Below are 121,896 nucleotides of genomic sequence, written 5' to 3' on the forward strand. Positions count from 1 at the left end.
TTCCTTTCACTGGAACTAAGGTGCAGAGCCCAACTCCTAAAAAACAACCCCACACCATAATCTCCCCTCCACCAAACTTTACACTTGGCACAATGCAGTCAGACAAGTACTGTTCTCCTGGCAACCGCCAAACCCAGACTCATCCATTGGATTGCCAGATGGAGAAGCATGATTCCTCACTCCAGAGAGCACGTCTCCACTTCTCTAGAGTCCAGTGGCGGCGCTTTACACCACTTCATTCAATGCTTTGCATTGCACTTGGTGATGTAAGGCTTGGATGCAGCTTTTCCTCCATGGAAACCCATTCCATGAAGCTCTCTAGACTGTTCTTGAACTAATCTGAAGGCCACATGAAGTTTGAAGGTCAGCAGCGATTGACTCTGCAGAAAGTTGGCAACTTCACACATTCAATATATTGACTGTTTTCCATGTTTTTTTCCAACATGTTAAATTTAACAAACAAATAAATAAATTACATTTGTTTTCTATAGAGAATGTGTGCTTTCTTAATCACTTTGATAAATGAATAAGTCGTATTTAATGGTAATTTTGACTGAAAATTAAATGAGTGAAGGGTGGTATCTGATTTTTGCAGGATGCTGTAAGTCAACTGAATTTAGGGGTGAGCAGTATTAAGATATTGTCACAATATTTCCTTTTTTCTGAGCATTTCATGAATTTCAGTAGTCCTTCTGGAACATGGAACAATTGAATGTCTCCTTAAAATAAGAGGATTGTTAGTCCTGTTTCGTTGAATTCACATACTGCACTGCATTAAAATGTTGAATGAAAAAATATTTTATTGCTTTGATGGCAGTTTTTTGCCTCTGCATTCTGCTGGTCCAAGTTATCAAATCTCAGAAAAAAAACTTTATATTATGATGCATATTGTGTATAGTAAACATGTCTTCAAGTATCAAGATAGCAGTTTGAAATGTATTGCCCACTGAGTACTCAGAAATTTCTAGAATCGTTCCAGTATATTAGTCCAAATTGCCGTCTCTAATCTGCCTGGTTTTATATGTACTGTTTTTTTATCATGAATTCTTATATGTTTGGTTAGATTCAAAGGTTGCCCCGTCATCGCTGTGGCAGCAAAACCAGGAGGACCAGATGCTCCCGGCACAGAGGAAGCACAAGGAGTTACTGAACTTATAGAGGTTAGACTATTACATTTGTTTTGATATTGCCAGTCTGCATTTTTATTGTGCCCCCACATTCAGTATTAAAGCCGTTACTTTGGCTAACCTGAGTCTGGTATATTAGGTCCTGGACTGAACTAGACATCTGCTATGTCACATTTATAAATATGTTTTGTGTGTGTGTGTGTGTGTGTGTGTGTGTGTGTGTGTGTGTGTGTTTTGTATTTAGCTGCTGAAGTCCCAGGCATTCCTGCCTCATAGAGACCCCTCTGGCTCTCTGCTGATGGCTGTGGATCACTGTTTCTCCATCCGTGGCCAAGGGACAGTCATTACAGGCACCATTCTGCAGGGGGCGCTGCGTGTCAATGACAGTCTGGAGATACCTGCACTTAAGGTGCACAGAAACGCAAACACATTCTATGCATCTATATTGTGGAGACACATGCACCAAAGAAGTTCTTTCAACCACAAATACAACTGAAGATACGACACTAATTAATGCAAATTAAATTAGTACCAACTGTATATTGCAATTTGTGCAAGGATTGATTGTTGGCTCTTGCACTGCAGCATAGGAGCAACTATATTTTCATCAGATTTTACCTTTATCATTTAAGTTGAAGTGTTATTAATTTAACACATATTTGAAGTTTCCTAACTTATTTTTGTAGTTTACTGGCTCACTTTTTGGGATTTCAATGAAAATATTAGAGGTTTTTGTATCTGTTTTTCAGTGATTATGGCTGCTCTCCCAGTTAATCCTTACCTACCTCTCCACCTCTCAATTCCATTCATGAAATGTGAACCAAAGAGACCATTGCCTATCACTTATGCAGTGGGCTTATGTTACACATTTCACAAACTCTTGCCGAAGAATCTGCCTCAAACCTGCAAATGAGTTACAGCCTTTTATACCAGTGTCGCAAATATTTTTTTTTCCACTTTTCCTAAGTATCATGTCACTAGAATGCATGCCCAAAATGCTGCTGCGATGATTTTCATTTGTGAAAACAGCTTTGCAGACACTTTTCATTTGTAAGAGCTGTGACATAATTTGGCTGGAACAGAAACACTTTCCTGAAAAGGATCAAGGGGCTTTTCCAAACTTTATCCAGGACTGACATGTAATAATACAAGAACTACATGCTATAGTATGATTTACACTAAAACAGTGTTGGTGTATGTCACTTTCGTACTAGAACTTGATACTAGCTTTTGCAATGCAGCAAACCAAACTGCAAATAATAAACTAAATCACACTCAAGTGGCAAAACATTTTCAGCCTTGTCAATCTGCTGTGATTTGTAGGTCACCCGGAAGGTGAGGTCTATACAGATGTTCCGTAAGCCAGTTCCCAGTGTGATGCAAGGGGACCGCGTTGGTGTGTGTGTGACACAGTTTGATCCAAAACTGCTGGAGCGTGGAGTGGTGTGTACACCTGGCTCACTACGAACTCTTCATGCTGCCGTTATTTCTGTACAGAAGATCGAATACTACCGCGGTGCGCTGAGCAGCCGTTCCAAAATCCACATCACCGTTGGACATGAAACAGTCATGGCTCGCGTGACATTCTTCAGCAGAGCATCTCACAGTGGCCAGTCTGGAGCTTCAGATGGAAGTCCTTCAGAGCAGAGCTTAGACACCTTCTCATTTGACTGGGAGTTTCAACATCAGGATGAGTTTTTGAGTGGTCAGGCAGAAGTTGAAGGACAGGCACCACAGCAGTGGGCTTTATTGGAGTTTGAGCGGCCAGTCACATGTCCACCACTCTGTTTGGTGATCGGCTCACGACTGGACTCTGACATACATGCTAACACATGCAGGCTTGCTTTTCATGGAAAGTTGTTGGAGGGCTTCGAAGACAAGAACTACACAGAGACCACACTACCGAGGCTCAAAATAAGTAAAGATAAGCATAAAGAAGGAGCAGTGGAACGGGTAACAGTCTCTTACCAAACACATATGCATACAGCTTCTGTATAATATGACCTGCTGTATAAAGCAGTGGTTCTATGCTTTTGTCTTGGCGGCCCACTGCCCTGCACTGTGTCCCTGCACCAACACACCTGCTCTAAGAGATGAGATAATAATCAAGCCCTTCATGAGCTGGATCAGGTGTGTGGGAGCAGGAAATAGTCAAAACTGCAGGGCAGTGTGATCCCAGAACAGGAGATGAGAATCACTACATTAAAAGGAAATTGCACCAATTTTTCAAAATGTCTGCATAATTTTATCATTGGAATGTAAACAAAGTCATTCAGATTGTTTTTATTAGCAAACTTACTGAATCAGATCTTTACTGTGGTAGTGGTAGGAACCAGGGGTCTACAAATATATAGCCACTTTATTTACTGCAGTGTCTACATATGTAGGCATATTATTTTCTGTCCAGTAAACCTACACATGTCTTCTGAGTTTTTATATGTTGGTAAAGTGAGAAAATAGCAGTAATTCCAAAAAAACCCACTGTGCCAAGAATGTGTTTTTTATTTATTTAATATTTTTTATAGTTTAGACCAAAACCTTGATCTCAAAACTATCATAAAATAAGAGCTCAGATATCATGGAGAATGTTCATGACCACTTTGTCTAAAAGCTTTCTGTGAGGTAACTTGTAAACGCATTAAACACTTTAGACTTCCGTTTCCTGTCATCACCGCTATGGGCAATTCTGACTTTGAATGACTTTTACATCTTAATGATTTAATTATGCTGAAATTATGCTGAAATCTGAAAAATTGGTCAAAGTAGTTCTACTTTTATAATTGCCCAAAATGTTGTCTGTCAGCAAAGATTGTTTTCTGTTAAACTAAAGCAAGAAATTTGCTTTAGTTTAGCACGGGAGGAAATGGAGTAATGAAGGGTTATAGCTACTAATCAGCATTGTGAAAACTGCGTGCCTAAATCATCACACATATCCATAAAGCATGCCAAGCTGTTAAGTAATCTAAAATAAACTTGTTTGTGGTTCTTGACACTATGTGACGCACTATAATCTATAAAAAAATTGACACTAAAACACAAAGTAATCTCAGTTCATCTCAAATTGACAGTATAGATAAGAGTATGTCATACATATAATTGAAATTACTTTGTGGTTTACTCTGTGGAGAGTATGTGATTTAGGCATGCAGTTGGTAGGGCACAGATTGGTGAGATAAAAGCTCCCATTATTGTTAGCTACATTAGCCTCTTAGCTAAATGAAGTGTAAAAATTAAGCTGTGGACACCACAACTGCCTTGACTGATTATGTTTGTGGTAAGTTGAGAATATGTATATAATTTTTCACCAAACTATTTCTTTAAAGTCACTTTGATGCGTACCATTAGAGTAGTTGTTATGATGTGCCTGTGAGTTACACTGTAGTTATTCCAGATATTGACATTATAGTAACTATGTTTATATATATATACAAGTGGTATTTCTCTGCTTATACTGTAATATCTATGTTGAGACAGAAAGCTATATATTGTTTGCTGCCCATATGTTACAGTATTGGAAGTATGCAGTGATATGCTTACATTTGCCCTGATTCTCCTTGAAGTGATCACTTCTGTTTATGGTTCTTTAACTGTTGTTAACTCCTCCTCTTCTTTGGTCAGGTGACAGACGACTACACCGTGATTGGCAAAAACCTATTTAAGAAGGAGACCAACATTCAGCTGTTTGTGGGGTTAAAGGTCACGCTTTCATCAGGAGAAACGGGGGTCATTGAAGGCGGCTTCGGGCAGAGTGGCAAGATCAAGATTAGAGTGCCAGGTACGCAATACGCGCAAAAAGGAGAAACACATGTACGAACATACCGCCGTTATACATATACACACTACATATGATGTACACATCTTTTCTCTCTTCACTTTTGAAGTTCGCCTGGTTTAAGTTCTTTTTTTTATCATTCAAGCAGTTCCTTTGCTACGTTTCCAGTTTATTTTGTCCTGTCATGCGGTGATTCATTCAATTGCTGGGTACACACAGATGCACATGTACATGCAATTATTTTAATTACACATGAAAATACTAAGTACTTGCATTCATTTCCTTACCTTAAAGCCAGAAGTAGATCTTAAACACACACACACACACACGCGCGCACACACACACACACACACACACACACACACACACACACACACACACACACACACACACATTTAACTCCACTCATGTCAACCCAAGGGCAGGTCTCAAAAAGGAGAATAAATTGAGTTGGATTAACATTAAAAGAGTTTTCTGTTTTTAGACATTTAAAAACTGGGCAGAATTTGAGCTCTTTAATCAGGGGTGGGAAAGTGAGAGAGAAATTATATTTGAGCATGTGAATATTTTGTCAAAACATTTTTTTCTCAATTAAACACAAAAGGATGGAGTTAAAAATATAGATAAGTGAAAGTAAATAAAGTATCTACATTTAAATATACTCAAGTATGTGCATTTAAAAAAGTTCATTTTTATGTAAATTTGCAGTTCCTTTATTTGGTGGTGTGTGATATAGTGACTAATGGGCTACACAAATTAGTGCAGTTGTGGGCAGTTTCCTTTTACAATGATGTGAATTAGTTTGGATGTTTAATAAAATCTGTCAGCTGATTGTCAACAGCAAAAGAGAAAAATCTCCTGCCGTGTGAGATTTGTAACAAGGAAGGTCTAAATGAAAATGTAAGCAGTTAAAAAAATATTTTTTTCTTTAATTAAAGTAATTAAGTAAAAGTACAGGTTTTCAATTTCAGTGATACTCAAGTGAAATACAAATCGAAATCAATCCAAATAAAAATATAGCAAAGTACAGTTACACTAATATTTTCTATGTCCGCTTTTAATTATAACATTGCAATATTATATAGATTTTAGAACGTGGCACAAATCAGGTAATGCCTCCTAATACTTAATTTGGGAATCTCTTGAATGAGTCTTGAAGAATTCCAAACCCTAACTAACCAGGGGACCAGCCATATGTCTGGAGAAGTGAAGTTTATTCGTACCAGACAGTAGTTTTATAGCAGGACTGATGCCAAGATTAGGCTCAGCCTATACATGACGGGTGACAGGTGAGAAAGACATGACAATGTAGGGATAAACAAGAATAGGCAGAAGTATGTTCTAAATACAATCACACACAATATTGAATATAATGACATATAACACTACACTAAACACATTAAAGAGCAGTACATTTCTAGTGTCTCCATTAGTGACAAACCCCTATCTAAGATACCAGAGGTTTCAGGCAAGTTACATAAATTCAATTTTTCTGGAGATAATAAATGCAAATTTCTGTTTTTCTCTTAATCTCACCAGAGGGATTGAAAGGAGAAACAAAGCAGCTACTTTCCTCTTCTTCCAAGAAAAAAGGAAAGGGTGTGGCCAAAAATGAGCAGACCAAAGATGAAGAAGGCAAGACAGACTCGCAGCCAATCATCATTCACCTGAACTTCAAAAGATATGTCTATGACCCCCATAAAAAGATGGTGCAGTCCTGACTCTGACAATGCTAATTGTTCTGGAAAAGACCACTTGAGAGGAGCAGGAAGGGGAACTTGATTGAGTTCTAGTTGGTCAGATGAGGTGCTTTATGTGTGCATGCGAGGGGGTCAGGAGCTCTAATTGTGCTATCCTCTGGTGTGTATTCTGTTACACACTTCTGTTCGCAATCTTGCAGTAATAAAACACTCAACACTGGAAAAAGGACATATGCTTGTGAAGCAGTTCTTAAACATTTCCAGCCCTTAAATCGCTGTAAGAAAAACACTTCCAGTTTCATTTTATTTGGAGTAATAGAGCATGTTTCTTTTTGTCAGTTCTAACTTATCAAACCTCAGAAAAATATTCTGATGCATGTATTATTAAAATATCTTGAAGTCTTATAATATTATTGATCACAAGTGGCTTGAGTAGCTTGCCCAAGGATGCAACCCCAAATAGCCAGTCATTTCTGGGACTTGAAACCACAACCTTATAATTTTTAGCTTGCCTTTCTTACCAGCCCACTTGTTAATTGCATTGACCTTGTTGCTCCAGAGACAAACCATAATTATTAGTACTAGGCCTTCCGTTCGCACGGAGTCAAAACTTCGTCAATAACAAAGATGTGAAGATGTCTGCTAGTGCTCCTATGGGACGCTAGTAGTATTTTAGTGGTATACATTGGCTAACAATGATTAATGAACACTTTTTGGCCATTTTATATTAGACACGGAAGCTTGACGTTTCTTGTTTTTATTTGAAGTTTAAAACAGACATATTGAAATATATTTGTTGTGGTTTTAGAATGACTCTCATAGTGAAGAGATATGGCATGGCTGCTACCTCTGTTTTTCATTTTTAATATGTTGACATGTTAGGCCTTCAGTTCAGTTCCTGAAGTCCTGACTAATGGAAGAGTGGCTTGGCTGTATCTACTTTGATACTACGGATAGCAAACAAATCCTGATTGGATCATTTTCTGTCAAGCTCTCCAAGATTTTAATCCTTAAGTTTTCCAACAAAGATTACATGCGGAGTACAAGAGGAATTATAATTATGTACGCTTATTTAACCTGATATGACCATCTCTTTCCACTCCTCACCTGTGTGCATATCTGTGAATACATGTTCGGCCAAGCCATAGCCAACTACGCATAATGTTAACAAGTCTGCAAGCATTAGACCATGTGGAATGAAACGATTTTACATAAATTCCCCCTAGGATAAATCCCACAGCTGCTATGACATTTTCACACTCACACTCTTCTCATTGTTCTCCATGTCGCCTAACTGGTTTGCATAGCTGTTCCTGCCTTTGTATTCCAACTTGGAGCAACCTTCAGGCAAATTACCTTAAAAACACTGATACACACGTACATGGCAACTGCTTTTAAACTTCCGTGTTTGTGTTTTATAGACTTGTGTAGGAACAAAGCACTTATTGACAAAGTGAGAACTGCCTGCAGTTAGTTTCAGTATATATTTGCAAATATAAGGAACTCCTGCCTGTAGCACAGTCTTGCTTTGACTATCAAACTATCTGTCAGGGTTTGATTGATTTTTTTGGTGAAGCATGCAGAAAGTCTACCCTGCATCTGTCCAAATGAGGCTGTGAGGAAGGGATGCAAATTTGATATCTTGGGTTTTTGCCATCTGCTAATAATAGTGAATCATAAATAAATAATAATGATTCAAGTCATAATATCTGTCACTCTCCATTTACTTTTCCCCAACACTCCCTCTCCAATCACCTTCTTTTTCTTTCCCCCGTCACTCCCATGTGCTTGTCTTATTTGATGTAATTTGCCTTAATTACGAATTATGTACTTTAATGGTGTGTGCGTTAGCCTTACAATATAAAAAATATCGCCTGCCACGGGTTTAGAAGATACTAAGTAGGAATGCACCGATATTGGGAAGTGGGGTGGGAATCTTTAGGCACTTAATGATCCGATTCACAGGGCTGCGATGCGATTATAAAACGATTATGCATCTTGATGCATCTTTTTTTCTATACAGGATTTTTATTTTTTTACTGTGTGAGGATTTGGTAATTTTAAGCTAAGTATTTGTAATGATCTGTAATGAATTTACATCCAATATCTTTTATTAACGAATCAAATGGAAGTGATCTAGACTGTTCTCATTCACTGCTCGCTTCAGATGCGCTGTTAGGTAGAAATAGATCCAGTGGTAGTGGGTGTCCACGCAGCACGTTACAGCAGTCCTACCCGTTTAATTCAGTGATTTTATAACTTTTTGTATCATGATTTGGTCTCGTTGTTGAGAGTCAGGGGTCACTGTGTCAGTAAAATATCTTCGAGACTGGACGCAGAATCTCGACTCCAAAGTGTGCAACATAGTGCGAAAGGCCTGGTTCTCAATGACTGAGAAGACTGCACGTCACATAGCGTGTCCAGTAGCTACGAAAAGGCAAAGAGATGTAAGATGAACATTTGGAGACGGGTGGATTTATTTGCGTTTATAAGCAGACAAACAAAACAGTTTGTTTCCTGGAACGTTAAACCTGCAATGAGAGACTGTCAAACACTAAAAAGCTGCAAAGATTAAAGTCTCTTCTGTTTCGAATTTCAGCAGCTACATTCAGTGCCTCAGGCAGAATTTAAGGTGGAATGGGAACAAGGAGCTGAAGAATGAGAAGCGGCTTCAGCCTCGTAAAACAGCCGAACGTTGAGAGACATTTTGCAATAAGCTGCTCTACTTCTGAGGAAAAGTTTCCTGGTGGAAAGGGGAGGAAAGCGGCTATAGCTGAGATAAAGCTTGAAGCAGAGTAAAGTAAGGCTGCGTTTTCGTTCAGATTTTTAGCCTATGCTAAGACATCAGCACACACTGAGACATACTGGACATTAAATATTATGGCTCCTGAGGTGGTTTGGTTTTTGTTCAAAGAACAAAATATCTCTTCTTGACATCTGGTTTGTGACTCCTGATCTAACCTGGCTTTAATGCAGAGGAAGCCGGTTGGATTTCTCATCCATCCAGTTATGTTTTTTGTTATGTGCCGTCACAGGCCGTCCGGGCACTGTCCTTACCCACTTCCAAGTTCCGCCTTTTACGTTCCGTCAACATTATGGTACACATTAAATATTTAGAAAACCGATTTTTGACATTTATGAATCGATTTAGAATCGTTCACGTCCGCATTGCAAAGCATCTAAGAATCGAATTTTCCCTGCACCCCTAATCGATATGATAATCGTGGTCCCATTCAAATGTGTAATATATTTCATGTATATAACTGTTAATACCAATATAAAAACATTAATAAAATGTAGAAATTGGGACAAAAAACTGATCTATTGGATTATCATTATGGAAATAAAACATTTATTTCTATAGGGTTAAAAATAAATTTAAATAAATAAAATACTTTGATTTTAGTGTTGTAGCCCAGCATCAAATATCTGCCAAAAATATCAGTCAAATCTGAGCATCTGCTCATGCAGTTATTTCTTTTTTTAAACAAATAACTTTATAATACCAGTATGATGCCAATATCATCATGGTGCACCCAAAGTAATAAGAAACATTTTATTGAAACACTTATAAACAGATCCAGTAGAAGTGCAATACACTTTGTCATGTGTAACTTGGATAACTGCAGCAGAACGTCTTAGTACATGCAGCATCTGTCAGGAAGAGAACTACAGCTTGTTTGGTGCAGTTCCTCTCTTTTTTTAAGCACTCTTTGACTAAAATGAACAGATAATGCTCCAAAGTCAGAGGTCTGACTAATCACAAAGCAGTACAGATGCTGTCACTAACTATTTAAAGTCAAAATAATTTAGAAATTCACAAAACAAAAAAGAGCTCACAACTTTTCAGCAGCACTATATTTAACCCCTTAAAATCTTGGGTTTTTGACGAGGGCAGCTTGCCATACTAAGGCTTATTTTTCAGTAACTATGGGGACCTCAATGCAAACTGGTTGAGCTATTCTTAGGTTATAGAAATGAGTAATGAAAGTCTGCACCTGCCTGTGGGCCATGGCTATTTAGGCGGTTAACAGTAGGGGTGTATCAATTTTAATATGCATATAAGGACTTGATGACAATAATAATAATAATAATCATCATCATCAAAATTTAAAACTGTTTTGCTAATATTCCCCTTAGGTTCCTCCCAGCACCCCTCACTCCTAAAGATGAAAGCTTTGAGTACTGGTTATCTCATGGTGTCAGTTTTGGTGGTCTCTCTTCTCTTTATCTTTTAATAATTTTTTTAACTCCTGTTTTAAACACAGGCTTTTTCACTTACTCTCCATTGACTTTCTATTTCTTTATGCCACTGGATTATTTTCTATATAATCTCCTCTGAAATATCTCCTGAAAAATGAACTTGTATGTAATGATGGTTTGGACCGGAAATAAAAAAAAATGAAAGGTGTTCTCTGACTTTTGCACAGTATTGCAAGTACATCAGTGTTTTTCAAAAGGAATAAACTAAATAAAATAAAAAAACAGGAATGCGTTCCGAGCCATACTTTATCATTTTTATCAACCTTTAATCATGGAGTTTAGGAGCAGGAATGGTGTGGATATGGCTACTCTCTAATATTAGGTGGTGTCTGCATGTCTTAAAGCTTTCTTATGTTCTGTATTAATATGCATGAAGTGGATTCATTAATTACATTAGGAAAAAAGAGACAGCTAAACACCGCAGGGCATCACAAGCGTGTGCGTGTGTGTGTGTGTGTGTGTGTGTGTGTGTCCTTTTTGCTAAAGAAATGCTTTTGTTGGATGATTATATTGTGACTAATCTTACATAGTTTTAAAGCTCTGAGTGCCTGAAAGAGTTTGCTGTATCTGCTATCCATCAGCCTGGACAAATGTTCTCACTGTTACAAGTTGCACTTTGATTAGGAATTCCATAAATCTTCCACTGTTTTGATCTCTCTCTGTCTCTGTCCCTCTCTATCTGCTTCTCTCCATTTTTCTCATTGTCTGTCTTTTGCACTTTGCTTTGTTATCTCACTTTTTCTCTTTCTTTCACTGTTTCTCACTGTTTTTTCTCTCTGGGACTCTCTCTCTCTCTGTTTCGCTCTCGCTCTCTTCTCTGTGTGTTCGATAGTGATCTCAATTCGATTCCATTCAGATGGAGTTCTTTCATGGTGTTTGTGTGTGTGTGTGTGTGTTTGATACGACAGCTTGAGTCTGTTAACCTCTCTAATCGGGGTTCTTCATCAAAGAGGCTCTGCAGAGTGCCTGTTTAAAATTCATAAAGGAGTGGAGAGAAAGGAAGGTGGAGGGATGGAGGAGGGTAAGGAGAGAAAAGGTGCAGTGAGGGAATGAAAACAGAACATGTCCCATGAGATCAAGGCTGCTGATTGGCTGCTTCCTTACCCCTGACCCCTGCCTGGCCTGTAAACTAGACTTGAGTTGAGGAGGGCCCTATTCTGTACATGAGTTGTCACCAACGTCAGCACCATCACCTTCATGAGGGGTGTGTGTGTATAAGAGAGAGGTAGATGCAATTATTGTTTGATCTGATAAAATGTAGTTGCTCTGTGATCAGCATGTATATATGGCTGCATATGCTATTCTCTCTCTCTCGCTCTTGCGCTCTCTCTGTCTCTGATATAGTATGATGTTGGTGAGAATAGAGGGCTCACAGAGGTGAGGCGCAGTGTCTCAGCAGTCTGAGTGAGATGACATCTCAGTCTTGAAATTCTTTTTAATGTCTAGTCCTGATTGACTCTCCAGTGGACATAATGAATCTGCAGTAAAGCTACCTGCACAAGTTACACTGAAAAAGCAAATTATCATTTCACTCAAACCAAAACTAGTTATTACCAACCTCTGCCCATAGCTGAGCAGTTCACAACGAAATGAAATGGTGACACAAAGGCCGATGTCTGTTTCCAACACTGAAAAAAAATCCTTTGTCTCATTTTTGTTACTTCTCACCACAGATACCTTTTCCTTTCAGTGGTCTCACACTCACAGGCCCGGGCAGCACTCCAGACTTGAGAGTCTGTCTTTCTCTAAAAACAGCTGATGACTAAGACAAACTGAATCGGAAACTCTGGAAGGGAAGACTCTCAAAAATGAAACATTCATCTGTTTTGTAGTTTTTGTACATGCACAGCCAGATCAAGCCAAAGATGTTTACATTTTATCGTTTTATCATTTTGCTGTGCATCTAGGAACTGTGGTTACAGGAGGAAGGAGCTGCATTGTCTGGTTATCTGAAAAGCAGCTGATTCACACACACACCATTAGCGGTTGGAGGAAAGGTATAATCTCAGTTCAAAGGGAAGCGTCTGAGGAGATTAGTTTCATATACGGAGGAGTAAGATCTATCCTTTGCTGAGATTTATGCTGATCTGTTGATTTTGTCTTTCGCTGTCTGTGCGTGTGTGTGTGTGCGGACCACACTGTGGAAATCAAAACCTGTTCATCATGTTGTGGGGACCTTTCTTTCTAGTGGGGGCCACAAACAGGTCCCCACAATGTAAATGAAGTCTTAAGGATATGGTAAGGTAAGTGTGTGTGTGTGTGTGTGTGTGTGTGTGTGTGTGTGTGTGTGTGTGTGTGTGTGTGTGTGTGTGTGATGGTTTTCTCTCTTCTGGTGTCTATTTAGTATTTTAGACACAGAACTCAGAACCCAGTTGCAGCCGTTGCAGATCAGGTCTACGTATTTCAGTCACATAAGTTATGAAATTTTGCCACAGCATTACAGACTTTAAAACTTACTATACATCACAGATTCATTGGGCTTGTAGTTAAATGTACAGTATAATTTGAACATATACATATGGAGAACATGTACAGTACTGTGCAAGTCAGAGACCACCCTTCATTTATTTAATGTACAACAAAAACAGCCATTAAGTCCAAGTTAATCATGTTTCAGGAGATAAGATAAAAGATCATCAGATTCCATAAGGATTGTTGACGGAAAACAAATAACAGGTCTTTCCAAAGCTTGAGTTAAAAACATTATTAAGAGATATAGAGAAAATGGGACTCCAAACAACCATGTAATACCAAGTAGACCACCATAACTGTCACCATCAGACAGGCAACACTCAAAGCTTTCATCTCTGAGAGATCCAAAAAAAAAAAATCAAGCTCCACTCTCACTTCAGGTCTGAAAAATAATCTTTTTTCTGTCCATCCTACCACTATAAGAAGACAACTCAGCACTATGGGTCTGAAAGGATGTGCAGCTGTCAAGAACTCTACTGAACAAATGAAACTGAACAAAACAATGGACTGTGTTACTGTGGAAACATCATCTAATGAGTTTGGGGTTGCTTGAAGCAGAGAAACTGAAAATAAAACCAACTTCTAAACCTGAACTTTAACAGTGTGAGGAAACTAAAAGTAAATCTCCCAAAGTAATGGAAGCTGTAGTTTAGGCAAAGAGTGGACACAAGCCATACTAAAAAATATTGATATCATATTTAGTTGTTGAGACTTCTGTAAATTTTTTGTTAAGCATGTTTCGACTTTTTTTTCGAATTTTTTCTGATGCTGGTAAATGTATTACCTGTACTAAATAGCTGTCTTTACTGCGCACTATGTAAATTATAGTCTCTGACAGTTGCGCAGTACTGTATGCTGTACTGTACTGTAGTAAACAAATTGTGAATTGTATTTGTGGTGCACATACATAAATGTAAATCATTTGCTTTTCATATGTGACCAGTATAGGACAATGTGTAGAAAGATCTGGCCTCTTTTAATCTGGGTTATAGTATGGAAATGTGACACATGGAAATTTTACAGAAGCCATAAGACATTTAAGGTGTTAATTATCAAAGCACCCTTCTCACATACGGAACCATTGTGTGTTGGACAGAAGTCATCCATTTGCTCTTTTCAGACTGACAACTTGCCACTTTCAATTAATCAATCAGTAGCTAAATTACACAACAAAGTCAATGGATCAATCTATTGATCAGTTTGCCAATTTTGGACATCTCTGCTCCAGTCATTAAATAAAGACTCTTTCTAAACCACTTCATTGCACTGTGTGCACTATACATGGCATCTCAGGCCCTGATTTACCCAGTGGTTGTTCCACAATTGAGTTTCACACACACAAACTGGTATTCAATTTTCAATTAAATGTCTAGTTACTATAGTTTACAGTTTCTGCACTCCTGCAAAACAAGTATATATAATATACATTATTATATAAAATATAATATACATATATACAGAAGCATACTGTGTGTTTGCAATGTTAGGCTGTAAAATTACAGCAAAATCTTTTACAGTCCAATAATATATATTTTCAATGTTTTACTTGCATCTATGCTGCTGATAACTTGCAGCAAATGTTTACAGTATGGGGAAAAAGATTTAGTAGTTTTAACAAGAGTTTAGGGGAAAATTTGGTTAAAATTGGCTTTTTATATCACACATACATCATACATATGTATATTGTCTCTGTTGCAACAAAACTCTCCAAGTGGTAATGTTACAGGAAAAGGATAAAACATTCTCAGTTTAAACCATAAACCATTTTTGTTAGATTAATCATACAATTTTCACACAGTATAAAGGTTAGCTGGTGTTTCACATCCTGTACAAAAGTAAAAAACAAAATTAAAGATACAAGGTTATTTGGAGAGCCACTATTTGTATGCATGTATATATGGATATGTATGGTATGTGGATTATTGTACTGAAATGGTTCACGGTCAGTTGAAAACACATTTCAGACATTTAACTAACTTGGACTTTAAAACCCTTTTGCTTTGAATGACCCTATACTTTAATGATGCATAATTTATTAAAATAAATGATTGAAAATAACATTTTGTCTCTCTATATAGAATAATAATACTACCAAAACCAAATGTGGTAGTAACTGTTTCAGTAGTGATAATATTGGATAATTTGGAGCATAACTCGAAAATGCTAGCTAGCTTTAGAGACAAAATCATAATGCTATTAAAACATGAAAAGGTTTACTTAATTGCAGAAAATATGTGTTTCTGTAGTGAAATTTCTTAATGTTACACACTGTTTATCAAACTTTTGGACGCATTTACATCAAAACAAACTGCTCATGCAGTCTCACTTCCTGCTCTGAAATGCATAGGTGTGGCTAAAATAAGACTTATTATGAGCTAAAACTGTAACATGAAAGTAACCAACACTATATGTTTTTATTCAAAAATTAAACTAATGATAAAATTTTAATCTTTCAACTTTACTCACAAGATCTTGTAAAAAAACAACATTGAAAAAAGTATTGTGCATTATTTTCATAAATTAAAATGTAGGGGTTAGAGATTAGGACAGCCACTTCCCAATAGAAAAAAAAACCCAATAAATGATGATTCTGTAATGCTTTGGGTGTAAATAGATCATAACATAATCCTTGTAAATATCTAAAGTTTGAATACTTTTTTGTTTTTTAATTGCTTTTCTTCTGTCTGACTACAGTTTAAACTAAATTGGTAGACTGCTCCATATATGTATCACCATGACAGTGACCAAAGTGCTGTTTTATGGTAAGACAATCCTTGCAGGCGCCTTTACTTCATTGAAAAATAACAGCAATTACAGACAGATCTCTGGAAGCACAGTAATCATTCTTCTTATTATCACAGTACCAATAGAAAGTGTCTTGGGTTTGTGCACCACATGAAGTTTGACACTAATACATATATAGGTCTCACTGTACACACACATGTTCTAATATTTCACTGCTTTATGCTCAGGTTCTGTTGGCAGAGTTAATGTGTAATAAACACATTGCATAAAGTTTCTCCTTCACAAAACCACAGTCATGTATCCCACTCATTCACCTGCCGCAGGTCTTTGTTCCAGTCTATTCTCTCTATTCTTATTCCTTTCTGTAATGTTCGCTCTGTGTCACGTCTTTGTTTATGCACACTAATCTTTATATTTCCTTTATTCTAGTCTTTATATTCATGCAGTCTTTTGACCCTTTGTTATTTCTTTCTTCTCTGTTTTCTTTCCAGGTCAGTTAGAGTTCTGCACATACACTCTGTGCAGAGGATACAGGTGGCAGTCTGTAAAAAAAAAAAAAAAAAAAAAAAAAAAAAATATATATATATATCTATATATATATATGTGTGTGTGTGTGTGTGTTATCGACCTGGTGGACATAAGAGTTCTGTTAGATTCATTCAAGACTGACTGGTCTCAAATGTGAATGACTACATTTTCCAAGCTAGTTGTGAAATGGTACTTGGACATTTTATCCAAAACTTTATTTAATAATGTGATAAATGTAGCATTAGGAGTCTTTCCCAAGGAATCTTACTGGTAAAGCACATTGTACTTGCCCAGGCAAGGGAATGAACCCCACTACTATTGGCTTTCACTAATTTGTGTAAATCAGAAGGCTCCTGACTTAAATCACAGCAGAACATATTTGTAAAATTGTATTTAGTGGTTTTAGTTGTGGTGCTTGGGCCCCACAGATTGCTGCCTCTGGCTAAATTTTGTTTTCTCCTGCATAGATTTATTGCAAAGTCATATCCAACTGATTCTCACATTCAACTAGTAATTAAAAACTGACCAGTGTTGCAGTTATGAAGTTAAAAAGAATTAGTGTGAAGAATCTTTCTATATAATATGTTAGTATAAGAATCCAGCTCTTTAAACCAATGAAATATTTTGTAAGAACATCTTTGGTTAAGCAAAATCTGAGCACACTTTTTTGTGTTGGCAAATTGAGTTAATTCTAAAATATTTTAGAAACATGTAAAACCACTTGGCTTGCTTCCGTACTTCTGCCAGTGGTGCAGCTGTGGTATAGACCCTGTGCAGAACAGTGGGGTCAGAGTGTAACATACACACGCATTCTCAGACTCATCCATCTAATAACACAGTGAGCTAAAAGCCTGCTGTACCCGTTAGTAATGAGACTAACAGCATTAGTGGGCTTTCTTTCTTATCTGTAAACGATAAACAGTGATCTATAAGATTACCGCTATTCAATTACAACCCATCTCTAAATAAACAATTACCAGAGTGTAAGAGCTGTACCTTTACTGAGATATTCTGTGTATGTAGGTGTGTGTTTACAAACATCTGCGTACAGCATATGTGTTTATAAAAAAAATATTTTATTTTCATTTGGTGAACTTGCCACTCTCATAATAAAAATATATAAATCTCTAAAATAGTTGTAAAGTCAGAGTCCAGCCTTCATTTATTTAATGTCTAGTCAAAACAATTATTAAGTACAATTTATTCATTTTTCAGCATAAGAAAACCATAAAATATATGTTTAGCAGGAAAGTGCAAACAGTCCTCAACAACTAAATATAATACCAAATGTTTTCCTGTTTAGTGTGTCCAACCTTTATTAAGGTTTCCAGTCTTTTCTGGAGATCCACTTAAATTTTTTCAACTAAATCTGCTGGGATTATTTTATTTTGTCACAGCTCCAAAGTTCAGTCTTAGAAGTTTGCATTTTCTGTGTCTCTCCTCCAAGTAATCTTAAAAACAATCAGTGATGTTGAGGTCTGGACTCTAGAGTAGTCAGTCCATTGTCCTGAGAACACCAGCAATGTTTTTGTTTGATTTGCTTGCATATTTTATTCTTTTTTCTTTTTTTGTCTTCTCACAGTGGAAGGATGGACAGAACTTGCACAGTTGTTAAAAGTCCCATTTCCTCTACATCTTTGAAAGATGCTTTGAACACTTTCTTTAATGGCTACTTTGGCTAGAAATTAAACAGAGGAAGGCTGGTCTCTCACGTCTGCACAGTACATGAAAAACAAAACGATATTTTTTAATATGTATTTGTGCAAAGAGACGTTATTCTAAATCAATTTGCATGATTCTCGATCAACCCATGTTTAGCATTTACAAAAGGTGATAAAAAGTTATATGGTTTTGATATGACAGTGGCAATGTGTGTTTTATTAAAAAGAATGTTAAGCTACACTCTTAAAAGCTTCTTCAAAGGTTGTTTAGTAAAAACAGATGTTTACTCAAAGAACCATTTACTTGCTGGTATTTACATGGTGAAATGATTCCTCAGATTCATAGCAAATGTGTTGTTAATGGTTCTGTATAAAAGCTTTTTGAAAAGGGTTCTGTATAGCACCAGACAGGGTTCTTCCATTGTCATGATGTCAAGCTTGTTACATTAGAAAAACCCTTTAGGTGCTATGTTGAACCTTATACAACACTTTCTCCATCAATTTCACCATGCAAAGAACCTTGTAAGCATGCAAATGATTCTTTGAGTGTTCACAGTTCTCTATAGAACCACTGTCTTTACTAAAGAACTCTTAAATAGCCGTCTTTTTAAGGAGTGTATACTGTGAAAATATATGCATATTTTTTTGTACAGTAGGCCAAAAAGTGAAAGACTGTGATGAAAAAGTTGTGAGTGTTAACATATGTAATGTGTTTTACAGCGTGTGTGTATGTGCATAATGATCTGTATTAGTCAGATAACATCAGTGCATTACTGTAATAGAGTAGAAAGTGCGAAACCAGATACACCCATAAGAACCTTCTCTCTTTCTTTCTCTCTCTATGCTGCCACCATAATCATTGTGTTCATCATGAGCAGAAGACATTAACACTTTTACACACATACTCAGTTATTTAATGCTGCTCTTGAAATCTTATAATAACGCTGCTGGAATGTGCTTTTCTGATGGGATGATTTTGGTGTATGTTTCAGGACTAAGACAGTGTAGTGGCTATAGAGAGTGTGCTTATAGGGGACATGTTGGTTTCACTCTGTATAGTAACCACAGGTCCTGCTCTAAAGACCCGCCTGTCACTCAATACAGCACTCAAGTTACTGCAGTTGTAGGATCCTAATTTATCCACAAGCCTCTAGGATTTTCTCTTTAAGTAACACAGTATAAAATCAACTGTAGCTCAGTAAGTGATCACACCAAGCCCACTCAGTCATTCAGCCTCAGCTAGACTTTCCTTTATGCTACACTTTCATACTTTGAAATAACTATTAAAAAGAGTTCAGTGACAGTTTGCAATATTAAAAAAAACAGCTTTGTTGCAGATACATGTGATAATTACTCAGATGTGATGCTAGTATACTACAACTTCAAGTACAAAATTAAGAAATATTAGTTCCATAAAGCAGAATTGCACCAATAATAAAGATATTAAAGAACATCTTGAATGCCTTGTATCTTTAAAGTGGTGAACTTGACAAGGAATTCGTATAAATAGATGTCACATCTTATAATTTAATGACATGTTAATTTCTTAGTTAACAGTTGAATCAGTTCCATTTGCTTGTTTGTCCCAAGAAAAAAACTTCAAACACAATCAATTCCATAACTGAACAATTCCATAAATCCAAAAATGCCTTCTAGTATCTAGTTTATATCGATCTACATTGTACAAGTTTTTATTTAGAAAAATAATGACAAACCTTTCAATTGTAGTGTATCTGTGTGTGTTTGTATGCCTCTCTGTTTCTCTCGTTTCTGCTCTTTTGCTCTCCCTCTGCACATTTTGCAAATATTTGTCTGTCAGCCAGCTTATCTTAAATCAGGAGCTTGCCCTCTCCCCTGCTCCTTTTCCAACTTTCTTTCTTTCCTCTTTCTTCATCAGCTGCATGTTCTGTATTTACAATGTCAGGCTAGCAGTCTACCTTTCCCTCTATGCACCACCTTGGCTCTTGGAAATGAAGTATATGTAATTTGAACTATGCATACTACAATATGTTGCTCTGACAGTACAGTGAGTTAGTGAAATGTATTGAGTGGGATTTAAGCCAAATTTCCCCTCCCTCACCCCCATCATAATGTTTCAAATACTGACAAAGTCAAATTTACATGGTCTAGAATCTCTGTAACAATAATGTACTCAACATGTATGTTGATATATATCTAATTATACAAAACGTGGTCACCTCCCTCCTGCCTCCGGCCTACTTTCCTCCCTCTAACCTCGCTCTAAAATTTCCCCCTGGACAAAACCACCAGAACAACAAAAGAGTGGAGAAGGAGGGTGGTGGAGAGAGAGATGGCGTATCTGTCACCCTGTCCCCAAAGGCAAGCAACAGAATACACACATAAACACACACACATAAACACACACGCATATTCACCTCCTCACACCACACAAACTGTCCCTGGAGAGGGCAACTGAGCATTTACAGTTGGCGTTCACTGTTTGAAAGGAGTGATTGTTTTTGAAACAGAGCTGCGAATTAATTTACCAGCCGAACAGGAAGATAAGGGAAAGAAGAGAGAAAGCGAAAGAAAAGGAAAAGAAAGCAGGTGAATGTACTCAGAGGTGGGAGGGTTTGTGTGCCCCAGTTTTCTTTGGGACGTTAGTAAACATACACCTGTCAGGCCAGACCTTGCAAACACTGTATACTAATGACTGTAACTGCAGTAAATGAAGGCTGAATGCATTTTTTGTCTTCACGTCAACATTTATTGTGATGTTTATTTTTTACGTTTTTAGATCTTTTTGTGAATATTTCAACATTTGTATGAAAGCAATTACATATAAAATGTAGTTAATTTCTTTTTCTTTAATTTACAGCTGCTATATATTTGCCAAATGCTCCTTTCAAACTTGTTTCATAAATTCTGCAGCAAACAATGAACTTTAGGAAATAATAAACGAAGAGATGGCAGCCATAATACAAATGTCAACTCCTTAAACCTAAAAGTCTTCTCCTAATGACACAACACATATTAGTGTCTTATTAGTTACTGAACAATTTACAGTAGTTAGGACTAATAATAATCATTTTTATTATTATTATAAGTCTTGTTACTATTTTAAAGACTTAGGGGTGAAAGAATTAAGGATTTCAAATGATCCATTTAAACTTTACTTCATACTGTACTATAATTTATTGAACTGTCTTATGTCAAACGTTTCATTCATTTGTCTCAACTGAAGACGTATGGGACGTCTGTGAGTTAAGGTAAATAAATACATTTAAAAAAAAGAAAGAATGAAAGAAAAAAGGGAGAGAGATATAGAGGATTGTGTGATGAGAAAAGATGAATGGGTAAGATGAATAAATGCAGATGGTGGGTTGGAAATTTAAAAAAATGTATCAACACTGCCCCTCCCAAAACAAACAACAAAAAAACAAAAACATATAACTCCAAAACTGTAAAAAACTTTCTTAACCTTTAATGCAAGTTAATATTAAGAGATTTCATTACAAGTCATTTTGGAGTATTTCTATTGGTTCACATGATTCATCACACAGTGTAATTTTCCCACAATGTAAGGCTGCTGTGTTAAAATGATGTAGAAAAATAAATGTAGTAAAAAATGGAGATACATGTTTTAAAATGTAGCTTTAGTGTCATATTCTAGGGTGGTTGTAAGGCTGCCCTGCATTTTTGTGTTTCTCCTGCTCTAACATACCTGATCCAACCAAACATTTTGATTGGTAATGATAATGCTCATTTCCCTACAGGATTGTAGTAGTATGTTAGTGCTAGCTGAATGCTGATTCATATGAACATATTTTGGCCATTAATTATGGACGTTTAATGCTTGTAAAAGATGTTCCATATTTTGATGCTTGTAGTACACATTAATATATATATATATGTTGCAGTCTTAGACTCATTCTTTTAAAGGCCTGTCATAGAGCATAGAGAAATTCATTCATCAGGCTACAGCTTATATCTGACTTATCATTGGGTTATTTAGTAGAGCAGTGCCACCATGCACAGATACACCATGCAGTTATTGTCCCATATTTTATGTGTGTATATGTATATATATATATATATATATATATATATATATATATATATATATATATATATATATATATATATATATATATATATGATGGTGGGCCAAGTCACTGGCAATTCTAGGACTTTTTTTGAAGTGGAGCCATAATGGGGCCACAGTTCCTGTTCAGGTGCCAAAAAATTGCCTTCAAATTGCATGGTTCCTTAATTACTCACTGTATCTATTTAATATATGTGTATATCTTATTTTCATCATACAGATATATTATTCAGTATGATTTACATTCAGCAGCAGACATGATAAAATGTAATTATGAGGCTAATAATTTTACAACTACCAAAGACAGACATGCAAACTTGTAAGCAGTGAAAAATGGGACAAGTTTAGAAACCGGTTCCTTGCACAGGGTTCAGAGGCTTGGAACATTTGGCTTAGAACATTTAGTGCATCAATTTCAGACAAAAACAAAGAGGTACATTACTGCCTTGGTTCCAAACAATATGATTAGGTCCTTATGGTCCTTAAGAATGTAAAAATGTATGAGTGTGAATAAGCACAACCATGGTTGTAATGTTTTCCATACAATGAGAATTTGTGCTGTGTTGTAAGTGTGGAAAGAGTCTATAATTAGTCAGAGGTTAATCTGATTGTTAGGCATTCAGTTCAGCTCCTGAAGTCCTGACCAATAGGAGAGCTAGACTGGCTTTATCTGCCTAGAATGCAAGGAGGAAAAATCCTGATAGGAATTAAAATATTAAACATTATACGTAAATATTTTTGGCACATTCCAAGTTGTTATGTCATACAATACTCAGCTGAATATAAACAGCAGACATTAACACGAATTAAGGCACACAATAGCCACATATTTTGTTAGCCCTGTTCCTGTGTGGTGTCTGTATAGAACGTCAGCCTTCACACATTTCGGTAAAGCCTTCTCACTAAACCTCTGACTGAGTATATGAAAGAGAGATACAGAGGGGATTTTACACAGAGGCAGGAGACTGACCCTACTCTGGCACCTGATTCACACACTCAGTACCTGTTCTCCTCCACCCCTGAGCAGAGAATCACACTTTCTTTCAGCTTTATCTCATCTCTCTGTTTTCACTCATCCCTCTGGAGTCTGCTGCTCCATTCATTTCATTAATCCACTCACCACTGACAACATCTCTGTCTCAGAGGCGTGTGTGCGGTTCACAGCTGCACGTGTCTGTGTGAGCGAATGCTGTGTGTGTGTTCATGTGTGCAGTATGGAATCTAAACAATGAAAAAGAAAATTATTCATCATAATTTAGAAAATTATTCCTCATACTTGGATTTGGTTATTTTGGTAGGATTTGGAATCTATTTATAAATAAGCCTGACTGGAAGAATCATGTTCCCACTAGAGGAATAAAGACAATAAAAACAGTCCACTGAGTTTTTTATCTGTTTGTTTACATTTTTTATGGTTGAAAATACTCAAAGCATGAACACATACTTTCTTTAATATTTGTTTAATCCATTATAGTTGTTTTCACCAGTAATCCAAAGTCAGTGCAGTCAGTTTTTAATAGAAATCCAGTATTCAGTTCAGTTGGATTCTGTGAAGAATCCAAAATCAATTCAGTCAATTCTGAGAAAAATTCCAAATCCAATCACCACCTTTAGATCCACGTGCACCAATACATTTTTACAGCCATGGTGTGAAATATAATCAAAATTAGTGGCAGGAACCAGATAATCTGTTCAAACATACGACCTTACAAAAAAGCCACGTGAACTTCATTCAACTTCATTTTTGTACGCATGCAAAAAAATTGTCATCATGTGTAAAAAAAAAAAATTTTTTTTAAGTGTTTGCATATGTTTTTTGCACACCACACATAATGTGTGACTTTTTCATAAGGGCTTATTATTACTTATCAGCTAATTATCAAGTCAAACAATTTATCATTAAAGAGGAATTCCACCAATTTTTCCAAATGCCTGCATAATTCAGTTGTTGAAATTAAAACGATGTCATTCAGAGTGGTTTGATGCAAAATGGTTCATTTTTATAGAGACTTATTGACTCTGATTTATTTACGGTGGTGGTGATAGGAACCCGGGTCCTGATGTCTACAAAACAATTATAGCTGTTTTATTTAATGTCCACAACCACCAACATACACAAGTCTTCTGAAGAATTGAAAACAATTGTGAGTTTCCTTTAAGCCCAATCAGAAGTATGGAGGACCAACAAAGATGTGGATCTCCAGGAGTTGTGAACTACTGCATTAAAGCATACATTGCAGTGACTATAGTATTAACTTGATGAAACTTGATAAAACATGAGTAAAGTATCTTTAGAATATTGTATTTATGTAACTGCATATGATTGTGGGTGCTGACTAAAACACATTGATAACTGCTTTGATTTTGACACTATTCATACATGATACCAACTCTGAATACAAGACAAGAGAGGAAGAAAATAAATTACAGTAATACTAATGATAATTAAATAATATCATAATGATAAACAGTTTAAAACAGTCTCAGGCTTTTTTCTACATTGTTCCCTTACAAGGCAGGAAGTGGAGTCCATCTTTAGATTAATAAAGACACAGAGAGGGGAAACAGATAGATGACCAGACAGGTTAGTGACATGACGGAGGTGAAAAGTGTGTAAAACTGAAGTGAAAATGCCTGTTATGCTGATATGTTTGAGGTCTAAAGGCATAAGACAGGGCATAATTAATGGAGGAAGCTTATCTGGGTGGAGTAGGAAATGGGGCAGGATAAGGAAAAACCAGAGAACAGAAGACTTTTAGCAGTGTTCTATCATAGACACTGACACACATATCACAGAGCTGACCACGTGAGTAAAGATTCTGAGAAATATGAATGATACAAATGATGATACAAAATGCTGAACAATTACATCTGCCAACTCACGTTCAGTTTTCAACAGAATTATAATCTTGGCTCTCAAACTTGGCATTCGTTCATGGACCATTGCACTTGACCCCTCCAATATAAGTAAGTGATAAGTGATACTTTTTTTGATCCCACAACTGGGGAAATTCCACCTCTGCATTTAACCCATCCATGAAGTGAAACACCACATACACACTAGTGAACACACACACACTAGGGGGCAGTGAGCACACTTGCCCGGAGCGGTGGGCAGCCCTATCCACGGCACCCAGGGAGCAGTTGGAGGTTAGGTGTCTTGCTCAAGAACACCACAGTCATTGACTGTCGGCCCTGGGGATCGAACCGGCAACCTTCTGGTCACAGGGCCAGAACCCTAGCCTCCAGCCCACGACTGCTCCCATATTCAGACCAAATCAAGGGTAATATATTTACAACTGTGCACTGGCAGATGTACTGAGGCGGGGTCTCTCAAATGGTACACTTTTATGCTCCAGTCCTATTTGTTGGAAGCTGAGACAGTGCAACCATGTGGACCATCTTGGGGGGTGTTGAGTTCCAGATTGAGAACCACTGTACATTAAATGTTATTGTATTTAAGGAGCAATTAGGTAGTTAATTACCAATTCACTGAACAACAAAAGACAATAAATGACCAGTGAATACACAGTAAAATAAAAACCTGAATCGTCTAAACTATATTGCTGGAGTTTCCATGTTAAAGTGCCATTTATTACTTACTGAATCAGGCAATGAAAATGTAAAAATGTTCAAAAAACAAAAACCTAAAAAACAAAGCTCTTACAAGAGCCAATGACTATACAAAAATGTATCATTTAAAAACTTGTGTGTTCATTAAGGGCTTGTCTGTGTCTGTGTGCAGGCAAGTCTCACAAATGTGGAACGTGGGTTCTAAAGATCAGCCCATGGCAGTAACCAAACTAGTCTGGTGGGTGTGGCTAAAGGCTGGATGTAACTCCATAGCCGGAGTCATAGTGAAAGGGTGTGAAATATTCGTAATGTGGTTGAAGGCCAGTGGTTTGTCCCTCATGATACTGGTCAGATGGTGTGAGCTCTCCCCTCTCCTTCTCTTAGACTTGCTGGACATTTTCCTGTTTCGAGTCTGAATACCTTCTTTCTTCATAGTGAGCGGACGATTCATCTGAGAAATGATTACAAACAGTCATACATATGCATATACACATTTAGCATGAAAAGCAGAGTGAGTAGCTCAGCTGTTGCTTTGATAATTAGAAGTCTAGTTTGTGGTAAATGTATCAGAATATTACAGGTCACTGACTATTGTGAGCAGACATGTAACACACACACTCAATGACACTCACATTGTGCAGTTTGTAGTAAAGGCCACAGGCATTGCAAACAGGCTCTCCATTGGTGTTACGTCTCCACAGTGTAGTAGTGGCTGTCTGGCAGTTTGCACAGCAAGTACCCGCTCGCCTGGCTGCTGACTGTAAACACACATTAGAACAGAAAATTCTATTCTACATAGTTTATAGAAGACAACTGTAATGAGCTGTTACCTATTTCATGTATATTTTGGCCCAGAATGAATTAGTGGAAGGGTCAAAAGATGAAATGAACAGTTTTCAATTGTGTTTGAACATGATTCCAGAAATAGTTCTGAAAAAAAGAATCTACTAATAATCTAATGATCTTATACTAATAAGATAACTCAGATGTATTTTATGTATACTGTTGTTTTTATGATTTTATATGTTGTTTCTATTTCTTATATATTTAATTTTATTTCTAGTTAATTCATATTTATGGATTTATATATTTATGCCTGTGTTTCTAAAGTACAGAAAGGATTTGTTCAGTATTTTTCCTGAAAAACACATTTTAGTGCAAAGTCAGATCATTTTGTTATTCTGTTTGCAGTCAAAACAGCAATTAAGTACAGAACAAAACAGGAAACAGAAACATATTTAACTGAGTCCAACACAAATGAAATATCCAGTCTTTCCCAGGAGCAACTAAAATGGCTGAGGAGGTTATAAAAGATAATTCACTTGCATAAAGAAGAGGGATGAGGACAATAAATGTAAACAGAAGTTTCCAAAACTGGAGTTCCAATTAAAAAATAGAGAAAATGGGACTTTACCAACTGTGTAAGACCTGGTAGACCACCAAAACCACCACCATCAGATGAACAGTGCTTAAATCTTTCATCTTTGAGAGATGGGAGAAAATCAATCTCTGTTTTTGTCCATTCTCAAGCAAATAGAGATGCCTAACAACCATGTGAGATGCCAGGGCAAACATCACAGAATTGATTTGGAATTACTTGGCTTATAAAAATCAGAGTGTGCAAGCAACTTGACTGAAAACTAAATTTTAGAGGCGTTTACAAGAAAAAAAAGTATCCTTGCAGATGTCTTTGAAAAACTAAAAGCCAGATTCCTGAACAGAATGTAAGCTGTAATAAAGGTAAAATGTGGTCAAGTAAACACTTTATTTTTTTATATTATATTTAGTTGTTGAGGCTTCTGTGTGAATTTCTGCTAAATATATGTACACCAAAATATAGTTTTATAAAAGGAAATGTCCCCTTCACTTGAACACAGCGGAGAGCAGAGCTGCGGGCTAATAAATTAGGCCATTTGTAAAGAACCTTGAAGTTTGCTGTTCAGTCCTACTTACATTATGGCCTGCGTGAGCCTACAAGAGCCCCTCCATCTCCCCTTTCCTCCCAGCCCTTATGTTTCCCTCGCATGTTGTTTTTTTTCTCTTTTGTGTTCCCCTCCAGAACTAGAGCACTAAGCGCTAGACTCTCAGACTCTCCGCAACGTTACTTTTCCCCACCCGTATTACGACAAGACCCGCCCCCACGCACTGGGATTGGCTGGTAGTTTCGGCCACTTGCGCTAGGATTGGATAGTCATACCTGCAAAAAGTTCTCGGTCTAACCATGAGCTACAAGCCAATCCTAACGCATAGAGAGATGAGGCGTCTGAATACGGGTGGAGAAAAAAAACAACCTCTGAGAGGAAGCGTGTTCTCGTGAGTCCTGCTTCGCTATCGGTACCGAGCAGACATCCGGGGCCAGGAAACAAGTGGGCCGACCCGTGTGTATCTGCGGGAGAACCGCAAATATACGAGCTGCAAGAGCACAGTAAAGCAGGCTGAACGCCAAGAGTCTCAGAAAACACCTGAGAAGAAAGAATATCTGGGACGGGGACTGGATCAGAGTGAAGCCTAGAAGGAGCAACAGAATGAACAGCATGAAAGGAACTTCAAGTATCTCTATACTCTGTTTTTAAGATGCAATTTAACCTCTGTGTGTGTGTGTGTGTGTGTGTGTGTGTGTGTGTGTGTTATTTTATGTATGTAAAAAGTACTTTAATCCATTCAGATAATTCAGTAATTTCAGTTGAGTATTATTAATATTTTAAAAGGTCATTTTGTGTCAAATGTAATAAATGAACAGCTTTAACATTCTTAAATGTCCACACAATAAAGTGTTTAATGTCCTCTTTTCTAGCACAATTATAACACTCTTTAAGACAACAAGAACCACAACAGCTTCTTAAGATTCCCTAAACAGCCATATTTGAATGATTATAAATGTTTAAAGAAATGTCACATACTTTAAAAGTTCTATGGCAATGTAAAGGTTAATCCTATAGAGCAACTCAAATGTGAGTTGTCAAATGATCATACAGACTTCTTTATGTTTTCTGACACTGTATGACATTCTGGTATACATAAAAATGGGGAAGTATGTCATATATATATAATGCAGCTAAATGTAGCAGTAGCCATCCTTTTTCTGTGTTAGGGGTAAGGGGAAGGGGAAATAGTGTAAATTTGTTTTTTTTTTTTTTGCCAAAACATTAATTTAATGATGATGTTGACTAATTATCTTTGGTTGTCATTACCAACTTTCACCTACTTTAACACAGTAATTACAGGTCAAAATGCATAAGGCTTGATTATGTAAAATGCATTTTAGGTTATTAATAAAACATAATGCTATAGAACATTCAAATGTAAAACATGCAAAGATTAAAATATGGGAGATATAAATGGACTCATTTGTTTAGACGTTATTAACTGCGAACAGTGAAAAATGGTTTATTAATAGTTGGTTTGCTTATCATCACGGATCAGCACTAAGTCTGTTTTAGTGGAGAATCTTATTCAAAGGTGGCCTATAATACCAGGATGTCAGTTTGATCAGCCTCTCAGGGAAGCTACTAGTGTCTGATATCTGATCAGGTTCACACTTATTGTGTCTAATTAATTCTAATTCATTGCTTGCTATTTAAGCCTGTTGACATGGCCATGGAAACTCAATGGTCCATGGTTAGTGATCTTCTCTCTCTCTATTTGTCTCTCTCTTCCTATTTCCTCCTCCTTCTGTGTTGCCCTCAATCTCTTTAACCTGCTTTTCTATCTGTGCCTGTAATTCAAGTAAATGTTCATTCAGAAACCACAATGTTGGTGTACAGCACCACTTCACAATGAAGACGTACAGTTTTCACCCTTCATCAGCCCCTTTTTAAAACTCTGACAAATGGTTCAAATGACACTTTTCAAAACGTAATTTCTACAGTTACATTAACAAAGGTGGAAGTACAAACTTTAAAAGAAACTGAAAATTTACTGATGGAATATTTCTACTCATACATATTCACTGTGTGGGACTTACCAGCCGGCGTTTGGGTCTGATGAGTGGCCTGTTCTGGCCGTTCATCTTGTGGTAGAGTCCACAAGCATTACACAAGTAATGACCTGTACCGTCCCGCCGCCACAGAGGAGTGGAGGTCGCCCCGCAGTTTACACACTCACGGCCTCCTCACACACACACACACACAGGTGAGATGTGATAAGTTTGTAAATCAGTAAAAGACTAGCATAGGAGAAGATGTACTTTAAGTCTTCACTGAACTCAGTGAAGCTGAATCACCTCTTGCGCCCCATAAAGCGAGCATTTAATGTAGAAGGTTTGATTGCGATAAACTGATGAAACACTTTATTTAAATCTGCAGGGAGCATAACATGAGTTTCCGTCACAAAACACGTCTCACGCCTCAAAGCAGCCTAAATCATCACCTCAGTCAAGCACGTCCAGGCCGCTGTGGAGATTATACCGACGCTATTCAGGTTAATAATGATTTTCCCACCCGTGTTCCGGAAGCCCCGCCTCCTGCGCTAGGATTGGCTTACTGTATGGAGGACTGCTCGCGAGGGTGAACTACCATCCAATCCTACTTCAGATGGCTAAAAACAGGTGGGAAAACAGCTACGGTGACGGCCTCTGTTCCCAAACTACTCTATAGAAGATCCAACAAACATGAGTGGTCCACGTAGTCGATGGATTGCTAGACGTGACTTTTTACATTTTCTGCTTTGTCCAGAGAATTTCAGGAAGTTTTCTTGCAGTATTTCCTGAGACGGAACTCTTTGCATTTTCGCTTCCAGGCTTAAAAACAGTAAAGAAATGTTGAATGAGTTGAAAGTCTAGCAGTAAATGAACAAGGACAAAAACGCAGATTAGGCTGTACGGTGGTGGACAGGTCTGAATGCTTTGCAATGCTGTAGAGCGGAGTAACCTAAAAACAGTATTATTGCTTTAAAGTGTTTGTTACTTAAATGAACTGTGGCGAATGACTGAAGCGGAAGTAGACTAAATGTGGCTACCAAAAACTACTTGAGGCCAAGAAACTACTTGAGTGCTGAGTGTTGCAATAAACACATATGTATCTGTGCTGATCTCCACCCTTTTACTTGCAGCTGGTTTGTCTATTCTGTGTTAGTATCTTTTTCTGCATGTATTTTATTGAAGTTTATGTTTTTTTATGTTGACAACTACACCTAAAGGAATTCCTTCAGGCTAATGATGGTTCTTCAATCGTTCTTTGGTAAAGAAAAGGGTTCTATTTAGCACCAAAAGGGGTTCTTCCCATGAAGCTTGACATTGTAACAACAGAGGAATCCATTTTTGGTGCAAAAGGTTTCTATACACAACACATTCTTTATCAATCTGAAGAACCATTGCAAGATGCAAAGAACCTTTTAACCATGCAAAGACGTCTTTATTAACCATCATTAGCCTGAAGGAATTCCTTTAGGTGTAGTTGTCAACATAAAAAATAAACTTCAATAAAATAGATGCAGAAAAAGATACTAACACAGAATAGACAAACCAGCTGCAAGTAAAAGGATGGAGATCAGCACAGATACAATCAAATACTGGAGCACTGAGGTACATAGTATGTACAGCTCAGAGGATTGAGCAGCAAATGTAAATCTAAAATGGGAATTGAAACATATTTATAAAATTTGTTTATTGCAACACTCAGCACTTAAGTAGTTTCTTGGCCTTTTTTAAAGAGTGTTTTAAAGAGTGTACACCTACTTGGCGAGTAAAGACTCTGATTGTGATTCTGAGTAACTTAGTGAACTGCAGTTGAACTTCTTCTGCACAGGGTCTGTAGTGTGTTTGGCGCTTCTTCTCTTTTTGGGATCCATTTGGTCTAAAATAAAATGCTGAATTTAAACGTGAGAGGAATGAGCCGCTGAAAAGTCCTCAAAAAGGAAATTAGGAGCTGAACGTAAATGACTGAAACGACACTGAGTAAAACGTAGATTTACTCATAAAAATGTCTGATCAGAGGTGAAAATCAGTTTAAATACTCAGAATCTGCAGGCCGTCCTTAAGGCCCTGAGTGAGTGAGTGGGTGAGTGGGTGAGTGAATGAGTGTATCTAGTTCGTGGTGAACGGCTGTGTCAGTGCTTCTCTTTATACGCACCAGGGCTCGCTCTGTGTTTGCTCTTAGCTGTTCCCGGAGGTCTCTCCACGCTCTCTCGAGCTCCCGCCACGCTGTAATAGGTGCACGCGCGCTCACTCGTGCCGCAACTCTCAGTCTCCAGGCCGTTCAGCAGAGGTGTTGGAGTCGTGTCGGTGGCCGGTGAGGGGGGCATGCGGCAGGGCTGCGGACAGGAGGCTGGAAACACCGGACACGATTTAGAGAAAGAAACGGGAGTCCAGGAAGGCGCGTGCTGGTGCGCAGGAGGAACCGCTCTCGAGGTGTCCATCCAGGGGAAAGGTGGAGAGTGAAGGACTGGGGGTCTGTACAGGGAACCACCGGACAGTCGAGCTGGAAAAACAAAAACAAAGGTAATGTTTTATATTTAGAAAGATTGACATTTATACGAGCCGGGAGTGCAACATTAAAATGATTAGAAACACAGAAACGTTGAATGAGTTAAATTATACGTGCAATAATAATAATAATAATAATAATAATAATAATAATAATAATAATAATAATAATAAACGGCTCCAACCGCCAATTAATTTTATATGGAGAGCTTAATGAATATTCACTGTCAGGGGGGAAGAGGGCAATGTTTGCGATTTAAGATCCTCACACTGTAAAAGGGTTGAAGCAAGGTTACCTCAACTTTCACTGAGTTCACTGAAGTTGTAATGATTATTTTAAAATATTACAAGTATTACAAAAATATTAAAAGTACTATTATTTTTCAATATTACAGTGTTTTTACAGTTATTTATGGATTTCACCTCCACGCGCAGCTGCCTACCTTGAGCGGAGTTGTAGCCCGCGCGCGCTCGACAGTGTGTCTGCGGCGCGTGCGCGTGGAAGTACGGGTTCCCCTGAGGCTCTGCGGGACTGAGGAACATGTCCCGCTCCTCTGCGGGCAGTAGGGATCCGTGCTGATCCGGGTACGCGGGGCCGTGATGTACCGCGATGGCGTGGCGCTCGGATGGGTCCGGGCAGCCCAGCGCGCCCTGAGGACGAGGATGAGGAGGATGCGCATGCATTATCCAGCTGGGCTCCATCCGCAGCCTCAACGCTGTTACGCAGGAGAACGCACGCGAGGAAGCCTGTCGGGTCACTCCGGGAACATCCGTTTACAACGCCAAAGCGCACGCCTTGAACAGCTGGAGGAGGTCCTGGAAGAAAACCAGAGAAGAGGACACTGTTAGGCTGTTTCTCGGAGAATATGCCTGGTGCTCGCGTGCTGGGCGCGTGCCTTGTGCTTCTCCTCGTGCTGTTTAGAGACGCACACGCGCGCGGTGAGAGAGAGAGAGAGAGAGAGAGAGAGAGAGAGAGAGAGAGACCGCCCTCTCCTTTCGGTAAACAAACAGCAGTCCGTCCACATGTTCGCTGCCATTGCGTAAACCTCACTGTGCGCGTGTATGATGATAAAGTTACTAACTATCAGAAATGAAAGCGCACCTGTACCCGCGCGCCCGTCTCCGTGTCCAGTGAGCTGTATGTGTAAGAAAGAGAGTGGCACTGTGTGTGTGTGTGTGTGTGTGTTTGTGTGTGCGTGTGTTTGGAGCTGGGCTCCGGGTTTATGAGAGCAGGAGGGCGGGCTGCGGTGTCCGACACCGAGCACCTGCAGCCAATCACAGTCCGCTCTGAACTGCGTCTGACACGTGAAGAGCCGGTGCGCGCGCGCTGCGGGGCAGCTCGTTTCACACTGCGGTTATAGTGGTGCGGGGTCCTCATATTACTGACTGTGTGGGGCAAGAGAGGCGAAAGGCAATCTAGGGCATCCAAGGGTCATTTAAAATTGTGGAATTTGTCTATCCATCCATTTTCTAGAGCCGCTTCTCCGTCAGGGTCGCGGGGGTGGGGGGATAGGCTGAGCCTATCCAGCAGGTCTTCGGGCTGAAGCAGGATTCACCATGGACAGGTCGCCAGTCCATCGCAGGTCAGACAGACACTCACCCCTAGGGGCAGTTTAGCATGTCAAATTGGCCTGACTGCATGTCTTTGGGAGGAAACCGGAGAACCCGGAGGAAACCCACGCAGACACGGGGAGAACATGCAAACTCCACACAGAGAGGACCCTGGTCGCCCGGCCGGGGAATCAAACCCAGGCCCTCCTTGCTGTGAGGCAACAGCGCTACCCACCACGCCACCGTGCCGCCCCTGGAATTTGTCTAATTAATAAATAATAATAGTGATAACAACAGGCCTAATAACACCTGCTCATCCAGCGTGTCCTCTGAAACCAGGAGCATCAATAGAAAGTTTGTCCCTCCTTTTTTGCCGTAACAGCCTTTACTGTTCTGAGAAGGTTTTAGCTACACTTTGGTTGATTGCTATAAGTATTTGATTGCATTCAGCCACACAAGCATTAGTGAACTCAGGTACTGATGCTGGGCGATTAGTTCTTGATTACAAACATCACTCTTACTCATCCCTAAGGAACTGGATGGAGCTTCACAACTCCAGAGAGCACATTCCCACTGCTCCACAACCCTGTACTGGGGGGTTTTGCATCCCTCTAGCCAATGCTTGGCATTGGGCATGGTGATCTAGGGCTACACCAACCCAGCGTGTATGTACACCTGTGTCAGAAATGGGTTAACCTTAAAGTCTCTAAACTTCTTAATTAGAAACGGTGTCTGTAATAGAGGTTATCAAATGATTAGCAGTTAAATAAATAACAGAATTGAATTGTAAAAGGCTCATTTTTGTGGATCAGTTTTAACTGAGAGTTGCTGTAATTTCACTTATTTGAATAGGGCTTAATACATAAATTCTGTGGTTATGAGAGTAAGTAAAAGGTGAACATCTTAAGAGGTTCAAATAAATGGCTATTTATATTAATATATCTGAACAAATAAACAGTCCTTTGCGGGGTTAGATATTTATTTTGTATTTTTTGTGTCATAAGTTGATAAGCCAGCGTTTTATAATATTAAATCAAATTCATTTTAGTCTAATTTTGCTCATGGCACCTTTGGTAACCAAAAAAATGAATTTTTATTGTCTTTAGCCACTATCTACATCTGAAAAGGTGTCCAAATACAGAAGAGCTGATAATCAGAGCCAAGTGAGAGAGACAGAGAGAGTTCTAATATTCTACACAACATCCATTGTGTTCATTTAAGTGTTGCTGAACAGAAATAATTCAACACTTATGTAAAAAATTCACATCTATTGTTCTTCAGAACCCTAGCATGCTTTAATGGCTTGAATTTGTCTTAATACTTTTTATTTTTTCAGATGGCTGATTAAATAAAATGAGCTGAAAACACTACCAGTAGACGCTCCAAAGGATGCTGAAGTAAGGAAGGCTTCGGATTTTTAGATTAAATCCTGCTGTAGTTAAAGTGTCTTGATGACTAAGACATTCATAATCAAGCCCGTAGATACAGGGAGATCACAGTGCACACAATTCACAATGTGCTGTTTTAGTTGGCACCAAGTTTGCTCTGATGTTAAATGTCTTAAAAATAAAATGGGTTGAATTTAGTCTGTACAACCAGAGCATATTTAGTACCAAACTGCACGTTGTAAGGGTTTTGTTACAAGAATAATAGATGTCAAGTCTCAAATTATAATATATAAGAACAATTTTGCACTTCATTGAGGATTATGAATAATCCTGTTAATTCTAAATTATAAATTATAAATAATAAATAATTAAATCTGTTAATTCCTTCCATTTACACATTCCAGAGGATCTACCTAAGCCAAAACCCATAAAGCAGTAAACAGATGACACACAATATCTGTTCTGGAAGGTAGACGTCTTTTTATGTGATCTCAGTCAGTTCTCCTATAGATGCTTCTACTTTGGCTAGATATTACAGCACCTCTTCAGGCTCACTGTGGATTCCTTAAAAGATTCCTTAAAAGATTCTTGCTGCAACATTCTGGATAGTTATTTGTGGAAAGGGGTACTTGGTCCTCTGTGCTAAAGAACCTTGAAACAGTGCAGTGTTACACCTGGAGCTGTTTCTTATAAGGTCATAACACCATATGCATATTTAGAGTACTTTATTCATTATGTCTAGGCTCAATCCCTGGAGCTGACCAGTATAACCTCCTGCTTTCCTTATTGCCTCAGAGTCAAAAGTTCATTTCCTGCATAGAGAGAAACAGGAAGGCAGTATTTATGGCATATTACAGTGACAACCTGCCAATCATGCTGTCCTCATCCCAGGATAAATAACCAGAGAAAAATTTTCAAACTATTGCACAAAACATTATTATTTAAATATACTTATTTTTAGTGCTTGTTTTAGAATGAAGCTTTCATTAACTCAAAGCAACTTTTTCTTAAAGATATCATTGATCAATAAACTGAATTACTAGACCTTTTGAGTAACATTTGTGCGTAGCCTTCAAGGCCAGTGACTTCACTATGCATCTTAACCCTGAATACCAGTAAGCTTAGGCCTATGATCTAATGTATTGGCCAGGTTACTCAATTCTGCTGCACCAAATCGTCACTTCTTTGCACAGCTCATGCCAGCAGGAATCAAGTTTCAATATTTTAGGCCTTTATGCTGATCCTTCTGCTCTGTAGTCCAGATATAATTTATGTCCAAGAGTTTGTACACACACACACACACACACACACACAGACACACACACTTCTAAGCTGCTTCTCCTTCTGGGTCGCGGGGGTAATTTGTACACGCTTGTTTGTAAAATGTTTCCTCTGATGTGGAGTTTGACCCCCTTTATTGTAGTAGTAATAGCCTCTACTCTTCTGGGAAGAAAGTACACTAGATGTTGTAACATTGCTTTGAGCATTTGACTGCAGTCCCACACAGGAGCATTAGTGAGGTCAGGTACTGATGTTGGGTGATTAAGTCTGGATGACAAATGCCACTCAAACTCATCCAAAATGTATTGGATGAAGCTTCATCGCTCCAGAGAATGCAGTTCCACTTCTCCACAGCTGCCTGCAGGGGATGTTTATCTCCCTCTAGCCAGTGCATGGTATTGGGCATAGCGACCTTAGGCTCATGTGTGGCTGCTCCACAGTGTCCCATTCTATTGATCAATGCTTTTCTATGAGACTCTCTGTGCATAACTGAACACCTGTGACAACAATGGGTGCACCTTAAAGTAGTTGGATTCCTCATTAAAAGGGGTGCCTTGACCTTTTTCAATGGCGAACCATGACTATTAAAGGTAGGCCATAAAAGTCAAGGTTAGGCTAGCAGTCACTCCCAGTAGTAAGTGATGTATCTAGGACTTCAAGAAGTTTTTTCTCACAAACCTGATCCCACCCATTAGAAATCAAAATGTGATTGGTTGATTCTACAGTCACTTCATAGTCATATTAGCGATTAATCTGATGAGGCCTTCAGTTCAGTTCCTGAAGTCCCGACCGACAGGAGAGCTTGCTTGCCTACATATATCAAATTTTTTTGTTAGCCATTTCAAAACTTTTCCCTTTTTCGTTTCCAGCCAAAACTTAACAAAAACATAAGAGTAGTACTATAATACCTCCTGAGTTTAAATATAACAAGAATGATGATGCCATTAAATAAAAATGACTATAGATGTTTACTTTTCAGTCCTTCTACTGAATAATTCTTAATGAAGACCATTAGTTGAGCAGTAATTATAGTCTTAAAGAGATGATGGTGTGTGTGTGTGCCTGTATGTGTTCACCCAAATGTCTGAGTGCGTGGGCATTTGTGTGGGTCCGAAAAAATCAGTGCACATTTGATTGTGTTTGTGTGTCTAATGTATGTGTGACCTTGTATGTGTGTTTGTGTGTTTGTGGGTGTGGGTAGTGTGTAGGTGTGTGTGTGTTTTGGATGTAGCAATGTGGCATGAATAACCCGTACCCCCCTCCTTACCCACATGCCTTGCAGGCCTGGTTTTCACCACATCAGGATACACTGCTGCTTGCTGAATTCCGGTGTGAAATGGAGCGCTGGTGCACCGCAACGTGTGTGTTCTACACACACATTCCTTTCCACACTGAGGGACAGGTGCCCCCAACGGACACTCACACACACACACACAAACACATCCATAAACCACTCACATGCAAAGATGCTTTACTATAATAACGCACAGCTGGGATATTCACAATTGCCACAGTCAATTAGGTTACATTTACATGCATGAATAACATGCATAATCTGTATATATAGGTATAATCATTCTCATTCACTAAGTCAACAGGCTACATATCCAGATGCATTATTTCTGTATTTAATCTGAGTGTTTAACCATAATGTACATAGACACACACACGCACATGCACACATTTGCACACACACACACACACACACATACACACATACATACACACACATACATACATACATGTGCAAACACACTCTATTTCCTTTGAGAAAGTGTATAATTCAGTTGTGAGCCATATGAGAAAGTGTGATTGGATGAGTGATGTGACTGAGTCAGGCCAGAAGGTCTCATTTCTAAGCAAGAGCTCTCCTATTTCTAACCCAAAGCTGCCATCTCCTGGTCATAATGATTAAGACATACCCTTCTCACTGTATCCAAGCCCACCCTGGGTTCCTGACTCAGGGACACTTTCATAATCCATTCTGTGTCTTCTGACAGGCCCAGCTAGATACCCCACTTAATTGCACTGTACAACAAAATGGTGCTGAGTACCAGTGTTTATAGACAGCAATACAGCTTCACAAGGCTAATTCACATTTTGACATAATGCAGTCTAGTTTATATATTGAGTGTTCATAAATTGCCTGACCACTTATCTTCTATGCAACTTCTATGTGTGTGTGTGTGTGCCTGTCTGTGTGGGTGGGTGTGTGTGCTGTCATCTTTAAGGGGATGTGCTGGGTAACTGTAGCCCGCTCTGGGTTTCCGGACTGGGTGCCTGCAGACTGCCGGTTTCCCTTCACCTTTCCTTCTATCTCTCTCTCCATCACTCCATCTATCTCTCTATCACAGCAGCCAGGCAGTCAGCCAGGATACTGTGGTGACACTAGAGCAGGCTTCCGCTGCAAAGTGCCCAGCTATACACTGAGGAGGACAGTGGAGTGATGTGGAGAAAGTTGTCTTACAGCGCAGCACTGTTTACTTGCGCTTCTCCTGTTGATCATCTCAGTCAGCAGGTCAAAAGGTAACACAAATGATCAGTCATGAACTCAGCCCACATCTTCAGCAAACTTAAAATCCCATAGTGAAACAGTGAAGCTCTGCCAAATAAAAAGCATTTTTCTTCAACTTTTATTTTTTTGCAGCAGTTTCCATATATATTGACTGGGTGGACTGGGTAGTAAATGGTGTGAAATTAAAATTTCAACAGTGATTTCAATAAAGTAAAAAAATTGCTTTTCCATGATCCGGGCCCTTTAAATCTGATCCTTAGTCTTGGCTCAGTTTGCGCATTTATCCCTTCACCAGACTCTCCTAGTTAGGGCAGTTTACAGTATGTACCAGCAGTAGATGACATAATGATGCAATTAATAGATGTCTTACTAGCCCTTATAACTTAAGGACAAGGGCTTCAACAAACATCCAGGACAACTAGAAAGAGCAAAAACATATAAAGACAGGTGGCTGAATATATAAACTCAGATGTTCTAAAGAAATAAAACATGAAGCATGCCAAACTATCACTTAATGAATTTTCTCAGAATCTCAGAAGCACTGGAGATTCAGCTTCATCTAGTGGTCAATCCAAGAAGTACTCTCTCATGTTGAGGCTCTCTCATGGTAAGGCCTCTGGACAGTTGGCAGTGAATGTTTTTGGACTGAATGACTTCTAGATAGGTTGTACAATGTGTAGGAATGTTTCTGAGCTGTTTGTATTGGTAGTGTGATAACCTAAGGAGTCATGGTTGTTGGTGGCCTGCAGGTCAAACTAGCTAGACAGAGGATGGCAAAACATAGCCAGATAGTGAGGAGAATAGTTTGAAAGTGCAAGCAAAACAGTGGATTGATGGTCAAGGTGGTTTTGGAGACTGGAGTACAGTCAAAAAGCAACAGAAAGATTTTGGAGTAGAAAACAAGAAGTAGCAGTACTAAAGAATGATGATGTCAATGTAGTAAAGAAAAGTGTAGAAAAAGGGACGCAGGAGAAGTTGAGTCATTTTCCCCTAAATTACATTGCCTAAACACTTCTCATCTCTTCTCAACTGAGATTGTGTTGTGTTGCATTTATTTCAGAAACTGCAGTTCAGTAAGTCACACTAAGTTGAAGTGGCTAGCTATATGATAACTTCTTCAGAAGCAGCTGTCACACTACAGGTAGCTAAATCCCAAAACTAATTGTAATTTTCCCTCTTCTGGAAAAAATCACCAATTTTTAAAATTAGGTTTTGGTGAGAAAATATAATGCACACATTTCCCTTAAGCCCAAATGTAGTTGATCAGTGAAAACATGTTTGGTATGTTACTATGGTTACTGCTTCACTATAGCATCCGACCTGCAAGAGTGAAATGTGCCAAGCCCATTCAAAACTAGTAGCCCTGGTGCTGCTACCTTCATACAGTGTCAGAAACCACAATAAGTCTATGTAAACCAAACAAGTCTATGTAAGCTTACTTAACAAATCAATGCAGTGTAAGGCAAGTGTATGATGTTGACTGAAAGTTTAAAATTGGTGTACATGAGCTTCCGTTACTTATTAGCTCCAGCACAAAACTAAAGAAGCAAACTTCAGATGCTAAACATGTCTTGGCTGATTGACCTCAAGTGGAAGGTTATGTAATTATTACTTAAGTAAAACCATTGACCCTTACATTGACGAGTGTCCATCCCTGTGTGTGTGTGTGAGTGTGTGCCTTCGTGTATGAGCATATGCATGTGTATGTTGGTAAGTGTATGTGAAATATCATATCTGGTTGCTAGTCAGCAGATCAGAGGTGTGTGGTATTAATAGATACTCTGAGCTTGTTGAACAGACTGGCAGCTCATTGTGAATCCAGCTAAAACAGTCTATTCCACAGTGTACACACTGTTTTCTATTTTCTATACCTCTTTCTCTCTGCTACTTACACACACTCCTCTGCTCACATGTGCACATGCACAAACACACACATGTGCACACACACTCTTACATTCTCCTCCATACATGTCATCTAAATAATGGGTTCCGAACCTTGGTTCTGGAATATCCCCAGCTCTGCACATTTTTTTCACCCACTTAAGCTCAACAACTGATTAATTAACCGATTATTTGGAGCAGGCATGTTTAGAGAAGGGATCATGGAAAACGTGACATGCATTGTGGGAAGCAGTCCAGGACCAGGCTTGTAAACTATTCTAAATCCTGAATCAAAAGATGACCCTACTTGTGACATGTATGAATTTGTATCAGAATGTGTGTTACTTTGATAGTTTCATCTCAAACTATTTCTAAGATGTGATGCAAGTGCAGAAAAATACAAGTGCTGTGGTCACTGCGGTTGACGCCGGTGTTCTTCTCTCGAATGAGAGACAAACCACAGTACTCATCCACAGTTTACTGTCAACCTTTACTTCAAAGTGGAGATAAAGAGTTATGGCAAGGCCTGTGTCATCTGTAATGTGCATCGGCTCCACTGATCATCTCCCAGCATAGTTTTGACTTGGCTGCCTGTTAGCTGGATACAGATCACAGATGGTCAGTGGTTTGCACTAACTTCAATTTTGGAGGCAATATTTCATATTTAATCACTTGCCGTATTTGTGCAACTGTATTGTATTTATGGTTTATAGTGAGGAGAAAGAAAAGTGGAGTAGAGTGTTTAGCACATGGAGAAACAAAGCAGTTTAAATTCATATTAAGACTGATGGTTCAGACTGATTATGTGGGTTCTGTCTTCATGAGATACTGGTGGCTTATTCTTTTTATTCTCTTGCTTTAGCTGTGCAAAGTTCTTTTGTCCTTTTTTATAGGTAAAGGTTTGTCATACAGTGTCAGATACCATATAAAAAAAGTCTATTTGAGATTACTTTACAAATCAACACTCTTTGAGGCAGGTATGTAATGATTGGGCATGCCGTTGTGTTTCCCCTGGAACTTTTTTAAAGCTAGGTGGTAGACTCTTCATAGCTACCAGTGTTGATGTGGTGTCTTCAAGCACACCAGGGCTGGTGCTGTATCATAACATAAAATTTGTCTTTAAAATACACTATACCTGTGTAATACATGTAATACATTCTTGGCACATTTGTTTTCAAGAAGTGTAATTGTGGATGAAGGAGCATTTATAGTTAATTATTTTCTATACAAAGAGTTTGCAAACATGCAGTAGAGGGACCTGGTTTTACTCTTCCATGAAATGGCCAAGCTGAAACACATTGCTGTAGTTTCACTGCTTTTATTGTTCTCTTTTCCTGAGCACAACAACAATTTACACAAAAAATTAAACCACCCCAGGCCTCTGCGAGTTTTGTATCTCAAATATCTTTGTACACTTCTGAATTCATGATTCCATCAATGAACAAAATTTCACCTACATCACTGCCAGAAAAGCAGCCACAGAGTTTTTCATGCCCGCCTGTGTTAGAGCACCTTTAGTGTAGTTTTCTTGAAATTCTTCTCCAGATGTTCTTTACACAAATTGTCTACCATCAGTTTGATGTTGTGCTAAAACTATGTTAAGTGACCTAAAGAACTCTGTAGAAGTTTACCAATGGTTAAAATACCCACATACTTTTGAGGCCACTGTGTCTTGGCTGATCAGCTACATTTGGAATAAGGGGGAAAATGTGAGAATGTAACTTTTGGACAAGCGGTTGACATGCTGGGAGTGCCTCAGGGCTCCTTTGTATGCATATTTAGACATTTCTGCTTCCTTTTACCACAGTGGCTAACTTTCCTTTACCACAGCAATGTAAAAATGTTTTTGAACATGCATAACATGTAACTATGCTTTCTAGATGCATTTATGTTATAAACCATCACCTTCATCCAAAAAAGGCATAAACATCAGAGACACACACTTATTAAGAGACTACACTTAATCCACTGCTCATAAACTTTTATTAATTGCATAAATCTGTAACTTGTATATTGTGACTTAAATATAACATTGTAACATTGGTGACAAATGTAAACACTTTTCATACATATATTTTAATGGAATATAAAGAGTTTAAAAGTAATATTACATAGCAAGTGTTTATCTGTGTGGGGAAGAAAGTCATTCAGGGCCGTTTGGGTCGTGTCTTCATCTCCACACTCTTGAATGAATATCTCTCTCCACTGCGAGAGTCAGTGAGGATGTACCAGGTGCCCCAGTAGATGCCATCTGTGATTCCACTGTAGCGCCCGCGGTAATAACGCCCATTCAGATTGGCAGCCAGGCAGGAATCGAACCACCAGCCTGCGCCATAGTAATGAGCACAGTTTCCAGCTGCATAGCGATCATGATCCCGGTCATGTGTGCTGAAAGCTCTGCCATCGTGGTTGTAGCGTTTACTGTAACTCAGGGCGTTTCCAGCATCTCCACGATATTCTTGTGCAGTCAGACGGAACCTGCCAGGTAGAAAGTAAACAGAGCAGAAAAAGACAGTTGTTATGTGTGCCCAAAGTGTGTCCCACAACAAAGCTACCCCACCCCCTCATCAAGGCGCAAGCTAAAGTTCTCGGCGGGGGGGGTGGGGGGGGTGGGGGGGGGGGTTCAATTAGAGTGGGGGGCATGGGTATCTTTTCTCAGAAAAAAATGATTACGCAATACACTTTAGGGGAATTATTTCAAAACTTTGTTAAATTTTGTATCTCTGTACTTATAGTATTCTCCCACTTTATATTACACTCTTAATGGTATATTACTCTCAATGGTTGCATGATTAAAGGGTTCTTTGCCTCATGAAGCGGACGATGGAGAATAGACTGTAGTTCTATATTGAATCTTTTAGAAAATGGTTCTACAGTATATGGAACCAAAAAGAGTTCTGCTGTTGTTAAGATGTCAAGCTTGTAGGTATACAATGCATTCTCCATTAATCTGAAGAAAGTGATAGTGCTCATAAAAACTCACTGCCAATTCACACAGCTCTCCTTCACCAGTATTACATAGCATGCTACTCTATCGCAAGTCACGACTAGCTAGCAAGCTATAAACAATTGGACTGAGGGACGGCTACTTACTTTAGCTGCTGCTAGCCAAAGCAAACTATTTTGTGAGGCAAACTATGCCTGTATTCCTCAAATGCTTTTAAGTGTGTATAACTAATTGCATTTCATTTTCACAATTTGAAAAAGAGACTGATGCTCTACTGACCTCTTCAGTAACACAACGTTTGCTGTTCAACCACCTGGTACTGATACACATTTGAGTGCTGTGTGTGTCTGTACCTGCTACTACAAACCAATTTCATTCAGCAACTTTTGGAAGAAACCAATAAAGTAGGGAAAAGAACAATGCACGTAACAATGATTACAATGAAATATACCTATCCCAGCTTGAAGGGACAGGGGAATATATATTTCATACTGCATATAGTTTATTAAATTCTTGGCATTTTAATAACAAATTCTATAGGTTTAAAACCTACATGACTATTATTTATTTGTGTATTGTTTAGTCTTTCTGTCCTTAGCCCACCACAAACATTCCTCATTGCATTAACTTCCATTGTTAGCTACATTAGCCTCCAGCACAAAAACGTCAGACACATAATATTTTTTGACTGATTGATTATACTTGAGGTAAGGAGAAACTGTGTCTGTTTGATTTTTCACTATTCTTTCTTTTCCTAACTTAACAAGCTGTGCTAAAAATATTGGGTCATTTTTGACTAATCTCTTACATTTGACCAATAAATTCAGTCGTAAAGAATATTTTAATCAGCTGGGGTGTATTTCTAAATTAAATGCCTTCTCAGCTCAGATCGCAGATCTAGATGGAGTTTTACATGCTTTTATTACAACAAACCTTGATTATTGCAATTCTCTATATATGGGAGTCAGTCAGTCCCCTCTTGTCCAAAAATACTGCTGCTAATCTCCTTATTGCCACTTTTAAAAGAGACAGCATCTTACCTGTCGTGGCTTCTCTACATTGGCTTCCCATCAAGTATAGAATCAGTTTTAAATGTTTACTCTTTTTTTTCAAGGCAATACATGGTCTGGCCCCACAATATATTTGTGATGTGACTAGTCCTTACTCCTCTGGCATGTCCCTCCGATCCACCAATACATTACTGCTCACCATCAAACCTTCTTGGGAGAGTATGCATTTTCAGCAGCTGCCCCAAGATTGTGGAATAATTTACCTATTAATGTGAGATCCACATCAACCTTTGCTGAGTTGAAATCTCAGGTTAAGATATATCCTTTTTTTCGCAATATGTGACTGTGTCTTATTGCGTAATTTTATGCACGAGTTATTCTTTTTAAACTAATATTATATTTATGGATTGATTCATGTTCTTTTATCTTTTAATGTATTTTGCATTTTATTGTTTTAAAATATTTTTCATGCAGTACTGTTAGTATGTGCATTAATATATTTTCTATACCTCTGATTCTCTCCTGCCACTTTAAATTTGTTGTAGGTGGCATGTCGTGTCTGTTGGTGCCAGTCTTGGAGTGTGATGCGGAGTGTGTGCTGTCCTTCGGCTGTGAGAGCGTGAAGGACTGCATTCCCCAACCAGTGCTCCTTCTGTGCGGAGCCAAAGCCATCTCGATACTCTCTCCATGTCCGGTTAAAGTCAACTTGTCCGTCAAATCTGTGCTGAAAAACTGTCCACCCCCCGCCCGCAGTCTCCATATCACACACAGCCTGCAGTGAGAAAGACGAATGAGATACATAATGTGTGTACTTGTGTGTGTGGATCTGTTTCTTTCTCACTCATGTAGGTTGCCTTCATTAATATTTGTTCTATGCACTGCTGTGAAAAAGTCAGAGACAGTCATGTTTCAGTGTCATAAAAAACAGGAAGTATAATATCAATCTGTCTGTGTTTAATTAGTCTAGCTTTCACTTTGTGCACCTGCTGTCACTTTAACTTCTCCATCCTTACAATCTTAAAACCAACCGGTTACTGCTGTGTCTTCCTTACACAACTTTCCTGAAAGAGTCACTGACATTATGTTCTCCTTCAAGGAGATTTATTAACATTCACACAACCCAAACACACCTTAGGTTGCTTGCAGACTTCTTCCTCGTGTACATTGGCTAAAGGAGATATTTTGAGGAGATTCAAGGAAATCCACTAGCATAAGGAAAGGGTATATCAAAGGAAAATAAGTGAAAAAAACAGGGATTTCACACAGTGGAGTTTCAAAAAAAGGAGACAACTCAGTGCTATGGGTCTGAAAGGATGCACAGCTATCAAGAAGCCCTTCTTGAGAAAAAGAAATAGACAAAAAAAGAAGAAACATTGCCCTACAGCATTAAAACTAGACATCTGAGATGCAGCATTAAGTTTGTGATGGGATTCTAAATTTGTAATTGGGAAATGCAATCATTTGTGTGTGGAAAAATATCCCTGCAGATTTTTTAGAAAACTGAAAGCAAGTCTCCTGAAAGGAATGGAATGGTTAATAAGAGCAAAGGGCGGACACTAAAGGTATGTTTTTTCTGTTGCTGAATGATTGTTTTTCATGACTGTTTATGCTGGAAATTCAAGAAATGCAAGGGGGGTCTCTGACTTTTGCACAGGTCCAATGTGGACATGGCACCGTTACAGTGGATGTTTCAAGACTTTAAACATAGTTTTATGGGATTTTGGAAACATTGCACTGATTGGTTTATGTGCATGTGGTTGTACCTCTAGTGCTGGTCGTTGAGGGTCTGGCTGTATGGTGTAAATTCCATTCTCTTTAACTCCTAAATGAAAGATCTCGTAGCAGTCGTGAGGATAAAGGCCTGCAGAGGGAGCCACTACAAGAAACACACATAAGTGAAATACAGATAGCACAGAGTGACAAACATTGTGCTTCAATTAATTACAAGATTGGTTTTCTTTTCATTATTATTATTATTATTGTTGTTGTTGTTGTTTTTATTGTGTTTTTATTACTAGGATATGCTTACAACAGAAAGTTGTTTTCCAAAAGAAGCATAAGAAAATTAAGACAAAATGTTAAGATGAAAATAACTTAATGAGTGTGTACTTGTAGGAGTCTGTGGTGTCACTGTGGAGGCAGACATTGTGATGCTCTTTAGCAGCAGCAGCAGATCTTTTTCTCCATTTCTCCCCACAGCTGCACCCTCTGAGAGACAGACAGAGGGAGGGGGTTGTGCAGGTGGTCTGAAGCTGTTTGATTTAAAGGCTGGTTTGTGAGGCTGTGACAAGGTTATATAAAGATTGCACAAAGGTTGTTCATTGGTTAAATGGAGGCTGGTTAAGGGTCAGTTCTTGCTGCAGACCCACATTCCTGAGAGTACTACAGCCATCAGCCTCTGTTTACTGTGTGTGTGTGTGTGTGTGTGTGTGTGTGTGTGTGTGTGTGTGTGTGTGTGTGTGTGTGTGTGTGTGTGTTGCAGGGGTAGGTTTTAATTAATTGATGGTGGTATGAGGAAAAGGTACTCAAGGCAGTAAAAAAATTCCACAGACCCCTTTTCATGCTGAGCAATTAGTAGTGGTACAAACATCACTGGTCTTTCCCAATTGAAAGTTTTTCTCTTATGCCTAAAATAATCAATCAGCCAAGACATGTTTGGTGTTTGAAGTTTGCTTCTTTAGATTTGCATTGATGTTAATAGGGCCTGTAGCCACCAGGTTAACATCATGCAAACAACCTGTCTAAATCATCACATGCCTCACAAACCAGATTGAGCTGTAAAATAACATTACATACACTTCTTTATGTTGGTACTGAGACTACATGACTATTTTTTGAATGACCAAAAGAACATACAAAATTCACACTTTGGGTGTTACAAAGTTTGGGTGTAACTTTGTTACAGTTTTTATTCTTTTCAGGAGAAATCTACAGTGATATTTTTTCACAGTTCCAAAGTTCAGTCTTAAAAGTATTTTCTGTTTCTCACAATCCAGGTGATCCTAGATACATTCAATCACATTGAGGTCTGGACTGTTGGGTGGATTTTTTTCAGACCTGAAGCAAGAATTGAGCTTGATTTTCTCTCTCAAAGATGAAAGCTTTAGGTACTGTTTGTCTGATGGTGAATGTTTTGGTGGTCACCCAGGTCTCACATGGTTGTTAGGATTCTCCTTTTCTCAATATCTTTTGAATTCCAGTTTTGCAAGCTCCTATATTTACATTTTTTTTTACTTTTTACTTCCTTATGCAAGTGGATTTTCTTATATCTGTACTCCTCAGAAATATCTCCTAAAATATTGATGACTTGTATTTGATAGGCCTTAGTGATGTGCTTTTGTTCTTTTTTTACAGAAAACAGAACCATGCAGTGTCAGAAGCCACATAAACCTCTGTTTGAGATTATTTAACAACTTGGCATAGTTTGAGGCGGGAGTGATGATTTAGACAGGCAGTTTGCATGATGCTAACTGGGTAAGCTTCCATTACTTAGTTACATTAGTCATGTACCTCCAGTGCAAAACTAGAGAAGCGAACTTCAGACATCAAACATGTTTTCACTGATGGACTACATTTCGGATAAGGGGAACTTTTTTAACTCAGAAAGAAAAGTTGAAGGAAAGCACACAGAGTAACTATGTGGACCAAGTGGAGATTGTTTTACACTGACCTAGTCTGCTGGCCATGTCTCTTAGCCTCTGACTGTGGCAGTGCAGGTCACACTCGGTTAGCACTGCAGTCATTAGAGCCAAAATGGCTGCCAGTGAGTCAGATCCATCACCTTGATTGCCTGTGGCTGGCTCATACTGTTTCATACAACGCTGCAGCTGCACCAGACGCTCTGAGATGGCAGATGCCTAGAGGACAAACATACAGAGCAAGAGACCTTGTTCAGTTGTGGGTGACACATTCTGCAAACACAATATACAAGTGTAAATAGTGACACATGGAGTGTTTAAAGAGATACTTTGATTCCTTTCAGTTTAGTCAGGAGGACTGAAGGCAATCATTTAATAAACACATTTGTAATTTATATAATTTGTACAAATAGTATACCCAGCATATAATTGTTAAGTGTGCTCTGTTTTCTACAATTACATACATAAATCACAGTCAAGTTGTATACAGCAAGGCTTAAATCATCTACTACATGTCTACAATTTGAATCAGTACATTGCCAAAATGTATTTCATTAGTTTTGATGTTCCATGTTCTGAAGCACACAAGATATTATTCAGAATCATTTGATATTTCACACTTATTAGCACATTGGTGTTATCAGACAATAACAGTCTTTCAGTGCTATGGCAACCAGGCAGTCAGACATTCCACAATACGCTTGAATTAATAAACTCCTGAAATAAAACTTTCATATGGTCAATGTTGTGGCAAAACTTTGCATCTCCAAAGAACAACATTACTTAATGGCAAATGGCTTTTTAAAAAACTTATCCACTGTTTTTCCAACAGTTATGCTAAGATGTAAACAAAGTCCTTCAGAATAGTTTGATGTGAAATGCTCAGTTTTAGAGAAATAGAGAGTTAGAATTGTTCAAAGTGGTGATGATAGGAACCAAGCATCTGAAATTTTTAATACCTATAAAATCTTACTCACACAACTTATTGCATGAAAATGGATATAAATACTCTACCTGAGACAATGTTTTAAGATGTAAAATGATGTTTTTCACACATGCAATGCATTGTAAGGCAAAATAGTCACCAAAGAAAATGATTGGTTCACTGGTTATTTTGGATAGTTAATAAAATTACCATTTTTGCACTGCATTCTATCTGAATTCTATCACCACCACTGTATCTCTGCACCTTTTCACAATTAACTCTGAATTACTTTGTTTCATCTCAACAAACTGAATTAAGGAGAACAATCTGTGGATTTGCTTTAAGCCTAGGACTAAACTATAATGCCAGTTGTGATTCATCGTTGAAAAGCCTTTTCAACGTAGACTTAAGATTATACAAAAATACATTAACTCTCATCACTTTCATGCTCATTCCTGCAGAATCACACTTGGAACACTTTAAAATTTGTAGACTCACCTGTGGGTTTCTTTGGCGGTTCTCCTGTGTTTTCCTGGACAGAGTGACCTGGGTGTTCGTGAGGTGTGCTTTTGGGGGTGATGAGGTTTCACTGCAGGCCCCCTCACACCTTCTGCTGGGGGGTCCAGCCACCAAACTGTCCCTCTGACACCACACACACTCAGACATCATACACACACCCAGCAAAAGCCAGCGCAGAACGCACACACACCCACGCAAACCGCTCAAGCCACTCATGGGAAACAGAGAGGAGTTCAAATGACCCGATGGACTGAATTAATGAACTGAATTAGTGTTGCCTCCTTCTCCTCCTTCTTAGCGTTCCAGTGTCTGAATCAGTCAGTCTGTTTTTTTTTCTTTCAAATCTGTAGTTGTTTTGTCCTCATTAGATGATGTATCTTCCCCTGTGTCTCTTTAAGTGTACCTTTATCAGAAAGACTCACTCTCACTCTGCACTGCCTTTCACATTGTCTGTTTCTGTCTGCATCTCACTCTCTGTTCTGCTCTCTTTCTCTTTTATTTGATCTCCCCTTCCTTCCCTGTATTCCTCCCTCCCTCTCCCTCTCTCTCTCTCCCTCTCCTGTTAGTGAAGCTCCTTTGGCTCAGATTCCTAGATAACTGTGTTTCTTTGCTCTGTGACATGCAAGAGTACCCTCCGCACACACACACACACACACACACACAAACATACTGCCTGACTGATCACATAAATGAATTTCTGTCCTGCTCCTAAGATACACACACTCTTTCATTCACAAATTAAATGTGCACACACACACACACACACGTGCACACACACACACACTCCCACGGTGTGTCTTCTTGTGAAGTGTATACTGTTTGTTGAGGTTGTTAAAAGTCATAAAGACTGAAAGAACAGAATTCCTCTTACTTTTTACACTGGGTTTAACACATTCACACACAAACAGGTTTGTTTTTGTACAAAGTCAGGACATGAGGTTGTACATCTGTTCCATATGTACTATATACGTGTAAGCATCTATATGTAGTAATAATCATGTCTGATATGTTTCAATAATAATGATGACTAATAATAATGATGAATGATTTTAATAATAATGCTGTCAAACCTGTATTATATATGTGCCCCATATTTCCCATATATGCTCTCCATATTATTATTATTATTATTATATATTTATACCTCTGTGTAATACCTTTGTCCCATATATATTATCTGTATAAGTACCTCTATGTAATAGTACGATGCTCGATATGTATTATCTGTAAATACCAACATAAAGTAAGAATTTTCTAAGCCTAAACCAAATCATAACCAAGAAGAAATCTTTACTCTTTCAGTTTTTAAACATTGAAAAATAAGCACTTTGCAAAGTCAAGACCTTTTTGCTGGGCCGTACATTGTAAGCTACCCCTGTTTGGTGTTATTAGAAAGTCAGGACAATTTTGTTCTGAAAAAAACACACACAGGCACACACCTTCTGAATGGAGTGACCTCCACTACACTTTGACCTCTGACCTTTCTCTGTCTAGAGGAGGAAGGTGCTAGACCTGTCCTTTTGTGCTTTGAAGAGGTGTGTTTATTGTGTGTGTGTGTGTGTGTGTGTGTGTTTGTGTGTGTGTGTGTGTGTTTGTGTGTGTGTGTGTGTGTGTGTGTGTTTGTGTGTGTGTGTGTGTGTGTGTGTGTGTGTGTGTGTGTGTGTGTGTGTGTGTGTGTGTGTGTGTGTGTGTGTGTTGAGGGTACAAAAAGTTTAGATAGGACAGACTGACTAGCTCTAAGTGTAATACTCTTTGGTTTGACTACATTGTCAGTGGTTACTAAATGCTGAAGAATGTGATTGGGCCCAGTTGTAACAGTTGTTTTACAAATAATAAATATAGTCATTCAGCTCCAAAGAATACAGTCAACATCTCTTAACAAAAAGAAAGCCTTTAACATAAACAAAGCATTAAAAGTTGTGTAATATGACAAAACTATGTAAAAAGAGAAGGGCTTGATCACAGGGTTTGATTGTAGTGAGATAAGATGAAATGTTTTAAAAGTTGGCAAAATACATGCACGCACACAAACACACACAGTAGAGACAGCATATTAGCATTGATGGTTATCAGCACTGGACCAATATCAGCTGGAAACACTGGATCTGATATTAAAGTTTAAAAAAAGAATCATCCGATCTGATCTCGTAACAAATCAAGCCTGAAATAACTCATACTGTGTGATGTTGGCTGATGTGATTGGGGTAATTGAGTGTTTGAGTAATTTGAATATGACAGCCTACTTTTACATGATCATCTTAAGTGAAATGCTTCATTTAAAAATAGCTTATTGTAAAACTTAGTAGTGTAGAAAAAATATTGGATCGTTATCTGCCGATATTCAAGGTTTCAGTATCAGTATCTGAAAAGAATGGAGTGGTATTGGGCCTTCTCTTACATTACATATGTATTCCTGCCATTGTGAGGTTTTTCCATTGATTTTGCATTTAAGAAAAATACACCAACAATAACATGATCATCATCATTGGGAACAAATGCAAACTAAGGATGGGATGGAACTAAGGAAGATTAAAGCCACCTGAAAGTCACTTGAAAGCTTAGAGACTACCAACATCCAGCCTTTTGTAAGTTCTTAAAATGTCAATGTCACAGCTTTACTTCAGTGTGTATACTGGGTATACTGTGTATACCTACAAATAGCATAGAATATTGAATATTTCCTTTTTCATTCTAATTGTCATTGTGTGCATGCATATACAGGAGTGTACAAGTCTTAGGCACCTAAGCACACTGCTTTAAACCATTTATCTGGCCAATAAATGTATTTTGCCAGTTAAAACGACATATTTCACAATAAACACATACAGTAATAAGGTATATGAATTTCTTATAAATTAAAACAGCTGCTATGTTGTGAATTAAAGAATTTTGCAGTTATCTGGATGTCCTCAGCCATCGCATGGATGAATTCCATCAGCATGTTTTAACATTGATTAACCCATCCAAGTACTGGATAATAACTACAGATAATACTGGTCTTCCATGAGGAGAGGTTTAGGAATTCTGAATGGAAAACACTGACCTCTATATAACCACTACTTATTGTATTTATGATATGTGAATGTATTATATAGTCTTTCACCGTCGAAACCACGAAGAATTCTCCTTTTTGTGTGTACAAGAAGACTTAAAAAGTACTGGTATCGGGATATTAATATTACTATATATTATATTAGTATGACCGTTCCGCGTTACTCACAAACTGGCCTTAAGGCGCCATCTAGTGTTAAAGTACAGAACTGTTTAATATACAAAGTGAAAAACAGAGGAAGAGAGCCTAGAAAACATTCGAAAAAAATAGAAAGTGTGGTGTAAAGTAACTGACTCAAACCTATTTCGACTTATGAAGCCAGAGAATGTGGCTGCTATCTTCAGAAGATAAGGCCCGGAGATTTCTTCTTACTGTGTTGAGGAGTTTACTTCGAGATGAGGATGGAATTAACCAATGGAATTTAAACCAGCGATGTGAAACTGGCCAATCAGCTCACACGTGGGCGGGGCTTAGATGACTTCGTGCCCTCCCCAAAGCATGCGCAGGAACAGCAGCTGGAGGAAGTGAGAGGAGGAAGGAAACACACAAGCAAGCCCGTAAGAAAGCATTACTGTTCGTCAGCTTTCATTTCAGTGTTGTTTTAACGGAAAGAGAAGGGCAGCTGGATATTTTTATTTGCCTGGTATTTTAATATCCATAATTGAGCCTTTGCCAATAGGCTGTTCTTGAAGAGCAGAGAAGACAAGAAGAAGTAACAGGTTCGCTCAGAGCAAACTGTTCGAGTGACAGTTAAGCCTGCCGTACACAGATCTGCTTTCTCGGTTAATGTTTGTACGTTGAGTTTGTGGATCGAGTCGTGTGACTGGAGGCCGAAGCGAGTGTTGCACAGTGCGCATTGTCATTAATGACCTACCAGAACAGGTTTGGGGGGGCTGTGTGTGTAAGAGATAGATTGGGTGGGTGTTTTCATCCTTATGCTGACACACTAGGCGTGTTATTAATTCTTCTCAACAAGCTTTGCAGCAGGGATCCGTATGCTAGGAGCACGTACAGATGATTGGTGATGTGGCGATGCGTCAGACATGTTATTTTGACCTGTGTCCTCGCTGTCTCCCCCAGGCAGCATGGCATCGAGAAAGAAAGTTCTGCTCAAAGTCATCATTCTTGGGGATTCAGGGTAAGTGTGTGCATTAAAAGAGAGATGGAGTAATAGAGAGGTCGTTTTGCCATGTTGTAATTTGACTCCTATGTCCTGTGATTGAGAAAGCTGTACAGAAATGTCATGAGTTCGTTATCTCACCTCTTAACATCAGGTCTGAGACAAGATAAAAGATTCATGTTACACCAATAGTGTGAAAATTCCAGTTTCCTCTTTTCAGTTCTCTCTCTCTCTCTCTCTCTCTCTCTCTCTCTCCCTCTTTAGTGTTGGAAAGACATCTTTAATGAACCAGTATGTCAACAAGAAGTTCAGTAATCAGTACAAAGCTACAATAGGAGCCGACTTTCTTACAAAGGAGGTGATGGTTGAGGACAGACTTGTTACTATGCAGGTAACCACACTCTGTCATCATTGCACCATCATTCAAGTCATAAATAAAAAATGAATTTACAACATGAACAACACTTAGTAGCAGATAGCAAACATTAATGTTGACAATAAAACAAACTTCATGGAAGATGCATGGAAAATGCTCTTCTTTTCTACAGTGCTTGCAATGACCATGTGAGCTATTTCCTTTTCCAATGCCATGACAACCCCGTGGCTAACCATGTGACCATAAGCCAGCCAGTTAAATCAACATGATAATTATGTGTGAAAATGACTTGCCGTACCGCTCCTATAGAGCCCCAGATACACTTTCCTGTTTCTTTAAGAACATTTTAGAAAGATGTAAGAAAAGATATGGCAAAGCACTATGTTTTTTATTTATTTATATTTTTATGGTGTTCCTGCCCCTGTTAGATTTGGGACACGGCTGGGCAGGAGAGGTTCCAGTCTCTGGGGGTGGCGTTCTATCGTGGAGCAGACTGCTGTGTGCTGGTGTACGATGTAACTGCTCCGACTACTTTTAAGACTCTGGACTCCTGGAGAGATGAGTTTCTGATTCAGGCCAGCCCTCGTGACCCAGACAACTTCCCTTTTGTGGTGCTTGGCAACAAGATTGACCTGGAAAACAGGCAGGTGTGTAATATTGAAAAACAAAAGAGTGCATATATTGAAGAGCTGTTCGTAAAACTATTAGCATTTACGTAATTTGCTTCTTGTTGACCAGTTTCACAGCGCCTCCCTCATAGCTTGCGTAGAGGCATAGGAATCTGATATAGTCCTGCTGTCACACTCTTCTTGAGAATCTGACCACACAGGCTGCAGGTCAAATGTAATCATATTGAGCTTATCTAGCTAACATATCCATTTTTTTGTTTCTGTATGTGCTGAAATAGTCACATTTAGCTGTAGCAGAATCTGAGTCGTTACTTAGCAACTGATGTTCACTGAAATGATATAGTTGTAGTCAAAATGCTTTTATGACTTCTGTTATTGTAACAAAACAGCTGGACAGCTTTAGTTATATTTATTATAGTTATTATAACAGCTAGAATTGTCAAAAAAGGCTGTTTGTTGATATAGGGTAGTGAGTAACACCTCTTCCTTACATGCTGGGTTCATTTCCCTGCATGGGCAAGCACCCTACACTATACCAATAAGAGTCCTTGGGCAAGACTCCTAACACTACATTCGCCTACCTGTGTAAATTGATAAAATTGTTAGTCGCTCTGAATAAGAGCATCTGCCAAAATACCGTAAAAGTAAATGTAAATGAATGCTTTTCAACCAATCTAATTGTGTGTTTGAAATTAATGCTGGCTTTACACCAAAGGACTTTCCAATGTCGGAATAAAATCATGAGAGTCTTGCTGGAGTCATGTTGCGCTTGCATCATCTCGATTGTTTAGTGTAAGGTGGTCAAGATGGCGATCTTAAGTCAGTCTTTTTCTCGTCATGATGCGGCGACAAAATCAAACATGTTTAATATTATCTTTAATAATAAGTCTTGGCTCATGCAAACATGTGCGCCAGTGCTTGCCGGCGAGCTCATGCACGTGGCGCGCTATAGAGAAAGAGAGAGAGTGTGAAAATGTATTTGTGGCTGCCTGAAATCTCTGTAAAAACAGCAAATTTGCTCCACTTTAATACAATAATCATATTAACTTGAAATGTAAACTGACTGCTTTAATATTTCAGGTTCACTGAGCGTAATAGTGATGTGAGGAAATGTGCAGAGGACTTTAAGAATGGCATTATTGAAGAATCGTTGATGTTTTTTCCTTTTTTAGCTTTCTGTTACACTGGTTTTTATGGTTTAGTTCTTATCACCCAATCAACAATGCCAAATCACTGCATGTTGTGTTATTGTGTAAATCTTTATATTAAATTTAAAACGTAATTGCATATTTTACAGGTTAATTAAAAAGATTCTGGATGATGATGATCTGTCAGAGTATACAGCTCTACTTTGAACTGCTCTGAGCCCCAGATCTTTACATGCTCAGCCAGCATATCTTCCCATCTGTACCACTACAGAATGGAATAAAAAGTGTCTCTCTGCTTTTAAATTTTCACCAGGTGCACGATGGGGAATAATCTCAAAAATCTAGTTGCAGTCTTTTAAATAGTGACACTGCAAGATTCCTAGTCTTTGCAAAATCATAATCTGTGACTAAAAACTGTGACACTGTCTTTTGATGTGAGAGAGTATCAGATTTTAATCTTTTCAAAATCTTTCCTAACTCTTCTAGTTTATGGTTAGCATAACTGTGGTATTAAATCAATTATTATACCTTCTACTATTTTATTTTATTGATTTATTGAATTTATGCAATATTGTGCCTTCTGCCATTTCTTCTCAATTTGCCCTATCACATTGCAACAATCATCCAAACCCTCTGTGCAACAAGCAGTTTCTTCTGTTATGGTGCAATGAAACAGGAGTCATGTCAACCTTACGACTTCCTGTAGTGTAGTGTAATGTAATTTGACTGTCATATGAACATTATAGAATATTATAAAGAGGATTTCTCTCTCAGTGTTTATGCCACAATAGTGTATATCACCAAGGCTTCTTATAGGCTTTAGCTGGTTACCTTCTGTTTACAGCAGCTTTATTGTTTAATTGACTGGAAATGTCAGTATGTCTGTTGTTGATGATGGTTAAGGCTTATTAGATTGACAGTTTCTACAGATGCTAGTCCTGTTAATTTCTTAAGTTGGGTGCAGTTGTACACTCTGCATCCCCTAAAGCTGGACTTAAGTTCTAAACCACTAAATTTTGATTCACATGCTTCTAACCCTAACCCATACATTTTTGTCACAGTACAGAGTGTATGTTGTATAACACCATGAACAACTTGAGCATGCAACATGATTGTTACTTCTTCCTGGTTAGGGTATGGTCCTGCTGTTGTTTCACTCTTAAATCGAGATTTTTTATTATTTTTTTTACCCATCTCTGGCTGTGAATATAAGTATATAATGGTCATCTGTATATGCAAGTGTGTGTGTGTAAATGTATGACTAAAGTATCATGTCTGTGTTTCAGGTGACAACAAAACGAGCACAGGCCTGGTGTCAAAGTAAAAACAACATGCCATACTTTGAGACCAGTGCAAAAGAGGCCATAAATGTTGAACAGGCATTTCAAACCATTGCACGCAATGCCCTAAAACAGGTTAACAGAACACATTATGTCCTACAGTATATTTACTTATTTATCTATGTAGATTCACTATGTCAACTGATTCTTGTTTACTGCTTAAAGCCAATCTTTCTCCCTCCTTCTAGGAGACAGAAGTAGAGCTGTACAATGAGTTTCCAGACCCAATTAAGTTGGACAGGAATGACAGATCCAACCCTCCAGCAGAAAGCTGCAGCTGCTGAGATATGTTTACATAGACACTAACATGCACTGTTTAATGAAAACAGATTTGCACACTAATTTTGCTCTTTTACTTGCTCTCCAAAACACAGACACATGTCCACATACATGTGATACTACTTGATAGCGCTATAAACTTTGGTACTAGTATCTGTGCCGTGTCTGCAGTAATTTGGAAGTACTTCTCATTCCACTCTGATTCAGTTGCTGTGTCTTGTTGCTTTTTTTTTATACCTGAATTAGCTTAAGTAGGTATTCTAATCATAAAAGAGAATTCACTAAAATATATGATAATTGGCTTAACTGCTGTATATCTGAATTTATTTTGTTTTGTTATTTTTAGCTATATATTTGTTAATTTAAATATACTTCAGGGTACACTCACTTTTGTTTTCAGATAAAGTGGTCTATTGGGTCACAGAGGTGATGTTCAGAAATCTCTTGTCAAGGATTCCTTCTGTTGCTGACTTAAAGAAAAGACGTGTATCAAGCATACTTGTTTTCACCCAACCATTTATGCTAAATCTTACAAATTACCACAAGAAAATGATACTCTTAAATGTAATAATGTATAGATTTTTAGATTGTGATGTAGGCTGCTGATATGCTTCTTGTCCGTTTCCATTGGACCAACCTACAAACCTAGATAGGGTTAACACTCATGCCTTCATGACTTACAGAACTGTCATGTTTTGCAGATTAAAATAAGATTAAAATTCTTTTATGCATATGCATTGTCAACATCTGTGATTTTTATCAGCTTTAAATGACCCATTTCAGTCTTGTGGGTAAAAAAGCAACGTACAGTGTCATTTTCCCTGTTCTGTGCTGTTTTGTGTATTTATTAAGTGCCTTTTCTTAGTCCAAGCACTACATATTTTTCGTACCTGTCGTAATGCCTGTTTCTCATCAGGTAATAAACCATTTATAAGCAGGTGTGTTACAGCAGGGAAAACATTACATTATACAGAGCATGGGCCAGCTGAGTATGTGGTTAGGATGATGCTATGTCTGTCAGCATTTGAAACCAGACAGGAGCATAGAGCTTTAAATAATGGTATATATACTATATTGTCAAAAGTAATCACCCAGCCAAATCATTGAATTCAGGTGTTCCAATCACTTCCATGGCCACAGGTGTATAAAACCAAGCACCTAGGCATGCAGACTGCTTCTACAAACATTTGTGAAAGAATGGGTCGCTCTCAGGAGCTCAGTGAATTCCAGCATGGCACTGTGACAGGATGCCACCTGTGGAACAAATCCAGTTGTGAGAATTTCCTCACTGCTAAATATTCCATAGTCAACCGTCAGTGGTATTATGACAAAGTGGAAGTGATTGGGAACAACAGCAACTCAGCCACGAAGTGGTAGCCCACATAAATGACAGAGTGGATGCTGACACATAGTGCGCAGAGGTCGCCAACTTTCTGCAGTCAATCCCTACAGACCTTCAAACTTCATGTGGCCTTCAGATTAGCTCAAGAACAGCATAGAGAGCTTCATGGAATGGGTCTCCATGGCCGAGCAGCTGCATCCAAGCCTTACCTCGCAAAGCACCGAATGCAGTGGTGTAAAGCATCACCACTGGACTCTAGAGAACACTGGAGACGTGTTCTCTGGAGTAACGAATCACACTTCTCCATCTGCCAATCCGATGAACGGGTCTGGGTTTGGTGGTTGCCAGGAGAGCGGTACTTGTCGAACCACATTATGCCAAGTGTAAAGTTTGGTGTGGGGTTGTTTTACAGGAGTTGGGCTCGGCCCCTTAGTTCCAGTGAAAGGAACTCTTAATGCTTCAGCAGACCAAGAGAATTTGGAAAATTTCCTACTCCCCACTTTGTGGGAACAGTTTGGGGATGACCCCTTCCTGTTCCAACACGACTGTGCCCCAGTGCAGAAAGCAAGGTCCATAAAGACATGGATGAGCAAGTTTGGTGTGGAAGAACTTGACTGGCCTGCACAGAGTCCTGACTTTAACCCAATACCACACCTTTGGGATGAATTAGAATGGAGACTTCAAGCCAGGCCTTCTCGTCCAACATTAGTGTCTGACCTCACAAATGTGCTTTTGTAAGAATGGTCAAAAATTCCCATAAACACACTCCTAAACCATGTGGAAAGCCTTCCTAGAAGAGTTGAAGCTGTTACAGCTGCAAAGGGTGGGCCGACATCATATTAAACCCTATGGATTAAGAATGGGATTTCACTCATATGTGTGTGAAGGCAGACGAGCAAGTACTTTTGGAAATATAGTGTATCATACATAGATGTATAAATACATGTATATTTATATACAGCAATCTTTGTCTTTGCATGTGCATGATGTTCATTAAACCAAAAGGCTTCCTATTTCTTTCTGACCTTTTACTGTATATTCTATCTCAGGTTCAAGTGTGCTCTGATTGGTGCTTCAAGCTTTATCATTGTCTTAATACAGCTGTTAAGCAAATTCAACAAGAAATCATTTGAGTACATCATACTGTGCACCTATTGTGATAGAGATGTACAGCGTTGTGGAAATCACATGTCATGATTCTTTTTCTAAGTCGATGCTAGATTGAACCTGAGGCATATGAAGTGATGTATTATGCTCCAGACTCATTTGTTACAACTCTAAACATTTGTTACAGTTCAGAGTTTTGAATGGCAGCACGGTGATGCAGAAATCGAGGTCACCAGGAAGAACAGAGTAGAGAGCAGAAGGGAAACAAGTTTGCCAGCTCACAGCCACGCGAGGGCGTTTTATGTGCTTGTTTAGAGAAATTAAACGCCGCGTATTTCGGACACATCAGGTAAACTCGGGATAACTAACATCGTTTCGAATCATTCACACCCTCAACTTCCCTCCCATGTTCAGTAAGGAGGGGGTCGGTGTACAGTTTAATACATTTTCGCCCTCAAAGTAAGTCCCCCCACCCATTACAGCGCTGTCTGTGAGGGGTGAGATCTTTTGTTTGTCCTCGTCTGGCTGACTTTTCCGTGTACATCGCTATTTTCACTCACTGCTTTTCACAGCATCGTTTCCTCTTCGTACGGGGTTCATGGCGGGTCCGAACTGGGTCAGAATTTATGAGAAAACACGTCTCAAAGTGGCGGGAAAAAACACAACTCAACAAATGACTTCTGCTGCCCGTGTTGTTGTTCTCAATCACGTCCGCGTATAGGCGTTAACTCTGAGTCGCACGCGCATGCAATCCAAAACAAGCTCGTCGCGGCACAAGAGCGGAAACTTTATCTCACGCGACGCTGCGATATCGCGTCCTGCGAACTGTTTGACCATGTCTGCTCAGGTCGAGGAGACAGCCCCAGCTCCGGCCCCGGCCCCTGCTCCAGCAGCACCGGCCACCAAGAAGAAGGCAACCCCCAGTAAATTCAAGGCAGCTGCAAAGAGCGCCTCTCCGGATGGCAAAAAGAAGAAAAAGAAGAAGAGCAAGGGGCCCGGAAAGTACAGCCAGCTGGTGATCGAAGCCATCCGGACCTTGGGGGAGAAAAACGGCTCGTCCCTGTTCAAGATCTACAACGAGGCGAAGAAAGTGACCTGGTTTGACCAGCAGAACGGCAGGATGTACCTCAGATACTCGATCCGCGCGCTGCTGTTCAACGACACGCTCGTGCAGGTGAAGGGGCTCGGCGCTAACGGCTCCTTCAAACTCAACAAGAAGAAATTCGAGACCAAAAGCAAGAAGAGATCCGCCAAGCCCGCCAAGGCACCGAAACCGACTAAGAAACCGGCCAAAAAGGCGGCGGAGAAGAAGAAGAAAAGCGTGAAGACAGCTAAGAAGACGACCCCCGCCGCGAAGAAAGCCGCCAAGCCGAAGAAAGCCCCCAAAAAGCCAGCAGTGTCTGTGAAGAAGGGAACCAAGGCTAAGACGGCTAAGCCCAAAAAATAGACTCTTTTAAAAGCTTTCTTTCCTGAATGTATCAGCCTAAAGTGAAGGATGTAATGACGCTGACTTGTTTAAGGTGGGCCTGAAAGGCTGATGTGTAAATAGACGATGACATAAGAGGACATACTAGAGTTTATTGAGCAGGAAGAAGTGACGTTTTGTTAAACTGTTGTAAGTCTTATTTTCCTTTTTGTTGTCTGGATTTGTTGCTGTAAATTTGAATAACTGTTATACAGACACGCCCACTTGGGGTTGCAGTCTTCTGGATTTCAGTTGCAGATATGCTCTTTTGGTATCTTGTTGCAAAGCAATTGAGTTGACTTTTTATGAAATGTTTCAAAATAAAAGCTTAAATAAAAAGATGCTTGCATTTTCTGTCTTTAGACAAGTCTACTGTCATCCACCTTTAGATGACAGATAATCCTCAGGCCAGAATGATGCTTTGGTTTTAATTCCTGGGATGCATATTAAATCCACACACTATTATACTAAGCATATCATTATTATTATTATTTTGCATACTATTTAGCATGGTACCATGCAGTTTTCGACGCAGCCCTGGTCTTGGACTCCCTGTTCAGCTGTAATTCACCCAAAGTCAAGAAGAGGTTATTATTATGAGACTAACCACTTAAAAACGTGCAGGGCTCACCTTATAAGATAAACCTAGCTCTAGATGTTTTGTGAAATGTTGTAGATGAGTACACAACTGCAAATTGTGCAGAGGTTTACAGTGTAGTAGCACTGAAAAACTGTGTTTTTCTAGTTTTAACCTCATCGGCTTATTGCTTATAAGCACCAAGTAGTAGCTTGGTACTACCAAGCCTTCCTAAACTGAAATAGGTGTAAAACAGGGTTAACACTAAACTCTGCAGCCCTGTGGATCTCTGGAACGGGAGTAGGCCACCCCCTGCATTAAGACCCCTTTGAACAGGGATTGAGTTGTAGCTCATTTATCAGATTTTTCATGAGGTAACACTGTGCTTATTACCATTCTCTCACATAGCTTCACATCCAAATACTATGGCACTAAACTATGCAACACAAAATACATTAGCATTTTGGAGCAATGTACTAGGCAACATTTTTTACATATTTATTAGTTAATACATTAAATTTGTAAGATATGCATTTTTGATATTGAATATATTTCTGCCTTCTCACTGTCGACGTGTTTTGTGCCTGTCTTTGTATTTATATCCATATTTTTGTTATCTTAATAGTCTTATTTGGCTTTGTTGTTGTTTTAACTCCAATATAAACGTAGGCTTACACCTACAGGAGCATGACACAGCCACGGAATTAACTAAGAAATTATAACTGATTTAGAAAACATTTGGAGGAAGAGGAATAGAAACATACATAATAATGTAAGAAATTACCCATCTTTTAAATTACGTGATGATTTTACTCAAAAGAACGGGCTTTTTGTGACAGGCTAGCTTTCACAGTGTTTCGTGCTTGTACACTCCTCCTCGTTTACTGCCTTGTTTCTGTGATTTGGGACTCCGCCCTGCTAGTGGTGTCCCCAAAAGAACGACGAGCGCGGAAGTAGCCCGATGTTTCCGTCTTCTAACGAAACGCCGCTTACACAGAAATGGTAAGAGAGCTAGACTCCTAAAATGACTTCTGTGGAGTTGATTTTAAAACTTAACTCTTTCGCATGAATTAGCTGTGCTGTGCGGATGCTGATTCTTTTCTAAGCTTGCAGAACTGTTATGAATCACGGAGGTGCTCCGATTCTAGCGAAACAGTAGTAGCTAGCTGGCTAACATAGATCCCCACCCAAGTTAGCCTCGGATTCTAGCGAGAAAGCTGCAGGTAGCGAGCCCCGGTGTGTACTTTACTTACATATTCGGCCATCGGTTCTACTAATTTTGCAATTGTGTAAACTACGACTTACCAGCTCATCACAAGTTGCCTTCGCTTTACAACGTTACGCGTTGCTGTTTTGTAGTAGGCTAGCTAACGGCTAGCGTTACAGCGGATTTAACGATGGCTGGACGTGTCTCGCGCTGATGCAGCTCGGCTGTTCTACGGGGTATGGTCACTTCTTGCGGAATGATGCTGATAAGGATCTGTATGACCCAGCGTTATTGAGTATGCATGATGTCAAATGAAAAAAGGCTCGTCTTTCACCCCCGTTAGAAATAGTAAATCGTTTCTTTGGAGGACGACGGTGCAGTTGGGGAAATGGTCAGACCGTCAGAAGCTCTGTCGGGTTTCTAGTTCCTTGTTGCCGCATTTGAGAAGTAGATCGAATATGCACAACGTGGAAGAACAACAGAACCAAGTTTGGTCATTTTAATGATGCATGTCAGTTCATTCTCGCAGTAACATTAGATACTTCCTCTTTCACGATGAAGTCTAGGAAGTGAATGAATATAAATAGACTGCGCCGATTTAAAAGCGAAACGCCACCGATAAAAAAAAAACAGCATAATTAAATGGTTTAGATGTAAACACAGTCATCCAGAGTGATTTGATGTGAAATGCTCTTAGAGAAACCTGCTGAATCGAAATTCACAGTGGTGGTGATAGGAACCAGACAATGTCCCTGAAAGCCCTTCATACAAAGTTATTATATGAAATACGTTTCCTGATGTCCTGTTTTGTATTGAAATGTATTTCAGTCCATTTATTTTATTCAGTTCATGGTGGAGAGGTCCATGCAAAGAGAACTTTTTTTTAGATGTATGGCTACCTTTGTGAACATAACAAACACATTTTCAGAAGACACATTTAGGTTCACTGGTGGTTTGGGATAGTAAATAAAATGGCCATGTTTCTGTAGACATGGCAAGCCCTGGTTCCTATCACCGTCAATGAAAAGAGACTGAGAGACTGTGTATTTTTCTACAGTGAGCTAACATCAAGCCTCTTTGACCGAGTCTGTTTATGAACTGAATTATTCAGATTTTTAAAAAATGGTGGAGCTCCCCTTTAATGGCTGAATGTGCTGGATATTTTGTACTATTCTTGTTAATTGTTTTAAGAATGTACCAGTTTAGGACACGTTTGTTTTTAAATCTGATGACCTCGAGTTTGTGCTTTGAAGTCCGTCAGGTTGCTGCCATCACATTTTTATTTATGTTGCATCAAATATTACAGATTAAAAGTGTTTTGTGCTCTTCATACCGTTTTTACTTATTACTCTGATTTGGAGAACTGAATGATATTGATGCTCCAAGTAACCGAAGGTTCTATGATGTAGTGTGTGGGTTTGGAGGGACTGTGGAAGAATACAGTATTTCAAGAATTCCCTTACAGGTTCCAACCTGTAGTAGCTGAGGTAGAGTAAGCAAACCACTGACTGACTGTGGGTGTGTAGAGAGTTGTGTACGTCTCTTGAGTGGGCTTAGTGGCCGACTTCTCTCATCATTCTGTCCTCTCTGCAGACGGCGACTCTGCGTCCGTACCTGAATGCAGTACGTGCAACACTGCAGGCGGCTCTCTGTCTGGAGAACTTCTCCTCACAGGTGGTTGAGCGCCACAACAAACCTGAGGTTGAAGTGCGGTAAGTGTGTTTTTGTGTGCGTAAAATGAAGTCCTCCTGATTTTTTTTTTTTTTTTTTCCAAAATATATGCTTATTTCAATTGTTTGGGTGTAAACACAATTATTCACAGTGGTTTAATGTGAAGTGGCTCACTGTGGAGAAACATACTGACAGATTTCTTTACAGTGCTGGTGATATGAGCCAGTGTTACAGCACATATAGCAATTTTATTTATTTTCCAAACTGACTAGTGAACTAGCACCTGTGTTCTGGGTTTTAATTTGCAATTCTGATAATGGTAAAATAGTGTAAAATGTGGAAAAAGTGTTCTTTGGGTACTATTTTGCCACTATTAACACTATGCTTGTACATCCATGAATGTATTTAAAAATTACTTTTTAAGTGTATTAACCATTTCATATAAGTGGTTTCTGTGAGGGAGCTTTTAGCAACATAAAAGTCTGTCACATCTGAGCTATTCTGACTCTGTATGTTTCATCTTACCTATTACCTATTTCTTAACCAATTAATTATGCTGAAGTAAAAATGGTTTGCTACTTCCCCTTTTAAAGCAGGGGCGTATTTCACAAAGCTGGATTTCTCATTTAGCCAGATAACAAATCAAACTTGAAACCTGTCCAATAGAAGAGACACTGATCAGGGACATTGTAATTGCATCGTTCTGACCATCCAGCTTACTGTTTTGCAAAACATTCCCTCAGTTAGCCGTTTTGAGTATGCAGCAAAATGACCAGTATGCGACCAAAATGACCAATTTCACATCACTGTCTTAATACACATGCTGTCCAGAAAGGTCCCTAAAACAATTGGACACCTTAACCATCAGTAAACTTTATTAAAGTTCTCTGGGTTACTTCATAAAATGATATTTGAGAGAAAAAACACTTTTAGCACAACATCAAACTGATGGTAGACTCCTTGAGTGGAGAAAGCCTGGAGAAGAATTCCAACAGACTTCACTAAGCACAGAGGTGAAAATATCAAAGTCTGAGGCTGTTTTCTTACAGTGGTGACAGTGAACTTGTGTTCATTGATGAGATTATGAATGCAGACGTGCAGTATTTACAATGTAAACCAAAAGAAGTCTGTAGAGAAACTGCTCAAAATATAACAATTTGAAACATACCAGATACTATTTAATCGTTTAATCATTTAATTGTTATCATTATGCCATAATATGTAATGTCTAACTAATTTTCTGTATGTTACCTCACATCGGCATGTTAGAGCAGTGAAAAAGTTGTGATTTCAGTCAGAGCTCTGCAGTTAATTTTATACAGCCTATTTTCATTTTATTTATTTATTTATTTATTTATTATTTATACAGCCTATTTTCATCATTTCATTTAACTCCAAATGAATACTAAATGCCTGCTGATAGTGCTACATATGCCAGGTTATTGTTTCATGTACTCCTCCCTACTGACTGGCCATGTATTTATTTGTGTGTGTTTAACAGGAGCAGTAAGGAATTGTTGCTTCAACCTGTTGTGATTAGCAGGAATGACAAAGAGAAAGTCCTTATTGAGGGCTCTATCAACTCAGTGCGTGTCAGCATTGCAGTGAAACAGGTACCTTCAACTTTAACTTCACATCCACTCCAAATATTCATTTTATGTTACAGTTAATTTGAAATAATATCACTGAATATGTGAAATATGTACATTCTAATCACTAGGGCAGTCTTGACTGACAGAATCTTGATGTTACAGTAATGCGTATTCTAAAAAATCAGGTATATTATTTAACTATTTGGCTCTATTATCTTCACTGTGCTCTGGCGGCCCCCTCTAGGCTGATGAGATTGAAAAGATTCTGTGCCATAAATTTATGCGCTTCATGATGATGAGAGCAGAGAACTTCTTCATTCTGCGGAGAAAAGCTGTGGAGGTAAGAAATGTTTAAAGAAGGAAAGAAGTAAGACATGCTGTCAGAAATACTGTTACACATTTGTTTCATAGTTTACATGTTGTTTGAGATTGTAGTTACAGTTGTTTTTCTAATAGTGCTGAACAGAACCACTGTGTTTTTGTACAGTGCATGCATTCTACTTTAAAAAAAAAAAGGAATACACTGATATGGGAATTCTGGGAATTTTGTGTACATGCTGATACATAATTTGGGGCTAAGTCTGTCTGGCTTTGCATTACAGAGAAGTGTAAAATTTACTTGTGGAGGGATACAAATGCAATAAAATTAAAAATCATTTTTACATAAAGTGCGGTGGTAACAGTGACCAGTGCATAAATATAACTGTTATATACATGTGTGTACAAGTGAAATGTGAAATATGTAATATAACATTTTCATATGTAAAAAAAACATTAACTCATTTTATATTTAACGCCTCACTGTAGCTTTACTTGCAGGATAACCTCTCACATGTTTTTGCCACTCCAGGGCTATGACATCAGTTTCCTCATCACTAACTTCCACACGGAGCAGATGTATAAGCACAAGTTGGTGGATTTTGTCATCCATTTTATGGAGGAGATTGATAAAGAAATCAGCGAAATGAAACTGTCAGTCAACGCAAGGGCACGAATAGTTGCTGAAGAGTTCCTCAAGAACGTAAGTGTAGCATTCCTCTCTCTCTCTCTCTCTCTCTCTCTCTCTCTCTCTCTCTTCTCTCTCTCTCTCTCTCTCTCTCTCTCTCGCTCTCTCTCGCTCTCTCTCGCTCTCTCTCGCTCTCTCTCTCTCTCTCTCTCTCTCTCTTCTCTCTCTCTCTCTCTCTCTCTCTCCTCTCTCTCTCTCTCTCTCTCTCACACTCACATACTTAAAAATAGTTGTGTTAGATTAAGATTAGTAATGAAACTGAATCCTGCAGGTGTTTACTTCTGAACCACATTTTATCTAAATTTATACAAAAAAACAAAAACTTTGATGTAGTATTAAAAATTGTTTAAAGTTTTAAAATGTGCCACCAGTGTCTCACTCTCTAGTGCATACAGTCCATATAAGAAACTATTGCAAAAACAGCCTGTTTTTTAATTGTTGTTCTTGTAATGTCACTAAAACCAACAGATATAAGCCCTTTAAATGGGACCTTTTCAATGTTTATAATTAGATTTTTGGAAGCTACTAGAATAGATTTACATTCTGTACATCTGTACCTCTCTTCACCCACTTTTTTTTTTTTTTTTTTTTGATCAATTATTTATTTATTTTCATTATTTTCCACCTATAAGGAATAACATGCATTACAGTATAAAATCAAGAAGGGGGGTGATTGTGTATGCCTCCCACGAACCCCCCCCCCCCCACCCCCCCCCCCCCCCCCCCCCCCCCCCCAAGTTCAAAGCATTCTCCCAAGCCATTAGTGTCTTTTCCTTAGCGCCATGAATGCGGGCAGTTGAAAGTTCCAGGTTGACAACGTCAATACAAGAAAGAATCCATTTTCTCCGGCTCAGGGAATGTGGGGGTTGCCAATGCAAAGCCAGTAATTTTTTGGCTGCAGTTGTGCCAGCCATCCAGACTTTCTTTTCTGTGCTGTTCTCTTCACCCACTTTTAAAAACATTCCATTAGAGCTCCTATGTGTTTTGAGTGGTCAGCTCGCCTACTCTGTTCTGATTGGTTAACCGCCAGAGTGGTTCCGCCCCTACGTGTTCCACCTAGTCTTGCAGTCTGCAGACAGACCCTTCTCTCCTGAGCAGCTGTAAACATCAGCCTGACTATCGTTTTTTTTTTAAAGGCATCGGTTCTGCCATATCCGTTTGAGCGTTAATCCAGTCCTGAAAGTGAGGCCAGTGTCTGACATGGCTACAAAACTGAGCAAGCTATCCTGGCTCCAGTAGTTGCTGTGCTTTGTGGGAGGGTGCACCAAGCTCGCCAGTAGGCAGGCAATAAGAATGGTGTTACAAGATTGCTTTATCTTGTAACAAAGGAACAAAGCTGGAATTCCAACAAGACATTTCAGGCAGCTGAGAAAAGTGTTTTCTGTGGGAGAGTTACTCCCTCCTGAACTTTGCAGACCGTTAACATGCACAAAAAGCTATATAACGCATTAAAAGAAAGGGAAAAATGAGAAATCATAATAGGTCCCTTTTTAAGATTTTCTCCTACCTGGACCAGCAGATTTTTGGGTATTTCCATCACTGGCTTATTTATTCACTTGTTCAGAACTGAGATTTACAAGTATTTATATACTATTAGTCCCACAGTTCAAAAGCTTCTTGCTGTTTAAAAAAAAATACCTTAAATCAAACTAACAGTTCCTTAAATGTCCTGTTTTTGAAATCAGTTTTAAGGAATTGCCCTCATATCTTCAGCAAACTGCAAGACTCGCTTCACCATGGTCAACAGAAACGCGGGTGGAGATTTTGAGCCCAGAGAGTGAAGCAGATGACAGAGAGCCAGACAGAGGACACAAAGTGTGAACAGCCGATCAGCATGGAGCACCACTAAAAGGAGACCAGCTGGATGGAGGGTGTGTGCCCTCTGCCACAGGACTAAATTCAGAGCGTTGCAGTGATGTAAACCAAGAGCACTGATGGAATATAGCACTCTAATCACTCTCTGTACTGTTAAACTCTCACTCTGCTTTTTTTTTTTTTTTTGCATTTTCCTTTTGAAGTTTTTTACTAATGCGCTTGTGCCATATCTTTTCTTAATTCATCCTACTCTATTACACTTTCCTGTTGCCATCTACCTTTTGAAAACTCATTATTCTGTAGCCATAGTTAAGTGCTCACAACGTTGCAATCATTTGAATTCACCTCACTTTTCCTCCATGCTTATGAATGTTAACAAATATGTATATAGGGAATATGCATATAGGAAAATGCAATTCACCTCTAGCCTTTAAAAAAACCCCAAAAATCAGGGTAGGTCTTTTTAGATAAAACCTCTTCAATGTTCATAAGCGTACAGGAAAATTATACTGATGTTTCTATGACGTAAACAAGATTCTGTTTTTTTTTTTAAATATAAATACATATATACTGTGTGCATAATGACAATTTCATGTTTGAGTTTTGTAGACCCTCACACAGGTGCACATGGACCACAAAAACTTTATTAATGGTGGACACATGATGGTGAAACAATGTATTAAATAAATCATTTTTTGCTTGCTTTGTGTGATTTTTGTGTTTAGAGTAAATGATTTTGCCCTCTGTTGGCTTTCTTAATATGAATAGCACTTCCTTAGTAACTCAGGCTTGTCTAGGTAGTGCACACGGTTTTGTAGGTTCCTGAATGAAACTTATAAATTGGAAGTGTTAAATGGTTCTGGTGAAAACTGATCATTACACCAAGGTAAACATCACTGATAAAGACCACTATAGTTAGATTTGGGATGTTTTTCTCAAAACAGTATCCACTTGCGTCCCTGCTTTTAGTGGCCATTTATGTTCTAAAAGTAGATCTCTGAAATGTGATTTTTCCTAGTGTGATGGAAGAACTTATGTGATCAAGCAAGATGCCTATTATTGGGTCCAGTTAAGCGCATTTTATGATATTCATGTTAGAAGGGCTAGGACTTGCTGCTGAAAACAAATGTTATACTTAACACTTAGCCATCGTTTAAAAAGGCATCCGTCAGTGTTACAAGAACTAGTAGTGTTACAAGTGAGAAGAGTTTCTGAACATAATTAATGTATGATTAATTCTCTCATTGTTTATGTTCATGTATAATATTTCAATATAATTTTTTATGTAAATGACTTGAGTGTTTAAGTAGTAGACTATGCAATAAAATCACCACACTTTAATTGTAATGTATCATACAGTATATAGACAAAAGGATTGGGGTGCTTACAGGAGCTGTTATGACATCCTGTTTTAAATCCATAGACATTAATATGGAGTTTGTCCCCCCTTTGCTGCTGTAACTGCTCTTATTCCTTTGGGAAGCTTTCTACAAAATTTTGGAATGTGTCTGGGAATTTTTGCGCATTCATCTAGAAGAGTATTTGTGAGCTTAAGCAGTGATGTTGGATGAGAGGGCCTGGCTCGCAATCTCCATTCTAATTAATCCCAAAGGTGTCTGATGGGGTTGAGGTCAGGGCTCTGTGCAGTCAAGTTCTTCCACACTAAACTCACCCCACCATATCTTTATGGACCTTTGTGCACTGGGGCTCGGTCATTCTGGAACAACTGTTCCCACGAAGTTGGAATCGTAAACTTGTCCAAAATGTCTTGGTCTGCTGAAGCATAGCAATTTCCCTTCACTGAAGCTAAGGGGCCTAGGTCAACCCCTGAAAAACAGTCCCATAGCATTGTCTTTTCTCTACCAAACTTTACATTTGGCACAATGCAGTCAGTCAGGTAATGTTCTCCTGGCATTCGCCAAATCCAGACTCGTTCATCAGACCGCCAGATAGAGAAGTGTGATTCATCACTCCACGTTTCCACTGCTTTCCAGCGGCAGTTTACTTTGCACCACTCCATCCGATGCTTGGCATTGTGCTTGGTCATGTAAGGCTTGAATGCAGCTGCTCAGCCATGGAAACCAATGCAAAGAAGCTCCCAGTACACAGTTTTTGTACTGATGTTAATGCCAGAGGTTTGAATTTTGCAGTTATAGAGTCAGCAGAGCGTTGGCAACTTTTTTGCACAATGCTCCTCAGCACTCAGCGACCCCATTCTATAACACATGGTCTTGAGTTGTTGTCGTTCCTAAATGCTTCCCTTTTTCAATAATACCATTCACAGGTAATCGTGGAATAACTATAAGGGAAGAAATTTCACAAACTGCCTTGTTGCAGTGGTGGCATCCTATTACAGTCCCACATTCAAATTTAAGGAGCTTTTTAGGACAACCCATTCTTTCACAAAGCAGACTGCATAGCAAAGTGCTTGATTTTATATACCTCTGGCAATTGCACTGAATGAAATGCATGAATTCAATTATTGACAGAGGTGGACGAAGTACACAAATCATGTACTTGAGTTAAAGTAGAGATACCCAAGGTAAAACATTACTCCAGTAAAAGAATAAAGTCCTTACTCTAGACCTCAACTTGAGTAAAGGTACAAAATATTTGACTTTAAATGTACTTAAGTATCGAAAGTAAAGTACTAAAATACTAAAGTACTAAAAATGACTCTAATGTCCTGTTATCATTTTTGTAACAAGACTCTCTTTGTGAACTCTTTATTTTAGGTGAAAATACTCCAGCATCTCTCTTGGTAAATCAGTCTTTTAATAGAACGTCATTAATTAGTGACGCTGCCGTCTATTAAAATGATCATAAGCACAAAACACTGAAGGCAAACACTTTTCATCAGGGAGAACCAAGTGGGTCTGAAATCACTTTTACACACAAGCAAAGTTTCAGTTTAAGATTACTTTGTAACTTAGTTACAAGTTGAATAAAAACTTGCTTTAAACTCAGGATCACAAATAAGTTTTCCTTTTCTATGTTGATCTGTAGGTCTCTGTTCATAAACATAAACTAACCGAATTAATTACTGTAAAATGAAAGCGTTTGTATGAATTCAGAAAAAAGAAACATTCCAGTCACGACTGCATGTGTACATAGTTCTATACTGTGGTCTATTTACACAAAGTTAGGTTAGTTCCATCATTTAGGCAGACGTACGCGCTCCCAAAGTTTTACACTGCTGCACTGACGTTGAACCATGTGCTTGCACTGGGTTGGTATGACTAACAGGTCAAAACAAGCTCAGAACAAAGTGACCATTGTGCCCTCATTGGTGTTCTTGCTTTGCATTTTTTTTGTTTTGACATGTTACATTCTATACACACAAAAACCAAAAGGAATGACAGATTTCTTACAATGTAGTGGAGTAAAAAGTAAGATATTTGACTTGGAAATGTAGTGGAGTGAAAGTAAAAAGTTACCCAAAATGGAAATAGTTTAGTAAAGTACAGATACATGAAAAACCTACTTAAGTACAGTAACGAATTAAATTTACTCAGTTACTGTCCACCACTGATTATTGAGAACTGTGTCACAATACTTTTGTTCGTAGTGTATATTGGAATCTCACCAGGACAAGCAGAAGACAAGCAGAAGATGAGAAATTTAAGTTAGTTAAATATTCCCTTCTGAAATCTGATTATCTTGCTTAATTTGACCTCCTGTGCTCTGACTGGCTAGTTGAATTATCCTTTCTGTGCTCTGATTATCTATCTGAATGATCCATTCTGCTCTCTGATGAGCTAGTTGAATTCTTTCTCCTGGGCTCAGATTGGTTAATACAATCTGGTAAAAAAAAAAAAAGTTAAGACTATACTATACACAGCAGAAGACATAAATGAACAATGTCCAGAAATGCTGCTGACTTCTCTGGGCTTGAGCTCATTTAAAATGGACTGATGTGCAGAGGAAAGGTGTTTTGTGGCCTGAATCAACCTTTCCAATTATTTATAATGGATGCCATGTTCTCCAGGCCAAAGAAGAAAAGAAACACTCAGGTATTTTACCAGTGTAAAAGCCAGGATCTGTCATAGTGTAGGGGTTTATTAGTTCACATAACATGAGTAACTTACACATATGTGAATGAAAAACATATACACATCTTGGAGTAATATATGCTGCTTCTACTCAATGCCTTTTAGGAACATCCCTGCTTATTATAAGATGAAAATGGCAAGCTGCACATTCTGCACATGGTCCAGCTGCATGGCTGTGTGATTAAAAAGTATATGTGTGAGTTTGGCCTGCCTGCTGTCTAGAACTGTCTCCCTTTTGAAATGTATGTTTGTGTAGCTGAAGACTTCAGTATTCAAAACTGGGTCAATTGGTGTCTTCAGTCCCCAGACAGTTATTAAATGTTGTAAAAGGAAAGGTACAGTAGTAAGTGTACTCCTTGTCCAACTTTTTTTAAACATGTTGCAGGTTGCAAATTTATAATGGATGCACATTTACAAAAAGAAAACAATAAGGTTCATAAGATAAAACAAAGAATAGTTCTGTACTGTCCAGACCAAATTCAAAATAGAATTTACTAATCACTGCTTATTCTTTTTTTTGCATTTCTTTTTTGGAACTGAGGTGTGTATAAAATACTTATATAATAGAACAACAAATGTATATAGATAAAACACCTGCATTCTGTCATTGTTAAAAAGACAAAGACATCAAAAGACAAAAATCGGCCCCTTAATATGATTTTTTTTCCCATTTTGATGATAGCAAGAACTTGAATTTGAACTAGAATTTGTTGACAGATTTCTGTCAGGTAGCTTTTATGCTATGCAAGTAGAAAATGTGGTTACTTAATTAAATCCCCATGTTCCTAATTCAGATCTGGCCTCAGTGCCTCATGCAATGCTAACAGAATGGAAAACTCACCTTAATGCCCACCCCTCTTTGACCCTTCCTAGCTGTAATAAGCTGAGATCAAGACAGATGTATGTGTCTCTTTTAGTACTTTTCAAAACTCATGGTAAGAATGAGACACATGTGTATGTTAGGTAGAATTTGACCCACAGATAAAAGTTATCCAACACTAGCTAGCTAAATGTTGAGCTAGCACAAGAAGTGATGTATGTACAAGACATTAATGGGAGAAAGTCTAAAGCCCCATCATGCACCTAAAACTGTTGGTCTAGAACTGCTTTTGGCTCTGCCAGTGCAGATCTCACTAGAGCAGAGCTGCAAAGTCTCATAGCGGAATCCCCGAGACGGATTCTGTGACACCAGCAGGCAGTCCCAGTGTCAAAAGACATCAGCAGGTGTTAACCAGTGAGATACTTTTCTCTGCACATAAGTTGATCTCAGCAGTTACCATTGCAAATTAAGTGCTGATGTATTTAAGGCTGGGCTTGAGGCACTTGTGTAAGACAAGAGTAGGTAAATCATATTCTTTAAGCTGCCTTTTTGAATTTGTAACTTTTTTTTCATGTTGAGAATAAATTAAAACCTATAAATATGTTATATAAATAGACAAATACTTGAAATACTGTCCAACTGAAGAAACACAATTGATGAACAAGTGAGTGGTTGAAATATAAAGAATGTCTCACCCATAATGCTAACATAACTGTTACTGAATATAGTGTTTGCTGTCTGGGTCAGTTAACATGATCTCACTAATGTCAAATGCTAATTGGCCCCTCTAGCCTTTCACCAGTTCTAATATTAGTATTTTTTTATATAATCTTATAAGTAGCGCTGGATTAATAGTGGAAATAAAGATATCATGAATATGTTCATATAGTTAGTTTATAATTTATAAAACAGAACCCTGGAAATGCTAAAAGATTTGTATTTATTGTTTCATTTTGAAAAAAGTAATGGATAAATGACAGTAACACACATTCATACAGTGTGCATTTTTGCTCTGCCTTCCCCATCACTCCAGTAACTTAAATATAAGCATTTATTGTTGTAAGAAAACCAAAACATCAAGCATGCTTTTCCTATTTTTAGCCCAATTACAACAGCATTGAGTTATGCATTTTACAATAATAAACCTCAATTATGCAGATACATCATACAGCCATCCCTGCAGTGTCACCAAACCCTGATCACTAACATAGCCACTGATTTATAGGGTAGTAAATTCAACCAGGCTAGCATTAATGTGACTCCTACACAGGTCATTGAACAAAATCATAAAGAAAATAAGGATTCTACCTTTATCAGAAAATGGACGTCAGTTTTTGCCCTTTGATCCAAAGAAAATAATTTAATGTATCTACATAGCTATGTTAGGTACCATGCTAATTTTAGCTTTTAGCTTTTTGTCTTTTAAGTCATTTCTGTAAACTATGTAATACCTTATTTCTATTGTAACAATGATTTGATGACAGTCACTTTAGTCATATGCTGCACTGAGATATTCAGCTTCCTAGCCGTAACAGCTATCTGCCTTTCTTCTGCAATCGCCAGCTAAAGGGAAAAAAGTAGAAAACGGCCCACTCTAAAAACATAAACCACAAAGCAGTTGTAGTTTTTTAAAAGTTTCTCCTAGCTTCAAGACACATCTTTAGAAGGGGGTTTCCTAGTCTCCTAGTTTCTTAGAGACTATTGCATCATAGCTGTGGGAAACAAGTGGACATGTTTACACCCAGATGTAGCAAAGGTTACATTCTTCATTAATATGTCTTTCGGATCATGTGTTGCTGCACTGATAATATTTTGACATCCACCAGCCTTTAAAAATGTAAATGTTTATATCATATTCACCAACTGTGATTGTAAATAAAATTGTAATTCCAATAAAATTACATTTGGTGGAATGTATATAACATGAGAATCTCCTTCAAGCCTCTTTAAGGTGAAGAGTTAATCTGCATTGAAAGCAATTTGGCAAATAACTGTTTCACATAGTTATTAAGCAATAGATATAAGATGCATGGTGATTGCTGAGACTTGCCAGGTGTGTCTTGTTTAGATTTTCTTGACAAAAACAACATTCACTTTCCTTCAACCAAATCTGGCAATTTTGTGTGCTTCCTGAGTAAATAGATATACAGCCAGTTCTGCCCAAATGACTGTCAAATAATTTTAATCAAAAGTAATATGTGAATGTAGTGCTCGTCAAATCCTTTGTGGTGGAAAAATAAAATGACTCATAGTTGGCAATATAATACAGATGTTTGTCTGTAATATTTTGTTCTGCTAAATGTTTTGCAACTAAATTGCTGTTGAGTCAACTGGGAGGGATATTCCATTAAATTCTGGATGTAATAGAGTCAGCAAAGGTCACACAAAATTAGACTGGTGATTGAAGGCCGTATTTTCCCTACAGTAGAACATTCATGGAATGATTTATACTGCATGCAAAATTTGATGTAAGTTAAATGGGGTTCAAGGGGACTACCCATTTTAACCATGACATCCAGTCCTGACCTCTTTCATGTGGGTGTGTTTTCCTACACTCTTCTGTTTGTAGCCTCCCTTTCTTTTTTATGCTGTAAACTACTAGCTATAAATTGCATTATAAAAAATTATGATTGCTGCATGCTTTGAATTGATTGTATAAATTCAGTATAATCAAAAAAGCTGGTAATTTATTTTGATTTCCATAGCTTTCCTCCCAAAATATTGAAAACATCACAGTTATTTGTGGTAACTATAGAGTGCTTACGCTTAAACAATAAACTTTAATCTAAAAAGTTACTAGCTACTACTGTCATAGAATGAAGACTGGATTTAGATGCACCTAAGAGGTTCCTTGAACTCCTGTACTGTGGAGACTTTCTGGCTTTCTCAGGTAAACAATTTGTAAAAAAAATCAGTCAAAACAAATACAAGAGCAAAATTCTTGCTATCTCCCTGGCTCTGCTATAAAATCACTCTCTCATACTTACTATATTGTGATACATGCAGCAATCTTCAACAGTGCACTTGTATGCGCTTGACAGACACTGGGTTTGTTTTTGAAATGCAATGCAGGGAGACTTCAAAGTTTCATTAACACAATAAGCCTCTCCGGCATGTTGACATTTGGCAGAGTAGTCTGCACAGAGGTCTATATTTGTATTTTGTCCAAATAAGAATATACTCTTATGGGTGCGCTATCGAATGTCACATTTTTATTCAAAACACAAGCCCATTATATCTCCGGAGTAACTGCTTCAGAATTTCTTAGGCTTTCCCATCATTGCCAGAATGGGATCACATTTCCCATGGAAAGACTGACCAACTGGCCGACAAAGCCTGCTTTCAAATCATCAAGCATGGGTGGCATATCATATCCAAGTTAAACACTCTGGTGATCTGCCCCTTCCTAAAGCAGCATCCTTATTGTTTAGCAGGGGATTTGATCTGTTTATTCTCACAGCTGTTTTAGTTTCTTGTCCTCTAGGAAGCTGACAAAATGAATGCCTGTACAAAGCCTATGCATATCCATCGCTATTTCTGAAGTTTCTATTTGGGTCAAGTGTGTAAATTGTAGATGAAAATAGACACTTTGAAAGCACTTTTGAAAACACCGATTTTGCCACTCACTCTCTCAGACTGATGAGACACATGGCTATAAGCATACAATGACTCAAATGGGGCTGTTGACATCTTGGACTTTGTCTCTGTTAGAGCCCCCAGGAGAGGCTTGAGGAACTTCAGCTGTCTTTCCTGTTGCAGAGCATAGTCCCTTTGCAACCTCTGGTGTTTCTTAAAGCTTGTGGAATGAAGGTATACCAATTTTATTTCTTTATAACATGTTAAACTTGCGTGGCCCTTGCAACCCAATACCACTGACATTTGGTGCCTTCTTCTTGGTGATAACAGGGAGCCTCGTAGTGCCAGAGGACATACAAAAGAAACATTAACAACTACCTGGGGGGATGAAGTTATCTGACCTTACGTTTTACTTCCATGCTGATCCTTCAGTTATGGCCATAACACACAAAAAAACAAAGCATCTGTTCCCTTCAGTTATAATGAGTTGTTGTGCTTGTCAATTATAGACAATCTTAGGTCTCATAAATCTCATGTCTTGGTTTCTTGCCTTGCCCTGCCAAATAATGAATTTCTGAGCTAGTAGGTGCAGTTTCATTCAAAATTACAATAGACCTTTGTCATCCTTTTTGGATGACACATGGTCATTCTAAGCTAAAACAGCAGCTCAGGGCTCATAAGATGGTGTTAGTTTGTCATGGGATAAAAATAATATACTGTGAGGGCAATATCATAAGGAGGGCAAACATTAGAGGGCAAACAAAGCAAAAATTCATGCCCAAATGGAGTCGCTGGGGCAGGCTGACAGGACACTTAAAGCCCTATATAAGAACCAGCCTGAGACTCCTCCTAGGACTCACGCACACCCAGCTAAGGTAAGTGATCTCATGGATCTTTGTGGCCATAACAGATCTTTGTTTCATTTATATTTTCTAATCTAAATCTCTATATCTCTTCAGATTATGCATGTATTATAATAAATCATTTAAAAATGGAAAATTTATAGCAACGTGACAAAACATAGCATAGAAGTAAAATTTGTGGCAAACATGATGTAGAAAGTATGTTGTCTTTAACAGTACCACAAGGCAGCCACTAGAAACAACTGTAACATCTGGAGCGGTGTCACACAAAGGTAAATCTAACTGCAGTCAGATAAATGCAAGACTGTAATGTGCAGTTATATATAATGTAATGTGCAATTATATAAGTCACAGAACTCTTGTGCCAAGATCCCAAGCATTAACAAATTATCAGCTGAAAGTGTTAAGTGTCAGGCATGAGGTTTGCGTTCACAGTACTACAGCCATAACCTAAATGTATTAAATTCCTAGGGCTGTAACTGACATTTGGCTACAGGGCAAAGAATCAGATTCTTGTCTTATTAACTAATAATAAGTCAACTGATAAGGACACATCCTAGATCAGCACTTCTACTCTGAGAAGGTTTGTGAGTACAGGCTTAATAATTTTACTTCTATTCATATTGATGATGGGTTGTCTTCAGTTCTCTCTTTATAAAAACTACAAGCACTCTTACTGGTGTTGTGTAGTGTGGTGTGGTTGCGTGGGCATGGAATCAATCCGCAGTCTGCTACATTGAGGGCATCTGTGTCGGTGCCATTTCCAATGAATTTTGTTTTAAAAAAAAGAAATGTGTAATAAAAGTAACGTTGATAATCTTTTCAGTAAGCCGTCACCATGAGTTCGGATCCGGAAATGGAGTGCTTTGGCTCGGCAGCCCTATACCTCCGAAAGCCAGAGCGAGAGAGGATTGAGGCGCAAAACACACCGTTTGATGCCAAAACCGCTTACTTTGTAGCTGAGCCAACTGAGATGTACCTCAAAGGGGTCCTTCAGAGCAAAGAGGGGGGCAAAGCAACCGTCAAAACTCTGAGTGGCAAAGTGAGTACTTTCTGTGGCTGCGTCAATAAGGTTCTACAAGATTTTCATCCTGTTTACTTATATATAACTTATTTATATTAAATGATTCAAGTGTACCATTAATTATTAATTTCCATACAGGTCTTGACAGTGAAGGAGGATGAAATCTATCCTATGAATCCTCCAAAGTTTGATAAGATTGAGGACATGGCCATGATGACCCACCTCAATGAACCTGCTGTGCTGTACAACCTCAAAGAGCGTTATGCAGCATGGATGATCTATGTGAGTTTGTAGATTATTAAGGGTTTTACACTAATTGTGGTATTGTACTAAACATATTCAGACGTAAAATGTTTCATGCTTCACAAGGAATTTGTTTTCTGCATTTGTAGACCTACTCTGGGCTCTTCTGTGTCACTGTGAACCCCTATAAGTGGCTCCCGGTGTACGATGCTGTGGTTGTAACGGGCTACAGGGGCAAAAAGAGAATCGAGGCCCCACCCCATATCTTCTCCATCTCTGATAATGCCTATCAGTTCATGCTAACTGGTATGTAGTTTTTAAGAGAGTAGTTACTAATAACACTTAGATGCGTGTTTAGAGTATGTAATTTCCATTTTACTATACCTTTTATTTCAGACCGTGAGAACCAGTCAATCCTGATCACGTAAGTCTTGAAAGGCTGGGTCCAGCTAAAATCTGACTTTGTCCTCTTATGTTTGTGAAATTGTAAATTGTGTGTAGTTAGTAAGAAGCTATATGATTTAAACCTAGATCAGAAGCATCATCTTTACATCATACTATTTGAAGTACTATCATACTTATACAATAACAATCAATTAAATAAACTTTGTAAAACATGCTTTCACAGAATACAACTTATAATATGCGAGTGTACATCTTTAGGTACTAGAAACAACTGCTCAGGAGTTTTTTATGTTTAGAGAAGCATATAGTAGCATTTTTAGCATTATAGAAAACTAAGTGAAAGTAAACAGGTTAAAGTGATTCCTGCTAGTGATTTCCAGACCAGAAGGACATTTCCAAAAAGTGGCAGACCATCTGCAGGTTTCAGTTTCAAAGAGTTGTTAACTGAAGCAAAGTGCAAAATTTCTACAGAGGAACTTGTAGCAGGCAGCTGTAAATTATAAGCTCTGCTTTTAACTCCAGTGGAGAATCTGGTGCAGGAAAGACCGTGAACACAAAGCGCGTCATCCAGTACTTTGCAACAATCGCAGTGTCTGGACAGAAGAAGGCAGAACCTGTTGCTGGAAAAATGCAGGTTAGTGAAAAAGTCCCTGCTGCTGCTCCTGCTGCTGTCATTGACTACACTGTGAAATGCTGATTCAGTTATACATGGCGTAATCTGCAGGGGTCACTGGAGGATCAAATCATAGCAGCCAACCCTCTGCTAGAGGCTTATGGTAATGCCAAAACTGTGAGGAATGACAACTCCTCTCGCTTTGTAAGTTTTTTTTTTCCTGAAATATTCACTCACTGTATAAAAAGCTTTTTAAAAATGTTAACTGTTACATTAATCCTCTGATTTCTTATGTAGGGTAAATTCATCAGAATCCATTTTGGGTCCACTGGAAAGCTGGCTTCAGCTGATATTGAAACTTGTGAGCTGAAATTGTTTTAACAGTATATTGATTGTTGATAATACTGATAAGTATTATGATAAATAAGTATTCCTTATTATAAAAGTATATATTTCTCTTAACCGTATAGACATCATGATGCTCATGAATTCTTTTATAGATCTGTTGGAAAAGTCAAGAGTAACTTTCCAGCTAGCAGCTGAGAGGAGCTACCACATTTTCTATCAGGTCACAACTGGCCACAAGCCTGAACTGCTGGGTAATAAACACATACTTACACTTGCAGAGGTCCATGATTCCAAAGCAAAGTACTTCTTGTCCACTGCCCATACATACATTTTTTTCATGATGTTGTCCTTTGTTTCTGCAGAGGCTCTCCTGATCACCACCAATCCATATGACTACCCAATGATCAGTCATGGTGAGATCACTGTCAAGAGCATCAATGACGTTGAAGAGTTCATTGCTACAGATGTAAGAACAGTTTTTTGTAGGTTTAATACATCAGCCCGTTTCTGCTGATAACCAGTATTGTTTCTTATATTTTTACGTGAACATTATTCAGATATTAATTAATATTAATTACTATTAATCTTTACATGTGGTCAGTTCTACCTCCTGACTCTTACATCGCAAATATTTGAAAGTACATGTCTGTTCTGTTGATTTTCATCCTCAGCAGAGAACACACTTCTACATATTGTTATCCACAGTCATTGTTTATTTGCTCAATTTAACATATTGAGGGGAAAAAAAAACATAAAATGTGGCCTGTGCGAAAGTTTTATATTTTTTTCCAGTGTGATAGAAATTATGCAATCAAATTTGAAGAAAAATTACATATTTAAGTTTTTTTTTTCTTGAGAAACATGTGTTAACTTGTTTCTGCATAAAAAGGAAATGAAACATGTCATTTGGCATTTTTGCATATGACTGTACATGTTCAAAGACAGTCAGCAAGGGTCTCTGACCTAGCGTAAGTATTTGATGATAAGTGGGGGATGTGGTAATAGTAGGTCAAACAAGATATTATTGGTTATTATTGGTTAATATATTATTTTCCCCTGCCATCTATTGTGAGATGTTTTACAATCTAGGAAAAGTCACTATACTTAAGTGCTTTTTAAATTGTATAACATGGTGAATCAGACATCAACTAACAGGGTAAAAAGGAAGTTTGATTCTGACTTTATGTTGACTTTAAAAGATGTGTTTTCTTTTGTTATTCAGATAGCTATTGACATCTTGGGCTTCACTGCTGAGGAGAAGATGAGCATCTACAAGCTGACAGGAGCTGTGATGCATCATGGAAACATGAAGTTCAAACAGAAGCAGAGGGAGGAACAGGCTGAACCTGATGGCACTGAGGGTGAGTATGATGTTAAGGCTAATTGAATTCAGGCTAAAGTGACTCACAGCAGTAGAGCACTTTTATTGCTGTACACTGAATTGTTGTGGGCCTGGCTATGTGAATGAAGTTAAACATATTTCTTAGTTCATAAAAGCAAAGGATCTCTTGCCGTGGAGTTGGTGTCAGTGATATGCTAGCATGACTTATATAAACATCTGTTTTCAACTAGATGATAAAATTCTTACCTTACTTCCTCAGTGGCTGATAAAATCGCTTACCTCATGGGCCTGAACTCAGCTGACATGCTGAAAGCTTTGTGCTACCCCAGAGTCAAGGTTGGGAACGAGTATGTGACCAAAGGACAAACTGTTGCACAGGTAATAAGAACCTCTTATAGGCGCTGGTGATGTACAACTACACACATAACAAAAGTTAAAAGGGTTATCTTGCTCTTTCAAAAAGGTCAACAATTCAGTCATGGCTTTGAGCAAATCAGTCTATGAGAAAATGTTCTTGTGGATGGTTTTACGTATCAATGAGATGTTGGATACCAAGCAGCCAAGGCAGTTCTTTATCGGAGTGCTGGACATTGCTGGGTTTGAAATCTTTGATGTAAGTAAATTAGATGATAAGATGATAAAAATCTTCCTACTGTGAAGCCACATTCTAGAGAATAACTCAAAATCTATTTTCATATCATAGTTCAACAGCCTGGAACAGCTGTGTATCAACTTCACTAATGAGAAACTGCAACAGTTTTTCAACCACCACATGTTTGTCTTGGAGCAAGAGGAATACAAGAAGGAAGGAATTGAGTGGGAGTTCATTGACTTTGGTATGGACTTGGCTGCCTGCATTGAGCTTATTGAGAAGGTAGGTCATTCATATCCAGTAAATGTTTTTTTTATGTTTTAGTGGTCAAACAAAGCTGTTCTTTTGCCATAAAAAATGTTTTCTTACCCGCAGCCAATGGGTATTTTCTCCATCCTTGAAGAGGAGTGCATGTTCCCCAAAGCCACAGACACTACCTTCAAGAACAAACTCTATGATCAGCATCTGGGTAAAAGTGCTTGCTTCCAGAAGCCAAAGCCTACTAAAGGCAAAGCCGAGGCCCACTTCTCCCTGGTGCACTATGCTGGCACAGTCGACTACAACATCTTCGGCTGGTTGGATAAAAACAAGGACCCCTTAAATGACTCTGTTGTTCAGCTCTACCAGAAGTCTTCTCTCAAACTGCTGAGTAATCTATATGCTTCCCATGCCTCTGCAGAAGGTTTGTTGATGTTTATTTTGGGGAAGCTTGCTTGGAAGTGAATTTGTTGCAACTGAACCATTTCAGTATTGCAGTGATTAAATATGTTTAGCCTTCTATCAGTTGAATCAAAGCCTGTTGGCAAAGTGCTCACTTATTAGACTATACGAGCACACTTATCACTCAAACCAAAATTCTGATCGTACTTTTGAAATGCTTTCTGGTGAGGGGAGTAGATAATGTAAATTTCAACATTGTTAAGCCTTATAACATTGCTGAATAAAAGAAACTTTTCTGCCATTGTCAATCAACAGCTGAGGGAGGTGGCAAAAAAGGGAAGAAGAAGGGTGGCTCTTTCCAGACCGTGTCTGCTTTGTTCAGGGTAAAAATATTGATATTCTTTTCAGTGTGTGTATCCGAAACAAGAAAGAATAAGTGTTTTTGAATGAGCTTGCCAGGGCTGTTGATTTTGGTTATTCTGTAATTCAACAGGAGAACCTGGGCAAGCTTATGACCAACTTGAGAAGTACTCATCCTCATTTTGTGCGTTGCCTCATTCCAAATGAATCAAAGACACCAGGTCAGTTTTATCTCCTCTTTTTCTCTGTACATAGGAAAGTGAACATCTGGCATTCAGACTGAGAACAACAACAAAAAAGCTTCTGGAAACAATTTACTGCATAATTACTTAATCCATAAAAGCTCAAATAACATTTCAGATAATTTTGCCATTGAGACACTTATCTTAATTTTAGGCCTGATGGAGAACGCTCTGGTCATCCACCAACTGCGCTGTAATGGTGTACTTGAGGGTATCAGAATCTGCAGAAAGGGTTTCCCTAGCAGAATCCTCTATGGTGACTTTAAGCAGAGGTAACTTGTATGTACTGTATATGTGAATTTTAATTGTAATGTCTACGGCTGACTAAGAACATCACAGTAGACTGTTCAACCATACTATGTTTAACCATAATTATCTTCAAAGTGAACATGCACACCTGTACATCAATTTGAGGTCAAAGTAAAGTGCATTTCCTGCCTTGTAGATACAAAGTATTGAATGCCAGTGTTATCCCTGAGGGACAGTTCATTGACAACAAGAAAGCTTCAGAGAAGCTTCTAGGTTCCATTGACGTGGATCATACCCAGTACAAATTTGGACACACCAAGGTGAGAGATGGTAATAAAGCTGATTCAAAGTATTGTTCGCTATAGTGTTTATTCTAATAATGGACTAAAAAAACACTCATTTACAGGTGTTCTTCAAAGCTGGCCTTCTGGGTCTTCTTGAGGAGATGCGAGATGAGAAGCTTGTCATCCTTGTTACCATGACTCAAGCACTGTGTAGAGGTTTCCTTATGAGAAGAGAATTTGTCAAGATGATGGAGAGGAGGTAATTCCTGCCATGTAACAACAACAGAACCAAAAAGCTGAATTTCTTGGTATGACAACAATGAAAACAACAACAAATATGTACTGACCAAGGCACTCTAATTTTGTGACAGAGAATCAATCTACAGCATTCAGTATAACATCCGCTCTTTCATGAATGTGAAACACTGGCCATGGATGAAGCTGTATTTTAAGATCAAGCCTCTTCTGAAGAGTGCAGAGACTGAGAAAGAAATGGCTGCTATGAAAGAGAACTTTGAGAAAATGAAAGAGGATCTAGCAAAGGCTCTGGCCAAGAAAAAGGAGCTTGAGCAAAAGATGGTTACTTTACTGCAGGAAAAGAATGACCTGCAGTTACAAGTAGCTGCAGTAAGTTTTGAGCTCATCTTTAAGCTGAGTACAGTATGTAGAACTACAGTTTTTGCTGGTCATATAATGATTTAGAGATCTAAAAATATTTTCAATTACAGGAAGTTGAAAGTCTCTCAGATGCTGAGGAGAGATGTGAGGGGCTCATCAAAAGCAAGATCCAGCTCGAGGCCAAAGTCAAGGAGGCAGTTGAGAGACTGGAGGATGAAGAGGAAATCAATGCAGAGTTAACTGCCAAGAAAAGGAAACTGGAGGATGAGTGTTCTGAGCTGAAGAAAGACATTGATGATCTGGAACTTACCTTAGCTAAAGTGGAAAAGGAGAAACATGCTACTGAGAACAAGGTTCCTGTTTTATAGATATGGTCCATATACTTTGATAATAATTTGTCAAAAGTCTGCAAAGTTTATACAAGTATCTTTCCCAGGTCAAAAACCTCACAGAAGAGATGGCATCTCAAGATGAGGCCATTGTCAAGCTGACCAAGGAAAAGAAAGCTCTTCAAGAGGCACATCAGCAGATTCTTGATGATCTCCAAGCAGAGGAAGACAAAGTCAACACTCTGACTAAAGCCAAGTCTAAGCTTGAGCAGCAAGTGGATGATGTAAGTTACCAGAAGAGCAGTTAATGCCTTTTATGATGTAAACAATTGCTGCTACAATGTAGATACTTTTCTCCATTTGTCATTCTGTCCACAATAGCTTGAGGGCTCACTTGAACAAGAGAAGAAGCTTCGTATGGATCTCGAAAGAGTAAAGAGAAAGCTTGAGGGAGACCTCAAGCTGGCCCAAGAATCCATGATGGACTTGGAAAATGACAAGCAGCAATCAGAGGAAAGGCTGAAAAAGTGAGAGTTTAAAGATTATGGCATCCCTGTTCACTAAAATAATGAAGGAGGTTTTTACTCAAAAATTTTAATCTCTGAGCTAATAATTCTTATTCCTAACAGGAAGGACTTTGAGACAAGCCAACTTCTTAGCAAAATTGAGGATGAACAGTGTCTTGGTTTAGGGCTTCAAAAGAAGATTAAAGAACTCCAGGTTATTCTAAGTGCTTTGTAACAAAGCATTATAATATGTTACTGCTATTGTAGTGCAGCTCATCACAGCATCAGTTATCCATTGCAGGCTCGTATTGAGGAGCTTGAAGAGGAGATTGAGGCTGAGCGTGCTGCTCGTGCCAAGGTTGAAAAGCAGAGGTCTGATCTCTCCAGAGAACTTGAAGAGATCACTGAGAGACTTGAGGAAGCCGGCGGTGCCACTTCTGCCCAAATTGAGATGAACAAGAAACGCGAGTCTGAGTTCCAAAAGCTGCGCCGTGATCTTGAAGAGGCCACCTTGCAGCATGAAGCCACTGCCGCAGCTCTCCGTAAAAAGCAGGCTGACACTGTGGCTGAGCTAGGAGAGCAGATTGACAACCTCCAGAGGGTCAAACAGAAGCTGGAGAAAGAGAAGAGTGAATTCAAAATGGAGATTGATGACCTGACCAGCAACATGGAAACAGTTGCAAAATCAAAGGTATATTTAAAACGGATGGGTTAAATGGGTTAAATGCAGAGGTGGAATTTCCCCGTTTGTGGGATTAAAAAAGTATCACTTAACTTAAAAAATCCACACTGCAAGGTAATGCACCAAAATTATGAGTCACTGTTTTTACATTTTTTATTTATTTTTACATTTTTAAAACATGACAGGCTCATCTTGAAAAGATGAGCCGCACACTGGAGGATCAGATGAGCGAGCTGAAGACAAAGACTGAGGAACAGCTTCGCCATCTGAATGACATTAGTGTCCAAAAGGCACGACTCCAGACTGAAAATGGTAAATAGTTTAATTAAAGCAGAACAACTGTATATTTTATTGAAGAATAAAGTATAAGTAACAATACTGGCTTCACATTCAGCTATTATGCTGAGAGAGACTGCCATATTTATTGTTGCCATTCTGGCCATTTCTGCTCTAGGTGAAATAGGACGTCAGCTGGAAGAGAAAGAAAGCCTCGTTTCTCAGCTGACTCGTAGTAAGCAAGCTTTTACTCAGCAGATTGAGGAGCTGAAAAGGCACATTGAAGAAGAGGTCAAGGTAAGTTGCTTTTAAAAAGCATAAGAAGAGAATCTTTTTAAATGATTGGCTTGCACTCATTAATGGCAAATCTGCTGTTGATTTGAAGGCCAAGAATGCCCTGGCCCATGCTGTGCAGTCAGCACGTCATGACTGTGACCTTCTCAGAGAACAGTTTGAAGAAGAACAAGAAGCCAAATCTGAGCTCCAACGTGCAATGTCTAAGGCAAACAGTGAGGTAGCTCAGTGGAGAACCAAATATGAGACTGATGCCATCCAGCGTACGGAGGAACTGGAGGAGGCAAAGTAAATCAGTCATATCATTTTTTGATAAAGGAAGATAATTAGTGATTGTTACCATAGTAACAAATGTTGATGCATTTCTAAGGAAAAAGCTTACCCAGCGCTTGCAGGATGCTGAGGAGTCCATTGAAGCTGTGAATGCCAAATGTGCCTCCTTGGAAAAAACCAAGCAGAGATTGCAGGGTGAAGTGGAGGACCTCATGATTGATGTGGAGAGGGCTAATGCACTTGCAGCCACCCTTGACAAAAAGCAAAGGAACTTTGACAAGGTAATAGCTTGACCTATAAATCACTGATACCATATTTACTGCACATGACCTGTTTTATAATTATTCATACAGTGCAGTTGTATATTACAGCTTTTCCTCAACTACTGATGAAAAGTATATAAAAAGATATACTCTAAGTAACCAGTGTACTTGCACTGATAGTTCAAAAGATATGAACTCTAATCGTGATTACTTCAAGGTCTTGGCAGAATGGAAGCAGAAATTTGAGGAGAGCCAAGCAGAGCTGGAAGGAGCTCAGAAAGAGGCTCGCTCTCTCAGTACCGAGCTTTTCAAGATGAAGAACTCCTATGAAGAAACTCTAGACCATTTAGAGACTCTGAAGAGGGAGAACAAAAACCTTCAGCGTAAGTCATAACACATACCCCCCCAGTGAAATAAAGGTATCAGAAGTAAACAGGTGGGTTAAGGAACACTGAATATTTCAGCATCCTAGATTGTGTGTGTGTTCTTATTAATGCAGAGGAAATCTCAGATTTAACTGAACAACTCAGTGAGACTGGAAAGACAATTCATGAGCTGGAGAAAGGAAAGAAGACAGTGGAAATTGAGAAAACAGAAATACAGACAGCTCTTGAGGAGGCTGAGGTATGTTCAACCTACACACATTTTAAATATTACTGGCTTTGCAGATCTGAGAAGACATGCTGATCCTGTGAATGCCGTTTTTGAAATTTTTCAACTCCATGTCTAAGGCCACACTGGAACATGAGGAGTCCAAGATTGTTCGGATCCAGCTTGAGCTCAGCCAAGTAAAGGGTGAGATTGACAGGAGGTTAGCTGAGAAGGATGAGGAGATTGATCAAAACAAACGAAATAGCCAAAGGGTGATTGACTCAATGCAGAGCACTCTGGATGCTGAAATCAGAAGCAGAAATGATGCTCTAAGAATCAAGAAGAAGATGGAGGGTGATCTCAATGAGATGGAAATACAGCTGAGCCATGCAAACCGTCAGGCATGTGAAGCCCAGAAACAGCTCAGAAATGTCCAAGGACAGCTTAAGGTTTGTTCACAACCTATGAAAAAAAGTTTTAAAAATGTTAAAAAGCTATTATTAACTCACATGACCTTGATGCCTTTTCCAGGATGCCCAACTGCACCTTGATGAAGCTATAAGAGGACAAGAGGAAATGAGGGAGCAGGTGGCCATGGTGGAGCGCAGGAACAATCTGATGCTGGCTGAAATCGAGGAGCTCAGAGCTGCTCTGGAGCAAAGCGAAAGAGGCCGAAAAATGGCTGAGCAGGAGCTGGTGGATTCCAGTGAGCGAGTGACTCTGCTTCATTCTCAGGTGAGCAAAATGACCCAATTTCAATTTTCAGAGTTAACCTTTGAGCATTAAGGCATAATCTTTCTCCACTGTGTTTAGAATACCAGCCTTATCAACACCAAGAAGAAGTTGGAGGCTGACCTTGTGCAGATTCAAGGTGAGATAGATGATGCCATTCAGGAAGCACGCAATGCTGAGGACAAGGCCAAGAAAGCCATCACTGATGTGAGTAAAATACTGTAATAGATTTGATGAAGTTTATTACATTGCACGGGGTGTTAGTATACAGTATACAGGTCATTAATCATGTAATAAAAAAATACTAATCACAGGCTGCCATGATGGCAGAGGAGCTAAAGAAGGAGCAGGACACAAACACTCACCTTGAGAGGATGAAGAAAAACCTGGAAGTTACAGTCAAGGACCTGCAGCACCGCCTGGATGAGGCTGAGAATTTGGCCATGAAGGGCGGGAAAAAGCAGCTTCAGAAACTGGAGGCTAGGGTATGTGTCAATGTGCACAATAAAATCAGCCATGCACATCTGAGGTCATGTACTCATATGATTTGTTCTGTACATAAGGTAAACCAGTTAAACCTATGGACTCATGTTTCAGGTTCGTGAGCTGGAGGGTGAGGTTGAAGCTGAACAGAGACGTGCTGCTGAGGCTATTAAAGGCGTTCGCAAATATGAGAGGAGAGTGAAAGAGCTCACCTACCAGGTACTACATCAGCACTTATTCATATTTTTTATTATTGGATCTTTTGTACCTCAACATATACAACTATTACAAATGTTCACCAAAAAGCTCTTTGTGGTTTTAATTAAACTGAGAGGAGGAAAGCATGTACATATGCTGAAAGTGAAGATTTGAACTGTTCAGATCTGTCATGAACACTAAGCTCTTTTTTTTTAACTGCACAACATGTGACCTATTTAACCCATTTACTTATGACATTCAGTTATGATTAATATGGATAATTTAGGTTAATGAGAATTCCAGGCTTGCAAAGTAAAAGGCTACACATTATTTCAGCATCAGACTATTAGCAAAATTATTGCTTGTGTCTTATAACATTTCAGCAAACACCCACAGATTGTTAAGTATGGCCCTTCAATGCTATTTTCATGACCTCTTTGCAGACTAAGCACTTTAATGGACTGGTGGAATACAAAAAAATATATGTACATATCTTCATTGTTTTTCACAGACTGAAGAGGATAAGAAGAATGTTACAAGGCTGCAGGATCTGGTGGACAAACTGCAGCTGAAAGTGAAGTCCTACAAGAGACAAGCTGAAGAGTCTGTGAGTAATCTTCAGACTTTTTGAGACTGCACATGCTCCAGCTTATTATCAGAATTTGCTTTGCTCCTCCCAAAGATCTACCCCCATGTGACAGGGTTAATATATTTTAAAAAAAGGATAGCATGTTTGCCATATTGTACTACAAAATGATTGTACATGACTAACTAGCAATTTAACACTAATTGGTCTAGTTATAGCTTAGCAGTAATTAGATGTTTTGCAACAAAAAAGCCTTACTTTGCTATATTCGGTTTTACAGGAGGAGCAGGCCAACACTCACTTGTCCAGGTACAGGAAGGTGCAGCATGAGATGGAGGAGGCTCAGGAGAGAGCCGACATTGCGGAGTCGCAGGTCAACAAACTCAGAGCCAAGAGCCGTGAACTGGGAAGGGTATGGGCCTTGTGTGCTTAAAGACAATAAAAAAAATATACATACACACAGTATTTTTGCTACATATAATAATTAAATGCATATTTTTCTTTTCTTTTTGTTCTTCATAGGGGAAAGAAGCTGAGTAAAGATGGGACAGTAGCTAGACCTCATATAATATGAGTGCAATGCTAAATTTTCACTGAAACCCTGAAGTAGGCCTGCCTCCAATAAAACAGCTTGTGAACAGATAACTGTCTATGTTCTGTCAATCTATGCTTCAACACTGCTACCTCATTTTTAATAAAAAATATTTCATATCAGAAATTAGTTTAGATCCATATTGTGAAGTACATCAGAATTCCAACACTATTCTTCAATTTGCTGGTATGAAGTAGTTGTGTTTTAGGGCCATTTTAGACGAACCTGTAACTAGACTGAACAGAAAGCAGCTTTTTGACCCTTTGTAAATTCACCTTGATTGCACCTATCTTAGTTACAGAAAAAGTGAAAGTCTCATTTTCTAAAGTCAGGCAACCTCCAAACCAATTAGATCTGAGCAAATTAAATAAAGTTACTAAAAGAGGCATTAAGTTAAATATTTTAGTTGAAAATATAGTAAACCAGGTAGTTATGGAGCATAGCAATAGTTCCTATTGGCTACAGCAGAACTTTAGTGTTTAGCTAGAATGAATTTTTTTTTATGTAAAATATATTTATCTCCTTTTAAAAAAAAAAAACACATGAACTTGTGAAAAGGTTTGAGTTCATTTCCTGTTTGAGGACTGGTCTAATTCAAGCAATATATGAACGTTAAAAGCAATATATATTTTTTCAAATACCGTATTCATTGACTAATTTAGAACATTTAGAATTAGTAATTATTTTAATTCCCTTAAGTAGTAGCATTAAAATCAGCATGTAGACAAGTATGTATATAAAGTTACATCCATCAATATTTGGAAATCAAAACAGTTGTGATTTTAGAACATATTGGACTTGAAAGTAAATATAAAATATGCCCTCAAAGTGTAAATTTTCAGCTTTAATTTGAGAGTATTACTTTCAGTTTAGGTAAACAATGTAGGAATTACAACAAATTATATTCATTGCTCCCCTTCCCCCCATTTTAGGGGCACAAAAGTAACTAGACCACTGGCTGTTTAGCTGTTCAATGGCCAAGTGAGTGCTACTTCCTCATTATTTCAATTACTAGTCAGCAGATAAAAGATAAAAGGTCTAGAGATGATTTCAAGTGTGACCTTTGCATTTGGAATCTGTTGCTGTTAACTGGAGTCCACTGCCAGTGTAGGTAGCCATCATCAGGCTGAAAAATCTAAACAAGTCCATATTTGGTATATTCTTAAAAAGAAAAAACAACCTGGTCAGCTTAGAAACATGAAGATATAGAAGACAATGGAAAACAACTGTGGTGGACAACAGAAAAATTCCTTCTCTGATGAAGAATAACTGTCACAACAACTGACCAAATCAAGAACACCTTCCAGGGGTGTCAGACTATCTGTATTAAAATCAACAATCAAGAGAAGTAAAAACCACAGTAAATACAGAGAGTTTAGCATAAGATGTAAAGTAAAATCAGGATGACCACATTAAAGTTTGCCAAAACTATCTATAAAAGCCTATATAGTTCTGATACAACATCTTATATATGAGATAAAGATCAACTTTAAAAGAATGATGGGAGGGGAAGAAACAGCTCATGACCTCATCTGGTCTCATCTGGAGGTACTGTTATGGCATGGGTCATGGCTTGTATAGCTGCCAATGGAACTGGTTCCCTTGTATATGGCTATATTATCTGCTCAGATTCAGCCAAACGCTTCAAAGGAGCTTCACATCTCAAATGAACAATGACCATGAAGCATACTGTGAAAGCAACTACTTTTGTATGGCAAAAAATAGCAATGTTCTGCAATGGTCAGGTCAATCACTTGACCCCAATACAATAAGCATGCATTTCATTTACTGAAGGCAAAACTGAAGGTAAAACGTCCCGAGAACAATCAAGAACTGAAGACCGTCTGACAGAGCGTCACCAGGGAAGGAACCCAACATCTTGTGATGTCTGTGAGTTTCAGACTTTAGTAATTGACTGCAAAGGATTTAAAAGGGACAACTTCATTTATGATTGTTAGTTTGTCCAATTACTTTTGAGCACCTGAAAATGGGGGGTGCTGAATGAAATGTAATTTGTAATTCCTACACCAGTCATCCGATTTGGATGTAAATACGCTCAAATTAAGGCTGAAGGTTTGCACTTATATAACTCCAATATGCTGTGCTGGACAGCTAAAATAACAAAAACTTAACCTAACACATATACACCAACCACACTCTTTGCAGGCCATACACTCTTTGTCCATTTTATCTGTTCCACTTACCACATAGGAGCTCTTTGTCTTTCCATCTGTTGCATCTCTGCGTACCTTGTTATCCTTTATATATATAATTTTTTTCCTTACAGGTCTTAGAAGAATTATTTGCCTCAAAGTTTACAGTAACAGAGAGAGGTTTGTTGACTGTTTGAGAGGTCCAGTGTTTTCATCTACTCCGTTTTTTCATATTTTCTTCATATTTTCACAATAAACATGCAAATGGAACATGGCGTGCGTGCGCGTGCTGGGGTCTTTTCCTTTATACAATACATTCCAGTAAAGTCAAAGTCACGGCATGTGCAGTGCGCTTGCCGGTCGATGAGTGCGGACGCCAGCAGAGGGCGCCCGCGTCCTCAGGTCAGCCTGCTGTCAGCGGGAGCGAGATGCCGCAGTTGTCAGGGCAATGGCGTCTTATCTCCTGCGAAGTGCTCTCTGCGGCACTGAGAGATGTAGCTGTTGCTGTGAGCGAGTGAGAGAGCTAAACAGTTGAGCAGATTCCTAAAACTGCTTTACAGCGAGACGTTTTGAGGACAAATTTAAGGACAAACGCCGTCGAGCGATGCAGCTGTCCGGATTTCTGGATGCTGAAAATTACGCCGCAACGTAAACGAGAATGTAAACGCTGGCGCCTGTGAGTACAGAGCTTTGTTCCTTAGGTTAGCAAGCTAGCTTGTGAGACACTGTACGCAAGCGTACCGCTGTAAATCTACGTACAATTTAGACGAATGTGACTTGGTATTGAACTTTGGTTCAAAATATCTTTTTATTTACTTGACTTGTCTTTCATTAGCTCTGCTAGGTTAGCTGAGCAGCTAGCTGTGTGACGTATGTATGTTTTCATGCGTGAACTTTCAGCAGCTGCAGCCACCAGCGGTGGCGGAGAGAGAGCCGCTGATACAGACCTGCTCTGCGCAGGATCCGCTCGTGTAGCTGAACTAAACAACCGAATGTGACTAAATGTGTCTTCGCCGATAAGCAGAAAAATGATGGAACCTCAGGAAAATACAAACGATGACTCCGTACCATCACCAGCTCCGCCGCCGTTACCCCGAGAGAGAATCCCGGTGCAGAAAGGCAGTGTGTGTTCACGGTCCTACTTTATGGTCGTCATGGTCTTCTTCCACGTGTACGTCCTCAATGTCATTGCACTGCTGCTTTACGTGCATTACAACAGCGGCTCTGAGGCGGGCAGCTCCAGCAGAGACTTCAGCAGCAGGAGCAACGGGCACAAAGTAGCAGAACCGCTGGATCCGCAGCCTGCTGACCCTGGGTTTACACGAAGAATGCACCTTCCTCGGATTGAAGGAATACGGGTTAGAAAATGATGATCTGCGCACTGTGTGGTTATATTACATATGAGAGGGTTATGGCATGATTAAAATGTCACAGTTCATGCAGGGCTGGGCGATAAAGATCCAATTCAACATCATGATCATTTCCAAAAATATCATGTTGTCACCTGCAAATTATATACATTTTACTCAACTGTCAGGTCCTAATTATTGTGAAAAGGGAATTATACAAATTTTTCAAAATTTCCGTATAATTCAGTTCATAAGAAATACGCAGAGTCATTCAGAGTGGTTTGATGTGAAATGGGTCATTTATGGAGAAATGTACAGTCTCAGAAGTCTTTACAGTCGGGGTGGTAGGAACCAGGAGTCCCGATGTCTACAATGCAAATGTAGCCATGTAGCCAGTCTTTACAGTCGGGGTGGTAGGAACCAGGAGTCCCGATGTCTACAATGCAAATGTAGCCATTTTATTTACTTTCTAAAATTGCCACTGAACCTACATGTGTCATCTGAGGTTTTATATGTTATGTTGATGATCCTAAAATAGATACATCTGAAAAAATAAGTTTTCTTTGGAGACTGTTTTGCCTTATATCACCCTTCATGTATCCATTCACCATGAATGGACCAAAGTAAATAGATTAAACTACATTTAGACCAGAGGTTTATCACAAAACTATCAGAAAACAGAGAGCATATTTTAAAACAGCTAATAGTAATAACTTTCTGGTAGGGAGCTTTAAGAGTTGAACATTTGGTTCCTATCACTACCACTGTGAACATTTCTGACTCTCTTAGTTTCCCTATAATGGAGCATTTCACACCAAACCACTCTGAATGATTTTGTTGACGTTAATCATTAAATTGTGCAAAAAATTCATAAATCAGTGGAGTTCTTCTTTAAACACACAAAATAAAATGAAAAAACTAAAAAACAAACAGCATGTCAACATTTATGGGTGTTGTACAATCATTATAGTGCTCATTATCAATCAAATACACCAGTAAAAATATGACTGAAAAGAAGTATCACAGTGTGTCAATAAGAAACAGCGTATTACCCATCCCTAATTTATAACACAGTTTATGAAGAGATTTCTCTAACTTAGGTGGGCCATGTCCAAAAAGTCTCTCTGGTGCCAGGAAAAATGCATGAGATGAAGACCCTCAGTCTAAAGCCCCTGCTCTTCGGTAATGTGCTTGTTTTATGTCTGTCCATTGAGTCCTTAGTGTTCATTCTATCTGTGTTTGACACAGACATGTCATTGATCTGAATGTCGCATTGGTGTTGATGTTTTGTGTGTGTGTGCATGTGCAGAAATCCCTCATTTCCTCTCAGAGGAGGAGTGTTCTGTGGTGGTGCGCCTGGCTCAGCTGAAGGGCCTGATGGAGAGTCAGGTAATGGTGCCTGAGGGACAAGAGGAGCTAAACCAGCAACTCAACCTCAGCCCTGAAGAAATATTCAATTTGCTTGACCTCAACCAGGATGGCCAGCTGCAGCCACATGAGGTGTGTGTGTGTGTGTGTGTGTGCAGTGAGGATAAATCAGTATCAGGAGCATTTGTTGTTATTTATTACATATCTAGTGCATATATACACTTCAAATTTTATACACATAATGCTTTTGACTTTGAACCTATAAAAATAGTATGTGTTCACATGTAGATAAAAAAATATATTTGAAAAACAAAATTGATTAGCAAAAGGTTTCAGGCACCACAAATTACTAGCATTAGTACTCTGTTCAAAAGCTCTTTTAAGATGTCTACACTAGGGAGTAATTAGCTTTTTGCAGTGTTCAGTTTTGGCACATTCCTGCTGGTTAGCCCTATTTAGTTCCCCAAGTTTAGGAGGGTCCATTGCAATTTCAACATCCCCGTATTATCGAACCAAATGGACTGACAGGGTGGTTTTATTTCTTTCCTAGGGCTCTATAGCTTTTTCCATTCAAGTATTTTGTATAATAATGTTGTCTTTGACAACTTTTATCTCCTTTACCTTCACTATGATTGATACTTGAAATGTTCCCAACCAATAGTAATGCATTTTATAATGGCAACAGGTGCAATTAGCATGTGAATATTTACATTTTCATGTTCGTCATGAATATCTAGAGTTCAGTTTTAACACATCATATATTCACACATTTGTTTAATATAGTGTCTGAAAGTGCTGGACTAAATACAGCCTTGAGCTTTTGTTTAGATCACCCCTATAAAACCCCAGTGAACCCCCCCAGTGACTTACACACACACACCTCTTACAACCCCTACATAAATGGAAACTTGTCAAAGATGCTGTAGTTGGCTGAGAACTCGAGTGACTGCTAGTTAGCTAGTTTGTTATTTAGCCATTGTATGATAGTACATTAACATTAAGCTAGGTGTCTGTAGTCTTAGTACAAGCAGACTGAACGAACTTGCTAACTTATTCATTCAGCACATTGGCCCTGCGTTTCCCTGCTCTTATATCTAAACAAATCATGTGCTTTTTTTTTTTTTTTTTTTAATAAAGTAACTTTCTGTTTTATTTATCATCACATCCCCCTCCCCTTTTTGCTTTTTGGAGGTTTAACGTCTCAGTCTAGCTAGCCTTCACAGTTTAGCCTTCTTGGTTGTTATTATTATATTTTGTGGGCCTATAACGTGTCAAGATACGTGCACTACGTTTGTCTCAAGTGATCTCCTTGCATTTTATATGATATATAATACTTTAGAAGCAACTGTGCATATATTTGTTTATACTTATTAATGTATGCTTTTTTGTTCATATTTGTAAGCACAGAGGCAAATTATGTTAAATGTGTGAATTTGAAGTGGACTAGTATGCATTGGAAGTTTTTTAAATAACAAAAACAAAATTGTCTCAATACTTGTTTCCCATCACTATAAGTGTGCGCATGTGTTTTTGTGTTTCTGTCACTGCACCAGCCCTGTGTTTATCTCCAGGTGTGTTATTGAATGTTGTTCTGTGACTTTTGATATGTAATATGCATGTTGTTCCCCACATGCTGCAGATTTTGACACATTCTCGTGTGAGAGATGGAATCTGGTTGACTCCTGAGAATCTTAGGGAGATCTATGCTGGCCTCAAAGCTGATCATGATGGGAATGGTAATTCAACCAAAGTTATGGATGTTAATGGTTATGAATACTTTGCAGGAAGTTTGGTGTAAATTTAACGCAATCAAAAAGAATTATTTGTATACTGTGGCCAGTCAAATCTGTATAATTTGTGTTTATATTTAATTTAAGGTGTTATATGTCCTTTTCTGTGTGTATTTTCTTCAGGTCTGTTAAGTTTGGAGGAATTTGGGCAGCTGAGCAGTGATGCGTTCCAGCGTTTTCTTCTTCAGCGTGGCGTAAAGAGGAGCCAGTTGGTGAGGAACAGCAGGCACACATGGCTGTATCAGGGACAAGGAGCACACCAGGTGCTTAGAGACCTCCGCAACAGGTATGACTCTGCCACCCTGACCATTCACCAGCCATTTTTCTAACGTTTCTTTAATAGAAAAGTTTGCTGAAAAAACACATTCACACAACATTCCACTAGCTATAAATGTAGTCAGTCAGCCAAGATATGTTTGTTGCTGCTTTCATATGAGGGATTCGCTGGGGATCAAAGAAATTTTAATATGCATATTCAAATAACAATAACAATGTGTGTACAGATATATATTTTTTTATTTTGTCATCATCGTTAACTGCTTAGTCCAGATAGGGTCGTGGTAGCAGTTGAGAGAGCAGAGAAATCCAGACCACCTGTAAACTTCTTAAAGCTCATTCCTGGGGACCCCAAGCCACTCCCAGGCCAACTTGGAGATATAATCCCTCCAGTGGGTCCTAGGACAACCCCGGGGTCTTGTCCTGGTAGGCCATGCCTGGTACACCCCCACCGGGAGGCGTCCAGGCGACATCATCCAGATCAGATTCCCAAACCACCTCAGCTGGCTCCTCTCAATGCGGAGGAGTAGAAACTCTACTTTGAGCTCCTCCCAAATGACCGAGTTTCTCACCCATCAAATAGAGTGTAGCCTGCCACCCTGCAAAGAAAGCAAATTTCTTTTAATGCTTGTATTCGTGATCTCGTTCTTTCGGTCATTATCCACAGCTCATGACCATAGGTGAGGGTCGGGATGTAGACCGACCGGTAAACAGAGAGCTTCGCCTTTTGGTTTAGCTCCTTCTTCACCACTACAGTCTGGTACAGTGACCACATTACTGCTGCTGCCTGTCCCAGCCTGCAGCCGATTTCACGATACCTCTTCACATCACTTGTGAACAAGACCCCAAGATACTTCAACCCCTCCAGCTGGGGCAAGTCCTTTCCCCTTACCTTCAGTTGGCATGCCATCCTTTTCCATGGACTCAGACTTGGAGGTGCTGATCCGGATACCAACCATTCAGACGCCACCCTCCGGCCTCCACACATAATGATCTCCTGACCCCAGTAGTTTGACTTAATGCCGAGTATATGAACACAGCTCTTACTCCAGGAGTACAGAGATTGAATGGCCCGGAGTAGTAACCATGGCACCCCATACTCCAGGAGGACCTCCCACAAGATATCTTGGGGAACACGGTCGTAAGCCTTCTCCAAGTCCACAAAACACATGTAGACTGGGTTGGCAAACTCCCATGTCCCTTCAACAATCTGTGAGAGGGTGAAAAGCTGGATCATTGTTCCACGGCCGGGACGGAATCCACATTGTTCCTCCTCAATCTGAGGTTCAACTATCAGTTGAAGTCTCCTTTCCAGCACCTTGGCATAGACTTTCCCAGGGAGGCTGAGCAGTGCGATACCCTGATAGTTGGCATTTTATTTTGTGTGTCACTAAAAGTGTCATTCCCTAAAAACAGAGGGAAAAGCAGTTTAAGGAGAAGTGATGGTCACTGTCTATGTCTTTTCACTCAGTAAAGTTAGTCTACATACAGTTATTTATTTTATGTTATCTAAATGTATTTTGCACATTGCCAAGAAGCCAGCATATCTAGAATTCTGACCAGACTGGGATTTTGGTTTTAAACTTAGATATTAAATTGGTCTTATATTGATTTAATACAGTCATTGAAAGCAGAACAAATGTACTCTGTGACAACAAGGGGGATTAAGTGATATTGCATAATATTATATACAATGTATTGCTAGTGAATAATGAAGGCTTATGCCCACCAATTATAAGTGAGCACGTACTTGTCTCAAACTGTGTTAAGTTATCTCAAATAGATTTGCTAATGTGGTGCCTGACCCTGTATGACCTAGTGTTATCTATAAAAAGTTATCTATAAAAATGAACAAAAGTATATAGCACAGCTAAAAGTGTAGTAGCAGCCATTATATATATATTTTTTTCAATCTCTTTTTTTCTGTTTTTGTAGAGTCATACGTTTAACAAGGCTCCCACCCTCTTTGGTGGAGTTGAGTGAGCCTCTTCAAGTGGTACGCTACGAGCAAGGTGGTCATTACCATGCTCATCATGACAGCGGACCGGTCTACCCTGAGACAACCTGTACACACACTCGGCTTGCTGCAAACACCACCTCACCCTTCCAAACGTCCTGCAGGTGAGCTACTGCAGGGCTGTCTGTCAGCATTAATGCATGTGCCAATTAATCGACTACACTATATTTCTGAAAGTATTCAGACACCCATCCAAATCATTGAATTCAGGTGTTCCAGTCACTTCCATGGCCACAGGTGTATAAAACCAAGCACCTAAGCATGCAGACTGCTTTTGTGAAAGAATGGTTCACTCTCAGGAGCTCAGTGAATTCCAGCGTGGTATCGTGATTGGACGCCACCTGTGCAAGTCCAGTCGTGAAATTTCTTCTCTACTAAACATTCCACAGTCAGCTGCTAGTGTTATTATAACAAAGTGGAATGATTAGATACGACAGAAACTCGTAAATGACAGAGTGGGGTCAGTGGATGCCAAGGCGCATAGTGTGCATAGTTTTCTGCAGAGTCAGTCACTAACAGTGGTGGACGAAGTACACAAATCATGTACTTGAGTTAAAGTAGAGATACGCAAGGTAAAATATTACTCCAGTAAGTAGACTCTTGCTTTATCAACTATTTTAGGTGGAAATTCTCAAGTGTCTCTTTTGGTAAACCAGTCTTTAAATAGAATGTCATTAATTAGTGACACTGATGTCTGTTAAAATGATCATAAGCACAAAACACTGAAGGCAACCCTCAGGTAGAACCGAGTGGCTCTGAAATAACTTTTTACAAATAAGCAAAGTTTCAGTTTAAGATTTGTTTGCAACTTAGTTACAACTTTTAAATTTAATAAAAACTTGCTTTAAACTCAGGATCACAAATGAGTTTTCCTTTATTTTATTGATCTGTAGGTCTCTGTTCATAAACATAAACTAGCAAAAACTAATTTACTATAAAATGAAAGTGTTTGTATAAATTTAGAAAAAAGAGACATCAGTCACAACTGCATATGTGTACATATTTCTATACTGTGGTCTATTCAGACAAAGTTAGGTTAGTCCATCATTTATTTTGAATAGACTCTCCCAAAATTTTATACTGCTGCACAGACGTTGAACCGTGTGCTTGTACTGGGTCGGTATGTCCAACAGGTCAAAACAAGCTCAGAACAATTGGTGTTCTTGCTTTGCGCTTCTTTTGTTTTAACATGTTGCGTTTTTATACACACATAAACCAAAAGGAATGACAGATTTCGCAAAATGTAGTGGAGCAAAAAGTAAGATATTTGACTTTGAGATGTAGTGATTTTGTTCACGAGTGAAGGAAGGAAGGAGCGAGAGGTTGACAGACGGATTGGTGCGGTGTCTGCAGTAATGCGGACCTTAAACCGGTCCATCATGGTGAAGAGAGAGCTGAGCCAGAAGGCGAAGCTGTCAATTTACCGGTCAATCTACATTCCGACTCTCACCTAAGGTCACGAGCTTTGAGTAGTGACCGAAAGAATGAGATTGCGGATACAAGTGGCCGAAATTAGCTTTCTCCACAGGGTCACCGGGCTGTCCCTTATAGATAGGGTGAGAAGCTCGGCGATTCGGGAGAGGCTTGGAGTAGAGCCGCTGCTCCTCCATGTTGAGAGAAGCCAGTTGAGGTTGTTCGGGCATCTGGTAAGGATGGCATCTGGACGCCTCCCTAGGGAGGTGTTCCAGACATGTCCGACAGGGAGGAGACCCCAGGGAAGACCCAGGACACGTTGGGGGGATTATATCTCTCGACTATCTTGGGAACACCTCGGCATCCCTCCAGAAGAGCTGGAGGAGGTGGCAGAGGAGAGGGAGGCCTGGGCCTCTTTGCTTAGGCTGCTGCCCCCACGACCCAGACTTGGATAAGCGGTGGAGGATGAATGGATGGATGGATGTAGTGGCATGAAAAGTAAAAAAAGTAAAAAAAATAAAAAGTCACCAAAAATGAAAATACTTCAGTAAAGTACAGATATGCAGAAAAACTGCTCAAGTACAGTAATGAATTACATTTACTTAGTTACTGTCCACCACTGATCACTACAGACTTCCAAACTTCATGTGGCCTTCAGATTAACTCAAGAACAGTGTGTAGAGAGCTTCATGGAATGGGTTTCCATGACCAAGCAGCTGCATCCAAGCCTTACATCACCAAGCACAATGCAAAGTTTTGAATGCAGTGGTGTAAAGCACCGCCACTGGACTCGAGCAGTGGAGACGTGTTATCTGGCGATTCGATGGATGAGTCTGCCTTTGGTGGTTGCCAGGAGAACAGTACTTGTCTGACTGTATTGTGCCAAGTGTAAAGTTTGGTGGAGGGGGGGATTATGGTGTGGGGTCGTTTTTCAGGACTTGGGCTCGGCCCCTTAATTCCAGTAAAAGGAACTCTCAATGCTTCAGCAGACCAAGAGATTTTGGACAGTTTCATGCTCCCAACTTAGTGGGAACAGTTTGGGAATGGCCCCTTCCTGTTCCAACACGACTGCACACCAGTGCACAAAGCAAGGTCAATAAAGACATGGATGAGCAAGTTTGGTGTGGAAGAACTTAACTGGCCTGACCTCAACCTGAGTCCTGACCTCAACCCGATAGAACACCTTTGGGATGAATTAGAGCGGAGACTGAGAGCCAGGCCTTCTCGTCCAACATCAGTGTCTGACCTCACAAATGCGCTTCTGGAAGAATGGTCAAAAATTCCCATAAACACACTCCTAAACCTTGTGAAAAGCCTTCCCAGAAGAAAACATATCTAAAAATCACATACTTGAATATTCTGTTTGAGAGTTTTGTGTTGCATTTGCAGGTATATTACTGTCCTGTTCTACCTGAACACTGTAGAGGAAGGAGGTGAAACTACTTTTCCTGTGGCAGACAACAGGACCTATGAGGAAGTGGTAAGTCTTACTGGCTAAAACGGTTTGATTGTATTGATTAATGTTGCTGTATTAGTGTACTGATCTGAAAATAACTTCATGTTTGTCTGCAGTCACTTATACAAAATGATGTGGATCTGTTGGACACTAGGAAGCACTGTGATAAAGGCAACCTAAGAGTAAAGCCCACCAAGGGGACAGCAGTGTTTTGGTACAACTACCTTTCTGATGGCAGAGGTACTGAAAAAAAATTTTATACTGGCTGTAGTGAACTGTTTTCCTAGTCTAAAGATTAGTTGTCAGAGATGTCTAACCTTTCTTCGGTAGACCTGCCCTCCTATCCGGTATAACCCAATCTTAGATTCTTCTAGATACCGAAATTAGCAGAATTAGCTCCTTCTTCTTGAAATCAAATTCTGTAGGATAGGAACATTTCCAGTATCGTGTATTGCTCAGTTGGTTTCTTGTACTAACATTTGTTATCTGTTAACCTTTTTTTCCTGCCTCTACAGAAAAAATTTCAACCTTTTCTGATAAATTCTCACATAGGCTATTTTTTAGTGGTGTTTACATTTTCACATAGCACAGAATTAGTAATAGATACATATAATAAATGTAATAAAATTAATAATGAGTACATAAAATATTTAGAATGAATTTCTGTATTGTCCTGAAATATACATAGAAAGTATTTGGCCCCCAAAAATATTTGGACACTTTTAACCATTTAACTTTTGATAAAATTTAGTCATGTTCTTTAGGTTACTTCTCTAAAATGTTTAACATAAACATAAAAGTTTGATCACCCCATGTCAAATTACATGTTTTGTTGATCTTCTATATGAAAGAAAGTTCACACATCTGCTTAAGGGAACAAACTTAAATATGGAGGAAAAAAGTACTTTTTGTTTCCTGTCACAGTAAACTGAATACATTTTAAGTATGGCACAGATGCCCAGATATTTGGGGGTCAATGTAAATCAACATAGACTGATTCAACACAGATTGGTTGGTGTCTAAATTTAAATTAGTCCAGTATATTGCCGCTGTCTGATAGAAACAAACAAACAAAAAAACAACTTTCCCAGAGAAGGAAATGTTTTTAACTTTCAAAGTAAGCTAATGTAACAAGATTGTATTTTACATAATTTTGGACTGTTTCTGTTTGTCCATTCAGAGTGACATTTTGACACAGTGTAAACGGCAGCTGTTTAAAATAAAAAAAAAGGATAGAAAGTTCTGTTCCAAAAGCGGCAGTATATTCATGTGCTTTGTTTTGAGTTATATTCTTCATTGGCCTTTGTAACGTTGTCCCCGTGTACCTAGCTTTCTTTCTGTTTGTGCATCTACTCTGTTCCCTTGCAGGCTGGGTGGGTGAACAAGATGAGTACTCCCTACATGGAGGCTGTGTGGTTACTCGGGGAACAAAATGGGTGGCCAACAATTGGATCAACGTAGACCCTGACTACCATCGACAGGCCCGCTATCAGCAGCTCGTCTCTCAGCAGGAGTCTCAGGAGCAGCAACTAGAGAAAAACCCAGAGCAGAACACAGACACACACCAAGACCTGTAAATACACACACACACACACGCACATACACACTCAGACGCAAACCATAACCTGCAAACACACGCAGAAACACCCTGACGCACTTAATTACATGTACACTTGAGGTGTACAATTCATTAAAGCTTCATGAAAAGGCTTATCTTATTCAACTCATTTGGTCTTTGCCAGATTTAATTGATGTGCTAGGGCAGTGAAATCACCAAACAATGCTGTATATTGGACATGCGCATGCACTCAAACACATTCTGTCTGTTTCTGTACTCGTTTTAAAATGCCCTTGCTAAACTAGGACTCGTCACTTCCCTGATTAGAAATAATCACTGCCATCTTAAGAGCCATTCCATTACTTTATTAATTCAAGTGAAGTTTGCTAGATCTGCCCTTCAAGGGGCAAGTGAACATAAGTATCACTTTAGCTGGAGAACTTGCCCTGGGGTCTGATGCCATTACTTTTTCAAAGGACAAAGCTATTTATAAGCCATAGCAATAAAATATGGAATCATTCGCAGTTGACAACTATAACATTCAATTTGCAATACTCTATTTATGTTCAAAAAGCTGCCTCTGTTTTACAACTCTGCCAGTCTGCTAGCTTGTTTGTGAGCAAGCTAACGGCTACACAGCTAGCAAGAACAAAAAGCATCACAATAGTTATTATTCATAAAATGTACGCATGTTATGTTCAGACTTATCAAATGATTTGCATTACAAAAATTTGCATAGCTAGCTAATTTGATCACTGAGGCTGTCCCCCTCTCCACTCCCCCTCCTGTGTAATGTAGTTGTGATGCACTTCTGAGTGGTAATTCGAAATTAGCAAGGGCATGTCAATAAAAGTGAAACAAAGACCATACCTTAACTTTACCTACCTGACATTTTAGCTGCAGTGTTTAAGGTCAGCCACCTGTCCGAAGCCCTCAGCACAAAGACTCAAAGTTCTTCAATAACAAACCCAAATATTGGGTTGGTGTGCTGTACCTGTGTTTGATTATTGAGACTCTAAAATGTCCTCTGTGTTAGAATATTCTCCCATCATTGACATTGTTCTACAATGCTCACGCTCCATTCACACCGTTATTCAGCATTAGCTCTCAGTTTACACTGTTTTTTATATTAACCCTTTATTCACACTGTTATTCAGTGTTCACCTCCATTCACGCTATTCTACTGTGTTCACTCCCACTCCCACCAGTTTGTTTGGTTTACCAGTGAAACAGTTGAAGACAACTACCAATTTTAGAATGTTGTGTGTTAGGGGCCGTTTAAAGGTCCTCTTAGAAGGACCTCTGTGCTTTCTAAAGGAAGAAAAACAAGAGGCACACTGCAGTCTTTTTTACACTGTCTCTGAATGCTTGTCTGCTTGTTGCTAAGAAATTATAGCATTGTAACGGTCAGATAGCTGTGCTAGCTGGCTGTTGTTTTGATATGTACAGGCAGAAAGCTTGGTCACTTGCTCTTTTAGAAAATGATTTATAGTTAATTAGGAGGTGTTCTGCTCCTACTAAAACAAGCTAAATAATAAAAAAGCAGCACTGTGCTAATTTTGATCTTTAAAATATGTAGTTGATCAGCGGAAAATGTTCATGATGCAGGTTACTTTTTCCACTTGGTGTGCCTGGAGCACAGCACACAAACAACAGCAGTGCAGGGCATATAAATGTGAGGCATCAAGTGTGCAAAAACAACACGCAAAACCTGTCTCCGCCAGGCTTTGTAGAAAAGATGTGACGTCTTCAACTAAAAAGTGTATGTGTGAACCCCTTCTTAGCTTATTATCAAATGCCGTTTTGCAGTAACAGGAATTAATCAAAGGCAGAGCTGACTTAAGACCATCACCAGACAAAAAGTATTGTTTCTTTGCTAATATGTAACATGTCCTCTTTCCTTAACAACAGTCCCAGTCCTGTCAGGTAATTTTAGAGTTTGTTTTCCTGTTTCAGCATTTCACCTGTTGTAATTGGGTCTGGTGAAATTGCTGGTCGTAGTGTCCCGGTGTTCCATCATGTCTGTTGAACCAGTCACATACAGACACCCTACAGTTATGCTGATCTGTGGGAATTGTTGTGTTCTGCTAAGAAATGAAGCACAAAGTCAGTGGTGTCAAAATTTGTGCTGTCATTAAGTAATTTGGATGCAGGAATTAGAGAAGATATTATGCAATTGACCAATTTTTGTCCAAAGAGCTTATTTGCCAGGGTCACATCTATTAGTTGTCTGTTCTTAAGACCTTAGTCTGTTATTTAGCCTGTGTGGTCTTTAGCGGCATGTCCTACCTAAAATTTGATTTCCAACCAAATCTGCTTTAGCTAACATGGAGCACACACACACACTAGGACCTTAGAGAGAAGAAACACATACATTGTAAACGTAGATCTAGAGATACATAAAAAAAAAAAACTAAAACACTGTTTGACCTGCACGATACATACAGCCTGTGGTCCCATATACAGCCTGCACATTCAAGACTGAGTGAAGCTTTACCTAACCCTTGCCTAGACTGATTACATGTGTTAGGATGGATTCAGGGACAAGAGTCTTGAGATTTATGCAATTGTGAAAGACAATGTTTTTTGTTTCTCTGTCCCTTTGTACAGTACTGAAGGTATTGTTATTTATTTATGGGAATGCAGCCATATTTTATAATCTTTGTTTACACATTTATGCACTACAATACCTCCTAAGGAGTTAGAAAGAATGTTCACTAGAGTTTTGATAAACACGTGTATACGTTATAACACTTCTGAGGGAAACCGATGTCATCAGCAACAACTGGTTATAGTTCAGTTTGGTGTAACAGTCATTAGTTTATTCCTGTAGATTTGTTATCAGAGATGTGTATGTCACATCAAACGCTACTGTCTACTGATATGATCTGTGATCTGTCGTGTCTAAACTGATCCTTGCACAGTCATATTCTTTGTCAGGGTTGTGATTTTTTTATTTTTTTTTGTACTTGTTTGTGTTGATAATTTTTAGTCTGATTTTCCTTTTTTACATGCATCCAAAGAAGTCTAATGGCTGTTTAGGCAGATTTACTTTATTTATGTTATTTATTGTAGCAATGTTGCAGTGTTCTCAGAATGCAGTCACAAATAAAAAAGGCATTTATCTATAAACATGCTTAAATGATGTTTTTTAATAAAGTGGAAAATATAGAATTGTCAGTATTTATTAGGAAATGTGGTCTAAAATAATTAGAAATAAAAATGAAAATTATTATATTGCAGTTTTGTATATTTTAACTCATCCTGCCATAATACAAATAGCAAATCCAAATACACATGAACAAAATTCAGGGACCAGCCCCAAGGCACACATATATAGTGCTGAACTGCTAAACATATCCATGCAGTAAAAAGTAACAGTACCAGATTTTGTTATTTATTGCTGCATATTTATCTATATATCAGATATTACTGTTCTTTCACTAATATGTTATTGCTGAAAACGATGTGCAGTGGATGTGTGTGACAGGAACAGCAGATGTAGTTAGGACACTCCATTTCATAGTTTGGTGCTGTTCATATCCTGCAAAGACAAATTCAGACATTAAACAAAGTATTGTGCATTCATTTAAACTAACAACATGGGATCAAAACCTCATTACATCATTAGAAAACACCATTCTGTGACAATTGGCAAACTGAAATGGTCCAAAAATTTTTTTTCTTTCCATGAAACTACAGTATTGATGACACAATGTTTTCTTACATTGGTGGCTTGAAATTCACAGTGTATCAGCAAAGGTATAGCATTGCTATAGTTTTACTGCTAGATTTAGAATTTTCTTTCTCTCAACATAGTCTTGTGTTCTCCTGCTTTAGTTGTTGCCAATGTGTAGTGGTTTTGCAAACATGTTAAGGCTGTCTTGGCCACTAGAGTTCAGATCCTTGCTCTATCTTCTTACCCATCATGGGGAGTGTCAAAGCTAGGCTGTTACTTGAAATACTCTTTGCTCTACCACTTGAATACTTGGCTCAGGTGTGGATGGCTGTAACCCAACATTCTTCTAACTCTTTTTTGTTCTTACATGCAACAACTTAATTTAGAATCAATAAATTACACTCAAAAAGATTTCTACCTGGCACTAAGGTTGTTTGGAAACCTTGCCGTAAAACATTCCATCTGTTGCAAGTTGGTGACTTGGATTATTCGGTGGCAGTGACTATGAGAATTTGCAGATCTTTTGCATGTAATTTTAAACTTTACTGTTACATACAGCCTCTCACTGTATGTGAATATGTTGTGTCTGTTGTATCTGAGTCTGTAAAGCTCACCGCTGCTGTTTCATAGTTTGGTAGAGCTCCGGCACCACGGCGGTTGAGGCAGTATAGCACTGCATCGTGCACTGAAGTGAAGAGACGCTCTTTGTCGATGTCAGAAAAGAATCCACCTTGCTCCAGCTGTTCCACCACCAGGGCTGGAGTGAAAGCAACACAGAATTAGCAAATGCAAATGTAAATTCAACTACATACATTGGGTATGAAATGTTGATGTGCAGATGAAACACTAAACAAGGAAATTAGAATAATTTAATTACGCAGCCCTTTAAGTATCCAACATACCAATCGAGATGGAAGGTATACTTACCTTGACAGCCTGCCATGTAGATATCCACATCAATTTCTCCAAAATCATGGAATATCTGTTTCAGCGAAGAGTAAACGTTTTATATAGCTCTCAACTACACAACTGTGTACTAAAGTGTTAAGTTTTCATTTCTAATCACTCACATTTCTCAGGGTCTTTATTGCAACTGTATCGATGAAGTTGGCTGGAGAAAGGTCCAGGATGATAGAGTGGATGTCCCATGTCCATTTACCCAGTGATCCCAGAGACACTCTCTCCAGATCTCTGCTGAGGGTGTCCTCACTGCTGGACTCCAGAGTGGTGATGTCCCCGTCCTGTAAATCTGACAGTGACCCTAAAGTAGTGGTCTCGGGGTCCGTGCCCTTCAGGTACACCCAGCTGTTGTGTGGTGTCTCCGGCATAACAAACACTGTACTGTTTTCACGCTCCTTCCAACTTAGCTCATCGTCTTGGACAAGGTCTCTGCTCCTTTCTCTAAACTGCTCTGCCTCTTCTTCAACTGAGAATACGCCCCCTTTGGATCGCTGAGAGGCCGCTCTGAGAGCTTGTTTCTACACACAGAGTGCAACGTAAGTTATTTTTTGTACATTTATTCATTAATGAAACAGTTTTAGTCCATTTATGTTGCATTAAAATTACATTGAAAGATCACCTGTCATTATATTCGAGTTAGCAGTGACTCTCAGCCATTACAAAAATTTCACTGATAGAACCGCTAGCTGTATATTTAGTATATAGTTTATTAGTCATGTTTGTACGTATAGGGCACGCACATTTACATATAGGGGGCCTTCATCACAAAATCTTTTGTTACAGACCTGTCTTTTAGCTTCTCTCCTGGCTCTTCTTGCTGCTCTCCTCTCTCTTTTTCTCTGCTTGGCTTCCTGTCGGCGCTTGTAAGTGATCATCTTTGTGATATCCAAGCCACTCTGCAGTCATAGTCATCAGCAAAAATACAGTGAAAAACAACATCCATATCACATATTCTGCACATGAATTATAGAGTGTGGCACGGGTATATGAGATGAGTTTCTTAGTATGAGAAAAAAATATGCACCTTTTGTTTGAGAGCTTCCAGGTAGAGTTCAGCATTAGCAAAGTATATGGTGGCTGAAGAGTGAAATATGGTGATTCCTGGTACCTCCCTGACCTGTCACATAGATAACCCCATTCATTACTTTTAATAACAGTATATTCTTTATCATTTAAACATAATTAAATTTTCTAGGATTCACTGAAAGCTTTGTTTTAACCTGCAATAATCTAAGGCTTTTGATTAGGAATTTACCCAAACAACAAGTACATCATACACAAACATCATTTATTTTAAATGAAAAAGTAATTTTAAATAGTGGAATGTGCCTCACCTCTTTATGTGTCTCCATGTCCAAATAAAGCTCAGTACCAGGAAGATGCCCCAACACAGAGTACCTGGGCCTTTAAGGAGGAGGAGGAGGAGGGGGTAATCATTTAGAAATACTTAGACAAGAACAGCTAAAGCACAGCACATTGTGTAGAACAGGGGTTATGAAGTATACCATTTTTATATCAAAACATGATATAAATGATCTTCGACTGATAAAGAAAAAGAGATATGTGTCTAACCTCTGTGTTCTGAAGATAACGGTGAGCAGGGCAAAGCTAATGGAGGCTCCCAAACCCATATCCAGATTAAAGAAGACAGTTGATGCCCATGTCATCAACCACACCAACTACATGGATGAAATAAATATAATCAGATAATAACTAAATAAACATTTTAAATATATAGAGAAGCTAATTAACCCCTTAAACCCCAAGTATGGAGGCCAACACTTTCTCACTCTCATAGCTATATAACATTATAATTAAGGTTTTATAGTACTTACTGATGTCTTAAAATAATAGTACAGCCAAATATTGACACAATTCCCCTCCCCCTATACCACATGACAATATTATCTATAAAAATGACAAAGGTAGGCCTACAGACAAAATTCAGGCTTCAACATTGCTGCTATTACTGTGTTTAGCAACACATTGTACTCTTGTGCACTTTTCAGTAATAAAAATATGTTATATATGTCAAACTCTCAAAATATGTGAGATTACTTAAATTTGAGGCGTGTATGATGATTTAGGCATGCAGCTTGCATGATTCTAATTGCTGGGGTTTAAGCGTCCATTGTCTGATAGCTGCTGTGGCCTAATATAGCTTCATTGCAAAATCAAGAAGTAACTGTCAGATGATATTAGAAGATGTCATTTTGAGAAAAGGGAAATTGTGTAAAACTGTTCTTACAAATTGCTTTAAGACAGTTGCTTTAAGACAATAACTGAATAATAAGCCCAGGGATTAAGGGGTTAATCAATGACAGAAAAAAATACTAAAAGAATATGCATTTGGGAGAAATATAAGGACATCCTACCAGATCAATCTTGCTGCTTCTCCACAGTGTGACAATGTCAGCATACTGCTTGAACATCCCTTTCAGATTCACAAAGACAATGGCAGAAAGCACCGCCTGCACACACACACACACACACACACACACACACACACACATACATAGAGTTGTTCATTTCAAAAGATGTACAGTTCGTTCAAATAAGATGATGAATGTGTACTCTGGGCTACATCTTTATGAAGGATTATTCAGTCTTACCTTTGGCAGTTCCTGAAACAGTGGGCCCAATTTCAACACAGTCACCAGGACTATCACAGCTGATGACACACCTGCCATCTAAAGCAACACAATGGAGTATAATATAAGCCTGGATGTATGAGAAGTGTGTGTAACTTTCTCTATATATCTCTGTTGTTCTATATCTATCTCTCTACAAGTATGTCTTGCCTGTGTTCTGCCTCCAGTGGTCTCTTGTATGAGACTACGAGACATTGAGGCACAGACAGAATAACACTGGAAAAATCCTCCAACTGCATTACTGAGCCCCAGAGCCACCAGCTCCTACAAAACAGAGAAATCCATAAAATTTTATGCAGAGTTAGAAGGATCAAATTTCTAATGTCTTTTAATTACCCCAACAAAAGCTGAACACAGTCCAAATTTAAATTGATTTTTGTATGTAATTCAGTTCATTACAAAGAGTACACAATGTTTCAGAACGATTTAGTAGCTGAAAAAGGTTGTTAAAACAGTATTTATCAATATATTTTAATATATTTTAATGAACATTAAAGTAAAAAAACATTTTTTTCTGAGCGGTATTTCTACTTTAACTTTACTATTTTAGAGATAAGATTGCAACAGTGAGCATATGCCTTTTGAAATCTTAAAATCCCCCATCTGTAACAGTTTTTTCTTGCCTCACCTGATTGCTATCCACTTTGTAGCCATGTTTGAGAGCAAATGTTTTGCCCAAAGAGATGGAGATAGCATAGCCCACAACTGCCAAGGCAAAAGCATCCACCACTACCTCAGAAAAGTAACTGGTGTTTGGCAAAGTGGGGGGCTGAAGACTGAATGACCAAAAAGAGACTTATCAGAATCACACCACAAAATTCAATATTTTATGTTTAAGCATGCATATGTTGCTGAATTTTAAATATAAACAACAGACATACAATCATTAAATAAAAAACTCACCCACTGGGGATCTCCCCCACTACTGAAATCTCAAAGGTCTCATTTAGATGAGTGTAGAACGATATCAATGTTCCCACCACAATCTAAAGTAAACAAACACATACCTTAATGGCCTGAGCTATAGATAAAATGGTCTTGTTCCTTGTTATACAGTGTATAGATAGATAGACAGACAACATCAACTGAAATATAATTTACGTCCAAAGGTTTGGAGACACCTGCATCATGCAACATACTCTGAAATCAAAGGTATTAATAAGGCTGCAACATCAGCTTCTAGTCATCCTCTCTAAAAGGTATTGGATGGAACTCCATCACTCCAGAGAACACAGTTCCACTGATCTAGAGCCCTGTGCTGGTGGGGCTTTATATCCCTCTACCCAAAGCTTGGCACTGAGCATGGCAATCTTAGGCTCAGGCGTGGTTGCTCCAGAATGTCTCAATCTATTGACGATGCTTTTCTATGGAGATGTGTCAGCAATAGGTGCACCTTAAAGTAGCTGAATTCACTAATTAAAGTAGCTGAATTCACTATTTAGAAGAATTGTCTGGAAACTTTTGGACAAACATATTCAGAAGTGTGAAGACTAAGAGTTATTGTTATAGATGAGGAGGTAACTTACAACAATCAGCTCCACTGGTATGGGTACTGGAAGTTTCTTGCTGAACCTATTGTTTAGTTCTTTGGCAGTGATAAGGACTATGATGGACACCACACTGGCCAAAAGAGTGGGCAGATGAGTACTGGGCAGGAGTGCACACATATCCACCAGTGTCTGTGTATACAATAATAAGTATTAGGTCCATTCTCAGAAATGCTGATTAGATTTGTTTTGCCATAAAGAACTAAATGCCCCAGTACTTACATATACCAGGGAGAAAGGCCCACTGAAGCGGATGGGAGACACTCCAAAGATATACTTTAACTGTGCCACCACAGCGTGTGCAGCAGCTGCAGAGGTATACCCTCTCACTAGCGGCTCTGACAGATACGTACCCACAAAGCCAAACTGCACCAAGCCCAGAATCACCTGACAGATGGAGAAAATGGATTTTCATTTTAACTCCCTTATACTTTGGGCACAGACAGAAAGAAAATATTAATTAGGAAAATGTTCCTAATGTAGCCAACCATACTGTTATCAAACTGTGTGTAGTCGCAGTGTGCAGATCAATTTCATATTTAATTATATATTTATTTTATTTCATCTCATTCACTGTTTTTTTATTTTATGATATTTAATTTAAAGAATTTGCATTTGTGCTGTTAACATATAACTTGGGAGTAGAAGTCCATCCATCCATCCATCCATTATCTTCCGCTTGTCCGGGGTTCGGGTCGCGGGGGCAGCATCCTAAGCAATGAAGCCCAGACCTCCCTTTCCCCAGCCACTTCCACCAGCTCTCCAAGGGGGATTCCGAGGCGCTCCCAGGCCAGCTGGGCAATATAGACGCGCCAGCGTGTCCTGGGTCTTCCCCGGGGTCTCCTCCCAGGTGGACTCGCCTGTGACACCTCCCGAGGGAGGCGTCCAGGAGGCATCCTAACCAGATGCCCGAACCACCTCAGCTGGCTCCTCTCGACGTGAAGAAGCAGCGGCTCTACTCCGAGTCCCTCCCGGATGACTGAACTTCTCACCCTATCTCTAAGGGAGAGTCCAGACACCCTGCGGAGGAAACTCATTTCGGCCGCTTGTATTCGCGATCTTATTCTTTCGGTCATTACCCAAAGCTCATGACCATAGGTGAGGGTGGGAACGTAGATCGACCGGTAAATCGAGAGCCTTGCCTTATGGCTCAGCTCTTTCTTTACCACAACTGACCGGTAAAGAGCCCGCATCACTGCTGACCCAGCACCAATCCGCCTGTCAATCTCCCGCTCCCTTGTACCATCACTCGTGAACAAGACCCCGAGATACTTGAACTCCTCCACTTGAGGCAAGAGCCTATCCCCGACCCAGAGAGGGCTCTCCACCCTTTTCCGCCTGAGAACCATGGTCTCGGATTTAGAGGTACTGATTCTCATCCCAGCCGCTTCACACTCGGCTGCAAACCGATCCAGCGAAAGCTGAAGTTCGCGGCCTGATGTCCCCAATAGGACCACATCATCTGCAAACAGCAGTGATGTGACCCTGAGGTCACCAAACCGGACACCCTCCATCCCTTGACTGCGCCTAGAAATTCTATCCATAAAAATTATGAATAGAATCGGTGACAAAGGGCAGCCCTGACGGAGTCCAACTCTCACTGGGAACGAGTCTGACTTACTGCTGGCTATGCGAACCAAACTCCAGCTTCGTTTGTACAGGGCCTGAATGGCTCATAGCAAAGAGCCATGTACCCCGTACTCCCGAAGCACCTCCCACAGAATACCCCGGGGAACACAGTCGAATGCCTTCTCCAGATCCACAAAGCACATGTGGACTGGTTGGGCAAACTCCCATGAACCCTCCAGAATCCTGGAGAGGGTGAAGAGTTGGTCCAGTGTTCCACGACCAGGGCGGAACCCGCACTGTTCCTCCTGGATCCGAGGTTCGACTATAAGCCGGACTCTCTTCTCCAGTACCCCTGCATAGACCTTGCCAGGGAGGCTGAGGAGTGTGATTCCCCTGTAGTTGGAACACACCCTCCGGTCCCCTTTTTTAAAAAGAGGCACCACCACCCCAGTCTGCCAATCCAGTGGCACCGCCCCCGATGTCCACGCAATGTTGAAAAGGCGTGTCAGCCAAGACAGCCCCACAACATCCAGAGCCTTGAGGAACTCGGGACGGATCTCATCCACCCCTGGAGCCTTGCCACCAAGGAGCTTCTTAACTACCTTAGCGACTTCGGCCTCAGTAATGGACAAGCCTATTCCCATGTCCCCAGACTCAGCCTCCTCACTGGAGAACGTGTCGGTGGGATTGAGAAGGTCCTCAAAGTATTCCTTCCACCGCCCAATGACGTCTTCAGTCGAAGTCAGCAGCACACCATCTCCACTATATACAGTGCTAGTGGCACACTGCTTTCCCCTTCTGAGTCGCCTGACGGTTTGCCAGAATCTTTTCAGAGCCGACTTAAAGTCAGTTTCCAAGGCCTCACCAAACTCCTCCCATACACTGGTTTTTGCCTTGGCAACAACTGAAGCCGCAGATCGCTTGGCCTGTCGATACCTGCCAGCTGCCTCTGGTGCCCCACAGGCCAACCATGCCCGGTAGGACTCCTTCTTCAGCTTGACGGCATCTCACACCTGGGGTGTCCACCACCGGGTTCGAGGATTACCACCCCGACAGGCACCAACTACCTTACGGCCACAGCTACAGTCAGCCGCTTCAGCAATGGAGGAACGGAACATGGCCCATTGTGAGTCAATGTCCCCCACCTCCCCCGATATCTGGTCAAAGTTCTGACGGAGGTGTGAGTTGAAGATCAATCTGACAGGTTCTTCTGCTAGACGTTCCCAGCAAACCCTCACTATGCGTTTGGGCTTGCCTGGTCTGACCGGCATCTTCCCCCACCACCTGATCCAACTCACCACCAGGTGGTGATCAGTTGACAGCTCAGCTCCTCTCTTTACCCGAGTGTCCAAAACACATGGCCGCAAGTCCGATGACACGACTACAAAGTCAATCATTGAACTGCGGCCTAGGGTGTCCTGGTGCCATGTGCACTTATGGACATCCTTGTGTTCAAACATGGTGTTCGTGATGGACAAACTGTGGTTTGCGCAGAAGTCCAAAAACTGAACACCACTCGGGTTCAGATCAGAGAGGCCATTCCTCCCAATCACACCCCTCCAGGTCTCACTGTCATAGCCCACGTGAGCGTTGAAGTCCCCCAGTAGGACAATAGAGTCTCCAGGAGGAGCACTTTCAAGCACCCTTCCCAAGGACTCTAAGAAGGCTGGGTACTCTGAACTGCTGTTCGGTGCATAAGCACAAACAACAGTCAGGACCCGTTCCCCAACCCGAAGGCGTAGGGAAGCTACCCTCTCGTCCACCGGAGAAAACCCCAACATACAGGCACCGAGTCGAGGGGCTATGAGAAAGCCCACACCTGCCCGCCGCCTCTCACCATGGGCAACTCCAGAAAAGAATAAAGTCCAGCCCCTCTCAAGGAGATTGGACCCAGAGCCCAAGCTGTGTGTTGAGGTGAGCCCGACTATATCTAGCCGGTATCTCTCAACCTCGCGCACCAACTCAGGCTCCTTCCCCGCTAGGGAGGTAACGTTCCAAGTTCCAAAAGCCAGTTTCAGCAACCGAGGATCAGAACGCCAAGGCCCACGCCTTCGGACACTGCCCGATCCACAACGCACCGAACCCCTACTACTGCCTCTCCCATTGGTGGTGGGTCGATGGGAGGGGGGACTCATGTAACTCCTTCGGGCTGGGCCCGGCCGGGCACCATGAGTAAATGCCCGGCCACCAGACGCTCGCTGGCGAGCCCCTCCCCCAGGCCTGGCTCCAGGGTGGGGCCCCGGTAACCCTGTTCCGGGCAGGGTACACAAGTCCTGTTTTTGTGTCTTCATAGGGGTTATTATGGATCACACTTTGTCTGACCTGTCACCTAGGACCAGTTTGCCATGGGAGACCCTACCAGGAGCTTTTGCTCCAGACAACATAGCTCCTAAGATCATTCAAGCACGCAAACCCCTCCACCACGATAAGGTGGTGATCCAAGGAGAGGTGGGAGAAGAAGTCTCCAGGGTAATTCGAATGATGGGGCCACATGTAATATCAACTTATTTACTAAATGGCTATGATATAATTAATTGTTTTTTTCTTGTCATTGGATAATAGTCATCCATCCATTGTCTAAGCCGCTTCTCCGTCAGGGACGCGGAGGGGTGGGAGACTGTCCCAGCAGTCATCGGGCAGAAGGCAGGGTACACCCTGGACAGGTCGCCAGTCCATCTCAGGGCAGACAGACAGACACAGACAGTCACTCACACGCTCACACCCAGAGGCAGTTTAGCATGTCCAATTGGCCTGACTGCTTGTCTTTGGACTGTGGGAGGAAACCGGAGAACCTGGAGGAAACCCACGCAGACACGGGGAGAACATGCAAACTCCTCCATGTGTTTTATATTAAGTTGTGCATGAAAAGTATGTGTACTAGAAAAATATATAATTATGGAATTGTAGAGAGAACTACATTTGGGTTTGAGAGGAATATTTTTTTTCTCTTAAAGTGAAAATATAAAGTTAGATCTTTTGGCTTAGACGTGCCCCCAGACAGGGAATATATTTGTAGCAAATTGCCACAAATGTATTATTTAGTTAGATTATAAAACCACAATGTTGTACACTAGACTTTCACTGGCTAGTCAGCATTAAAATTAGGCAACATTTTTAGCCAGATTGCTGGAGATGTGTCTGTATGTGAGTTTTGCAGTGAGTTGCTTCTAATCTGCTCTGTCACATCTAATAATGATTTACACTTACGGATTAAATATTAAATGTTATTGCTTTTGAATGTTGTTTTTACTGTTGTTGCTGTTGTTACTGTTTCCCTAAAAAAGAAAAAATAACAATAGAATTTACATAATATCATTATGTAATTTACATACTTTATTTAATTTATAGACAAAATTGACATTTCAGGTGTTTCTTTTTTACTGTCATTTGTCATACCGTATTAAAATAAGCTGCAAACATTAAGACATAGATAGAGGCCTGAATTTAATTTTAAAATGCAAAATTTTTATTGCCAGATGGTGGGGCAAGATGTGCCTTTCTAAGTTATTTTTTGTGCTATAAAAGCAAAAATGTCTGCTGTTCCAGTTTAACGCATAACTTTATGCATCACAATATGCCAGACTCACAGATATGGTTTAACATTTTCACCTATTTTCCCCTGCCGTGTCATTAGTTTGATCTGTATGTGTACAGACCTGTATTAATCCCGCAAGTACAGTAGTGGCAGCAGCAACCTGGACTCTGTATTGATCTCTAGCTGTGATGTCCACCTCAGCTGTGACATTTGTGCCATTCATGATCAGGAAATCTGCATCCGGGGCCAGTCTCTCTGTAACACTCCCCACCATTATACTGAGAACTGTAAATGTGCCTACACACACACACACACACACAGAGTTCTATTGGACCAACATACACTCAGTGAACATTTATAAAACCTTAAGTTTTACAGCTAGGGTGTCTAATATTATTCATAAAGGGCCAATGTTGATGCAGTTTTTCATTTCAGCAAAGCAGGAAAACACACTATCAAATGTTTGAAGATTGAGACTAACTGATTAAACAAGTGAAATCTGGTGTTCTCCTGCTTGTTTGGACTGAAAACCTGTAGCCACACTGGCCGATTGCAGATAAGACTGGACACCCCTGGCTTACACTGCTGGAGTCAACAAATATTTTGCCCTCCCAAATTTGTCTTTCAATAATTGTGTTAAAATTTGAATCAGTGCATTACTTTTTTTCAGGCCTTTTTTTCTGGCCTGTGTGCACAGTATATTCCCTCTGACTATTGTTGATTTATTACACATGAGCTCAAGTCTCTTTCAAGCTATATTAAAGCTAATTTCAGTGGTATTTTCTTGATTACCAGACTGAAATATGTTAATCTCCTTACCTATAGAAATGTGCCTGGAGGAGCCAAAGAAGAAATAAATAAGTGCAGGATAAAAGGAGGTGTAGAGTCCAAACACTGGAGGCAGAGAAGCCAACAAAGCATAGGCCATTCCTACAAAACATGCAACACACCAACATGAGGCCTAAGCAAAAGTGTAAGGTTACAGGACACAACTTAGTCCTACGTATTACTATTAAAAGTGGGCAATATCTTTATATTTAATTATTTTAATCAATTTTACTATTGTGATACACAAAATGCTGTTCTGAGTATATTGTGGATATATTCAGTATGTTAAGAAAACAACAACTGCATGTTTCATCAAAAACAGAGCATAACTTGTTCTGTATAATTAGAAATCATCATTTGATGGCTTTTAAATGTGACACTACTAATGCATTGTGTCCATGTGTCAAAATACCATGATACATATCATGAAAATATCTAAGCATTATGATGTGATATTTTTCCCATAATGCCCACCCCAAGTAGTACAGATGATAAATGATCTTATTATCTATAAATTACAGATGATAAATTATCCAGAAGCAACAGCTTTTGATTTTTCCAGTTTTTTACATAAGGAAAAGGAAAAAAAAATCTAAGATCGGCCCTGAATAGTAATTCCAGTGTGTTTGTACCCTGTGGCAGGTGCATTATGCCCACACTGATCCCAGAGATGAGGTCAGGCATGCCGTAGTCCCAAATGGAATAACGAGGCAACCAGTACAGTACAGGCAAAAAGCTCACCACCCTACGCTTCAGTGAGGGAACAGAACACCTGACGGAGGAAGAGACAGGACAGGATTGAGAGAAATTTCACCTAAATGGTGGCTGATAAGCACACACACCTCCTTTGCACTGCCAAGAAAAATGGTGTTCACATACATGCACACAGACTGAAACTACATCAACACAGTTATTGGCAAAAGTAAGTAAACTGAAAGACAAACTGTGCTGATGTAATATATTCACATGGAAAAGCTGCACGCTTGAATCATGTCACCCTTTTAGTACACTCAAACACTTAGCAGTGTCTAACCTGAGTGAGTTTTTCAGCCGATAGGAGAGCGGAATGCGAGTTTGTGAGATGTCCAGCCTCTGAGACAGCTCCTCCAGTCTCTCTTCATTCAGGATCTCTCTCTCCACACGGTAACCACCTTTCCTTCCTTTGGCCATACTTGGAATAGCTTAGTCCAGATCTAACTTAGTCTTCTTTTCCTTGTAGCGTGTTTACGTGTCTGCATCAACTCCGTTTTTTTTTTTTTACTTTTTATGCCAAAGTGATACTGTGTTAAATTACATAGCAAGTCTGATCTCTACTGTCCATCACTTGTGATTGGCATTAATAGGGCGCTCACCGATACTTAAATGACAGGGAGGTGGTAAAAGGGGATGTCCTTTTAGCTAACCATTAATTAAAGACTGTCTAAAATACTAATTATTAGACTTTTATAATGACAATCAAAAAACAGAATACTGAGATACTGAATAAATTCCTCCACTTTTATAATCTGACAAATGCATATCTAAATAACATGATTTTGTTCTATGCTCTATTCTTAATTATGTACTTCTGCTGATTCAGTCTTTTCCTCTTATTAGTTTCCACTGGTTTGTTTGCCCTAGGTCAGCTGCATTGAAAACATTTTCCATTCTGATGACAGATTCTATCTGGGTGTTGAGTAAGTAATGGATAATCTAATAATCTCATCACAGGAAACAGGAAGAATTATTTATTCATCAGTCTTTCATTTTTTATACTCCTCAACACAGGAATTGTCAAATAGACTCCGTTCTTTAGAGCCCTTACACTGCAAATGTAAGCCTAATGAAGCATGAAATGTGTTCTATGATGCCTTTAAGCTCCAGCCCAGTTAATATTACCAAAAACACATTTTACCTTTACTTTAGAATTCCATAATCTACTGTATCCTCAGAACTTTCACAC

The 121,896-nt window shown here is 39.2% G+C and overlaps 9 protein-coding genes across 14 annotated transcripts in view; 6 read left to right on the forward strand and 3 right to left on the reverse strand.

Annotated features, from left to right (window-relative positions):
- eefsec (eukaryotic elongation factor, selenocysteine-tRNA-specific) overlaps positions 1 to 8,305 on the forward strand; it is a 17,431-nt gene extending 9,126 nt beyond the window's left edge. For both annotated transcript variants that reach the window (XM_017719264.2, XM_017719270.2), the window contains exons 3-7: positions 1,064 to 1,160; positions 1,372 to 1,536; positions 2,451 to 3,080; positions 4,746 to 4,902; positions 6,439 to 8,305. In XM_017719264.2, the coding sequence (XP_017574753.1) occupies positions 1,064 to 1,160; positions 1,372 to 1,536; positions 2,451 to 3,080; positions 4,746 to 4,902; positions 6,439 to 6,620 (1,231 nt within the window). In that variant the 3' untranslated portion in view covers positions 6,621 to 8,305. The remainder of the gene's footprint in view (positions 1 to 1,063; positions 1,161 to 1,371; positions 1,537 to 2,450; positions 3,081 to 4,745; positions 4,903 to 6,438) is intronic.
- Positions 8,306 to 25,540: 17,235 nt separating this feature from the next.
- On the reverse strand, positions 25,541 to 33,509 carry gata2b (GATA binding protein 2b). Of its 2 annotated transcripts, none has more exons than XM_017719302.2 (6): positions 33,431 to 33,509; positions 32,772 to 33,144; positions 31,976 to 32,323; positions 29,872 to 30,014; positions 26,540 to 26,665; positions 25,541 to 26,358 (listed from the first exon to the last, which is right to left on the reverse strand). In XM_017719302.2, exons 2-6 carry the CDS (start codon positions 33,028 to 33,030, stop codon positions 26,116 to 26,118), a joined length of 1,119 nt encoding a protein of 372 aa, XP_017574791.1. In that variant the 5' UTR covers positions 33,031 to 33,144; positions 33,431 to 33,509; the 3' UTR covers positions 25,541 to 26,115. The 2 variants fall into 2 exon arrangements, with proteins under 2 accessions (XP_017574791.1, XP_017574783.1); XM_017719294.2 differs by having other exon boundaries at positions 29,872 to 30,017.
- Positions 33,510 to 43,091: 9,582 nt separating this feature from the next.
- Positions 43,092 to 50,199, reverse strand: si:ch211-157b11.8 (fibroleukin). The gene is made up of 6 exons (XM_037534798.1): positions 49,963 to 50,199; positions 48,572 to 48,758; positions 47,011 to 47,109; positions 46,665 to 46,777; positions 45,411 to 45,673; positions 43,092 to 43,422 (listed from the first exon to the last, which is right to left on the reverse strand). Exons 1-6 carry the CDS (start codon positions 50,197 to 50,199, stop codon positions 43,092 to 43,094), a joined length of 1,230 nt encoding a protein of 409 aa, XP_037390695.1.
- Positions 50,200 to 53,530: 3,331 nt separating this feature from the next.
- Positions 53,531 to 58,662, forward strand: LOC108440445 (ras-related protein rab7). Of its 2 annotated transcripts, none has more exons than XM_017719312.2 (6): positions 53,531 to 53,592; positions 54,116 to 54,173; positions 54,420 to 54,546; positions 54,960 to 55,178; positions 57,595 to 57,723; positions 57,837 to 58,662. In XM_017719312.2, exons 2-6 carry the CDS (start codon positions 54,121 to 54,123, stop codon positions 57,930 to 57,932), a joined length of 624 nt encoding a protein of 207 aa, XP_017574801.1. In that variant the 5' UTR covers positions 53,531 to 53,592; positions 54,116 to 54,120; the 3' UTR covers positions 57,933 to 58,662. The 2 variants fall into 2 exon arrangements, with proteins under 2 accessions (XP_017574801.1, XP_017574810.1); XM_017719321.1 differs by lacking the exon at positions 53,531 to 53,592 and adding an exon at positions 53,599 to 53,754.
- Positions 58,663 to 61,105: 2,443 nt separating this feature from the next.
- On the forward strand, positions 61,106 to 62,182 carry LOC108439828 (histone H1.10). The gene has a single exon (XM_017718444.2). The coding sequence runs from the start codon at positions 61,122 to 61,124 to the stop codon at positions 61,821 to 61,823; it is 702 nt and encodes a 233-aa protein (XP_017573933.1). The 5' UTR covers positions 61,106 to 61,121; the 3' UTR covers positions 61,824 to 62,182.
- A 1,115-nt stretch (positions 62,183 to 63,297) lies between these two features.
- Positions 63,298 to 70,421, forward strand: arpc4 (actin related protein 2/3 complex, subunit 4). The gene is made up of 6 exons (XM_017719331.2): positions 63,298 to 63,420; positions 65,219 to 65,337; positions 66,798 to 66,909; positions 67,133 to 67,228; positions 67,739 to 67,909; positions 69,580 to 70,421. The coding sequence occupies exons 1-6, from the start codon at positions 63,418 to 63,420 to the stop codon at positions 69,583 to 69,585; spliced, it is 507 nt and encodes a 168-aa protein (XP_017574820.1). The 5' UTR covers positions 63,298 to 63,417; the 3' UTR covers positions 69,586 to 70,421.
- An 8,601-nt stretch (positions 70,422 to 79,022) lies between these two features.
- On the forward strand, positions 79,023 to 91,855 carry myhb (myosin, heavy chain b). The gene is made up of 41 exons (XM_017719341.1): positions 79,023 to 79,032; positions 79,237 to 79,292; positions 79,847 to 80,062; positions 80,183 to 80,326; positions 80,437 to 80,593; positions 80,684 to 80,711; positions 81,215 to 81,326; positions 81,417 to 81,509; positions 81,603 to 81,666; positions 81,806 to 81,904; positions 82,016 to 82,119; positions 82,876 to 83,014; positions 83,255 to 83,373; positions 83,459 to 83,608; positions 83,699 to 83,869; positions 83,963 to 84,269; positions 84,563 to 84,630; positions 84,741 to 84,828; positions 85,004 to 85,121; positions 85,295 to 85,418; positions 85,505 to 85,641; positions 85,754 to 86,009; positions 86,111 to 86,353; positions 86,437 to 86,613; positions 86,711 to 86,856; positions 86,959 to 87,049; positions 87,137 to 87,526; positions 87,703 to 87,829; positions 87,972 to 88,090; positions 88,179 to 88,375; positions 88,458 to 88,641; positions 88,841 to 89,006; positions 89,123 to 89,247; positions 89,355 to 89,663; positions 89,746 to 89,949; positions 90,028 to 90,153; positions 90,261 to 90,431; positions 90,544 to 90,648; positions 91,139 to 91,234; positions 91,494 to 91,625; positions 91,736 to 91,855. Exons 3-41 carry the CDS (start codon positions 79,859 to 79,861, stop codon positions 91,751 to 91,753), a joined length of 5,808 nt encoding a protein of 1,935 aa, XP_017574830.1. The 5' UTR covers positions 79,023 to 79,032; positions 79,237 to 79,292; positions 79,847 to 79,858; the 3' UTR covers positions 91,754 to 91,855.
- Positions 91,856 to 94,366: 2,511 nt separating this feature from the next.
- On the forward strand, positions 94,367 to 107,657 carry p4htm (prolyl 4-hydroxylase, transmembrane (endoplasmic reticulum)). 3 transcript variants are annotated; one of them, XM_017719375.2, is made up of 10 exons: positions 94,367 to 94,634; positions 94,859 to 95,316; positions 96,408 to 96,489; positions 96,617 to 96,807; positions 98,315 to 98,411; positions 98,589 to 98,751; positions 100,677 to 100,862; positions 103,561 to 103,651; positions 103,744 to 103,867; positions 104,996 to 107,657. In XM_017719375.2, exons 2-10 carry the CDS (start codon positions 94,987 to 94,989, stop codon positions 105,202 to 105,204), a joined length of 1,473 nt encoding a protein of 490 aa, XP_017574864.1. In that variant the 5' UTR covers positions 94,367 to 94,634; positions 94,859 to 94,986; the 3' UTR covers positions 105,205 to 107,657. The 3 variants fall into 3 exon arrangements, with proteins under 3 accessions (XP_017574864.1, XP_017574872.1, XP_037390844.1); XM_017719383.2 differs by having other exon boundaries at positions 94,862 to 95,316; XM_037534947.1 differs by having other exon boundaries at positions 94,367 to 95,316.
- Positions 107,658 to 108,319: 662 nt separating this feature from the next.
- On the reverse strand, positions 108,320 to 121,300 carry slc26a6l (solute carrier family 26 member 6, like). Its single transcript, XM_017719354.2, has 19 exons — positions 120,988 to 121,300; positions 120,587 to 120,726; positions 119,946 to 120,056; positions 119,248 to 119,423; positions 114,245 to 114,409; positions 114,002 to 114,154; positions 113,379 to 113,461; positions 113,104 to 113,251; positions 112,626 to 112,739; positions 112,437 to 112,514; positions 112,200 to 112,295; positions 111,397 to 111,503; positions 111,159 to 111,228; positions 110,849 to 110,941; positions 110,610 to 110,720; positions 109,935 to 110,342; positions 109,792 to 109,846; positions 109,479 to 109,621; positions 108,320 to 108,729 (listed from the first exon to the last, which is right to left on the reverse strand). Exons 1-19 carry the CDS (start codon positions 121,122 to 121,124, stop codon positions 108,706 to 108,708), a joined length of 2,412 nt encoding a protein of 803 aa, XP_017574843.1. The 5' UTR covers positions 121,125 to 121,300; the 3' UTR covers positions 108,320 to 108,705.
- Between the last annotated feature and the right edge of the window lie 596 nt (positions 121,301 to 121,896).

Source organism: Pygocentrus nattereri, chromosome 26, assembly GCF_015220715.1.
Source record: "Pygocentrus nattereri isolate fPygNat1 chromosome 26, fPygNat1.pri, whole genome shotgun sequence".
Classification (NCBI taxonomy): domain Eukaryota; kingdom Metazoa; phylum Chordata; class Actinopteri; order Characiformes; family Serrasalmidae; genus Pygocentrus; species Pygocentrus nattereri.

Bases quoted from the DNA above. Each gene is read 5' to 3' on its own strand.
- gata2b (XM_017719294.2), bottom strand. From the start codon at position 33,030: ATGGAGCCCAGCTGGATAATGCATGCGCATCCTCCTCATCCTCGTCCT. The intron at 30,018-31,975 runs GTGCGTATAAAG...TGTGTGTGTGAG, and splicing joins CAAACACAGAGCGAGCCCTG to GAGGCCGTGAGTGTGTAAAC. The intron at 26,359-26,539 runs GTGAGTGTCATT...ATCATTTCTCAG, and splicing joins TTTACTACAAACTGCACAAT to ATGAATCGTCCGCTCACTAT.
- si:ch211-157b11.8 (XM_037534798.1), bottom strand. From the start codon at position 50,199: ATGAGTGGCTTGAGCGGTTTGCGTGGGTGTGTGTGCGTTCTGCGCTGG. The intron at 48,759-49,962 runs GTGAGTCTACAA...TTTGTCCTCTAG, and splicing joins ACCGCCAAAGAAACCCACAG to GCATCTGCCATCTCAGAGCG. The intron at 46,778-47,010 runs GTACACACTCAT...TGTTTCTTGTAG, and splicing joins GACACCACAGACTCCTACAA to TGGCTCCCTCTGCAGGCCTT.
- LOC108440445 (XM_017719312.2), top strand. From the start codon at position 54,121: ATGGCATCGAGAAAGAAAGTTCTGCTCAAAGTCATCATTCTTGGGGAT. The intron at 55,179-57,594 runs GTGTGTAATATT...TCTGTGTTTCAG, and splicing joins TTGACCTGGAAAACAGGCAG to GTGACAACAAAACGAGCACA. The intron at 57,724-57,836 runs GTTAACAGAACA...CCCTCCTTCTAG, and splicing joins CACGCAATGCCCTAAAACAG to GAGACAGAAGTAGAGCTGTA.
- LOC108439828 (XM_017718444.2), top strand. From the start codon at position 61,122: ATGCAATCCAAAACAAGCTCGTCGCGGCACAAGAGCGGAAACTTTATC.
- arpc4 (XM_017719331.2), top strand. The intron at 65,338-66,797 runs GTAAGTGTGTTT...TGTGTTTAACAG, and splicing joins AAACCTGAGGTTGAAGTGCG to GAGCAGTAAGGAATTGTTGC. The intron at 66,910-67,132 runs GTACCTTCAACT...GGCCCCCTCTAG, and splicing joins TCAGCATTGCAGTGAAACAG to GCTGATGAGATTGAAAAGAT.
- myhb (XM_017719341.1), top strand. From the start codon at position 79,859: ATGAGTTCGGATCCGGAAATGGAGTGCTTTGGCTCGGCAGCCCTATAC. The intron at 83,374-83,458 runs GTAATAAGAACC...TCTTTCAAAAAG, and splicing joins AAGGACAAACTGTTGCACAG to GTCAACAATTCAGTCATGGC. The intron at 86,614-86,710 runs GTAAGTTACCAG...TGTCCACAATAG, and splicing joins TTGAGCAGCAAGTGGATGAT to CTTGAGGGCTCACTTGAACA.
- p4htm (XM_037534947.1), top strand. From the start codon at position 94,987: ATGATGGAACCTCAGGAAAATACAAACGATGACTCCGTACCATCACCA. The intron at 95,317-96,407 runs GTTAGAAAATGA...TCTCTAACTTAG, and splicing joins CTCGGATTGAAGGAATACGG to GTGGGCCATGTCCAAAAAGT. The intron at 98,752-100,676 runs GTATGACTCTGC...CTGTTTTTGTAG, and splicing joins CTTAGAGACCTCCGCAACAG to AGTCATACGTTTAACAAGGC.
- slc26a6l (XM_017719354.2), bottom strand. From the start codon at position 121,124: ATGGCCAAAGGAAGGAAAGGTGGTTACCGTGTGGAGAGAGAGATCCTG. The intron at 112,740-113,103 runs GTGAGGCAAGAA...TCTGTTTTGTAG, and splicing joins ACAAAGTGGATAGCAATCAG to GAGCTGGTGGCTCTGGGGCT. The intron at 109,847-109,934 runs GTGAGTGATTAG...TCGCTGAAACAG, and splicing joins CAATAAAGACCCTGAGAAAT to ATATTCCATGATTTTGGAGA.